The 144,179-nt window shown below is 43.1% G+C and overlaps 6 protein-coding genes, 1 long non-coding RNA gene and 1 other non-coding gene across 16 annotated transcripts; 4 read left to right on the forward strand and 4 right to left on the reverse strand.

Annotated features, from left to right (window-relative positions):
• Positions 1-34,494: 34,494 nt before the first annotated feature.
• nfybb (nuclear transcription factor Y, beta b) lies at positions 34,495-51,514 on the reverse strand. 2 transcript variants are annotated; one of them, XM_024389932.2, is made up of 7 exons: positions 51,399-51,514; positions 49,232-49,325; positions 43,766-43,899; positions 39,860-40,057; positions 39,571-39,649; positions 36,499-36,578; positions 34,495-35,962 (listed from the first exon to the last, which is right to left on the reverse strand). In XM_024389932.2, the coding sequence occupies exons 2-7, from the start codon at positions 49,323-49,325 to the stop codon at positions 35,930-35,932; spliced, it is 618 nt and encodes a 205-aa protein (XP_024245700.1). In that variant the 5' UTR covers positions 51,399-51,514; the 3' UTR covers positions 34,495-35,929. The 2 variants fall into 2 exon arrangements, with proteins under 2 accessions (XP_024245700.1, XP_024245771.1); XM_024390003.2 differs by lacking the exon at positions 51,399-51,514 and adding an exon at positions 51,052-51,189.
• LOC112261948 lies at positions 36,330-36,442 on the reverse strand. The gene has a single exon (XR_002955255.1). It is a non-coding gene; the product is annotated as a small nucleolar RNA SNORD67 (small nucleolar RNA).
• A 56-nt stretch (positions 51,515-51,570) lies between the features above and the next one.
• On the forward strand, positions 51,571-58,141 carry LOC112225939. The gene is made up of 4 exons (XR_002949665.2): positions 51,571-51,664; positions 52,528-52,594; positions 53,721-53,869; positions 56,685-58,141. It is a non-coding gene; the product is annotated as an uncharacterized LOC112225939 (long non-coding RNA).
• slc41a2a (solute carrier family 41 member 2a) lies at positions 52,504-63,831 on the reverse strand. Its single transcript, XM_024389847.2, has 11 exons — positions 63,649-63,831; positions 62,432-62,908; positions 62,089-62,196; positions 59,215-59,286; positions 58,687-58,831; positions 54,708-54,854; positions 54,402-54,549; positions 54,238-54,317; positions 53,991-54,122; positions 53,715-53,860; positions 52,504-53,293 (listed from the first exon to the last, which is right to left on the reverse strand). The coding sequence occupies exons 2-11, from the start codon at positions 62,834-62,836 to the stop codon at positions 53,111-53,113; spliced, it is 1,566 nt and encodes a 521-aa protein (XP_024245615.1). The 5' UTR covers positions 62,837-62,908; positions 63,649-63,831; the 3' UTR covers positions 52,504-53,110.
• Positions 63,832-66,483: 2,652 nt separating this feature from the next.
• washc4 (WASH complex subunit 4) lies at positions 66,484-87,087 on the forward strand. 2 transcript variants are annotated; one of them, XM_024390280.2, is made up of 30 exons: positions 66,484-66,622; positions 67,251-67,390; positions 67,678-67,731; positions 68,004-68,069; positions 68,241-68,286; positions 68,392-68,459; positions 68,568-68,650; positions 68,836-68,982; positions 69,059-69,179; positions 69,568-69,691; positions 69,797-69,924; positions 72,468-72,628; positions 74,507-74,633; positions 74,733-74,858; positions 74,970-75,077; positions 75,247-75,393; positions 75,610-75,689; positions 75,860-75,965; positions 76,228-76,344; positions 78,351-78,519; positions 78,697-78,851; positions 79,722-79,796; positions 79,878-80,117; positions 80,330-80,505; positions 80,731-80,817; positions 80,934-81,081; positions 81,319-81,415; positions 81,682-81,878; positions 82,135-82,274; positions 85,633-87,087. In XM_024390280.2, exons 1-29 carry the CDS (start codon positions 66,562-66,564, stop codon positions 82,243-82,245), a joined length of 3,465 nt encoding a protein of 1,154 aa, XP_024246048.1. In that variant the 5' UTR covers positions 66,484-66,561; the 3' UTR covers positions 82,246-82,274; positions 85,633-87,087. The 2 variants fall into 2 exon arrangements, with proteins under 2 accessions (XP_024246048.1, XP_024245969.1); XM_024390201.2 differs by having other exon boundaries at positions 82,135-82,231.
• Positions 87,088-90,580: 3,493 nt separating this feature from the next.
• cnot2 (CCR4-NOT transcription complex, subunit 2) lies at positions 90,581-98,365 on the reverse strand. 7 transcript variants are annotated; one of them, XM_024390828.2, is made up of 15 exons: positions 98,342-98,365; positions 97,682-97,804; positions 97,232-97,304; positions 96,785-96,932; positions 96,369-96,554; positions 96,137-96,216; positions 94,500-94,625; positions 93,981-94,105; positions 93,600-93,717; positions 93,276-93,432; positions 93,089-93,150; positions 92,963-93,012; positions 92,738-92,838; positions 92,304-92,448; positions 90,581-91,966 (listed from the first exon to the last, which is right to left on the reverse strand). In XM_024390828.2, the coding sequence occupies exons 1-15, from the start codon at positions 98,348-98,350 to the stop codon at positions 91,880-91,882; spliced, it is 1,590 nt and encodes a 529-aa protein (XP_024246596.1). In that variant the 5' UTR covers positions 98,351-98,365; the 3' UTR covers positions 90,581-91,879. The 7 variants fall into 7 exon arrangements, with proteins under 7 accessions (XP_024246596.1, XP_024246540.2, XP_024246410.1 ...); XM_024390772.2 differs by having other exon boundaries at positions 92,298-92,448; positions 93,981-94,138; positions 94,500-94,646; XM_024390642.2 differs by having other exon boundaries at positions 92,298-92,448; positions 93,981-94,138; positions 97,625-97,804.
• A 14,821-nt stretch (positions 98,366-113,186) lies between these two features.
• On the forward strand, positions 113,187-115,231 carry lrrc10 (leucine rich repeat containing 10). Its single transcript, XM_024390929.2, has one exon. It carries the CDS (start codon positions 113,759-113,761, stop codon positions 114,611-114,613), a length of 855 nt encoding a protein of 284 aa, XP_024246697.1. The 5' UTR covers positions 113,187-113,758; the 3' UTR covers positions 114,614-115,231.
• Positions 115,232-118,007: 2,776 nt separating this feature from the next.
• fnbp4 (formin binding protein 4) lies at positions 118,008-138,942 on the forward strand. The gene is given in 18 exon segments (XM_042300767.1): positions 118,008-119,120; positions 119,670-119,750; positions 121,394-121,512; positions 127,777-127,951; positions 128,087-128,237; positions 129,741-129,837; positions 129,960-130,286; positions 130,493-130,688; positions 131,466-131,575; positions 131,716-131,820; positions 132,109-132,242; positions 133,197-133,347; positions 133,743-133,823; positions 133,825-133,965; positions 134,276-134,391; positions 134,634-134,835; positions 137,893-138,050; positions 138,448-138,942. Coding segments are annotated over 18 exon segments (2,553 nt in total). The 5' UTR covers positions 118,008-119,005; the 3' UTR covers positions 138,542-138,942.
• Positions 138,943-144,179: the final 5,237 nt, after the last annotated feature.

Raw genomic sequence — 144,179 nt, forward strand, 5'->3', positions numbered from 1 at the left:
CTGCCTGAGTTACACCAGGAATCAAATCAAATTTTCTTTGTCACATACACATGTTTAGCAGTTGTTAATGCGAGTGTAGCGAAATGCTTGTGCTTCTAGTTCCGACAATGCAGTAATAACCAACGAGTAATCTAACCTAACAATTCCACAACTACTACCTTATACACACAAGTGTAAAGGGATAAATAATATGTACATAAAGATATATGAATGAGTGATGGTACAGAACGGCATAGGCAAGACGCAGTAGATGGTATCAAGTACAGTATATACATATGAGATGAGTAATGTAGGTTATGTAAACAAAGTGGCATAGTTTAAAGTGGCTAGTGATACATGTATTACATAAAGATGCAGTAGATGATATAGAGTATAGTATATACAAATACATATGAGATGGGTAATGTAGGGTATGTAAACATTATATTAAGAGGCATTGTTTAAAGTGGCTAGTGATACGTTTTTTTACATCAATTTCCATCAAGTTAGAATAACAATGATCCAGGGTTTTACCAGCCCTGGTACACAATCGATATGCTGATAGAATTTAGGGAGTCTTGTTTTCAGATTACCCTCGTTAAAATCCCCAGCTACATTGAATGCAGCCTCAGGATATGTGGTTTCCAGTTTACATAGAGTCAAATAAAGTTTGTTCATCGATGTGTCTGCTTGGGGGGGAATATATACGGCTGTGATTATAATCGAAGAGAATTCCCTTGGTAGATAATGCGGTCGACATTTGATTGTGAGGAATTCTAAGTCAGGTGAACAGAAGGACTTGAGTTCCTGTATGTTGTTATGATCACACCACGTCTCGTTAATCATAAGGCATACGCCCCCGCCCCTCTTCTTATTAGAAAGTTGCTTGTTCCTGTCGGCGCGATGCATGAGGAAACCAGCTGGCTGCACCGACTCTGATAGAGTCTCTCGAGTGAGCTATGTTTCCGTGAAGCAAAGAACGTTACAGTCTCTGATGTCTCTCTGGAATGCTACCCTTGCTCGGATTTCATCTACCTAGTTGTCAAGAGACTGGACATTGGCGAGTAGTATGCTAGGGAGTGGTGCGCGATGTGCCCGTCTCCGGAGCCTGACCAGAAGACCGCTTCGTTTGCCCCTTTTACGACGTCGTTGTTTTGGGTCGCCGGTTGGGATCCGATCCATTGTCCTGGGTGGAAGGCAAAACACAGGATCCGCTTCGGGAAAGTCCTATTCCTGGTCGTAATGATGGTGAGTTGACGTTGCTCTTATATTCAGGAGTTCCTCCTGACTGTATGTAATGAAACCTAAGATTACCTGGGGTACCAATGTAAGAAAAAACACGTAAAAAAACAAAATACTGCATAGTTTCCTAGGAATGCAAAGCGAGGCAGCCATCTCTGTTGGCGCCGGAAGTACCGACAGAGATGGCCGGAGCGCACAATTCCTCCATCAGTGCTCAGACTGTCCGCAATAGGCTGAGAGAGGCTGGACTGAGGGCTTGTAGGCCTGTTGTAGTAAGCCAGGTCCTCACCAGACATCACCGGCAACAACGTCAGGTCCTCACAAACCCACTGTCGCAGGACAGGACTGGCAAAAAGTGCTCTTCTCTGACGAGTCGCAGTTTTGTCTCACCAGGGGTGATGGTCGGATTTGCGTTTATCGTTGAAGGAATGAGCATTACACCGAGGCCTGTACTCTGGAGCGGGATCGATTTGGAGGTGGAGGCTCCGCCATGGTCTGGGCCGGTGTATCACAGCATCATTGGACTGAGCTTGTTGTCATTGCAGGCAATCTCAAAGCTGTGCGTTACAGGGAAGACATCCTCCTCCCTCATCTGGTACCCTTCCTGCAGGCTCATCCTGACATGACCATCCAGCATGACAATGCCACCAGCCATACTGCTCATTCTGTGCGTGATTTCCTGAAAGACAGGAAGTCAGTGTTCTGCCATGGCCAGCGAAGAGCTCGGATCTCAATCCCATTGACCACGTCTGGGACCTGTTGGATCGGATGGTGAGGGCTAGGGCCATTCCCCCCAGAAATGTCCAGGAACTTGCAGGTGCCTTGGTGGAAGAGTGGGGTAACATCTCACAGCAAGAACTGGCAAATCTGGTGCAGTCCATGAGGAGATGCACTGCAGTACTTAATGCAGCTGGTGGCCACACCAGATACTGACTGTTACTTATGATTTTGACCCCCTCCCCCTTTGTTCAGGGACACATTATTCCATTTCTGTTAGTCAGATGTCTGTGGAACTTGTTCAGGTTATGTCTCAGTTGTTGAATCTTGTTATGTTCACACAAATATTTCCACGTTAAGTTTGCTGAAAATAAACGCAGTTGACAGTGAGAGAACGTTTCTTTTTTTGCTGAGTTTATGTTTATCAGCATCATAAATCTGATTGTAGCCTATTTCAACCACATAAAAAATAATCCAAGCGCGGAACTGAAATCTTATTAGAAACATGTTGGTTAATTTCCACACCTTTCTATTTCCTTACAACCGGTCAAACAGATGTCATTTGGAAATTTTGCTCATAATATGTTTCCCCCCTTTTTTTTGTGCATTTTCTCCCGGTCCCTAAACATTATTGCTCTGTGAAAGAAGCAGAGATGACAGAGCTTTATGAATGTAACATATAAGCTGGGAGTCAGGAAGCAGGTGCAGTAGGTGAGTTTAATAATGTTAATAATGAAATGATACCGATGAACAAACATGAGAAGCGTACAGAACGTGAGAGAAAACAATACTACCTAATGACTGATGTCAACTGAGGGCTATACAGTCAGTGTCCCGATTTCAGTTTCCATTTAACCCTTCTGAACAGTAGGGTACAGTTCCCTTGATGTGCCATAGGCCTATTTGAGGTCCCCATCTTGTGGGTGTTGAATTTGTATGGCGCTTCACAATCACCACACATAACATAGCCGTCACTGCTATCATCCTCTTTTACCACTTCACCAAATCTTTCCCAAACATTACTTTTCTGGCCGTCCCATCTCTTTATTTTCAACTCTCAATTTTTAAGCATTTCTCTTATTGAATTCAACTTCGACATTGTCCGGTTTGCCTCCATGGATGGAAGGAATTTTTTCTGCCCATTCTCAAAAGCATTTGGCTATTGGCGTGTAGGCTATTTGGTGCTTGTACAGTTAGGCCCTAAAGCTTAGGCTTACAGACTAATGCCAAATAGTCTAAAATAATTCAAGGAAAAACTTCAATGTAGCCTATAGATATACATTTCAGAAGAATGATACATTTATGGATTTTTTAAAGTTATTGTTTTCTCTTTATTCAACCCGCCCTTCATCCACACAATATTTGTGTGGACTGCTGGTTATAGGTAAACCCGTGCATCACTACTGCCTGCCTCACCTGGAACAACTTTAGATATCCCCGTTTTTTTACTGTCAAAAGACAACAATAGCCACAATTTCTGCTTAAGATGGAGCAAACTTTATATATAACATGTATTAAATAATTTGCCTTTCACCGCTCTGCGTTTCATAATCGTCTTTTAATTCGCAAGTGGCTGAATGTACAGTGCCTTGCGAAGGTATTCGGCCCCCTTGAACTTTGCGACCTTTTGCCACATTTCAGGCTTCAAACATAAAGATATAAAACTGTATTTTTTTGTGAAGAATCAACAACAAGTGGGACACAATCATGAAGTGGAACAACATTTATTGGATATTTCAAACTTTTTTAACAAATCAAAAACTGAAAAATTGGGCGTGCAAAATTATTCAGCCCCCTTAAGTTAATACTTTGTTCATCCACGTATACGGGTAAGAGACTAGCTACAGTTTCTGATATTATATGTTTCTAATGTTGTCAGAAAGTTGTTTTCATTGCAAGTTAAAGCCTACTGTTAGCTAGATATCTGACGTTAGGTGGCTGGCTCACTAGTTAAAATTACATGTATGATCTGTGTGGTAATATTATCCCAGAAATCCATTAGCATTGCCATTTATTGCCTAATGTTAACTAGCTAACATTGAACCTATTTGGTTAACTTTAGCTAGCTATGACAATCGGTTTGTATTACTAGTACTCTATGGATTGAGATTATGGTTAATTCATTAGCTATCTAGGTAGCTAACAAACTTTTGTACATTGCTGTTCTGTACAATTAACCTTATTTTAGCACCCAAAAAACATAATACTTCCAGGTCAACTGTAATATGAATACCATTATAAAGAACAATTTCTCCCCTTTTCAGCAAAATCAATGACGAGACCCTCATGCTGCCCGTCTCTGCATGATTGAAGAAGGCAATGAGCTCCTTCGGGTCTTTTTGAAAATGGCGGGTGGGGAAGCGAAACCTACTGCGTGATAGTGAAAGGGGGAGTGAATCCTGGAGGCTTCGTGCCATGGATCATCACTGGAGGCTTCGTGCCATGGATCATCACCGGAGGCTTCGTACCATGGATCATCACTGGAGGCTTCGTGCCATGGATCATCACTGGAGGCTTCGGGCCATGGATCATCACTGGAGTGAGGAGACGTATGGGCAGCCTGGTGCGTGGAGCTGCCACAGGGCTTACCAGGCTGGGGAGACATACAGGAGGCCTGGTTCTGGGAGCAGGCACAGGACTCACCAGGCTGGGGAGACATACAGGAGGCCTGGTTCTGGGAGCAGGCACAGGACTCACCAGGCTGGGGAGACATACTGGAGGCTTGGTTCTTGGAGTAGGCACCAGATACACTGGGCCGTGGAGGCGCGCTGGAGGTCTCGAGCGTAGAGCCGGCACAACCCGTCCTGGCTGGATGGTTATTTTCACCCGGCAAATGCGGGGCGCTGGCACAGGACTCACTGGACTGTGCAGATGCACCGGAGACACAGTGCACAGAGCCGGCACAGGATATCCTAGGCCGTAGAGACGCACTGGCGGCCAGATGCGCTGAGCCGGCACCAACCGTAAGTTACGTCATGACACGTCACAATTTAACATACAGCGTCAGAGGAGTCAGTTTAAAAAAAAAAATGTTTCTCTAGTACTATCGGGCCATTACCATGGCAATCAACGCTTAAATATAAACATAGTTCACACCCCAGATGTTAATGCAACACAATAGCTACAGTCCTACTAGTTTTAATTGCAGCCTCGTTTGAATGCTGCGGTTGCGCAAATATGTACAGAATGGGGTTAGTCATCATTACATGTCTAAACAAAAGACCCCAATTTAAAGCGTACTGTTTGCAACCTCGTTTAAATGCTGCGGTTGCACAAATTTGTACAGAATGGGGTTAGTCACCATTACATGTCTAAACAAAAGACCCCAAGTTAAGCATACTGTTTGACAGCTAGCTGACGTTAGGTGGCTGGCTCAGTAGCTGACATTACGTGTATGACTTGTGTAGTAATATTATCTCAGAAAGCCATTTGCATTGCTAGTTAAAGCCTCATTTTAACTAGCTAACATTGAACCTATTTGGTTAACTTTAGCTAGCTATGACAATTGCTTTGTATTGCTGGTACTGTTAGTGTTCAAATACTGGAGAGTTGAGACCAAATCACGGACGCTGGACAGAGTGGATTTCAGTTGTAACAAAAGGCAGTTTTATTGAGTCAAAAGATATCTTGTCCTGCAGATTTAACGTGCACGGACCTAGTTCATATAACTCAGTATTGAGTCAGGTGAAAAAAGGGACTTAGACATTGGTTACAGCAGATTTTATACATGGAATATGTTGGTGGAGTCTTGTCGTGTTGGTCTTCTGAATGGTCCCGAAGGGTTGGAGGCGGACCTGCTCTAGCCAGAGCAGGAGCCCCATTGGTGCACAGCAGAGTCTTCTGCTCTGAGCACCCGACCAGTAGAGGGGGGGTGAGGTGTGTGTGTTTATGCAAGAAGGTATTTGTGTGTCAGGGGATCGTGAGGCAGGACAACAGAGAGGGGGCAGTTTTATGGCTGGGTGTATGTGTTCGTGCGATGGAATGTCTGTGTTTCCTGGGGTCGTGAGACAAAAGAGCTGAGGGGGGCTGGGTGTGTGAGCTGGTTCCTGTTTTAGCAGGGGTACGTAAAATGACTTGAGTCAGGCGGTTTAGTTTGGCGCTGTATAATATATGAGCTATGTGTATGAATACATATATATATATGACAGTACTCTATGAATTGGGATTATGGTTCATTGTTTAGCTAGCTAGCTAAATAGCTAGCCACATGTTTAAACAAAAGACTCCACTTCGCCAGATGATTACATGACCCATCAAGTTACTGGCAGTGATTACTGCCATCTATTGTATTATAATGTTAAAATACATGTATCTGGAATTTGTCGTTCAGCATCAGTAGAACACGTATGACTCTCTTCTACCAGTCATACAAGGAGAATGGTCTAATGCCTTCCATCAAAAATAGAGCTGGCCCAAGCAAGGTGTTGTGAAGGACAGCACTGTGACAGGGGTCAACATCCCACAGCTGGTTGGACTGGAGGATGGTATGGTGCTGGTGGAAAGCTATGGCTGGCAACAACACCTGACTCCGTACTTCAGGTTGTGGCCACAGATCAAGCAGTACCAGCACTTGTTGGGGATTTTCCAGTACCTTGTGAATTTTCCAGTATATATAATGTTTTCTTAGAAGTAGTAAGCAGAATCAATATAGGGTTAACCATTAGACATGTGCAAGCAGTATGTAAGCAGAATCCATGTGAATGTGCACAGCTGGATAAATACAGGCCTAACCATTCTGGGTCATGCCTGGTCTTGTGAATGCCATTGGACATACACATAAGACATGCACCTGTATTAGAAACATATATATGTATTCTTTTTTTGTATTATCACTGTGGTTTCTCCACCAATATAATATTTGCCCTGAAGGCTGTGCCAATGAGAGGAGGGGAAATCAGTTAAGATGGGTGTAGTTAAGTTAGAAGCAAGACAAATAAATAATGGTGGCAGAAGGCCAAAGGGTGTTAATCATTTACACAAAGAGGAGTTACTATGTATTTTATGTAAGGATGAAACTGTATGAAAGGAGTGTGCTGGGACTGGGAAAGGCAGATGATCCATGGACCAGCTTGGCTTTGTTACTTTGTAGTAAAGTCGATTTGAATTCACAAGTTCCGGTATCTGAGAAATATTATTGTACCAATATTTCCATGACACACTTCAGGTGAATATAATTTTAATTTCAATGTATGAGGTTATTCTTCTTATCTAAACTTGGGAGGTAAATTGATGTTATGCAAGATTGTAATGTCATCTCAATTTTTGGGGGTTTATTTCCTGTTTTACAGCTTCAATGCTCAGGAGCCTGGTGTTGTTGTCGCCAAGGAGCGTTTGGAATCAGTCGGGACCAGGTTTGAACTGCTGTGCAACGCTGACATCCTTCCTCCCATAGATGGTCTGCCTGTACAAGCACCACCTGGACTGGACACAGCAAGACAAACATATCTTTTTGAGAAGATCAGGGAGTTGTGCGACAAAGAGGCTATGAACATCACATGTCCTGCACCAAAGTAAACGGCAGGACAGGAACAGGCTCACCAAATATAGATTCCCATGCATGGTTGGGACAGACCAGTTCATCACTGGGGGGCAAGTTCCTGGTCATCAGCACTCTCTGCAGTGCCTCTATTCACATTCTCCTAACACACAAGCCATACATTGCTGCTATTTTTTTTCCTGCTGCTCAGCCACTTTACCCCTTATTGTATGCACCTGATCTATCACCAGTATCACTGATATGGTTATTGATATTGTTCTTGTACATACTGTATTTTAAGTAGTTCTTTCCCCACTGGCATTGACACTTGTTCTTTTTTTTCTGTTTACCTGGAATTTCTCCTTATTGTAGGCTACTACTTTGACCATTTTTAGTCTTAATATTTACTACACTACTCTCTGTTTAGCATGTGACCTCACATGTGAATCCTTAAAGAGATGGGTGGGGCTGGCTTATGAGGGTGTGAACAATGCTGAATGGGTGTAGACAAAGAAGAGCTCTCCAATAGGTGTACCAAAACATTCAAGGGCCATTTTCTCAGAAGTGGCGTTACAAGTTTATCAAAGCAGAATTACTTTCCCATTGTTCCTCAAATGCAGTGTATGATATACCAGTTTGTAGCTCTATGTCTCTGGATAAAAGAAATGTAAAAAACACAATTTCAAATTTTGCTATATAAGACTGAATCAAGGAAAGATGTTGCTATCTGGTTTTGTGATGAAACAAATGTGTGATTGAATTTATTCTGTCCACTGTGTGACTGTTGTCTTCTTGTTGTCTCAGCCTTATATATCACGGTTGCATATGAACTAACGGATTATAGAGCAGCAAATTATTATTATGTTTTTTCCTTCCCTAATGATTTTACCCACTGCTACTGCAGGATGCAAATGTATCTACTTTGAAACATGGGTTATGTTTGAGAGCATCAAAACCGTGATGTATCATAGGTAAATTGTGACTGACTAACTACAAATAATACAAATAATAATGCGTCGTTATTTATGGTGCAAGGTGATTTGTAGATCAGTCAGTCGGCAGTCGTCTGGACTGTCGAACAAGCCCATGGTTTTATATTATGGTGCTCTGCCCACAGAGGGTCTCTGTTCCTAGTGGTTTACCCCGCTACCTAGGTATCCAATAGCTGATAAGAATACCATACATGCTCCCCAGCCATTGGGAGCACAGGGCTAGACCCTACAATCAGCCCCCGTTATCTTCAGCTCGACTGATTGATAACAAGAACTACACTCAAGACGATCTCCTCCACTGCTGAATTAATCTTCACTGTGCCGTCGGACCCCCACAACTTAAGTTTCATGTTCCTCGGTGTGCAGCATGCTCGAAGTGTAGTGGCGGACCACTACAGGCCGGCCTGTGCCCAAATGCTGTTAAAAGACCGGCAGCAGCGGCTAGAATGGATACGGGAACTGGACACCACTGTCAATGAACCCGTTCTTAGCTCAGGCTAAACGTCAATGAACCCCAACTGTCAATGAACCCGTTCTTAGCTGAGGACTCTTGCGCTGATGGTGAAATTGAGGACTGTGATGGGAATGCCGGTGATGTCCAAACGGATGACTTACCGCCACTGACCCAAGTACCCAGCCCCTCCTCCCCCTTCAGGCAGCCTGTATGGCCAGTAGAACAATGAGCGCTCTGACATCTTCAACCCAAAAATAATTTCTGCACTCATTTGAGATCATTTCTACACTGCCTTGTAAGGGCTGCACGATAAGGGCAAAAAAACTAGGCCTTTTTTTTAACCAAATGATGCAATTGCAATTTGACTTGCGATTTAGATCAAAACACCTGGGGGAACTGTTGGAATCATGGAAATAGAATGGCTATTCTAATTCTATAGTTAGAAGATAATAGTGGATACAGTGTTGTTTGACATTACAACAAATTAATATGCAAGAGAAGAGTTATTGTGACAGGGCAAGAACCAAAGTGTTGGTCAGTGTCTCCTAGGGGACCCTATAATCTTTGGCTACATTCAATGTTTTCTTTGAGCTACTTCATGTAGCTGACTTATTTATGCTTTGCCTATTCCAATTTGATTTACAAGATACTGTTGCAAAAACAACATGTTGATTTAGGTCTACACCATCACTGGTATCAGGCTGCCTCGTCTGGTTCACCAACTACTTCTCAGATAGAGTTCAGTGTGTCAAATCGGAGAGCCTGTTGTCTGGACCTCTGGCAGTCTCTATGGGGGGCCACAGGGTTCAATTCTCGGTCGACTCTTTTCTCTGTATACATCAATGATGTCGATCTTGCTGCTGGTGATTCTTTGATCCACCTCTACGCAGTCGACTCCATTCTGTATACTTCTGGCCCTTCTTTGGACACTGTGTTAACCTGTCTGTTAACAGGGTTCCGCTAGCGGAACAAACGTTACTCGCTCTGAGACTTGGTGTAGTTGTTTCCCTTGCTCTGCAAGGGCCGCAGCTTTTGTGCAGCGATGGGTAACGATGCTTCAAATGTGGCTGTTGTCGATGTGTTCCTGGTTCAAGCCCAGGTAGGGTCGAGGAGAGGGACGGAAGCTATACTGTTACACTGGCAATACTAAAGTCCCTATAAGAACATCCAATAGTCAAAGGTATATGAAATACAAATGGTATAGAGAGAAATAGTCCTATAATTCCTATAATAACCTCAACCTAAAACTTCTTACCTGGGAATATTGAAGACTCATGTTAAAAGGAACCACCAGCTTCCATATGTTCTCATGTTCTGAGCAAGGAACTTAACCTGTCTAGGACTGGGAACCCCTCGCCAAACAGCCAATGAAATTGCAGGGCGCCAAATACAAATCAACAGAAATCTCATAAATCAAATTTCTCAAACATACAAGTATTAGGCACCATTTTACAATTCTCGTTAATCCAGCCACAGTGACTGATTTCAAAAAGACTTTACAATGAAAGCTCCACAAACGATTATATTAGGTCACCACCAAGTCACAGAAAAACACAGCCATTTTTGCAGCCAAAGAGAGGAGTCACAAAAAGCACAAATAGAGATCAAATTAATCATGATGACACTCATAGGACTTCATGTTACACAATACATGTATGTTTTGTTCGATAAAGTGCTTATTTATATCCAAAAATCTCATTTTACATTGGCTTGTTATGTTCAGTAGTTCCAAAACATGCAGTGATTTTGCAGAGAGCCACATCAATTTACAGAAATACTCATTATAAATGTTGATGAAAGTACAAGTGTTATGCATGGAACTTTAGATACAGGGCTTTCTCCTATAGAGCTGCATTCTTATGGAATGGTCTGCCTACCCATGTGAAAGACACAGACTCGGTCTCAACCTTTAAGTCTTTACTGAAGACTCATCTCTTCAGTAGGTCATATGATTGAGTGTAGTCTGGCCCAGGAGTGCGAAGGTGAACGGAAAGGCTCTGGAGCAACGAACCGCCCTTGCTGTCTCTGCCTCGCCGGTTCCCCTCTCTCCACTGGGATTCTCTGCCTCTAACCCTATTACAGGGGCTGAGTCACTGGGTTACTGGTGCTCTTCCATGCCGTCCCTAGGAGGGGTGCGTCACTTGAGTAGGTTGAGTCACTGACGTGATCTTCCTGTCTAGGTTGGCACCCCCCTTGGGTTGTGCCGTGGCGGAGATCTTTGTGGGCTATATTCGGCCTTGTCTCAGGATGGTAAGTTTGTGTTTGAAGATATCCCTCTAGTGGTGTGGGGGCTGTGCTTTGGCAAAGTGGGTGGGGTTATATCCTGCCTGTTTGGCCCTGTCTGGGGGTATCATCAGATGGGGCCACAGTGTCTCCTGACCCCTCCTGTCTCAGCCTCCAGTATTTATGCTGCAGTAGTTTATGTGTCGGAGGGCTAGGGTCAGTCTGTTATATCTGGAGTACTTCTCCTGTCTTATCCGGTGTCCTGTGTGAATTTAAGTGTGCTCTCTCTTTCTTTCATTCTTTCTCTCTCTTGGAGGACCTGAGCCCTAGGACCATGCCTCAGGACTACCTGGCATGATGACTCCTTGCTGTCCCCAGTCTACCTGGCAATGCTGCTGCTCCAGTTTCAACTGTTCTGCCTGCGGCAATGGAACCCTGACCTGTTCACCGGACGTGCAACCTGTCCCAGACCTGCTGTTTTCAACTCTCTAGAGACAGCAGGAGCGGTAGAGATACTCTTAATGATCGGCTATGAAAAGCCAACTGACATTTACTCCTGAGGTGCTGACTTGTTGCACCTCGACAACTACTGTGATTATTATTATTTGACCATGCTGGTCATTTATGAACATTTGAACATCTTGGCCATGTTCTGTTATAATCTCCTCCTGGCACAGCCAGAAGAGGACTGGCCATCCCTTATAGCCTGGTTCCTCTCTAGATGTCTTCCTAGGTTTTGGCCTTCCTAGGGAGTTTTTCCTAGCCATCGTGCTTCTACACCTGCATTGCTTGCTGTTTGGGGTTTTAGGCTGGGTTTCTGTACAGCACTTTGAGATTTCAGCTGATGTAAGAAGGGCTATATAAATAAATCTGATTTGATTTGACAGTATACAAGAATGGTCTGAATGAGAAATCATAATTTAGACCTCGAGGATGAATGGTATTTAATCTATGAATCCAAAACATCTCTTATTGTGAGAGCATTTTTAGGTAGGTAGCCACCTCTGGTGGATGTAACCTGTTCTAGGCCCACAAAGTGCAAAGAGGAGAGTGGGCCTTGTTTGGCTTTGTTGTAACGAGAGCCCGGGGATGAAGTTACATTCCCGGGCCAAGATTTACAGTTATATTATTGACGGCACCCCCTTACAAGCTATCACAAGAACAAATAACCTGCTCTGCTTTTGCGACTGAGATGCCCTGACAGGGGGTCAGGAAATGGAAAACAGATGCCTTGTGCAAATCACCAGACTGCCTATGTATTCCAAGGGAAGAGAAGTCAGGAATTTTAACGATTTGTAAACAAAGGAAAATGGTGTAAGTAGTGCAAGGACAATTATACACGGTTTATGAACAATATACAGTTGAAGTCAGAAGTTTACATACACCTTAGCCAACTACATTTAAACTCCGGTTTTCACAATTCCTGACATTTAATCCTAGTAAAAATTCCCTGTTTTAGGTCAGTTAGGATCACCACTTGATTTTAAGAATGTGAAATGTCAGAATAATAGTGGAGAGAATTATTTATTTCAGTATTCGTATTTGGTAGCATTGCCTTTAAATTGTTTAACATGGGTCAAACGTTTCGAGTAGCCTTCCACAAGCTTCACACAATAAGTTGGGTGAATTCTTTTTATTTTTTAAACTTTTATTTTACCTTTATTTAACCAGGCAAGTCAGTTAAGAACAAATTCTTATTTTCAATGACGGCCTAGGAACAGTGGGTTAACTGCCTGTTCAGGGGCAGAACGACAGATTTGTACCTTGTCAGCTCGGGGGTTTGAACTTGCAACCTTCCGGTTACTAGTCCAACGCTCTAACCACCCATTCCTCCTGACAGAGCTGGTGTAACTAAGTCAGGTTTGTAGGTCTCTTTGCTCGCACCCGCTTTTTCAGTTCTGCCCACACATTTTCTATTGGATTGAGGTCAGCGCTTTGTGATGGCCTCTCCAATACCTTGACTTTGTTGTCCTTACGCCATTTTGCCAAAACTTTGGAAGTATGCTTGGGGTCATTGTCCATTTGGAAGACCCATTTGCGACCCAAGCTTTATCTTCCTGACTGATGTCTTGACATGTTGCTTCAATATAGCCACATAATTTTCCTGCCTCATGGCGCCATCTAGTTTGTGAAGAGCACCAGTCCCTGCTGCAGCAAAGCACACCCACAACATGATGCTGCCACCCCCATGCTTCACAGATGGGATGGTGCTCTTCGGTTTGCAAGCCTCCCCCTTTGTCCTCCAAACATAACAATGGTCATTATAGCCAAACAGTTCTTTTTTTGTTGTTTCATCAGACCAGAGGACATTTCTCCAAAAAGTACGATCTCTGTCTCCATGTGCAGTTGCGAACCGTAGTCTTTTTTTATGGTGGTTTTGGAGCAGTGGCTTCTTCCTTGCTGAGCTGCCTTTCAGGTTATGTCGATGTAGGACTCGTTTTACTGTGGATATGGATACTTTTGTACCTGTTTACTCCAGAATCTTCACAATGTCCTTTTGCTGTTATTCTGAGATTGATTTGCACTTTTTACACAAAAGTACATTCATCTCTAGGAGACAGAACGCGCCTCCTTCCTGAGCGGCATGACAGCTGCGTGGTCCCATGGTGTTTATACTTGCTCACTATTGTTTATACAGATGAACGTGGTACCTTCAGGTGTTTGGAAATTGCTCCCAATGATGAAACAGACATGTGGAGGTTTACACATTTTCTTTTGAGGTCTTGGCTGATTTCTTTTGATTTTCCAACGATGTCAAGCAAAGAGCCACTGAGTTTGAAGGTAGGCCTTGAAATACATCCACAGGTACACCTCCAACTGACTCAAATGATGTCATTTAGCCTACCAGAATCTTCTAAAGCCATGACATCATTTTATGGTATTTTCCAAGCTGTTTAAAGGCACAGTCAACTTAGTTTATGTAAACTAATGACCCACTGGAATTGTGATACAGTGAATTGTAAGTGAAATAATCTGTCTGTAAACAATTGTTGGAAAAATTACTTGTGTCATGCATGAAGTAGATTGCCTAACCAAATTCAAATTGAAATTTGACCGAGATTAACAGATGCCTTGTCACCTACAGTATACTTGTCAGACCATTGCATATTGTCTGTACAAGTGTCTGTAGCACATCTGAGCCACTGCTTATTGCGTTGATTAGTTCAGGTTTTAGTTTTGTTTGGCATGATAAACTTAGCCTATTAGTTTGAAAAGATTTGAGCATGCACTTTTTATTACTTTAACCACAGCCAATCGCTTCAGAACAAGGTTACTCGATTGAGGGTGGTTGAGGAGTAACCACAGTTGATCGCTTCAAAATAAGGTAACTCGATATACAGTGCCTTGCGAAAGTATTCGGCCCCCTTGAACTTTGCGACCTTTTGCCACATTTCAGGCTTCAAACATAAAGATATAAAACTGTATTTTTTTGTGAAGAATCAACAACAAGTGGGACACAATCATGAAGTGGAACAACATTTATTGGATATTTCAAACTTTTTTAACAAATCAAAAACTGAAAAATTTGGCATGCAAAATGCCTTCCTCTTGCAGGAAATGCTGACACATTCCAGCCACATGAGGTCTAGCATTGTCTTGCATTAGGAGGAACCCAGGGCCACCCGCACCAGCATATGGGCTCACAAGGGGTCTGAGGATCTCATCTCGGTACCTAATGGCAGTCAGGCTACCTCTGGCAAGCACATGGAGTGCTGTGCGGCCCCCCAAAGAAATGCCACCCCACACCATGACTGACCCACCACCAAAGCGGTCATGCTGGAGGATGTTGCAGGTAGCAGAACGTTCTCCACGGCATCTCCAGACTCTGTCACGTCTGTCACATGTGCTCAGTGTGAACCTGCTTTCATCTGTGAAGAGCACAGGGCGCCAGTGGCGAATTTGCCAATCTTGGTGTTTTCTGGCAAATGCCAAATGTCCTGCACGGTGTTGGGCTGCAAGCACAACCCCCACCTGTGGATGTTGGGCCCTCATACCACCCTCATGGAGTCTGTTTCTGACCGTTTGAGCAGACACATGCACATTTGTGGCCTGGTGGAGGTCATTTTGCGGGGCTCTGGCAGTGCTCCTCCTGCTCCTCCTTGCACAAAGGCGGAGGTAGCGGTCCTGCTGCTGGGTTGTTGCCCTCCTACGGCCTCCTCCACATCTCCTGATGTACTGGCCTGTCTCCTGGTAGCGCCTCCATGCTCTGGACACTACGCTGACAGACACAGCAAACCTTCTTGCCACAGCTCGCATTGATGTGCCATCCTGGATGAGCTGCACTACCTGAGCCACTTGTGTGGGTTGTAGACTCCGTCTCATGCTACCACTAGAGTGAAAGCACCGCCAGCATTCAAAAGTGACCAAAACATCAGCCAGGAAGCATATGAACTGAGAAGTGGTCTGTGGTAATCACCTGTAGAACCACTCCTTTATTGGGGGTGTCTTGCTAATTGCCTATAATTTCCATCTGTTGTCTATTCCATTTGCACAACAGCATGTGAAATTTATTGTCAATCAGTGTTGCTTCCTAAATGGACAATTTGATTTCACTTAAGTGTGATTGACTTGGAGTTAAATTGTGTTGTTTAAGTGTTCCCTTTATTTTTTTGAGCAGTGTATGACAACCCACACAGTGTGGGATAGAGGAGGATGGATACCCCAGCTGCCTGTTCGTTCAGCAGTGGTCAAAACAACCCCAAAATAGGAACTGTTTTCACTTTTGTAATAACATATTAACACATGTAATAAAGCATTCACTGACTGTTCTCTGCCTGTGGCCTAACCATGCAATTATAGCTTGCACTAATAAATGCTCTCTGTTTCATAACCTCCCCTCCCCCTGTTCCCAGCAGATACTAACCCCCCCCGCACAGGTGGCTGAAACTCCATAACCACAGTTCACACACACACACCTCAGCACAGAGAACAAAGAACTCAGCTCTGCACCAATGGAGAAGTGACAGCGGGACCAGACGAAGCCCTGGTGTTCCACGCCAACCAGTCTGAAGCAAGAACAAAGACGATTCTACCTACGTCATTCTATGTACAAAATCCTATGCACACCATGTTTCGGGGCGCGCTTCAGCTGTCTCCCTCTGAGTCAATTGAACGAGTCCGTGCACGCCGGAGCAATACTTTTCACTGAATAAACAGCCTTACTTTATACTCTATTCCACCGAGTCCTGGTTCATGACCGAGTCCAGTTCCTCCAATCTTATCATCAACAGAATCTGGTAGCAGAGGACGGTTTCTAACGAACCTGAAATTCGATCCGTCGCAGGTTGATGTGAGGAACGGACCGGTCACGGAACGATCGGATCCAGAGGGACGGGTGTCCTGATCCAGGAGCCACCAACCATTCAGCCCACCTCGGGAAACTGATCAGAGATCTCAAAAGAAAAAGGTGAGCAGAACCTGTTAAATTCAAATCTGCATATTCGAATATAGTCTATAACCAAATTGAGATCAGTGGTACCGGGAGTGAGTATGAATTGTTGCTAAATTATACCTACTAAATTACTCATTAACGGGGCTGGTTGAAAAGTATTGCTCCTATTGGTTATCATCCTATTGAACTGTTGTGTACTATGGAATAGGATGTTTACCTATGTATCAATAATCTACATGTAAAATGTCCTACTGATGTGTTGTGTACTGTCGAGTAGGTCGTGTAGTATGTTATAAGGGGTTTATGTATCAATAATCTACATGTAAAATGTCCTACTGATGTGTTGTGTACTGTCGAGTAGGTCGTGTAGTATGTTATAAGGGGTTTATGTATCAATAATCTACATGTAAAATGTCCTACTGATGTGTTGTGTACTGTCGAGTAGGTCGTGTAGTATGTTATAAGGGGTTTATGTATCAATAATCTACATGTAAAATGTCCTACTGATGTGTTGTGTACTGTCGAGTAGGTTGTGTAGTATGTTATACCAAATTAAAAGGTCCTGTTGATGCGTTGTGTACGATCAAGGATAGAGCATATTAATTAGAGAATAATACTGTTACGGGTGCGTTATGTACGGCCGTGTATTTTAATTCACGGAATGAGTTGTGTACCCCGTGTTTAAACATTTTATTTCACGGAATGAGTTGTGTACCCCGTGTTTAAACATTTTATTTCACGGAATGAGTTGTGTACCCCGTGTTTAAACATTTTATCTCACGGATGAGTTGCGTACCCCGTGCTTAATGGTAGGGATTCTATTTCACGGAATGAGTTGTGTACCCCGTGGTTAAACATTTTATTTTACGGATGAGTTGTGTACCCCGTGTTTAATAAGTAACCAGTTTTGTATTAGTTCACGGGCGCGTTGTGTACGGTCACGTGTTTTGTATTAGTCCACGGGCGAGTTGTGTACTGCCGCGTGTCCTATTTTGGGTTTTAGATACGTTTGACCTGCGATCGTTCCTGAGACCTATTTAGACGAAATTCCAAGTTGTTTTTTTTCTGCCAGTGATGCCTCTCCACCATTGCGCTCTAACTTTGTATACGAGGGTGAAACACTAGAGTTAAGACTACTGTTTGCGCCAAGAATACATCCTGGATGTAATGTCCAGGATGGGCTAAGTATACAAGGATTTTATACTAAAGTTTATTAAACATATTATCTACGATGGATGAGGTTTCGCCCAAACTAAAATTTAACGACTACTTGGACCAACGAATCAGGGACAGGTCAGGAGGCAAGGAACAATACAACAAAATAAAGAGGGTTTGGGAACGTATTAAATTAAAATGGACACAAGCAGGTTACCTTAGTGGGGGTCTCCCTTCCGAGGGAGATCTGTCCACCATGCAGAAAGGATTAGAAGAGGCAGTGGCAGAAGCAAAGGCGAGGGAGGTAGACAGGAATAGGGAACATTTTTTCAAAACCGACGGTACAAAAGAGAGGGAAAGGACTGACTAAAACTTAGATAAACGCATTATACACATTATCAGACGAATTAGATAACATGTCTGCAGCCACCACGCCCAAACAAATGATTGCAGAAGAAACTCAAGACCAAGGGGAGCAGCCAGATATCACTCAGATCGTAGCACAGACTGTCTCTCAGATGATCCAACAGCAGGCAGCCCCACCACCCCTATACCCTCCCCCGCAGCAGTGTATCCTGCAACAGCAAGGGGCCCCTACACAGGACCATACAAGAGGGGGAAACTACCAGTGTTATAACTGCGGAATTCCCGGTCACTATGCCAGATATTGCACGAAACCACTCTCCCCGCAGCAACAACAATGAAGAGGGAGAGGAAGAGGAGGAGCCTCTCCTAATCACATGCAGCAGCAACAGCAAGATTACAACCAACCACAGTTCCAAAGTATGGCAGGGAACACCATGCCCTGGCCATGTAGATGCCCACCACCCACGGCAGGAGAAGGGAGACAACATTTTCAACAGCACACTGAACCAACTATGATGTGTGAAGTTGAGGGTGTCCCCCATCAGTTCCTGGTAGACACAGGATGCACCTATTCTACTATCAAGTTCCCTCAAATACTACTGAAAGTGGAGTGGAAGTATCCACCAACCCTCCCTCTTCAACACCTGATCGCCCAGCAAGAATTATGATGATGCCACTCCAGCCGACGCCCATGCTGTCTGAAACCCTAAAATGCCTACCCACAGGGCCTACCACCCCTCACATCCAGTTTAGGTTCAACCAACTGACAGCCCAAATCTACACTGCACCCATACAAGACTCCCCAAGCTGAGACACTGATGGCTGCCCCTACACTGCAGACTGGGAAGAAGACATAATGCACCTGACCCCACCTAACAGGTGTTGTACTATTGTGTGAGGCCCAGAGGGGGTGGCAGCACCGGTCATCCTACGACCAAGGAACCTCCATGCACCCCTGGCCTGGACGGCTGAAGCATCAACAGCCATAGCACTCCTGAAAACAGATCTATCAGCGGCAGCAGCTCTGACTGCACCTGACTACAAGAACAAGTCCCATTTGGATGTTTCTGAAAGGTAAGGATTCACCTCATCCGTCCTATTCCAGAAACAAGAGGGGGAGAGAAGGGTCTTGATGTACTACTCTTCCAAACTTGACCACATTGAGGTAGGACAGACAACATGCTCCAGATACGTTGCTGTAGCAAAAGCTATTGAAAAAACAGCTCAGCTCGTGATGTCACCCTTCAATCAGGCATCATCCCTCAACCAGTACCTGCTCAATTAGTTGAAATCATCGGATTGACGCAGGCCCTCATCAAAGGAAAAGGAAAGACTGTGAATATCTATACAGACTCAGCCTATGCCCATGGAGCAGTCCACATTGATGGACCCAGAACTTTTACGAGAAACACATGGCCCCACACACGAAGGCAAACTAAAAACCCTTCAAAGGGTCTCACACATATGGTGGCATCCACATATGATTAGGTATGACTGACTTATTTTGCGATGAATGCCACATTTGTGGTGACCACAACCCTAAGAAACCCTATCAGACATCCATGGGCTCATACCCAGTGCCCAACGCATGCTTTCAGGACATTAGCATAGATTACACTGACATGGGGGCGGATAATGTGGTTAATGGGAAACGATACCTATTAGTGAAGGTGGATAGGTTTTCCAAATGGGTAGAGGCAATTCCAACGGCGAGAGAGGATGCGAAATCAGTCATTAAATGGCTACAAACTGAACTCATACCCAGGTATGGGGTTCCGCGTCAAATCCGTTCCGAAATTTGGCTCCCACATCAGCACCTGAAAAAGGTGGAGGAGCGATTTGGCATCTCACACAAATTTGGGTCTGTTTATAGGCCACAATCCCAAGGTCTCGTGGAACGCGGGAATCAAACGCTAAAATCCAAAATAGCTAAGGTATGTGCCGGGTCGAAGTTGAAATGGGTCGAAGCCCTGCCTCTGGCGTTGATGGCCATGAGAGCCTCACCAGGGTCAGACACCCATCTCTCTCCTCATGAGATAATGACTGGAAGAGTCATGCCTGGCCCACCAAGGGAGGGAGGTCATATGCCCGCCCTTGATGTGCAACAAATTTCTATGTCTAACTACGTAAGAGAACTAATGGAACTTTCTGCAGCTCTCTCTGTTCAGGTTCGCAAGGTCCAGGAGGGAGAACTGACGGAAGATCCAGCACCACTGAAGGTAAAAGTTGGAGACTGGGTAAGGGTCAAGGTCCACAAGAGAAAGTGGCTGGAACCCAGGTGGACTGGTCCGTACGAAGTGAAGGAGGTTACTTCACACTCAGTCCAGGTCAAAGGTAAATTGGGCGCACCTTGGCACCACCTCACACATTGTACACCAGCTCCAACCCCTTCCCGCACACTGACGGAAGTCAGAACTGACCTAAGTGGTCTACATTCGGTCCCAAATTCTACTTCTATTTAGCCAAGGAAAATGGGAGGTTTAGCCCCATACTCTCTGACTAAATCACACCTTTCCCCCTGGGAACGGTTGGGGAACTCAGGACCCCTGTTTGTTATTTTTCTTCTCATAGGGGGAGTCACTGTATGCACACTCACATGGCTTATAGACCAACAGATGCACCCACTACAGACTCACACACTGAATTCTACTCTGCCAGGTGAAACTAACTCTCTCTCTCTTCCCTCTTATCTACCACAAGACCATACCGTTTCTAGGCGTGAGGTGGGGGTCACTAAGTGCACCCCCCAGGAGTTGAAGAGCACCACCTTGTGTTTGCCTTCCAATGCCACCACCACCGCTACCCTGCCTTGGAGCATTTTGGGTCATGCGCGAAATAGTCTGGGGCCACCTGCCTGGACCTATTCCGGTTTTAACTGGTATATAACCAGAGGGGGATATGGTGAGTGGTCTTGGAAAAACCTGGTGGCGGAAACAGGGTATGACTGGTCCAGCTATTCCAAGGGACGTGTTGTCCTTGCCTGGCGCAAACAGCTTACACTTTCACGCACTAGTTTTCATCTACAGCTGATTATACGACCTGGAACCACTATGGGTTGCCAGGTTTTTACGTTGGCCCCATATGTAGATACCAGCAGGGCTGAAGTCTATTTCACACTATATATCTGGTTTACGCCACAACCACATCCTACTTCTGTGTCGGTGCGTGACGATATGGCAAAGCCACATACCCCACCCCAGGGCATGGATGGGTGGGGTTCTGCTGTTTTAGTGGCTACTACCACTACCCCGGATGAGACCATACAGGTTGCTACAGGTGTCTCAGGTTTTTCAAACAATTGGCTTTTATTGACCGAACAAGCGGCCAATACAACCACCACTAGTTGCGTAGTTTGCATGGGTGCCAGACCATTGCTCCGCATTGTCCCGGCCACTGTCGAGATCGGATGTTTAATGCCCCTTATAGACAAAGACAATCCGACTGGTAATTGCTCCTTGTGGGATGCAGTTTACCCTGTTGTCTCCGCTACGGTCAGGACACCAGTATTTTCCTCTGATGTTGCCAGGGCCGAATTCTCCTGTATTAACATGACAGGGGGTATACTACAGTTAGGTTTACTCCCTGAGGGTTGGTGTACAAATACTATCGTAGTAGTTGGTGGTTTTAAGCCGGTGACCAGGGCTGACATCTGGTGGTGGTGTGGGGGACCTCGGGTTTTTGACAGAATTCCCAATAATGCTGCGGGTACTTGTGCGCTTGTAACACTTCTGCTGCCTATCTCTGTTTACCCTATAGGTGTGGGTGATTTGGTGACCCGGATACAGGCTGTGGACCCACAGTTTCTGCCTACCAGAACCAAGCGGGCAGCAGCCCTGACTGATGGGGATCCCACGTATATTGATGCCATAGGTGTTCCTAGGGGGGTCCCTGATGAGTACAAGCTGGTGGACCAGGTCGCCGCAGGTTTTGAATCATCTCTCTGCTGGTGGTGCACTGTGAATAAAAATGTTGACCGCATTAACTATATACATTTCAATGTCCAAAAATTAGGTAACTGGACTCAACAAGGCTTTGAGGCCGTACATGGTCAACTGGCTGCCACCTCCCTTATGGCTTTTCAAAATCGCATTGCCGTTGACATGTTGCTGGCTGAGAAGGGTGGGGTATGTTTTATGTTTGGGGAGCAATGTTGCACATTTATCCCCAATAACACAGCCTCTGATGGCAGCCTTACTGTGGCGTTAGAAGGCCTGCGTACCCTTAATGGTAAAATGAAATCCCACTCTGGGGTTGATACCACCATGTGGGACTCCTGGATGGATGCATTTGGTAAATATAAGGTCCTGGTCTCTTCTATTCTGGTCTCTATCTCTGTGTTTGCTGCTATATTAACCCTCTGTGGCTGTTGTTGCATTCCATGTGCCCGCTCCCTGCTTTCTCAAGTTATTACTTCTGCTATCACACCAAATAATGACCCCGCGCTGATGTTCCCCCTCCTACAACAGGAAGATCCTCCGGTGGAGTTTGAAACATGCACATACTTTTAGTTTTCACATCTCTTTGGAGACGTGAAGAGGGGGACTACAATTTTCCTGTTCTATTTTTCTTACTTTTAGTTGTCACGTCTATTCAGACGTGAAGAGGGGGATTTGTAATAACATATTAACACATGTAATAAAGCAGACACATCGATGGCTCTGAACAAACTTTATTTGACTCTTTGCAAACTGGAATCCATTTATCCGGAGGCTGCATTCATTGTAGCTGGGGATTTTAACAAGGCTAATCTGAAAACAAGACTCCCTAAATTTTATCAGCATATCGATTGCGCAACCAGGGGTGGAAAAACCTTGGATCATTGTTACTCTAACTTCCACGACGCATATAAGGCCCTGCCCCGCCCTCCTTTCGGAAAAGCTGACCACGACTCCATTTTGTTGATCCCTGCCTACAGACAGAAACTAAAACAAGAGGCTCCCACGCTGAGGTCTGTCCAACGCTGGTCCGACCAAGCTGACTCCACACTCCAAGACTGCTTCCATCACGTGGACTGGGAGATGTTTCGTGTTGCGTCAGATAACAATATTGACAAATACGCTAATTCGGTGTGCGAGTTCATTAGAACGTGGATTGAAGATGTCGTTCCCATAGCAACGATTAAAACATTCCCTAACCAGAAACCGTGGATTGATGGCAGCATTCGCGTGAAACTGAAAGCGCGAACCACTGCTTTTAATCAGGGCAAGGTGACTGGTAACATGACCGAATACAAACAGTGCAGCTATTCCCTCCGCAAGGCTATCAAACAAGCTAAGCGTCAGTACAGAGACAAAGTAGAATCTCAATTCAATGGCTCAGACACAAGAGGCATGTGGCAGGGTCTACAGTCAATCACGGACTACAAGAAGAAATCCAGCCCAGTCACGGACCAGGATGTCTTGCTCCCAGGCAGACTAAATATCTTTTTTGCCCGCTTTGAGGACAATACAGTGCCACTGACACGGCCTGCAACGAAAACATGCGGACTCTCCTTCACTGCAGCCGAGGTGAGTAAGATATTTAAACGTGTTAACCCTCGCAAGGCTGCAGGCCCAGACGGCATCCCCAGCCGCGCCCTCAGAGCATGCGCAGACCAGCTGGCCGGTGTGTTTACGGACATATTCAACCAATCCCTATACCAGTCTGCTGTTCCCACATGCTTCAAGAGGGCCACCATTGTTCCTGTTCCCAAGAAAGCTAAGGTAACTGAGCTAAACGACTACCGCCCGTAGCACTCACTTCCGTCATCATGAAGTGCTTTGAGAGACTAGTCAAGGACCATATCACCTCCACCCTACCTGACACCCTAGACCCACTCCAATTTGCTTACCGCCCAAATAGGTCCACAGACGATGCAATCTCAACCACACTGCACACTGCCCTAACCCATCTGGACAAGAGGAATACCTATGTGAGAATGCTGTTCATCGACTACAGCTCGGCATTCAACACCATAGTACCCTCTAAGCTCGTCATCAAGCTCGAGACCCTGGGTCTCGACCCCGCCCTGTGCAACTGGGTACTGGACTTCCTGACGGGCCGCCCAGGTGGTGAGGGTAGGCAACAACATCTCCACCCCGCTGATCCTCAACACTGGGGCCCCACAAGGGTGCGTTCTGAGCCCTCTCCTGTACTCCCTGTTCACCCACGACTGCGTGGCCACGCACGCCTCCAACTCAATCATCAAGTTTGCGGACGACACAACAGTGGTAGGCTTGATTACCAACAACGACGAGATGGCCTACAGGGAGGAGGTGAGGGCCCTCTGAGTGTGGTGTCAGGAAAATAACCTCACACTCAACGTCAACAAAACTAAGAAGATGATTGTGGACTTCAGGAAACAGCAGAGGGAACACCCCCCCCTATCCACATCGATGGAACAGTAGTGGAGAGGGTAGCAAGTTTTAAGTTCCTCGGCATACACATCACAGACAAACTGAATTGGTCCACTCACACAGACAGCATCGTGAAGAAGGCGCAGCAGTGCCTCTTCAACCTCAGGAGGCTGAAGAAATGTGGCTTGTCACCAAAAGCACTCACAAACTTCTACAGATGCACAATCGAGAGCATCCTGGTGGGCTGTATCACCGCCTGGTACGGCAACTGCTCCGCCCTCAACCGTAAGGCTCTCCAGAGGGTAGTGAGGTCTGCACAACGCATCACCGGGGGCAAACTACCTGCCCTCCAGGACACCTACACCACCCGATGTTACAGGAAGGCCATAAAGATCATCAAGGACATCAACCACCCGAGCCACTGCCTGTTCACCCCGCTATCATCCAGAAGGCGAGGTCAGTACAGGTGCATCAAAGCTGGCACCGAGAGACTGAAAAACAGCTTCTATCTCAAGGCCATCAGACTGTTAAACAGCCACCACTAACATTGAGTGGCTGCTGCCAACACACTGACTCAACTCCAGCCACTTTAATAATGGGAATTGATGGGAAATGATGTAAATATATCACTAGCCACTTTAAACAATGCTACCTTATATAATGTTACTTACCCTACATTATTCATCTCATATGCATACGTATATACTGTACTCTATATCATCGACTGCATCCTTATGTAATACATGTATCACTAGCCACTTTAACTATGCCACTTTGTTTACATACTCATCTCATATGTATATACTGTACTCGATACCATCTACTGTGTCTTGCCTATGCTGCTCTGTACCATCACTCATTCATATATCCTTATGTACATATTCTTTATCCCCTTACACTGTGTATAAGACAGTAGTTTTGGAATTGTTAGTTAGATTACTTGTTGGTTATTACTGCATTGTCGGAACTAGAAGCACAAGCATTTCGCTACACTCGCATTAACATCTGCTAACCATGTGTATGTGACAAATAAAATTTGATTTGATTTGATTTGATCATATTTAAGTAGCATTTTGTTTTAGACCAATTCTGGCCTTTGAGGCTACCATCCTCTCATCGATGGAAAGGTTCTGGGCAGGCTGAAAATAGGTATTGCAGGCCTCAATGATGCTGGGGTAGAGAGGTTTTATTTTGCAGAGCCTATCAAACTTTGCTGTGCCTCTCGTCTTCTCGTTGTCATCATCAACTTCTGGGTCACTGATATGAAGCGCCCGTGAGATTGTCAGAAACCTTTTGCATGACATGACAGTGGAGAGGAAAGGCAGTTGATAGAGGGGAGCAGTTTTCCAGTAGTCTTTCAGGGGTTTCAGCTTCACAAGACCCATGTAAATGACCATTGACAGGTAACAAAAAAGATCTGACATGGAAATGGGCTTCCATCCCTCTTTCTTGCCTTCCTGCTTCTTAGCTCCGTACTTATTTGTGTTCTACACCAGGGAATCAACAACTGCCGAGGTGAAAAACAACTGCAAAAGTTGCATGGGGCTGTACTTGGACTTCATGTCCAGCTGAGGTCCTGATGGACTTTTTGGTCTGAATACTGGAAGTGGTGGGGCCACATCCTCCTCCAGCACGGAGTGCCAACGACCCTCCTTCTCTCTGATTGCAGGTTTATCTCTTCCCCACCTCCGCTTCTTTGTCACAGACTTCACACCTGGCAAGGCGGGTTAGGTGTGGAGCCGGAGACAGCAGGGGTCCGGCTAGATGATCCAGCTCCTGTGGGGGATGGGCACCGTGGCAGAGGGGGCTCCCAATCAGAATCGGAGGGACTGTGAAATAAAGACACAGACAGACAGATTATATATAGGGTAGGGAACCTAAATCACTAAGGTGAGGTGCTGTTCCGTTCCATGTTTAGATAAAATACATGTAAAAAATATCTAATATATACAGAGACAGACAGACACACACCCACAATTTAGAGCCATGTGTACTTCACACATTTCATTACTGATTTTATATATATATATGTCAAATAAAATAAAAATATTTCCAAAACAACTCAAATGAATAATATTTGATATTATTAATTTCAAACAACGGCATGAGAGTTTACATACCAATCGAGAATTGGGTCTTCTCCATGCAAAAACATTTCTTCAAATTGAGAGTTCAAACTTGTCTCACAATCTGACAAATCTTCTGGTAACTCTGTCACTTTTTCTATCATTTTCGTCAATAATATAGTGTAGATCTGTATACCTGGACTTTGCCTTTGATTTTCGAGATTTACTCGCCATAATTCTTTCAATAAAATAGCGGAAAATGATCTCGACTCAATACTGCTACGTGCAAACAAAGTGGCTCCTTCAGGTAGACAATTCAATGGCGAATGGCTGTGTTACGCTCGACTTTCGTTCAAGAGCTGGTCTTCCCAGATATAACCATTAGATATTGCCATTTTCCTCAGCTCATTAGCTATCTACCAAGCTAGATTTCAAGACGATCAGTGGTCATTGGGCAGAAATACAGTCAATCAATCAAAGAAGCACCAGTCATATCATTGGCGCGCAATGAGGTCACTGTTTGGGATGTTCAAATCAGTTCCTTTCGGTCAATACGTCCCGTAAAAAGAATCATCAGGTATGGTTGTGTTACTAACAGACAGAGGATTGCAATGAAACCATGACTAGATAAACGTAAATTTAGTGTGAGTAATTACATCGAATGTTTCGTTGAAAGTTGAAGGATACGTAATTCATGACACAAGCCGTTTACAAAATGTGTCGTTATGCTATAAAATATGATTTAATCAAACAAAACAACCATTTATTGTGAGGATTGGACCTTTTGTATTGCCAAAAGAAGAAGATCTTCAAAGGTAATTGATTATTTCTGACTTTTGTGACGCTAATGCTTGGTTGGAAAATGCTAGTAATACTTGTGTGTGCGGCCCGCTGTCGTCAGATTATCGTATGGTTTGCTTTCGCCGAAAATAATTTTTGAAATCTGACACAGCGGTTGGATTAAGAAGAAGTTAAGCTTTTAAATTATGTTAGATATATGTATTTACAAGAACGTTTAATATTACGAATGGTGTATTTAGAATCTTTGCGCTCTGCTATTTCACCGGATGTTAGCCAGCCTAGAGAAGTTAATGGATTTCGCCTTTTGAGTTGTCTCGCTGAAAATGTCTTACTCTTTAAAATGACTGCTCGACTTGTTGACTGCTCGATCCACAGAGCAGACATTGTGGGCGAGGTTAGGAATGCAGTGTTGCACGTGTAGCGCAAAATTTTATGTGGCGTCATCACGTCATGTACCTACGTTATATAGGTATGCACGTCAGCTTTGACATCGGTTTTGCACATCGCCATTAAATTAAACATCGGGCCGATACCGATGTTGGCATTTTTAGCTAATTTCGGCCGATTCCGATATGTTCACCGATATATTGTGCATCCTTAATTCAGATGCAAACCTCAAAATTGAGAAGTGTAGACAAACGGAGATACAGTTGTGGTTCTACAGTCTTTAATGTCACAACATAAAATGCAGGTAGACATGAGGCAGGGTTCCTACACCTTCTTAAACATCAAATTCAAGGACTTTCCAGGCCCAATTCCCTCAAAACGAAACATGGCATAGTTTGAGACACAGATCAAGGTTAATTAACTATTGTTACAACACTGACAATTTTTATAATGAAAACTTGCAGGATTTACAGAAGCTCACAGACAACAATTAAAGAGAGAGGCTTGAATGTGTGAACACGTCTAAATTGTGCTGTGTTACAGTGATGGCAGACTACGCGGTCTCTTGCCTTCTCTAACACAGCAAAACAATATATTGTGTAAGTTGAGCGACAGACTTATTTACGAGTTGAAGAGTTAAGTAACTTAGTTTATTTCTTTGGCACCAGCTTAACACCACAAAACATGTTGCAGAGCAAAAACATTATCTTTTCTTCACGAACATGACCAAATGAATAGATAAACAAAAACACATGACCATAAATAAAATGTTTTGCAACAATAAAAGATTATATGAAAATAAATTGGATCAAAATGAATAAAGCATTTCCCCAACCATTGTGTTCTGGGGTTGTTGGCATTTTTGGTTCATTAGCTTTATAAAAATTGTTTTTTTTAAAAATGTATCACTTACTAACTGAGTAATGTTTTGCCCTTTCTCAAACAGTTAAAACAGTGCTCAACCCTTGCTTTTTGCTGCTATGCCCCTTCATCTGCTTTTCAGGTAATTCACTTTTTCGTTGAGTAGTGTTTCTATTTCAGCTATTTGTGCTCTTATCTTTGCCACCCTTTCTCAAGCTATTGGACTTGGCAATAAGAGTGAGGTTGTTACCTACCCTCACCACCTAGGGGCGGCCCGTCAGGAAGTCCAGTACCCAGTTGCACAGGGCGGGGTCGAGACCCAGGGTCTCGAACTTGATGACGAGTTTGGAGGGTACTATGGTGTTAAATGCTGAGCTGTAGTCGATGAACAGCATTCTCACATAGGTATTCCTCTTGTCCAGATGGGTTAGGGCAGTGTGCAGTGTGGTTGAGATTGCATCGTCTGTGGACCTATTTGGGCGGTAAGCAAATTGGAGTGGGTCTAGGGTGTCAGGTAGGGTGGCGGTGATATGGTCCTTGACTAGTCTCTCAAAGCACTTCATGATGACGGAAGTGAGTGCTACGGGGCGGTAGTCGTTTAGCTCAGTTACCTTAGCTTTCTTGGGAACAGGGACAATGGTGGCCCTCTTGAAGCATGTGGGAACGTGTCAGTGGCACTGTATAGTCCTCAAAGCGGGCAAAAAAGTTATTTAGTCTGCCTGGGAGCAAGACATCCTGGTCCGTGATGGGCTGGTTTTCTTTTTGTAATCCGTGATTGACTGTAGACCCTGCCACATACCTCTTGTGTCTGAGCCGTTGAATTGTGACTCTACTTTGTCTCTATACTGATGCTTAGCTTGTTTGATTGCCTTGCGGAGGGAATAGCTACACTGTTTGTATTCGGTCATGTTTCCGGTCACCTTTCCCTGGTTAAAAGCAGTGGTTCGGGCTTTCAGTTTCACGTGAATGCTGCCATCAATCCACGGTTTCTGGTTTGGGAATGTTTTAATCGTTGCTATGGGAACGACATCGTCAATGCACTTTCTAATGAACTCGCTCACCGAATCAGCGTAGTCGTCAATGTTGTTGTTGGAAGCAATGCGGAACATATCCCAATCCACAATCGAAGCAGTCTTCAAGCGTGGAATCAGATTGGTCAGACCTGCGTTGAACAGACCTGAGCGCAGGAGCTTCTTGTTTTAGTTTCTGTCTGTAGGCAGGAAGCAACAAAATGGAGTCGTGGTCAGCTTTTCTGAAAGGAGGGCGGGGGAGGGCCTTATATGCGTCGCGGAAGTTAGTATAGCAATGATCCAAGGTTTTACCAGCCCTGGTTACGCAATCGATATGCTGATACAATTTAGGGAGTCTTGTTTTCAGATTAGCCCTGTTAAAATCCCCAGCTACAATGAATGCAGCCTCAGGATATGTGGTTTCCATTTTGCAAAGAGTCAAATAAAGTTTGTTCAGGGCCTTCGATGTGTCTGCTTGGGGGGGAATATATACGGCTGTGATTATAATCGAAGAGAATTCCCTTGGTAGATAATGCGGTCGACATTTGTTTGTGAGGAATTCTAAATCAGGTGAACAGAAGGACTTGAGTTCCTGTATGTTGTTGTGATCACACCACGTCTCGTTAATCATAAGGCATACGCCCCCGCCCCTCATCTTACCAGAAGGATGTTTGTTTCTGTCGGCGCAATGCGTGAAGAAACCAGCTGGCTGCACCGATTCCGTTAGCGTCTCTCGAGTGAGCCATGTTTCCGTGAAGCAAAGAACGTTACAGTCTCTTATGTCCCTCTGGAATGCTACCCTTGCTCGGATTTCATCAACCTTGCTGTCAAGAGACTGGACATTGGCGAGTAGTATGCTAGGGAGTGGTGTGCGATGTGCCCGTCCCCGGAGCCTGACCAGAAGACCGTTTCGTCTGCCCCTTTTACGGCGTTGTTGTTTTGGGTCGCAGGCTGGGATCCGATCCATTGTCCTGGGTGGAAGGCAAAACACAGGATCCGCTTCGGGAAAGTCATATTCCTGGTTGTACTGATGGTGAGTTGACGTTGCTCTTATATTCAGTAGTTCTTCCCAACTGTATGTAATGAAACCTAAGATTACCCTGGGTACCAATGTAAGAAATAACACACACACACAAACAAAATACTGCATAGTTTCCTAGGAACGCGAAGCGAGGCGGCCATCTCTGTTGGCGCCGGAAGTTGTTCCCGCTTCCACGCTACCAGGCTTATCGGTCTGGTAGCGTGTGAGGAATGGTGTCACTTCCTTGCTCACTGAAAAGATTAAATTCGGTTTTGCCGTAATGAGAGGGTCCTTAAGGGCCTCCTGAATCACCTCAAAGGACTTTGTGCCTGGATTTGAACATCTCTTCTCGACAGCCTTCACATATGTTGTTGCCATATGGGGTAAAAACTCTAAAGCTCTTTCAAGCACGGGCGCATTTTCAACACACCATGTCTTGCAAAACTTAAGTGGCATTGGGGGATCTGACGATCCAATGATGTTAAAGTAGTCCTCCCTGCGGGCTGGAGTATCCTTCAGAATTTGGTAAATAGCATGAAGTACCCTGTCGACTTTCCACTCCCTTCTGAAATGCTCCATGTACAATATGGAGACCGCAACTACCAATGTTTATAGGGTGTACATCAAAATCTAGGTGGGACTATGAGTAAAATGACTAATTTATATTTGGTCCATCCATGGAGACCTGAACCATGTTTTTTTTTGGTAGATCTTCGGTGCTCTTCTCAGACCGCTTTAAGGTCCAATGCAGTCACATATCCCATACATTTAGAATCATAAAAACTCGTCACAACTGTCCTCATCCCATAAACGGACGTGGAATTCACACTGCTTTGACTGTTTTCCTGTTAAGGCTCTCATCAAAGAGATATAGTCCTCCTCCCTAGTATTTTTAGACAAGTGTTTGAAATGAGGAGCCAAGCCATGTGTGCACATATAGCTGGACTTTCTTGCCCTGCATGTGAAGGTCTTGGCTATTGCACTGTCTGGGAACGTGGCTGAGAACAGCGCACCTAACAGTAAAAATAAATAGAATATTGAAATCAAACACATTTCTGTTTCTAGCGTGTGTACGTGTGTTTCACAGAGAGAATATGAAATATAAAAACAAATATAACATGCCCATAAAAATCATTTAATGTTACAGGTGAGTTTAAAAACCATGCCACTCACCCGTGTTCACTACAGTGGAAAGAGTAGTGAGACTCCATCATATTCAGACACCACAATGTCTCAGCCCACAATGTGTCCTCTTTGGGAACGCCAGTTATGACAGACTGTCTTGAGGTGGTGAATGTGGTAGTAGTTGTAGAAGATTGTCTAGGTGGTGATGAGGATGACGATGACTTTCCCACATAGTTCAATAGAGTGGGAGCTATAAGAAAATTAATGTCCAAGTCTGATGAATGACTAGTGTTATATAAATAATCAAATATCAAGCATTACTAGCAGGCCAACGCTCTGGTTAAACCGGATGTCCTCAGATAACTCTGGGCCCAGTGCCCTCAGTCAAGTTTAGAGCCTACATGCAATAACATGATTATCCGAAGGACACATGGCTGCCACCACTCAAATATACTCCCCTGTAAACTACAAAGAACATCCTGCAACACTAACGAGCTTAGAGTGCCAAACTATTTCACTGACATTGATCCTTGCATGCACTCCTGCAAAGACAGGAAACACCTGAGCCTAAAGCAGACACTGCCAGTTCCCCTTATCTCACGCTTCCTTGACACACAAACATTTCATGAGCACGCACACTCACACTCCACCCCCCTCTACTGGTCGGGTGCCAAGAGCAGAGGACTCTGCTGTGCACCAATGGGGCTCCTGCTCTGGCTAGAGCAGGCCCGCCTCCAACTCTTCAGGACCAGTCAGAAGACCAACACGACGAAACTCCACCTACATTATTCTGTGTATACATTCTGCTGTAAACTCTGGCTAAGCAGCCTAATTAGCTGACTCCTGACAGAGCCATATTTTTAGGTCCGTGCACGTTTAAACTGCGGGACAAGATATCTCTGACTTTAAATAAACTGCCTTTTTGCTACACCTGATTCCACTCTGTCCAGCGTCGTTGTTTTGCACTCCCTCTCCAGTATGTGAACACCAACACTAGCTAGCTGGCATTAGTCATGTAATGTGTCACTAACGATTCTAGTTAACGTCCTTTAACTAAATGTAAACTTTCAGCTAACGTTAGTAAACTGTCAATCATTTGAAATGTTCACTGTCCAGCTCTGCTTGCCGCAAGTTGGCTAACTTAACGTGAACTTAGCTAGCACTATATTGACAGGTGTGATTCTGTGGGAGAACTGACTGACACATCTAGATAACATTAGCTAACAACATAGCAAACGTTAACTTGACCAAATAATTCTGTAACGTTAAAGTTAATTTACCCAACCACGAAGAGACGGAATAATCTAGCTAACTAATTAACGTTTAGTTACAAAGTATGGTTGTTGTATTCCTTTCTACATATTACCAGGTGTAGGACTTTTAACTTCGAGTGCCATCCTGTGTGATGCTCTAGCAACATGGCTCGTCACAGTTGCTTTTTTGCCCATAGCGTGAACTTTTATTAATTTTATGCAGGCTCTGCATCGGTCCATATGGATGTCCCGCGGATCTTTAACAAGCCAGTCTTTGTAAATGTCTTTGGTGAGCCACGAGTCCTTGAATTTACATTTTCCAGGCATAGCTGAAGGTTCACTTAACGTTAGATTTCTCGCTTGCTTGCCGCTGTTTAACCTGCATCATTCGACTTCAAATCACTCGACTTCAATCACTCATGCACGCACGTGACTGTCACACTTTCTAGGCAGGTGACACGTGAAACAAGGATGCACAGAAGGCGAGAGACACATGCAGACAGTGCAACGTATCCTATTACTGACATTACGTTTAAAAAAAAAAAAATCTAATAAGAACTTCAATTTCTATTCTTGCACAAAATATATAAATGAAAGCCCTTTCAATGGCCAAAGGCTATTTATATTTATTTTCAAAAACCTTCAAGGCCTTCGATTTTTTTCTCTCAAATTCACAAACATTCAAGGATTTCAAGGACCCGTGGGAACCCGTGGGAATCCACATTCTCCAATTTTGGTGGGAAAAGACCCTTTGTTATACTAATATCTCTCCCTCCATACAGCTTGGCAAGGGAAGGTATTTATGATCATCATAAAACTGGCCAACAGACCCAGGAGAGGGGGGTCTTCAGACCTTTGCCTAGCGGGCACCCCCAATCTCCATTTTAGAACTGGCAAGTATGAGGTTTCTGTGTTATGCACTATAGCCCGTTACCATATATGTGATTTAATATTATCTGCTGTTGGCTTGTGTGGATGTATGTATGTGTTATGCAACATAGCTGACTTGAAACATTGTTAACAGTCTCAGGGCCATGGGCCTTTCTCATGATGGAAAAATACATGAAGCATGACGACAGGAACTGTTCAATGAGTTGGGAGGGGGCCACATTCAGAGCGGGGTGTTGCAAGAACAAGCTGTCTTTTGTTAGATAACAGGAGCCAGGTAACAGTATCGAGCATGAGCGCATGGATGTTCTTCACAGCAACAGTTACATCTATCAACAGAAGCGCCAAGAGGCGGGGATCCGCCTGAGCGCCTGCAATAGGCTGAGCAAGTTTAAACCACGCGCAGTCTCTACTCTGACAGGCCGGCTCGGAAGCCGGAACTACTACTGTCATCAGGGTATATTATAATATCTTTGTCAGGAACAAGTCAGTTCTCTGTTTTGCCCTGCGAGGTGGGACAGAGAGCCCGTATATATGAAAATTGCATTTACCACATATTGCTTAGCTAATAAAAAATACATAGTATACAATCGGTGACTCATTGTCATATTTATCCTGATACCAGATTCGAATTGACGCAACTCTTAACACAAGTCATGACACTAGGGCAGTGTCTTAAGTGGTGCTGTATTATTACAAGGGTGGAGAGATTAGGGTAAAAACCTTAGAAAAAACGAAATGGAGACTGGCATCACGCTTACATTTTTATTAAAAGGACCAACAGAATAACTTTACAGAAATTATAAAATAGTTAAATAATTGCATGCCACATACAATTGTTTACAACAGAGTTTAGAGTACAGATGTCAACATTCAACTACTTTTGTTTTTATTGCTTTACAAGATCGTCAGAGGTCACCAATTCCCTAGACAGACATTTCAGCTTATGTTCATCCCCCCATTCCTTCTCCCTCATAAAACAAAGATTGTAGTGATAGACAACATGGAGGGGGAAAAAAGGGTAACACTTTATTTGGATAGTCTCTAGAGCATCTACAGATGGACTATCAGTAGCATTTCAAATATCTACTAACCCTAATCTTAACCCTTACCTTTGCAAGCGGTTACTTATCAACCATGTGTGTTGTTACCCTCTGCAGTGTAGTGATGGGCACGGTTATTCCAATAACTGAACGGACGTTAGAATTTGATTACTTTGAGAGTATTCATTTTTGATAAAGAAAATAGGCACAACAAAAGTTTAAAGGTTTGGTCTAAAATGAACATTGTTACATAGCCTACAAGGATTTTAATAAACAAGTTTTATGACAGTTAATAGTGCGCCCCATAAAAAAGACACACTGGTAGCCAACGTGAAGCTTGTTGTTATTGTTGTTGGTCAATAAAAGCGGCGCTACAGTCAGAGGCTCTGTGTAGCAAGAGAAGTGGGAGATTTATAATCAATGCAAAATGGAATTAACATCACGGAATTAAGTTGGCTAAATGAAGAGTCCGCTACAACGAGCAACCATCAGGTAGGCCGTGGAATCTGAAAGGAGTTGTCGAGAATTAGCTTTGCTACTTTAGCTAGCTTTTTTTACATTGATTTTATGGATTCAAGACAGGCACTACCAGATGGTATGATAGACAAGCATGTTGCTGCCATAGGTTATCTAATCTGCATCAGTCTGTTTGGCTACTCTCGCTCTCCCGCCGTGCCACACAGACTGCCACAGACACACACCAGCCCCTGCCGCCCCAACAGGCTGTCGAGTTGCACGAGTAAGTCTCCATTGGAGTTTTAAAATATATTTTTCTTTAATTAAGCACATTTATTTAGACTATCCAGATATTATTCGAAAACTGAAATCATTTCAAATGCCTTCCCTGCTGTAGAGCATATGCAGATGGACAATACAGACTATCCAAATAAAGTGACTCTGAAAATCTTCAATTAACAAAAAAAGACAAATAACTTGTCTCCAGATCGTCTCCTACTCAGTTCTTTATCGTGACCAGAACATAAAACTGATTCTGATTCAAACCCACCTATGCAAGTTCTGCATACACTCCCCTCTCTTTCCATCTTCCCACCACTATAGTTTGACCTGAGTGTACAGTAATGCTGTAATCTCTTCCCCATTTCAAACGTGTTCCGATTGCAAACGGGGAATTCCGGAACCTACTCAAGAGAACTGGATCTGCTGCACTCCGGGAATCTGGAAGAGGGAAAGGAGGATACCTAGTCATTTGCACAGCTGAATGCTTTCAACCAAAATGTTTATTCTGCATTTAACCCAACCCCTCTGAATCAGAGGCCTTAACATCAACGTCATCGGTGCAGTTATTGTTGGGGGTTAACTGCCTTTCCGGCTCAGGGTTTCAACCTTTCGGTTACTGGCCCAACGCTCTTAACCGCTAGGCTACCTGCCGCCCAGAGAGAGAGAGCAGAACTAACATGTAGAGATCTTTGTTTCTCATTTCTTTATTGTCAGCTGCAAGCCATGTTTGGACATTTATGATACGATTTATTGATTAATCATGGTTTAACAAGTCCCGGGGTGCACAGTTGTGTGTACTTGTGGTGGTGAGTCAGATGGCCCCTGTGCACATGGTTGTGTCCCCAGAGAGGTGCGGGACGGGACGCCTGTGCCACTGCAACCAGCGCCCGCCTGATGGTGCAACTCATCACTCTCACGTGTTTGGTCTTAATGAGTACATGAAGCGTAGAGAGTAGACTCAGGAGCACGCTTACCTGTTGGTACGAGGTGGTGTAAACCATGACATTCTGTTGTTGTCCATCAGCAGTTATTATTCCAGCAGGCAACTGGTTCGCTGCAAAAGGAAACAGATTTATACTTCAGATTATGCAGTTACCATTTCCATAAAGTAACATTCTGTCAATCACTGTTACCCACTGTTAGACATTAATCAAATACATTTTAAGCAGTGTAAAGTACTGCATAAATTCTGATATGATAACATGAATAAGTATATTTCAAGCTAGAATCCAACAGGAGTGTACTGTTGTATTCTAGTTTGAAATATACTTATTCATGTTATCATATCAGAATTTATGCAGTACTTTACATGTATAAGAAACATACAGTACCAATCAAAAAGTTGACACCTACTCATTCAAGGGTTTTTCTTTATTTTTACTATTTTCTACATTGTAGAATAGCGAAGACATCAAAACTATGAAATAACACACATTCAATCATGTAGTAACCAAAAATATGTTAAATCAAAACGTATTTTATATTTTATATTTGAGATTCTTCAAAGTGGCCACCCTTTGCCTTGACAGCTTCGCACACTCTTGCCATTCAACCAGCTTCATGATGTAGTCACCTGGAATGCATTCCAATTAACAGGGGTGCCTTGTTAAAAGTTAATTTGTGGAATTTCTTTCCTTCTTAATGCGTTTGAGCCAATCAGTTGTTGTGACATGGTAGGGGTTGTATACGTAAGATAGCCCTATTTGGTAAAAGACCACATCCATATTATGGCAAGAACAGCTCAAATAAGCAAAGAGAAACGACAGTCCTTTACAATAACACATGACGGTCAGTCAATCCGGAAAATCTCAAGAACCATTAAGTGCTATGATGAAACTGGCTCACATGAGGACTGCCACAGGAAAGGAAGACCCTGAGTTACCTCTGCTGCAGAGGACATGTTCATTAGAGTTACCAGCCTCAGATTTCAGCCCAAATAAATGCTTCAGAGTTCAAGTAACAGATACATCTCAACATCAACTGTTCAGAGGAGACTGCGTGAATCAGGCCTTCATGGTCGAATTGCTGCAAAGAAACTACTATTAAAGGACACCAATAATAAGAAGAGACTTGCTTGGGCCAAGAAACACAAGCAATGGACATTAGACCGGTGGATATCTGTCGTTTGGTTTGATGAGTCCAAATTTAGATTTTTGGTTCCAATCAACGTGTCTTTGTGAGACGCAGAGTAGGTCTATGCAGAGTAGGTATGATCTATGCATGTGTGGTTCCCACCATGAAACATGGAGGAGGAAGTGTGATGGTGCTTTGCTGGTGTCAGTGATTTATTTAGAATTCAAGGCACACTTATCCAGCATGGCTACCACAGCATTATGCAGCGAAACGCCATCCCATCTGGTTTGCGCTTTGTGGGATTATCATTCGATTTCAACAGGACAGTGACCCAACACCGCCAGGCTGTGTACAGGCTTTTTGACCAAGAAGGAGAGTGATGGAGTGCTGCATCAGATGACCTGGCCTCCACAATCACCCAACCTAAACCCAATTGAGATGGTTTGGGATGAGTTGGAACAGAGTAAAGGAAAACAAGCCAACAAGTGTTCAGCATGTGTGAACTCCTTCAAGACTGTCATCAAGTCAAAGGGTGGCTACTCTGAAGAACGTAAAAAATATATTTTGATTTATTTAACATTTTTTGGTTACTACATGATTCCATATGTGTCATTTCATAGTTTTGATGTCTTTACTATTATTTTACAATGTAGAAGTAAAAATAAATAAAAAATCTTGAATGAGTAGGTGTGTCCAAACATTTGACTGGTACTGTCAAGGAAGGGTAAAGAGGAACTTGGTGTGTGGAAAGTTACTGAGTGAGAAAAAGGAAAGTGCAGAAAGTTCATATTCAGTTCAAATACACAGTAGTCAGGAAGTATTCAGACCCCTCGACTTTTTCCTCATTTGTTACGTTACAAACTTTTTTTTTTTATGTCCTTAATCTACACATAATGACAAAGCAAAAACAGTCTTTTAGAACAGGCTTTCCAAATTAAAAAATAAATTAAATAATATGTATGGAAATATCACAGCTCTGTACTGGTGGTGCCCCGTTCCCGCAGATGAATCAACTTTAGGAGACGGTCCTGGCGCTTGTTGGAATTTCTTGGGTGCTTATGACAAAGTCACACAAGACAAGTTTGTATCAGTAAAAAAATACTAGCATATAACAATGGATAATTATTTAAGTAAAAAACAGCATAGTATGTCTAATTAAACAGCACAGTACGTAATTAATTTCCTCCATATATAGCAAGTATTTCAAGCTAGAATCCAACAAAAGTAATAAAATGTGGAAAAGGGGAAGGGGTGTGAATACTTTTCAAATGCACTGTATTATCGTTGAATATGAGGGAGGCAAAGTGCAACAGTCTAGTTTCAGTTCTTGATTAGGCAGGCCAGTTGCTGCGGAACCAGGACTATGGGTTCTAGGGACTAGGGATGAGGAACTCAACTCGATTGAAGGTCAACAGATGAAGAGAGAAGATACTGCTGGAAGGGGGCCCACATCGAAGAACATCTGATTACAGTCCTATCGCACACATACATACTCACTTCCACGAGGGTCCTAGAGTTAGGCAGGGCCATAACACCAGTAAGAGGAACCTACTGTGGTTCTAACTAACACCAAAGAAGGACATGTTCTCTTAGACATGCAAGGTCCTTCCGCCTAGTCGGAAGGTATAAAGATGTGTTTGTGTGACTTGTATGTTGTCTTTGCAGCTGTATGACCCAGTGGTTGTATAAACTTGGTTTGAGCTTTTTTTATTTATTCGTCCATGAGTTTTTTACTGTTTGTTGAAAACTTAACAATCCTCAGGGTAAGAAATTGCCTGGGGTGGAGAACTGCAGTAAATAAGGCCATCATGGCAACTAGACCATAAACTAGCTGATGATCCTGTAACATGAATAACAAAAGAGTACATGTATGCATTCAGCACCTCTCACCTAGGCCTAATCCTAGACCTTAACAGTGTTGGGGGATAACAGCAAATGTTAATGAATTCTATTGGGATTGAGACCCCACTTACCGAAGCTGTCGTCTGTGAGTTCTTCTCCGAGTCCCTCTGTTACAGATATGCCGCCGATTCCCTTCTCCCCTTTCATCGCCTACAGATGGAGAGAGAGAGAGAGACCCATTGAGAACTTGTTAGGGTTATGAATTGAGCTGTATTTCCACCTAGAAAAGACACAGCGATAACAAGACCTTTGTGTTTGAGCCAAGGCCCTAGCATAGTGCATAGCATAAGAACTCATACACACCAGTCTGGAGAGCATGGCATGAGCTATTGCACTTGGCGCACACACACTTCCTCTCACCTCTCGGAACTTCTGTAGGTAGAGTTTGAGTGGCTCCACGTACATGTCGAAGCCCAGGGTGGACATGGCAAACAGGATGTCCTCTCCATTGATGGTCTTCCTTTTCTCTTGATGACAGCGCTCACTGGCCTCTGACGTGATGAAGCTGATGAACTCGCTCACACACTCCTGAACACACTCCTTGGCATCTTTCGCTATCTGGACAGGATTAATAGGGGAAGGGGGATTTAGGTCAACATGCAGCCAAAGGTTGATGTGGATACTACATTCAGGGCCGGTTTCCTGGACACAGATTAAGCCCAGTCCTGAACTAAAAAGCATGGTCATTGGAGAATCTCCGGAAAGTGTGTCTTGGGAAATCTAACTCAGTGTTCACATATAAATCAATATTAGGCTTTACAATAATTTACAAAAATACTTATTTAAAAAAATACCTATTTAAAATGACAAAACATTTTATATAAACAACAAGTAAGCGTCTTTAAAAAGAACTTGCAGTGTTTTGTGTTGGGGTTTGTCATATCTGTGTTTGTTGATGGATTTGGTTAAAAAAAAACAGATGGCCCAGTCAACCTGTCCTGTGCAATTTATCAGGCATTGAAGCTGTGCTTTGGGTGGGAAAATACTGAACTAAAGTTGGCAGCAAACCTTTGAGATGTTTACCACCTGTAACTAGGGAGTACCAAGAGTTTCAAGGACATGTAGCCTACTGTATGAAGTAGAATCCACAGTAACTGGAAGGGTGAGTATTATCAGTGGTTGATGGCCAAGAAATGGACACAGCAATAAACCCTTTGTGTTTGGGCTAAGGCAGAGGAGAAATACATCCACACTGGCAAATATTCAGTCTTGAAAGATGATACAAATGCAGTGCATCCTTGGTGACCTGAAAGGCGCTTCTGTTCTTATCAAATGGAGCATTTCCATACAGGATTTACCCCAGTGTTTTACCCAAAAAGCTCAGACTTTTCTGTTTCCATCTACGCGGGCCGGCTCCCGTGTCTCACTGAGCCATGGCTCTGGCTGACCTGCTTTCACTTGGCTCTAAAGGCAGGCCACTGGTACTAGGGCTGGGTGGTATACTGTATTTTATGATATACCGGTATTGATGCAGGGACTGGTTTGAGTTTTTACTCTACCTTCTATACCGGAATTTAAATGTTTGGTTTGTTAAATGTGATTCGCCATGTGTAATGTCAATTTTTATAGTTTACTTTGCTACTTGAGTCACCTCTCTCCTCGCCACTCTCCATTCAGACCTAGCCACGCCCCTTGTCACTCAAGGAGCGCATTTGATGTTCCTCAACCACGAGACACTTGCGTTCAGTCTACATGGTCAATGCAGCAAATGCAACAATGTTGATGACAATAATGCTGTTTTCACTTTGCTTCTTAATATAAATCCACTAGTGTTCTATACTGACACTATTAGTTTGTGTTTCTTTACATCAGCAAACAGCTAGTTTGTCTTAGCAAGTTGCCCTTGAATCTTGTGAGATGCTAATTGTTAGCCTCTAATGCTAATATCTAGCTAGCTAATAAATGTACTGAGTAAGAGCAAACATAGCTAGCTAATACAGCCTGATAATACCAGTGATGGTGTAGACCTAAATCAGCACGTTGTTTGTGCAACAGTATCTTCTAAATCAAAGAGGAATATGCAAAGCAAGAATATGTTAGCTAAATGAAGTAGCCAAGAGAAAACATGCAATCTAGCCAAAGCTTATAGGGTCCCCTAGGAAACACTTATCACAATAACTCTCCCTGACGTTTTAATTTGTGTAAACAATGTAGTATTCAAAGTGCCCACTATTATAGAATTATAACAGTCATCCATTTCCACGATTCCAACAGTTTTGCTCTAATTCGCATGTCAAATCACAATTGCAACATTTGGTTAAAAATAAGTCCAATATTATTTGCCCATATCGTGCAGCCCTACGTGGCAGTGTGGAAATTCTCAATTGAGCAGTGGCGTAAAGTACTTAACTTGATCCTACTTGAGACGCAGACGTCCCAACTAGAGCTCTGGAAATGCAAATGCGCTACGCTAAACGCTAATAGTATTAGTTAAAACGCAAACGTTCATTAAAATACACATGCTTGGTATTGAATTAAAGCTACACTCGTTGTGAATCCAGGCACCAAGTCAGATTTTTAAAATGCTTTTCGGCGAAAGCATGAGAAGCTATTATCTGATAGCATGTAACATGCCCCAAAAGACCCGTAGGGGATGTAAACAAAAGAATTAGCATAGTCGGCGCTACACAAACCGCACAATAAAATATAAAACATTCATTACCTTTGACCATCTTCTTTGTTGGCACTCCTTGATGTCCCATAATCAATACTGGGTCTTTTTTCGATTAAATCGGTCCATATATAGCCTAGATATCGATCTATGAAAACTGTGTGATAAACGGAAAAAAATAGCGTTTCATAACGTAACGTCATTTTTCAAAAGTTAAAAAGTCGACGATAAACTTTCACAAAACACTTGGAAATAACTTTCTAATGCAACTTTAGGTATTAGTACACGTTAATAAGCTATAAAAATCATCAGGAGGCGATGTAAATTCGATAGCTGGTCGTCTGGAAAAAATGTCCGGAAAAACACCGAGCCAATGCATCAAGTTGGTGGTCGGAGGGAATCGGTTCCCTTTGGTCGGATCTACCAAGAATCAAATCAGAATCAAATGAGAAGACTCTATACATCCTGTGGAAGCTGTAGGTACTGCAACCTCGGCCTCATTTAATACGGTTCACCTTTAACAATGGGTTGAAGTGGCGCATGGATATTTTTTTCCATCTCCAGTGATCAGATTTTCCTGCGCTTTTCGATGAAACAGACGTTCTGTTATAGTCACAGCCGTGATTTAACCAGTTTTAGAAACGTTAGAGTGTTTTCTATACACACATACTAATCATATGCATATACTATATTCCTGGCATGAGTAGCAGGACGCCAAAATGTTGCGCGATTTTTAACAGAATGTTCGAAAAAGTAGGGGGTCGGCTTAAGAGGTTTTAAGTGTATCTGTACTTCACTATTTTTTTTATTTTGGACAACTTTTACTTCACTAAATTCCCAAAGAAAACACTGTACTTTTTACTCCATACATTTTCCTTGAGACCTAAAAGTACATGTTGAATTGTCCAATTCACTCACTTGTCAAGAGAACATCCCTGGCCATCTACTGCCTCTGATCTGGAAGACTCACTAAACACAAATGCACAAATTATGTCTAAGTGTTGGAGTGTGCCCCTGGCTATCTGTAAATAAAAAATAAATAAATTAAAATAAATGGTGCCATCTGGTTTGCTTAACATAAGGAATTTGAAATTATTTATACTTTTACTTTTGATACTTAAGTGTATTTTTATCAATTACATTTACTTTTGATACTTAAGTATTTTTAAAAACCAAATACTTTTACTCAAGTAGTACTTTACTGGGTGACTTTCACTTTTGTAATTTTCTATTAATGCATCTTTACTTTTACTCAAGTATGACAATTGGGTACTTTTTCCACCACTGCAACTGAGTGCAGGAAATGCAGAAATTATAAAAGTGCTAAAATTTGTTTTGGTTGAAGTTGAATTGAACAATCATAATGGAGACAGACTCAGAGAAATAACAGTCAAAAAAAAAAACTTGACTGTTTAATGAGGGTCAGTCAGCAGCAAAATTATACAAAATTTGCATCCCTAATAGTCATTTAGGGGTGTTGGCAGCCCTAGATGAGTCTGTGGTCTGTGGTATCTGGCTTTGTTGCTGTTTCAATCTTGAATTGTGTAGATTTATGGACTCACAGAATCCAAATAAATACCAGTTAAAAGTAAAATAAATACAAATATAAAATAAATAAAAAGCAAAAAACAAGTAAAGCAAGTCACGCTCCATACCTTTCCTGTCTGTGGAACAGCGTTCTTCATGATGCGAGCCACGTTAGCGATGGGGAGGTAGATGTCCTGCTCGCGGAAGTTTTCCTTGCTGCCGTTGCCTTCCTCATGGTCATGCAGGCTCTCATCACAGTCATCTGTCAGGGAGAGGGGCATGTTACATCTACATATTTTTCCTATAAAAATCTTCTCTACCTCTATTCACCAAGCAAGTTTAGTCTGATTGAGATCAAGTCTACATGTGACTTGGTCAATGTCAAACATTGTCATTTAGAATTACTACAGTAAGTAAGCCTGATTATATGTGAAGCGTCTTTGAAAGGTGGGAGTGCCCATGTCCGTATTTTTGTATAGGGGTGCTCTGATGGTGTCCTGTATCATTGGGATACCATTTTATTCTGAAAAGGGGGTTGGGGACTGTGCATGTCAGAGAATAGGTAGCTGGGTTTCTCAACTCAACGCCATGTACATCTCGGTGGAGTTGGGTTGAGACGACTGTGGGCGGAGTGTACCTTCGACTACAGTCAGTGGTTGTATTTGATTAACATTTTATTAAAAAGTAAGGGATTCCAGCAAACAGGCCGTGATTGGGAGTCCCATAAGGCGGCGCACAATTGCCCCAGCGTCGTCCAGATTTGGCCGGTGTAGGCCATCATTGTAAATAAGGATTTGTTCTTAAAACTGACTTGCATAGTTAAATAAATGTTAAATAAAAAATAACAGGCATACAGAGAACAGAAAAAAGGCACACAGTGGACAAACAAAGGAACACGGCAGTGGAGGCTGCTGAGGAAGGACAGCTCATAATGGCATGGAAAGGAGTGAATGGAATGGCATCAAACCATGTTTGATTCCGCTCCAGCCATTACCACAAGCCCGTCCTCCCCAATTATGGTGCCACCAACCTCCTGTGGTACACAGTAAGGGTTTAAGAATGTCAATTTTTAGAAGTAAAGCCTGACAGCGACTCCATGTAGTCAGAGATACAGTCCACACACTCGTCTCCACTAAATTCCATTAATGTAGAGTTGAGAGACTCAGCTAGAGAAGAGGGTGCTTCTGTTCTATATCGCGGAGCTCCGCCCAACAAGGGGAGCTCTGCTCCTAGTGGTTTACCCTGCTGCCTAGACTCACAGAACAGCCTGAGAGAAAATGATGCACACACCTGCAGCCAATAGGAGTACAGGTGTCCCTGTATAAAGGGAATGCTTCCCCACAATCAGCCTCCCATAAACTTCAGCAACAGGACTGGACTGAAGAAGCATAGAAGAGAAGAGAGAAGTCTCAGGACAAACCCGCTGTCGATATCCTGGTCTCGACATCGTCCTTTATGAGCATGCCTTATCCACCCCCCAAAAGCTCTTTTAAGAGCTCAGTGTCGCTGCTCCACTATGGCAGCTACAGACCCACACAACTTATGTTTTATGTGCTTGGGTTCACAGCACGCTAGGGGCGACCTCACAGATCCCCCGGAATGCCCTTGCTGTACCCTCCTTTCTTTAAAGGTGAAGAAGCAGCAGTGGGCGTTTATCAGGGTAAATCTCCCTCTGGAGGACACCATGTCTGTGCTAGCCTCAGGTTCTGAAAAAAGGCACCCTACTGATCGAGGCTGAAATGATTAATAAAGAATGTGTTCCATCTGACTTTGTCACAAGAGAACCTCTTTCCCATAACAAACTTGAGACCACTCAGGTTCAGTCACTCTCAACGAGAGCGTAGCCAAACGGCCCTTTAGAATGCTTACGACAAAACGTCTGCTGGAATATATCCACAACAAGGACTTTTGTATAAGCGTAGACCTAAAGGAAGCATACTTTCATATGCTGGTGCATCCGCGTCACAGGAAGTTTCTGCATTTCGCCTTCCAAGGGGTGGCGTACGAGTATGCGAGGATGCCATTCAGGTACGCCCTGACACCTCTCATCTTTTCCAAATGCATGGAGGCGGCATTGGAACAGTTGCGTCGTTCAAGGATAAGGCTACTAGTCTACCTAAACGACCTAATGGTTCTCGCCCCGTCAGCAGAGCTGGCGATCGCACACACGACACAGACAGTGATTAATCTCACAAGTCTGGGGTTCGCTGTGAATTGTGAGAAGAGCGCGCCTTGTCCCAGTCATCGGATTGTCTACCTGAGCTAGACACTGACCATGAAGGCTCGAATTTCGGATCCTCGATGGGCTGCCTTATTGCTAGCCCTACAAAGGTTTGATCCGAACCGCACGGTGACGGCGCATTCCGTCATGACACTCGGGTCTCATGTCGTCTGCCCACTCGGTGGTTCCGCTGGGACTTATGCACAAGCGCAGAACACAGCAATGTTTTTCCCAACTACGACTGGACCCAGTGAGGCACCAACATCAGTTGTTGGTGGTTCCCTTCTCGCTCAGAGCGGACCTGAACTATTGGAGATCTGTGTGTCCCGACGCAAGTGGCCCCAATGGGCAGAGTGTCCTCCTACATTCCAGTGTTTACAGAGGCTTGTCTGACTGGATGGGGTGGGACATGTCAAACTCGGGCGGTCGGAGGTGTGTGTCCTCCCTCGGGACGCCACATCAACCTCCTGGAGTTGGAGACAGTTCTACTGATTCTGACCCACTTTATGTCTACCCTATGGAGTTATGACGTGTTGGACTGGTCGGACAACCGAACCACAGTAACCTACATAAATCGCCAAGGACGAGTGAGGTCTCTCCCACTGCTAGCCTGTGTGAGAACAGAGGGGTGTCAATCATATTGATAGCCCCTGATCATCCAGGGGCTTCGTGGTAAGCAGAGATGACTCAAATGTTGATTGAGCCATCATGGCCAATTCCACCGAGAGGATGCGATGTCATGATAGAGAAATTGCCTCTAATCGGCCAACCACTGAGGGTCTGGCCCGAGAGGGACAGGTTAGGGCGCTGTGGGTCATCTGATTCAGTAATCAGAACCAAACAGGGCTCACGTGCCAGTTCCACATCCAGGATGCATGCCAGCAGATGGTGTGCCAGAGAATGGGGACCGTGTATGCTGTCAGGTCGAGAGCATGCTCTCTTTCCTACAGTTCATGTTTGACAAGCAGCGCTCACCCGCTGCCATTAAGGTGTTTGCGGCAGCGCTTTCAGCTTGTCATGAGGGGTTTGGCAGAGACACCATCTTCAGCCACCCTCTAGTGAAACGGTTTCCATTGGGAACGCCGCAATTTAGGTCAACACCTAGAGCCACGCTGCCCCAGTGGGATTTAACTTTGGTATTTGAGGCACTCTGTGAGATGCCGTTCGAGCCATTGAATCAAATCCCCCTCAAGATGTTATCTCTGAAGACAGTGATGTCACTTGCTTTGACTACAGCCAAGCGCGTCAGTGATTTGTGTGCTCTTTCGACGAGACACGACTGCCTTGCCATCAATAGCGATTTGAGCAGAGCGGTGTTACGTCCCAACCCAGCATTTATGCCGAAGTTTATTAAGAGCTCATAAAGGTCACAGACTGTTGAGCTGTCGGCCTTCTCCCCCCTCCCCATGCGGAGCAGAGAAGAGAGGCTTCATTGACTGTGCCCGGTACGGGCCTTGGCGTGCTACGTGCAGCACACAATGATGATTAGGTCATCGCCTCAGCTGTTTGTGTCACTGTGCTAGTACACCACTTTCAAAACAGCGGCTGTCACATTGGCTTCGCAAAAGCATTGAGACGGCTTATGAGGCGCAGGGCGACCACTGCCTCAGAGCGTAAGAGTAGCGGCGTCTACGGCCCTTTTCAGAGGAACCTGGGTACAGGATAATTGTGCAGTGGTCGTCACAGTCTCCTTTTATCCGATTCTACCCGTTAGACGACATCTCTAACTCTCTAGCTTGTTCTACTCAGCGTGGCTAAAGGGAGAACTTGAGTTAAGAAAAGATGCAGAACGACTGGGCATGGTTCCCATTAGGTCCACTCTTTTTGTCAAGGAGAGAGACATGTGTGACATGACCTTTGTCTGACACTGTCAGTACAGCTGGGAATATCTAGACTGCCCAACAGTGTATGTTGTGGAAATAATCAGAATTAGTTGGTAACATAGGTAAGATGTTTTATATTCATCATATGTTTATAAGTTACTTCTCATCAGAATGGTATTTTTGTATAATACTGTGGCGGGGTTGCAGTTATCTGTTCTATGTCAAAACTAAGTTGCATGGGCCGCAGAGAGGGAAGAGGTCAAAGTGTCATCATGTGTAAACATATCTTTTGCTCCACTGTGTGTGTATCAGTTACTCCCTACTTTTCCCATCGGGGAAAATGAGGATGGCAGTGTCTGGAATCATTCTCATGCTCCCTTTTATCTTAACCTATAGCCTCATTCTCCTCTCCGTGAGTTTGTCCAGGATTGGTTGTATTTAGAATTGGTTGTATCTAAATGACAATTTGATATGGAGGGTTGGTTTATGGTTATGGGGTTTGAGAAAGGAGACAAAGCTGAACGATGAATTATGCCGATGCTGTCTTATCCTGTGTGTGTCTTTGCTATAAAGGACCTCATTTGAAATGTGGAAGGGGCTCTCAGAGAATTCAGGGTTAGACACGGAATTGCCTGAGAGTCACAGGATTGTGATAGAGCTCATATAATTAAAGATGGACTTTGATAACTAACTGACTTGTGTGTGTGGTTTGCTCCCATGATTTGGTAAATAGAGGAAATTTCCACGACATTTATCACTGTGTTGGGGCGGAGTGATGAGGCAAATAGCACTGTAACTAGTATTACTTCACTATTAAACCGGTCAATGAATTTGATAAGAATATCATCCACCTGCTGTGGCAGAATAGTTGGCCCAAATTCAGTTATCTGCCCACGAATCATTGGCTTAACTGGTGTTACAGTACTATTAGACCCATATTTTAATATTGACAGAGTTATGAGTTCATCTATCTGCTTGCCCCTAGTCATTGGCTGTGCCTCTCGACTGAGTAGAGCGGATTAGAACAGAGGACGCAGTACATTGTGACAGTCTGTTTTCACAGTGTGTTACAGTACTGCGGGATTTGGTCACAGCCACTGCTGGGCCCGACCTTTTCATTAAGTGTTAGGCTCGGCAAGGAGTACATTTTGGAGCATTGCGCTCCGCCTTAAACCACTAGGAGCAGAGCTCCCCTATAGGGCAGAGCTCCACGATACAGAACGATAGTTACCGGAGTTGTAAATCCAGTTCTATGAGTGGAGCGAAGCCCCATAGGACTTTAGGCCCTGCTGACCCCCAGTCTCGCTGAATATTTTTTTCCTGGAGGCTGATTGTGGGGAAGCATCCTCTTATATCGGGACAGCTGTACTCCTATTGGCTGCAGGTGTGAGCATAATTTTCTCTCAGGCTATTCACTGCCTAGGCAGCAGGGTAAACCACTAGGAGCAGAGCGCCTCTATGGGGCTCCGCTCCACTCATAGAACTGGAGTTACAACTCTGGTAACTATTGATTATGGTGCTTGGTCTGTGAAGGGAGTTCCACCACTTACCTTCCTGTGACTGAAGGACGTAGTGGCTTCCTGCCATGTACTCCCCTGGCATGCCCAACTGAGAGGCATCGGTGGTTGAACCATCTCCCTCCATCTATAAACACAGACAAAGACAGAATTTATAACCCTGTTCTTTTGAGATCATGATTTAAGAAATACAGAAGGATTGACTCTATGCTAAACTATTTCGGATTTAGCTACATTAACTAAACACCGCCTGGATGAACTATCCAAATAGTCAATCAAAAACTGAACGCACAGGTTGTATCTAACTAACATTAGCCATGTGCACCACACTGTAGGCTGGACAGTTGAAATTTTTAACAATGCTCTTTTCTGATAAAAACTAGTTCATTGCATCCGCCTTGGAGCCCAGTTTCATAATATTACCATATGTTCCAGCTGCCTGCCGTAGTTTTGAAGTAATCACAAAAAAACAGGCCTTATTTTAGGGCATTTTTCACCCTGCCAGCTACTATTAGTTCTATTGAGCATCATGGCACCAACTGGCCTTCAGAACTTCTATTCCCAGCTTATTGTTTTACCATTGCCTGCTTTGCTATTGTTGGCTATGGAGACTTGCACACGTTGTTCATAGTTAAAATGTAAACAAAAAATGACTCATGGAACTCTGAGGTTGTTCCATTGTTTACTATAAGGAAATATAGGCATGTTTGTCTATCTCCCCAAATATCTGGCAATGTGTATTTTTTTCATTGGATAACATTTGAATCATGAGAAACCCCTCTTTCTAATTATGTAGTGCTGGACTGTGTATTTCGTTGTCATCAAACGCTAGCCATGAAATACGGATGGAGAGGCATGCTGGTATATTTAGCCAAATATCTTGCAATGTGTGTATTTACATTTTTTTCAAGTCGGACACCATTTTGAATCACGAGAATCTCATCTTTCTAATTACGTGAGGCTGGGCAGTGAAATAGTTATACGTTGCATTTTGTTCTTCTACTTCCTTGTTTTGCAGACATAATCACACTTGGCACCATCGATTTGCGCGTGTTTACTTTCTACACGAGTTATTTTTCAGTTTCGTCCCAAGAACAGATTGTAGTGGTAAAATAAAAAGGGATACATTTTTTTGGCGCCATTTGGCGAAATGGAATTCTAAGCGTCACTCCAGTCAAAACGTTCGATTCCATTCATTTACTATGGCCTCCCGCTAGTGTTCCAGTTTAGACAACGTTCTTCTGCCATTTTCAGCCTTGGGTGAATTTTGACTCGTTCTATTGTGCAGCCGAGGATGTAACTCGGCGTAACGTTAACCGTTACTGTACTTTGTCATTAGAAATCTTCCAGTTGCATAAAAACTATATGCGCAGTGATTGTTACTAGTTCAGCCGTGGATGGTCATGAATCGATGAACCGATTGCTACCCAGTTAGCGTCTAGTTAGGCTTTACCGAGTCAGCATGGCTCTGCTTTGGCTTTTCCTAGCAAACTGCAACGTTCCCCTTTGTTCCCGCGTTGATTGACAACTAGCCAGCGGGCAAACAAAAAAAGCCAACGTTAGCTAGCCAACTGGCTAGTTAGTACTACTAGTTAGCGTAACTGGCTAATGTTGTACCCAGATAAGCGGGTAGAATAGTTATTTTTACCTAAGACATGGCTACAGTAGCTAGCTATAGACGAAAACCCGGACACAACTTTAGCTAGTTACAATAGCTACCTAGCTAACGTCAGCTATGCTAACAACCTACTGTAGTTCGCGATAGCAATGTGCGGTACATAATGTTAGTTATTAACCTTAGCTAGCTAAACAACTCGCATACAAAGCAAAAAGACAATCGATGAGTAACTCACGATTTCGCAAATTCGTCATGTTTACAGACTATTCAAGACATCCCGTCGACTTCAACAGTCGGATTTGAGCAACCCCATGGCAAACATAGCCTGTTACATTTGACAGATGTTAACGTTAGACGCATTTGAGTCTTTGTGGAGGGCCTGCTGTGTGACGGAGTACCCATACGGGGAGACCATTTACTAGCGAGTCCTAGATAGAATTCCTCAACTCGCAGTGTTAATTTCTACTTTCCCGCTGCTAATTCCCTCTCACGCTACCATCAAAGAAACAGTCAAACGCGGAGATTTCGATTCGAGGTAACGAGAAATCGGATAGCAATCATTGGCCAGAGCCAGGCACAAACCTCCGATACTGCCCTGGTTGGTTAGCTTCTCAAAACGGCCGTGTGGTTGGACAGAAAATGGCTGCGAAGGAACCAGTCCCAGCTCGAAGCTCTGAGTCCCAAAAGCACTATCTTACTTTGCCGCTAGAGGAGCAATGTTTTCAAATCAAATCATAGTTCATTTGTCACATGCGCGGAATACAACAGATGAAGCAGACCTTAGTGAAATGATTACTTACAAATAGGCTCTAATCAATAGTGCAAAAAAGGTATTAGGTGAACAATAGGTAAGTAAAGAAATAAAAACAGTAACGAGGCTATAAAAGTAGCGAGGCTACATACACACACCGGTTAGTCAGGCTGATTGAGGTAGTATGTACATGTAGATATGGTTAAAGTGATTATGCATATATGATGAACAGAGGAGCAGTAGCGTAAAAGAGGGGGTGGTGGGTGGCGGTACACAATGCAGATAGCCTGGTTAGCCAATGTGCGGGAGCACTTTGGTCGTGCCAATTGAGGTATGTACATTGTATGTATAGTTAGTGACTATGCATATATGATAAACAGAGAGTGGCAGCGTAAAAGAGGGGTTGGGGGGTTGGGGGGCTCACAATGCAAATAGTCCAGGTAGCCATTGGATTGCCTTTTCAGGAGTCTTATGGCTTGGGGGTAAAAACTGTTGAGAAGCCTTTTTGTCCAAGACTTGGCACTCCGGTACCGGCTGCCATGCGGTAGTAAGAGAGAACAATCTGTGGCTGGGGTCTTTGGCAATTTTTAGGGCCTTCCTCTGACACTGCCTGGTGTAGAGGTCCTGGACGGCTGCTTAGCCCCAGTGGTGTACTGGGCCCTACGCACTACCCTCTGTAGTGCCTTGAGGATCTCAGGACCCATGCCAAGTCTTTTTAGTTTCCTACAGGGGAATATGCTTTGTCATGCCCTCTTCACGACTGTCTTGGTGTGTTTGGACCATTCTAGTTTGTTGTTGACAATAGAGTACTGTATCCACTTGTACCTGAAAGGTAGACTACTCATCAGACTGATGCACCTGCTGAGGCAGAAACAACTATTGTATGTTAAACTATATTGCAGGAGAGAGTAAATTACCTATTAAATATCAACCAAATGAAATCCTATTTTTCTTTATTAGACAGGTTGGACTCTTTCTCAACTCTCACAAAACAATGTAATAACATACAACAACAGTCGCACAATAAGTAAGTAACACTGCAATATTATTGATTCACATTGTCAAAACTCACCCATGTATGTAGATTAAAGGCAAATTCTATTCTATAACAGACATTTTAGAAAACATGTATATTACATATTATGTTACAATTAAAATGCTGCCTGCCCACAATATTGAACCAAATGTACATCAACCTAATTTTCGTTGGCACAGAATTTCTTGACGCAATATCCAAAATGTCTATTGAAGTACCTCAGCTTGTGAGGAAATTCAGCATAAAAACTCCAAACAGGGGGTTGAACACAGACCCCCTTTGAGAAAGAAACCCTGAAATTAAAATAATTCTGCTGCCAGATTTTAGTAGAGCCACCTGCTTTTTCCTAGGGCCTTACATTATCTCAGGCCTTGCTTGAATGCATCCAACCTTACTTTAAAAACAATCACAGATCCAATAGGGCTGGATTGGTGAAAGCAGTTGAAATGTCTGCTTTCACCCAGGCAGAATGAAAGGAGAATGGGAGAATATGAAGCACCCAGGGTGTCAGTCTCCAGTGGGAACTTTCTCCCCTACGAGCCAGAGCAGGAAGAAGGCCAGAACCAGGAGGGCTGTGCCCAATAGATCCGCCAGAGCAGTGAGGTAGGGGATGGAGTAACTGTCAGGGTCTTTGCCCGTCCGCCACAGACAAGGGATCATCCAGTCAGCAATACATAGCAGTGTGAAGACCTAACAGAAGGGAGAGAGAAAGATTCAGCCCTTTATTATAAACTGGGTGGTTCGAGCCCTGAATGCTGATTGACTGTCAGTAGTGATATATCAGAACAAAACCATGGTTATGACAAAACATTTATTTTTACTGCTCTAATTACGTTGGTAACCAGTTTATAGCAATAAGCAATAAGGCACCTCGGGGGTTTGTGATATATGGCCAATATACCACTGCTAAAGGCTGTGTCCAGGCACTCTGTCACTTTGTGTGTAAGAACAGCCTTTAGTTGTGGTATATTGGCCGTATACCACACCCCCTTGGCCCTTATTGTTTAATTATAGTATCAGTGTTAATGAAGGAGTAGAGGAGAAAGAATCCACTTATGACTACTGAGACACAGACATTGACCAAACTGATCTCTCTTGCTTCCTGATTTACCTGTAGGAGGGCAACAGCTAGGAAGAAGGTGATGAAGACAGGTGTGGGAGAGGTGCTGCCCTTCATCAAGTGGATTGTGTACAGGAAAATCAGGTGACCCGGTACGACAAACAGGAGCAGCACCTGTGCAGAGCGATGATTGGCTCCTGTCAGAGGTAGATATGGTTAACTGACAGAATACACCTGACAACAGAACATTTAATTCCTTTTGTGTTCACAGGTATGTTAAAGGGACTGGTCATGTGCATGAGCCTGTCTACATGTGCGTGTCATTACCTGAGCCACAGAAGGTCCTGCAGGGGTTGTAGCAGCTCCTGCGATCCTCAGGCACCTGCCTCGGTGGGCAGTGGTGGTACAGATCAGTGGCTATACGACTGGACTGGATGGCAACCAGGTTCCCCCCAATACCTAGATTGAGATGAAGAATACACAAATGATCATACATTTGGAGAGATCTTGTGACTTACCATTTTCTTCAAGGTTCCTGAATGTATGCTTCTAAAAATCCAGATCCTTGTCTCACCATTCATAACTGGCGTGTAGACTATCATTCCCACCATGTTCGGGTCTGATACAGTTGTGTCCAAGATGAGTCCTCCGATACTAGAGAAAAATACTTATTAAAGGATGGTATTTCCATTTGAATGCTGTGACTGGACTTCAGGGGCACGGAACAGGGAAGCAGACCTGCTGATGACCATGGCAGTGATGATTGGTTCCCAGCCTGTGTAGAGTAGAATGCGACTTGCTGGGTTTCTGGAGGAGACGACCACCCACAGAGGGGTCAGTCCGAGGAAGAACAGACACACCAGGTACGACACATAGGGATACAACTCTGTGTGGAGACAGGGAAAGGAGCAGACACACACTAGCTAAACAAATATATTTGATAGCTAGCCAGATGAGTCAGAGCTGTAAATGTAGCTATGACATTCCAGTAAATGGGCCCAGACTGCCCCCTAGTGGCCGAAAGCTAAACCTCTTGATTTATACCTATGCATTCGTAGAGCCCCTGGCTCAGGCAGGCCAGGATGGCCAGGGTGATGAGGTCACCAAAGCTGGCAGCGATGGGCGTGGCCACGTTGTCTGGGTTGATGCCAATCCTCTTGGAGCCGGTGATCACTCCCACCATGATGATCCCTGGGAGAAAACAACACAGTCGAGTCAGAGTCAGGCTACTGTTCAGTTGCACAACTCTCCAACCAAGGTGCATGAATTGAGCAGCCAAGAGTTGAACGGATGAAAGCAATGTGGTGACAGCTGGGAGAAGCGTCAGTCTGGGGGAAGGGACAAGGGACTGTAATGGCCTACAGTAGTATTATTCACTTCTGCTTTTATCAAGTGGTAAATACAAATCAAATATCTGTAAACACAGATGGTCAAGTTGAATTAGTTGATACATATTTACATTCCAAGGCAGATAAAATAGCATGTTATTCTGTGGACCGATCAGTACCCATCATTCCAATGAAAATGAACCACATGAATAATTCATTTGGGTGTAGATCACAAACTCTGCCTTACAGAGTCAGGTCTGCTTTCAGATCCCAAGCATTGGTTTTATTTGAGTCATAACAAAATGGTTTTGCAACAAAAAGGTCTGATACAGAAGAAACCTACAATGTCAGTTGTAGCTAAGCTTCCTGGTCTCAGATGATTATATTCTGTACGTCTCAAATAGAAAGAGCATTCAGGCTTTTCCAGGAATACAGCAGAAGTGTACAGTTTTGCAATTAAGTTGGAATAATTGTACATGTAAATGGATGAGTAAGAGATAATGTGCCTCAGAGAGAGGTTATGGTAGTGTATGTAGAAAAAATACTACAGTATACTATGGTCTAAATACTGTAGTATTACTATATTTATATACTATAGTATTCACTGTATGGTTTTTGCAGACTTTACTGTAGTGTTCACTGTAGGACAGCAGGTAGCCTGCCGGTAAGGAGTGTTGCGCCACTTGCCCTTGAGGAAGGTAGCTAACCCTAATTGCTCCAGGGTCGCCGTCAATAATGGCTGATCGTCCGTGACCCCACTCTCTCAGCGGGAGTGAGATATGCGAAGAAAAAACATTTCCATATTACACCTCACATCTGTACAGGTTACCCACTTATACATAAAGTGAAGAGGGCACGACAAAACCTATTCCCCCTCAGGAGACTGAAAAGATTTGGCATGGGTCCTCAAAAGGTTTTACAGCTGCACCATCGAGAGCATCCTGACGGGTTGCATCACTGCCTGGTATGACAACTGCTTGGCCTCTGACCGCAAGGCACTACAAAGGGTAGTGCGTACGGCCCAGTACATCACTGGGGCCAAGCTTCCTGCCATCCAGGACCTCTATACCAGGCGGTGTCAGAGGAAGGCCCTAAAGATTGTCAAAGACTCCAGCCACACTAGTCATAGACTGTGCTCTCTGCTACCACATGGCAAGCGGTAACGGAGTGCCAAGTCTAGGTCCAAGAGGCTTCTAAACAGCTTCTACCCCCAAGCCATAAGACTCCTGAACAGCTAATCAAATGGCTACACAGACTATTTGCATTGCCCCATCCTCTACGCTGCTGCTACTCTCTGTTATTATCTAAATCTCACCTACATGTACATAAATACCTCAAATACCTCGACACCGGTGCCCCCGCACATTGACTCTGTACCGGTACCTCCTGTATATAGCCCCGCTATTGTCATTTACTACTGCTTTTTAATGATTTGTTATTCTTATCTCTTACTTTTTTTGGGGGGGGGGGATTTTCTTAAAACTGCATCGTTGGTTAATGGCTTGTAAGTAAGCATTTCGCTGTATTCTGCGCATGTGACAAATACGATTTGATTTGAAACAGGACTATATATTATATCGTGTTTTTGCGGACATGACTGTTGTATACTATAGTATTTACTAGTGATTGCCATTAATTACATATGTTCATTGCTGTTATGCCCGTTATTATTTGCACCTTTGTGTCCTTTTAGATAAACCCTACTACATACAACGCCAACCAAGTCTCCATTCAAGACAAGCATCTCATGTCTACAACTGTCAATCATTCCCTGCCATGTATCATCTCCATTACCGGAATCTAGAAAGACTTTTAAACTGAACTGCATCTCTGCCTCCAGCTGCTCAGTAGATGGGCATCACTGTAACCCTCACCTAAACCTCAGTGTTTCCCTTGGGGACCCTTATTATTGGAGGACATGTAGGAAATGTATAAAAGCACCCCGTGGTCATGTTCAGGTGAGAGCTTTTTACTGTGAATGTCCTTTGTGTGTACAGGTTGTATGGTGTTGCTGGTGGTTTATTTCTGCGAGGAACCATTTTGTGACTATGTTGTCTTGGAGAAATGTTTGGGGTGTAGTCGATTATTCTGAATGGTATATATTGACTTTGACCATCAGTGAGTTTTTCCCTGAGTGACAATATGTCCGATTTTCATTATGTAAGGCCACTGCAATCATGGCCTTCTATTTGAAGTCACTTTGCTTGGAGCGGCATTGCTGGTTTGAGGTACAGGCTGTGCGTTGCTGGTTTGAGGTACAGGCTGTGCGTTGCTGGTTTGAGGTACAGGCTGTGCGTTGCTGGTTTGAGGTACAGGCTGTGCCCTCCAAAAAGGGCTCTGTCTAAGTAAAGTCATTTCTATTTCTACAATATCTATTGTTTATGTCAATTCTGTGGTTAACTGTTCTTTCTTTTGTACCATCAGAAGTACAGTATTGTTTGTCACTGTTTTTGGTAATCTTCTGAACTTGGTCAATTGAATTTCTGTGAAAGCACTCTTGTATTTCAGAAAGCTGTCTAGTGGAAGTAACAGATCTATGAAGTCATTTTGGTGTACTCTTGTTAATGTGTGTTATTTATCTGTGTCAAACAAGCAAACCTAATCCTCAGCTTTACTAAACTTTGCTTGTTCTTTATCTGCCTCTGTAGTGTTTTCCTTTAATGGGTCTAGAACCTGTGTCTAATGTTTTTAGATGTTACAATTTCTCAGAACTTTTGCCCCAACCCAATAGGTGGCCTGTCATGAACCTGTGTGTCTTATGTTCTGGTTTAGTTGTTCCCCTAATGAAACAGTAACTGGGGTAGTCTTGAAGTTGTGCCAGTTTAGCTAACCCTAGTCGGCAGGTGTTACCACAATATGCTACAGTCATGTCTGCAAAAACACTACAGTGAATGCTATAGTATACTACACTCATGTCTGCAAAAAAACACAACAGTGAATACTATAGTATATAAATATAATACTACTGTATTTATACCATAGTATACTATAGTATTTTTTAATGTGGGTTAGCTGTAAATGTGTAATATGTTGGAAGTTTGAACTAGGACCCCTTTTTTTGTATTCTCATCAAATTTCTAAATGCATTGTATCCACATTTGTGCTTATATTGTGTTTTTAAATAGTCAAATAAAAAAGTAATTCAAGGGATACTACAGTGTAGAGTATAGTATTCTACAGTATACAAAACAATTATATAGAAAGCACTACACGATCGAGGGCATGAACTCCCTAAGGCCAGCGTGTTCAAATCAAAACCGCATTGACAAAGCTAGGAGTAAAGCTAGCTAGCAGTCCAATCGATCCCAAAATTCTAAAGTAAGCACTACATGCTCGAGGGATACTACAGTCTACACAGTGTGGAGTATAGGATTCTACACAGGATACTACAGTTTACTACAAAATTATATAGAATTCTACAGTAAGTACTATACTATTCTAGTAGTAAAAATGTAGTATTTTTTTATGTGGGCTTCCCTATAAGGAAGAGACTGTCGCCTCACACTAAGATGCTAGTGAAAAGGGCCTCTCCGCATGGAGGAATTGGCATGCATGAACCTGTGTAGGAGAATGAGAGGTGCAGTGGGGATAGACAGGAACGGATAGCTCGTCCGTTCCTGTCAATACCTAGCTAGCTGGGTACTGTAGGTATGATGTGGGTTAAGGGTTTGGACAGGTCTCGCTGTTCTCCTTACCCTGCAGCAAGGAAGCAAGGAAGGCAGTAGTTACGCTGGCTGAGCAGAGGAGAGCAGCGTGGTTGAGAAGCATATCTCCCTCCAATACCCAGCCCAAGACCACCGCTGCCAGGGCAGCCAGTAGACCCAGCACTGTGGCTTGCATCTGGAGAAAGAAAACACTCTTTGTACACAGGGCATTTGTTAAGGCTAAGAAGAAAGGTTTGGGGGACATATTTAAAGTCACTTTCCAGTGAAAATCTCACTTTTAAAGTTAATATTCTATTAACTCATACCCAAATAATATTGTTGACTCATAAGGTACTCTTATTTGTGGCCAAAGCATAAATTGGAGAAAAAAAAACACTTCAAAACCCCACCTCAAACAGGGTACGCCCATACCATTCCAACACAGAAAAGCTTATTTTTTAACATAACTAATTAACATTTTTTTAAATGAATACTTTTCACTCATATTGTAATTCATTATAGATCATATGTCATAGAAATCTGGAAACACTGGACAGTATCAGCCATAAAGTAAATCACCTGTTTTAGTGCGAGGTTTCCAATAATCAAACTCCATTTCTCTTTGGCTGTCTCCATTTCCCCCACATTCACCTGACAAGGACAACATCATGAATGTTATTATCTTTTCTCAGTGTAAAATCCCATACTTAGTCTTGACTAAAGCATCAACATATCTGTGTCATGACTATGACCATTTATTAGGCCTGACAGCTAGGACATGCTTATTGAAAAGCAGGCTTCCTGGAAGCCTGTGTTTCAGACATAAAGAAGCGGATGGCGGAAAATATTTACTTTTAAACTCAGGCAAAACAGAAATGCTAGTTCTAGGTCCCAAGAAGCAAAGAGATCTGCTGAATCTCAATGGTTGTGCAGTCGTCGCAAATAAACTGTAAAGAACCTCGGCGTTACTCTGGACCCTGGACCCTGATCTCTCTTTTGACGAACATATAAAAAATATTTCAAGAGCAGATTTTTTCCATCTTTGTAACATTGCAAAAATCTGAATTATGCAGAAAAGCTCATTCATACTTTTGTCACTTCAAGATTAGACTACTGAAATGCTCTACTCCCCAGCTACCCAAATAAGGCACTATTAAACTTCAGCTAGTTTTAAATACGGCTGCTAGAGTCTTGACAAAAATCACAAATTTGGTCATATTACTCCAATGGTAGTCTCTCTACAGTGGCTTTGTGTTAAGGCTAGGGCTGATTTCAAGGTTTTACTGCTAATCTACAAAGCATTACTGTCACTGTGTGCTCCCTCTCCGGCCTCTAGGTCACCAGGCTGCTTGTTATGACGCTCACCTGTCACCATCGTTACGCACACCTGTGCATCCTCAGAATCACCTGGACTCCATCTCCTCTCTGATTGATTATCTTCCCTGTATCTGTCACTCCCCTTGGTTCTTTCCTCAAGTGTTATTGACTCTGTTTTCATGTTGGTGCGTTGTTTGTGTTACGTGTTTCATTTATTTAAAACACTCACTCCCTGAACTTGCTTCCCGACTCTCAGCGCACTCGTTACAATTACATGGACTTGCTCCTACCTATTTCTATGAGTTGGTCCTGCCGTACATACCTATACGTACGCTACGATCACAAGACGCAGGCCTCCTTATTTTTCCTAGAGTTTCAAAGCAAACAGCTGGAGGCTTTCTCCTATAGAGCTAAATTTTTATGGAATGGTCTGCCAATAAATGTGAGAGACATAGACTCGGTCTCAACCTTTAAGTTTTTACTGAAGACTCATCTCTTGAGTAGGTCCTATGATTGAGTTTAGTCTGGCCCAGGGGCGCGAAGGTGAATGGCAAGGCACTGGAGTGACGAACTAGCCTCGCTGTCTATGCCTGGCCGACTACCCTCTCCACTGGAATTCTCTGCCTCTGACCCTGTTATAGGGCCTGAATCATTGGCTTGCTTGCGCTCTCCAATGCCATCCCTAGGACGGGTGCATCACATCATACCAGGCCTTTTTTGCTATACTTGACTTGAGTGGGTTGTCCATGACGTGATCTTCCTGTCCGATTTTGTGCACCCCTTGGGCTGTTGTGGTGGGAGAGATCTTTGTGGGCTATACTCAGCCTCAGGGTCACAATCTAAGGGTAGTCTGTTGATATCCCTTTGGTGGCTGTGCTTTGGCAAAGTGGGTGGTGTTATATCCTGCCTGGTTGGCCCTGTCTGGGGGTAACTTTGAACGGGACCACAGTGTCCCCCCCCCCGTCTCAGTTCCCAGTATTATGCTGCAATAGTTTATGTGCTAGGGTCAGGGTCAGTCTGTTTTATCTGGTGTAATTCTCCTGTCTTATCTGATGTCCTGTGTGATCGTAAGTATGCTCCCTCTATAATCCTCTTTCTGACCCTGTTGGTCATCTATGAACGTTTGAACATATTGAATATCGATCTGGCATTAATGGTCAAGTACTCTTATAATCCCCACCCCGCGCAGCCAGAAGAGGACTGGCCACCACTCAGAGCCTGGTTTCTTCCTTGGTTCCTGCCTTCCTAGGGAGTTTTTCCTAGCCACCATGCGTCTACACCTGCATTGCTTGCTCTTTGGAGTTTTAGGCTGGGTTTCTGTATAAGCACTTTGTGAAAACTGCTGATATAAAAAGGGGTTTAAAAATAAATGTGATTGATCTTTCTCTCTCATAAACTTATTAACACCGATATTCATACTGTATGATTGATGAGTGGGAGAGCGTCAGTGTCATGAATGCTGCCGAAGTTGGTCCCTCTCCTTGTTCGGGCGGCGGACGACGTCACCAGTTTTCTAGCCGACACCGATCCACTTTTCATTTTCCATTTGTTTTGTCTTCATTGTACACACCTGGTTTCCATTCCCATAATTATATGTTCCTTATTTAACCCTCTGGTTCCCCCATGGTTTTGTGTGTGTTTGTTCGTTGAAAGTTGGTCTGTATTTGTGAGCTTGATTATTTTTCCTTCTTGGAATATTTGTTGTTTTTAGTAAAGTAACGTGAATTACTCATCTCTGTGTCCTGCGCCTGACTCTGCCTTACCTGCTACACCTAGACGCCAAACAGTCAGTTACTAGAGCGGGTCAGGCATTCTAGAATCAGAAACAGAAAGTGCTCTCATGCCAGTCAGCAGATTAAGTCGTGGTCAAAAGTCCAATAACACACCACACATCCTGTATGCACAATAGACGGTTAGGGAGGGTAGATTCAGAGTCATATATGCAGTACAGGTTCTAGTCAGATTAGTCCAGTCTTGTACTGCAGGGAGTTGTCCAGTGCCATTTTCTTCACAGGCGGGTGAGGACTTTCACACAGGGACAGAGAACTCACAATACAAGGGAGAAACAATGAAAGGAATGAACTTCCCACTGTGTTGGTGTATGGATTAATTGTGTGTGTTTATGTGTGTTCTCACTGCTGTTGAAAGTCTGGAAGCCAGGGTCATCTCCAGGTTTCCTTTCAGGCCCAGTAGAGCTGGCACCAGGATGAAGATCTCTGTGACTCTCTGGAACACCTCCCAATGCTGCCACAACAACACACAGTGGAATAATACACCAAAATATAATGCAATAGACTGACGCACGATGCAGTGGACACACCAACACCTGAAAAACTAGACAGACCAACACACAATGCAACAGAATCAACATACAAACACACAATACAATACATGAACATACCATGCCATAAACACACCAACACATAATGCAAGAATAGATAAACAAATACAGAAACCTTGCAATTTACAAGTACCTCACCTGAACTACGTCCAGTAACATCCCAGCTGACACCGTCCCCAGTCCAGCCAGTAGGAAGGGCACCAGTATCTGCAGAACCATGGACCTGACAGACTCACTGGGCATCTCTCTGACACCATCCTGGGCACTACAATCCTCTGGGTCCTTCTCCATAACTTCCTCATTGACCTTGGAGCCAGGCATGTGTCCATTGGGGAAAAGTGGGTCTGTCTCAGTGTATGGACAGAGTTCATTAAAGATGTTGCTGTTGGATGGGGACTGAGCTCTATTTGGGAGTCGTTGGTGACCCCCTGGATGTTGTGCATCTGGGGCTGGGCAGGACCCATAGTGGTGCCTGTTGTGTTTTCCTGCACCCACGCTGTCACTCTGGGCCAGTTGGTCATCCTGTTGCCCAGTGTTGGCCATCAGAACAATGATGTGTCCTGAGGGAGTTAGACACTCCTTCTGGTACTCCGAAGAAAGGGTAAGTTGATATGACTGGGTCAAAGAAAACCAGCAGGAGGTAATTAGACAGTTACAGTATATATCATCCTTGATATTGATGTTATCACTGAACACTCATGGTACTAGTCATGAACTGCTGGCAAAATAAATAATTTTTAAATAAACTTGTTGCTGTGTAAGAGGTGTGGCAAAGGTAGGCTTAGTGTGTAATTTAACACACCTGTGACGCACAGACGCAGATAAATGACAGATACATGCCATCTCTACACGTGAGCATATAAGACAGACAAGCATACAAGAGAGTCGTGGCTATAGCACGGCAAATGCGTAGCATCTGATGCTTGTATGGTTTAATTTGTTAGTTATTCTCCCACATACTCAGGGGTTTTCCATGCCATCACAAAGCCACCCCTTGTCAGACATGGAAACGATGTGAGGCCTCATGGTGCTAGCAGTCACACAATTACCAAACAACTTTAGGGAGATATTTAATTCATTATCTGGTGAGTCCAAATTGCATAGAAATATCTTGTCGTATCCAGCACTGTGTATCTGAAAATGGCAGACAATTCACCAGGAAGTATTCAAAGTGACTTTGCGTCTACCTGGAATTGAGTGAGATTGACCAAATCAATGGCTTGTTATTCTGTAAGTAATTAGCAGTTATCCACACATTTGGTCTGAAGATGAAAACATGTAAACACACCAACTGTAGAGAGAAAAACACTTACAAGTTCCAAGTGGCAGTACGTTAAGAGAAACAGGTGACTTACCTAAAGTGTGAAACCACAGCATATTAGAGATATGAGAGACGAAGAAATAGATTTTGGAGAAGTAGATACTCCTTCACTCTGCTTATTCTGTCCGTGAGTTCTTTTCCTCCTCCCTGAATGGCTGAAGCTCCTTCATAGCTATGTCATTGCTCTCTCTCTTTCACTCACTCACACAGACACACTGTGAAGAAATCCCTCCTGATGATGCAACCTCCAAAGTATTCCAAACAGAGGACTTTATTGATATAATGCGGATTGGAATGATCTACACAGGAATAGAAATAAGAATGAATATGTGATCACAAACCTAATAGCAGAGAAGAGTACCACTGAATAGAACAGTATGAATGGTTTAATTATAATAAGCAACAACAACAAAAATAGCAGGAGTAAAGAACTGTATAGAAAATAGTGGACTATTCCGCAGTAATAGGACTGTATTACACAGTAATACATGAGAGAAAAGGGCTGTATTAGGAATGCAATAGATGATTAATAAGCATTAGAAAAGTGTGACTAATTATAGCAGACAATAATCACAAGGACAACACCAGGAGGAAACAAAAATATGCCGAGAACTGAGGCCTATATTTATACCCTTGTAAGAGCATGGATCGGGCCAACTGACCAATAGGAATCTAGAAACAGAACTTAGGGCACGCACAAGGGAGAGGTGCATGGCTACTTAATTATTGCCTAAGGCCACAATCTATCGTCTCTGACTTGAGGGGGAGAGAGGTGAGGATGGGTGAGGGCTAGGCATCTGGGAGCCACCAAACAAATAAACAACCAAGATGCCCATAATGTCCAGGAGGGGGTACTCTTGCACACAGACAAGCACACACACAGTTCTCCTTCCACATGGGGATGTTTCAAAATAAAAGTATGCCATCTGGTGTAGGCAATGCTGTTATGACAAACAAAATAATGAGAGGAGTTACCGGTAGTTAATAATAAATCCCCCTAAAGTTGATTTCCGCGGCCCCACAGAAATGTAATTAGCATAATAAATAAATCCACATCAGAATCCGTCAATTTAAAATAGAGATGGATGCGTCTCAATCCACCGCATCCGCCGATGTTGCACTTCCGCACCTGGGGTGAAAGGTGGCAGAGCTAGAGCAGTGCCAGACCTTGAGCCATCCCGAAAATCAAATCGGTCTTCTCACTAAAACGTCTGAAGTATCCCAACAGATCGGCCTACAAACTGTTAGTTTGTACGTGCCTCTGGAAAGATGAGTCTCTCACGAACATCTACGCGTCGGTTGTTTTGCTCTAGGATGCCCCAGAAGACATGTCTGAAGGTCTCCCTATACCAGTTTTAAAAATTAATGGAAGTATATATGGAGATAGTTTAGTGCCAAAAATAAGGGTTTAACCCTCCTGTTGTGTTCGTTTCATGTTAATTAATTCTGTGTTCTCGGTCCAAAATGACCACCCCATTATAGCTGATTATAAATCCATAATAATACATATATTATCACCTAATGTTGTGTTAGATCTTTTTATCAACTTAAGTTCTTGTGAACATTACAAGTTTTGAACTTCTATTTGCTATTTATGGCCTGTAGGCCTCATTGACCTGAGCTCACACATCTCGTTTTTGAGTATACCAGAGCTGCGAGAAAAGCATCTTCACTGTCAGTTTCCTGGCCTCTCTCCTCCTCACCAGTGTCATGATCAAAGATATGATCAAGAGCCTCACATACAGTATATCGTTTGGTCATTGTGCTGCCACAGAATGAATTGTGAGCAAGGCCTCAAAAAAGCTTGATTTACCAGAGCTGTGAGAAAAGTTCTATATATTATTGAAACAATGTTGTGATTGTTTGTGGGAATGCCAACAGGAGTGGTTCCCGTGGGGAAAGATTCTATTGGGGAAAGGTTCCCATGGAGGTTGCCATGGAAGCCAAGAAGGGGAGTGAGGTGTGTGTGTGTGTGCTCAAACACACATGCACCTGTACATTTTATACAGTAGTTGTAGTCTCACCCATTTATTTCTAACGACCAGTCATTTTTGACTGGGAACACCACAGGTGTACAAAAGTTAAATAAAACATTTATTTTTATGATTTATGAAAATCATCTAAATGTATTTTGTGTGTTCAGATGCTCTGTGTGGACAAAGTCATGAAACCTTATGACAATCAGATTAAATTAACAACATTTTTCAGAGAGAAAACTTGTAAGTTGGTCCAATTTGACCAGAACACAACAGGAGGGTTAAATACATGGAAATAAATATTAGATTAGTTGGGGGGACAATGTGTTGTTCCATGTAATGAATCTGTTATTCAATGTGTTTGTATGGGCTAATAGCAGTAAGGACAAATTCAATGTTTCATCAAATAATTTAGCTAAATGATCCTTGGTATGACCTTGTTAAAACAATTCCATATAGCTTAGTAGACCCCTGCCTTTTTGTTGTCACAGCCTTAACGGTGGAGTATGAACAAATGGCTTATAGAGCAAACAACTCAAATATCACAACATAGGTTGTAGTATGGCTTTTTACTGGCTTGGCTTGGCTTCCCCAGTGATTTTACCCATCCACCGCTCCGGGGCTACGGATCTTTGGTAGGCCTAATAATCTCATACCATTGTGTTAAATAACCTATGGTATGATCATGACACAATAAAATAGGCGATATACATTTAGGACAAAAAAACATATTTCTCATTGTTGTATGGATATGTAATTGTCCATGAATAACCACAGTGTATATCAATTTGAGTAGTATCCCCAACACACCTGTACCAAAGACAGTACAGGTTTAGAAACTCTGCACCTGTACAGTATTTTGTAAAAACTACATTACCCATAAACACCCTGAAGTCATGGGGCAAATCATGAGATTCACATTCACTTTCTCCAACGGTTACCGCTAACATCAGTGGAGCAATCGCACTGCGATGGCGGTGGAGGCGATTTCTCCTGACTGGGAATTCGATAGATTTGATGATGGGTCTACGAGTAAGTAGCTTTTTAACTATCCGGATAGAAAAGTGTGATTTGCTTACTGGTGAAATTCTCATGGGCTTGAAGCCAGGCATATTAGCTTGAGTGGCTAGCGATCTACGTTAGCAAGTTGTCTGGCCCAGCTTCGCTTTGCCTGAGCTGCAATGTTTTTGTTTTCTTACCAGACGAGAACGTTAAAGCGCCTGTCAAATGTCAGAAGTTAGCTAGCTAATTATTATATTTTGCGATGGTTGGTTTAAACGTCTTGCTAATCCTAGTGTTGTTGTTGCACAATACTGGCCAGCAACAGGCCGTCATGGCTGTCATGTTGAATTCATTATCTAGGTAACCATTGCCTCGCACAGCTAGATTTTCAGGAAAGATATAGTGCACGTTTAACCCATTAAAAAAAGCAATAACGACCAATTATGTTAGCCACGTAGCTAGCTAACTTAGACACGTAACTCTCACCTCCGCATCAGCTAGCAATTCATTCATGTGGTTGACAGGAGGCTATAGTACAGGCATCACAGTAGTGCTGTAACTTAAAAGCTAATGCATTCAAAGTGTATCCTCTTTCTTCCGGATTTACATTGCTGGGCTGCTAATCTTATGATCATGTCTTGTCTGTTTGTCCCTCCAGAGATCCATACGGAGGTGCAGCAGAAGAACTATGGGAAGTTTCTGGAGGAGTACACCTCTCAGCTGAAAGGCATTGAGGACGCTCTCGACGACTCCATAGGAGACGTGTGGGACTTCACCCTGGACCCCATAGCCCTGAAGGTATCTCTCCCTCTCTCATCCTGACATTCACCCAGGTTAACTTTCCAGAGACATTGTCCTGCTGGAACTGAGTCTGGGCCAGTTTTCCAGTGCTCTTGTTTTGGCTGCAGTCAGTGTCATGACTTGGGGATCATGTTGACTTAGATTGAAGTGACCTTCAGTGATGTTGATCTCCATAATAGAATGAATAGAACAGACAGCTCTATCGATGTCCATTCTCCATTCTTCTATGTGGATTCTATGGGGACATGAAACAAAACAATTTTTTGATACTCTTCCTCTTTCAGCTTCTCCCATATGAACAGTCCTCGTTGTTGGAACTGATTAAAACTGACAACAAGGTAAATGAAGCCAAGATAAACTTTCCTCAGACATTTGAATTATGAAACTGTAATAATAGTTCATTAAGCCAGAAATATATTTGTTTCATGTATGTTATTATGTTAGGGAAGTATTGTAAATCCCTAGCAGCACAATGCTATGAATTTGCTGGCTGTGATCCAAGAGATCATAATGGAGTCTTGCAATTTTACTAAGAAGGGAACGGGTCTAAGATTGCAACTCAAATGTACAAGTGTGGAGTTGATATTCCTTTGGTCTTTGCTCTCCACAGGTTCTGAACAAAGTCATTACAGTGTATGCAGCCCTCTGCAGTGAGGTTAAAAAGCTGAAGTATGAGGTAAGCTTGATGTTTCTTCATTGATTAAAGGTCTTGTTCAACTTTAATTGCACACTGTGTGTTGTTTGCACATGCAAATATTTCAGGAAGTCTGCTTGGCAGCGAGTCATTGCAACAGCTTTTGATATACACAACTTACTGTATTGTATATGCCTTTGTCTCCCTCTGTAGGGGGAAATCAAGTTTTACAATGGCTTGCTGTACTATGGTGAAGGAGGTAATCATCTATGATTTATGTAGCTTTATTGAATTATTGTTATTTTTTGTCTAACTGTGTGTGTGTGTGTGTGTGTGTGTGTGTGTGTGTGTGTGTGTGCTCCAGTGTCAGACAGCTGTGTGGTTGAAGGAGAGTCACAGGTTCAGATGGGCCGGTTCATCTCCTTCTTTCAGGTCAGTAGTGAGAGTAAAACTGAGGAATTACCCAGGGGAGATTTATTGTAGTTCTAGGAATGTCCCTCCCTTTATCTCTCAATTTCTCCTCTTCATTCTCCGCTGTAGGAGCTGTCCTGTTTTGTGTCGCGGTGCTTTGAGGTGGTGGTCAACGTTGTCCATCAGCTGGCGGCGCTCTACAACAGCAACAAGTAAGACATGGACTCATCTTGGCACCCAGAACCAAATCTCATGTGGAGAAGCACATATGCACCCCCATGCAGACACACACGCACATACACACTCACCCATGCTGACATACAGACACACACTCACCCATACAGACACACACACATTTACTGGAGCTTTATTTTTTTTACTGTTATTCATCTTTCAGGGGAGTCACAAAAATCATTGAGTCGTCCGGAGTTCATTTTCAGACAGTGTATGAGCACCTGGGGGAGCTGTTGGTGGTTCTGCTCACTCTGGATGAGATCATGGAGAATCACGGCACCCTGAAAGACCACTGGAAGATGTACAAGAGGTACAAACACACCGATACATGATGATATACAGAAAGATAAAGGAGATACATTTATTTAGTCCCTCTTCCTTCCTAGGTTACTGAAGTCAGTGCATCATAACCCTGGGAAGTTTGCCATCCCAGAGGAGAAGCTGAAGCCGTTTGAGAAGCTGCTTTTTAAGCTAGAGGGACAGCTGCTGGACGGCATGATATTCCAGGTGGGTACGCCCTTCAGTGGTTTCATGTTGGTGGCATCACTTCCTGGTGAAGGTGACTTGGGTCTCATTCAATATGCCTACATGTACATATTACCTTGACTAACCTGTGCCCCCCGCACATCGACTCTGTACCGGTACCCCTTGTATATAGCCTCGCTACTGCTATTTTTACTTAATACCTATTTTTCTTAAAACTGCATTGTTGGTTAAGGGCTTGTAAGTACGCATTTCACTGTAAGGTCTACACCGGTTGTATTCGGTGCATGTGACAAATAAAATGTTATTTGAATATGCATGAAGGTTTCAGATTTAGTTTCTGAACACCTTGCTGAAAGGGGGTACAACTACTACTCCTGAACTCACCCATCTGTCTGTGTGTGCTGGCCAGGCGTGTGTGGAGCAGAGGTTTGACGACCCAGGAGAGGGAGTGTCGGTCTCTAAAAACAGTGCCTTCGCTGAGGAGTTTGCCCTCAACATCCGCACCATATTCACCAACGTGGAGTCAAAGATCGGTCAGTCTCTTTGGTCCAACACATTTCAGCGTTGTTTACTGGACAGAAAATTAAGCTTGAAATCTGATGTGTATATTTAGTTAGTGTGTCTGGGGTCTGTTTTAGGTGAGCCCTCAGAGATAGACCAGAGGGATAAGTATGCTGGGGTCTGTGGACTTTACGTTCTTCACTTTCACATCTTCAGAACAGTCGACAAGAAACTCTACAAAGCCCTTCTAGACATCTGCAAAAAGGTGTGTGTTTGACTTCAGGTTCTGTAGTTGAATTTGTGTGTGAACATACATTGAACAAAAATATAAACGCAACATAGACATATTAGCAACACATCATAGTAGTTGCGATTAGATTCCCCCTCTTTCTACACTGAACTAAAATATGAATGCAACATGTAAAGTGTTGGTCCCATGTTTCACGAGCTGAAGTAAAATATCCTAGAAAGGTTCCATATGCACAAAAAGCTTATTTCTCTCAAATTATTCTGGACAAATTTGTTTACATCCCTGTTGGTGAGCATTTCTCTTTTGCAAAGATAATCTATCCACCTGACCGGTGTGGCATATCAAGAAGCTGATTAAACAGCATGATCATTACACAGGTGCACCTTGTGCTGAGGACAATAAAAAGACAATCTCAAATTTTACATTTTGCCACAGATGTCTCAAATTGAGGGAGTGTGTAATTGGTATGCTGACTGCAGGAATGTCGCGGCAGGTAGCCTAGTGGTTAGAGCATTGGGCCAGTAACCGAAAGGTTGCTGGATCGATTCCCTGAGCTGACAAGGTCAAATCTGTCATTCTGCCCCTGAACAAGGCACTTAACCCACTGTTCCCTGGTAGGCTGTCATTATAAATAACTGACTTGCCTTGTTAAATAAATAAACATTACATTCACAACTGCAGACCATGTGAAACTACGCCAGCCCAGGACCTCCACATCCGGCTTCTTCACCTGCAGTTTGGTGTGTGACGAGCCACCCAGACAGCTGATGAAACTGTGGGTTTGCACATCCGAAGAATTTCTGCACAAACTGTCAGAAACCGTTTCAGGGAAGCTCATCTGCATGCTTGTCATCCTCACCAGGGTCTTGACCTGACTACAGTTCGGCGTCGTGCCAGTCATCCGTCACAATCACCTTATGTTTCAGCATGATAATGCACTGCCCCATGTCGCAAGGATCTTTACATAATTCCTGGAAGCTGAAAATGTCCCAGTTCTTCCATGACCTGCATACTCACCAGACATGTTACCCATTGACCATGTTTGAGATGCTCTGGATCGACATGTACGACAGAGTGTTCCAGTTCCCTCCAATATCCAGCAACTTCGCACAGCCATTGAAGAGGAGTGGGACAACATTCCACAGGCCACAATCAACAGCCTGGACTGGTTTTCTGATCCATATCTATATTCCCAGTCGTGTGAAATCCATAGACTAGGGCCTAATGAATTGATTTCTATTAACGGATTTCCTTATATGAACTGTAACTCAGTAAAACCTTTGAAATTGTTGCATGTTGCGTTTTATTTTTGTTAGGTATTTTAATCTTGTGGGAGTGCGGTGGTTTAACCCTTCTCAATCCTTTCCCCTTTCTCTCCCTCTCACATCTTTCCCGGTCTCTCCTTTCTCTCCCTCTCACATCTTTCCCGGTCTCTCCTTTCTCTCCCTCTCACATCTTTCCCGGTCTCTCCTTTCTCTCCCTCTCACATCTTTCCCGGTCTCTCCTTTCTCTCCCTCTCACATCTTTCCCGGTCTCTCCTTTCTCTCCCTCTCACATCTTTCCCGGTCTCTCCTTTCTCTCCCTCTCACATCTTTCCCGGTCTCTCCTTTCTCTCCTCTCTCACATCTTTCCCGGTCTCTCCTTTCTCATCCTCTCTCTCACATCTTTCCCGGTCTCTCCTTTCTCATCCCTCTCTCACATCTTTCCCGGTCTCTCCTTTCTCATCCTCTCTCTCACATCTTTCCCGGTCTCTCCTTTCTCATCCTCTCTCTCACATCTTTCCCGGTCTCTCCTTTCTCATCCTCTCTCACATCTTTCCCGGTCTCTCCTTTCTCATCCTCTCTCTCACATCTTTCCCGGTCTCTCCTTTCTCTCCCTCTCTCTCACATCTTTCCCGGTCTCTCCTTTCTCATCCTCTCTCACATCTTTCCCGGTCTCTCCTTTCTCATCCTCTCTCACATCTTTCCCGGTCTCTCCTTTCTCATCCTCTCTCTCATCTTTCCCGGTCTCTCCTTTCTCATCCTCTCTCACATCTTTCCCGGTCTCTCCTTTCTCATCCTCTCTCTCACATCTTTCCCGGTCTCTCCTTTCTCATCCTCTCTCTCACATCTTTCCCGGTCTCTCCTTTCTCTCCTCTCTCTCACATCTTTCCCGGTCTCTCCTTTCTCATCCTCTCTCTCACATCTTTCCCGGTCTCTCCTTTCTCATCCTCTCTCTCACATCTTTCCCGGTCTCTCCTTTCTCATCCTCTCTCTCACATCTTTCCCGGTCTCTCCTTTCTCATCCTCTCTCTCACATCTTTCCCGGTCTCTCCTTTCTCATCCTCTCTCTCACATCTTTCCCGGTCTCTCCCTTCTCATCCTCTCTCTCACATCTTTCCCGGTCTCTCCTTTCTCTCCCTCTCACATCTTTCCCGGTCTCTCCTTCTCATCCTCTCTCTCACATCTTTCCCGGTCTCTCCCTTCTCATCCTCTCTCTCACATCTTTCCCGGTCTCTCCCTTCTCATCCTCTCTCTCACATCTTTCCCGGTCTCTCCCTTCTCATCCTCTCCCCTCAGGTGCCTGCAGTGACTCTGACGTCTAACATCATCTGGTTCCCTGACACCTTCCTCATGGCCAAGGTCCCGGCTGCAGCCAAGCTTATGGACAAGAAGAGTGTTCAGAGCGTTAGAGCACAGAGAGACACATATCTGCAGCAGAGAGCACAGACTCTCACCAAGTAGGTCCATCAGGCAGTCCATCACATTTACAAGATATGTTTTGCTTTAAACCCTAGATTACAGTTGAACATGAGGGGAGTCATAGTCTGTTTCCTGTGTCCTCTGAGTTAACATATACAGTACCAGTCAAAAGTTGGAACACACCTACCGTACTCATTCCAGGGTTTTTCTTTATTTTGTCTAATTTCTACATCGTGGAATAATAGTGAAGACATCAAAACTATGAAGTAACATATATGGAATCATGTAGTAACCAAATAAAGTTTTAAACAAATCTAAATATTTTTTTAAATTTGAGATTCTTCAAAGAAGCCACCCTTTGCCTTGATGACAGCTTTGCACACTCTTGGCATTCTCTCATCCAGCTTCATGAGGTGGTCACCTGGAATGCATTTCAATTAACAGGTGTGCCTTGTTAAAAGTACATTTGTGGAATTTCTTTCCTTAATGTGTTTGAGCCAATCAGTTGTTTTGTAACAAGGTAGTGGGGGTATACAGAAGATAGCCCTATTTGGTAAAAGACCACGTCCATATTATGGCAAGAACAGCTCAAATAAGCAAAGAGAAACGACAGTCCATCATTACTTTAAGACATGAAGGTCAGTCAATCTGGAAAATTTCAAGAATTTGAAAGTTTCTTCAAGTGCAGTCGCAAAAACCATCAAGCCCTATGCTGAAACTGGCTCTCATGAGGACTGCCACAGGAAAGGTCCCAGAGTTACCTGTGCTTGAGTTACCTTATTTCTTGAACTGCACTGTTGGTTAAGGGCTTGTAAGTAAGCATTTCATGGTAAGGTCTACACTTGTTATGTTCGGCGCACGTGACAAATAAAGTTTGATTTGCTGCAGAGGATAAGTTCATTAGAGTTACCAGCCTCAGAAATCGGCAATTAACTGCACATCAGATTGCAGCCCAAATAATGCTTCACAGAGTTCAAGTAACAGACACATCTCAACATCAACTGTTCAGAGTAGACCGCGTGAATCAGTGCTTCATGGTTGAATTTCTTCAAAGAAACCACTACTAAAGGACACAAATGACTTGCTTGGGCCAAGAAACACGAGCAATGGACATTAGATCGCAGGAAATCTGTCCTTTGTTCTGATGAGTCCAAATTTTAGATTTTTGGTTCCAAACGCCGTGTCTTTGTGAGACGCAGAATAGGTGAACGGATGATCTCCGCATGTGTGGTTCCCACCGTGAAGCATGGAGGAGGTGTGATGGTCTTGGGGTGCTTTGCTGGTGACACTGTCTGTGATTTATTTAGAATTGAAGGCACACTTAACCAGCATGGATACCACAACATTCTGCAGTGATATGCCATCCCATTTGGTTTGCGCTTAGTGGGACGATCCTTTGGTTTTCCACAGGACAATGACCCAACACACACCTCCAGACTGTGTAAGGGCTATTTGAACAAGAAGGAGAGTGATGGAGTGCTGCATCAGATGACCTGGCCTCCACAATCATCCGACCTCAACCCAATTGAGATGGTTTGGGATGAGTTGTACGCAGAGTGAAGGAAAAGCAGCCAACAAGTGCCCAGCATATATGAAAACTCCTTCAATACGGTTGGAAAAGCATTCCAGGTGACTACCTCATGAAGCTGGTTGAGAGAATGCCAAGAGTGTGCAAAGTTGTCATCAAGACAGTGTGGCTTCTTTGAAGAATCTCAAATATGAAATATATTTTGATTTGTTGAACACATTTTATTTTAAATGTTTTTGCTTACTTCATAATTCCATATCTGTTATTTCATAGTTTTGATGTTTTCACTTTTATTCTACAATGTAGAAAATAGTCAAATAAAGAAAAACCCTTGAATGAGTTACTTTTAACTGGTAATGTACATGTATGATTTATCTCTCCCTGTCAGGGATGTTCAGTCTTACTATGTGTTTGTGACGTCCTGGATGATGAAAATGGAGGCCATCTCGTCGAAGGAGCAGCGCAACGACAAACTGTCAGAGGACCTCAGTAGTAGATGTAACGTCTTTGTGCAGGTGTGGACTGACGTTATTAACTAACCATTCAGAAACTGCTCAAACGGTACCAGGGGGATGATTTTATGTAATATATTATTTTCCATGTCTCCCCTGCAGGGTATCCTGTATGCCTACAGTATCGGCACCATCATTAAGACTACCATGAACCTGTACATGTCCATGCAGAGACCCATGACCAAGGCCTCCGTCAAAGCCCTCTGTAGACTGGTTGAGCTGCTCAAGGTGTGTGTGCTAATTTGTTGTGCATTGTGATAAATAATTGTAGATGAAACATTGTGAATGTATCAAACACAACAATTTAATGAGGTGTGATGTCACTTCCTCCCTGGTCAGGCAGTGGAGCACACGTTCCACAGGCGGTCCATGGTGGTGGCTGACTCTGTCTCCCACATAACCCAGCACCTGCAGTCCCAGGCCCTCAACTCCATTGGCACCGCTAAGGTAAACACTACTCTCATCTCAATTCGGGATCTTTTTTTGTGTAGGGAAATTCAATTTACACGCAGTGGATTACAGAACTGCAACATTTATACACCTCATATTCACATCTGACAAAGAAATACATTTATATCATTTCTCCCATTAGTTTGAATATGTTTCTCTTCTGTAGAAAAGGGTGATCTCTGACAAGAAGTACAGCGAGCAGCGTCTGGATGTGCTGTCATCTCTGGTGATGGCAGAGAACGCTCTCAATGGGCCCAGCACTAAAGAGCGTCGCCTAGTGGTCTCCCTGGCCCTCAGTGTGGGAACACAGATGGTATGACCATTATTCAAGTTTCTGCTGCCTAGGGTTGCAAAATTCTGGTAATTTTCTACAAATTTCCAGGGTTTCCAAGAATCCCAGTTAGAATATTCCTAGAATCCGGAGGGAATGAGCAGAAAATCCAGGAATCTTCCAACTGGGAATTTGGTGAAAATATTTACGTGAACTGAAGGTTATGTTGCAATGGTAACTTCCTCCAAATTCTTCCAGAAAACCTTCAAAGACGAGGAGCTGCTCCCGCTGCAGTTGGTGCTAAAGAAGCTGGACCTGATCAGTGAGCTCAAGGAGAGGTGAGGGGAACACACTGCCCGATAAAGCCTAGGTCCTATAGCTAATGCCTAACACAAGTATTCAGTTCTATATAAGCAAACTAAAAAAAACAGGAAAACTGTTTTTTTGATAAACGTAAATATATGAATGTGATGTACCGGTATCTAATATATCACTGTTCTCTGATCAGGGTGAAGGTCCAGTGTGACTGTAGTTTCCTATACTGGCACAGGGCTGTATTTCCCATCTACCTGGATGATGTGTATGACCACGCTGTAGATGCTGCACGGATACACGTAAGCACTGAACACGCCTCTATTCTCTCAGCTTCAAGCGATATCCTTACTCTCACTTTCATAACATACTACCCATAAACATTATCAACTGCCAGCACTTCTCTACCATTATGTAGCTCGCTGTTCTGCTTCTCATTGGTTCCTGTTGTCACTTTTGATGCATTGATTGGTCCCCTTGGCTATCCCTTATCCTGGTCGTTGGATATGTTTCGCCGGTCCTGCTGTCACTCCTACCTGTGACTGTTTATGATTGCTCGTGCAGTACATGTTCAGCGCCCTGAGGGACAGTGTACCCACCATGCTTCACGCCAAACACATGGAGTCATGTGACCAGCTACTGGAGAGCTACGACACAGAGATCATGGAGGTGTTCAATGAGGTGAGGAGGGAAGAGGGAGGGAGTAGCAACTGAGAGGAGAGGTAGCTTTAAAAATATATATATACATACACACACAGTGGCAATTGTAATTACCTGGATTTCTGCATAAATTGGTCATAAAATGTGATCTTCATCTAAGTCACAACAATAGACAAACTCAGTCTGCTTAAAGTAAGAACACATAAACAATTATACATTTTAATGTCTTTATTGAACACACTGTGTAAACATTCACAGTGCAGGATGCAAAACGTATGTGAACCCTTGGATTTAATAACTGGTTGACCATCCTTTGGCAGCAATAACCTCATCCAAATGTTTTCTGTAGTTGCGGATCAGACCTGCACAACGGTCAGGAGGAATTTTGGACCATTCCTCTTTACAAAACTGTTTCAGTTCAGCAATGTTCTTGATGTCTGGTGTGAACCGCTCTCGAGGTCATGCCACAGCATCTCAATCGGGTTGCTTCAATTCACCGACAGATAGCCTTACATTCTCCTGCAAAATGTCTTGATAAACTTCAGAATACATTTTTCCGTCAATGATAGCAAGCTGCCCAGGCCCTGAGGCAGCAAAGCAGCCCCAAACCATGATGCTCCCTCCACCATACTTTACAGTTAGGATGAGGTTTTGATGTTGGTGTGCTGTGCCTTTTTTTGTACATCAGTGGCTTCTTCTGTGGTGTCCTCCCATGAACACCATTCTTGTTTAGTGTTTTACGTATCGTAGACTCGCAAAAAGATATGTTTCCATCTTCCAGAGATTTCTGTAAGTCTCTAGCTGACACTAGGATTCGTCTTAACCTCATTGAGCATTCTGCGTTGTGCTCTTGCTGTCATCTTTGCAGGACAGCCACTCCTAGGGAGAGTAGCAACAGTGTTGAACTTCCTCCATTTTATAGATAATTTGTCTTAACATGGAATGATGAACATCAAGGCTTTTAGAGCTACTTTTGTAACCCTTTCCAGCATTTTGCAAGTCAACCATTCTTAATCTTAGGTCTTCTGAGATCTCTTTTGTTCCAGGCATGGTTCACATCAGACAATGCTTCTTGTGAATAGCAAACTCAAATTTAGTGAGTTTTTTTTATTTATAGGGCAGGGCAGCTCTAGCCAACCTCTCCAATCTCGTCTCATTGATTGGACTCCAGGTTAGTTGACTACTGACACCAATTACCTTTTTGAGAAGTCATTAGCCTAGGGGTCTTTCCAACCCGCACTGTGAATGTTTAAATTATGTATTCAATATAGACAAGAAAAATACAATAATTTGTGTGTTATTAGTTTAAGCACACTGTGTTTGCCTATTGTTGTGACTTAGATGAAGATCGGATCAAATTTTATGGCCAATTTATGCAGAAATCCAGGTAATTCCAAAGGGTTCACATACTTTTTCTTGCCACTGTGTATATATGAATGAATGAATTATACAGTACCAGTCAAAAGTTTGACACACCTACTCATTCCTGTTTTTTTCTTTCTTTCTTTGTACTATTTTCTACATTGTAGAATAATAGTGAAGACATCAAAACTATGAAATAACACATGAATCATGTAGAAACCAAAAAAAGTGTTAAACAAATCAAAATATATTTTATATTTGAGATTCTTCAAAGTAGCCACCCTTTGCCTTGATGACAGCTTTCCACCATCAAGCAACTATGATGAAACTGGCTCTCATGAGACCCGCCACAGGAAAGGAAGACCCAGAGTTACCTCTGCTGCAGAGGATCATCTGCAGAAGTTCATTAGAATAACTGCACCTCAGACTGCAGCCCAAACAAATACTTCACCGAGTTCAAGTAACAGAAACATGGTTTCTACATGATTCATGTGTTATTTCATAGTTTTGATGTCTTCACTATTATTCTACAATGTAGAAAATAGTCAAATAAAGAAAACCCTTAAATGAGTAGGTGTGTCCAAACCTTTGACTGGTCCTGTATATCTATTCCCTGTATAAATCTCACCCTCCACCTCCCTCCCTTCATCCCTTTCTCCTCTCAGCATCTGTTGGACAAGCTGTGTAAAGAGATAGAGAAGGACCTGCGTCTGTCTGTCCACACACACCTGAAGCTGGACGACAGGAACCCCTTCAAGGTGGGCATGAAGGACTTGGCCCACTTCTTCTACCTCAAACCCATCCGCTTCTTCAACCGCTTCATACACATTAAAGGTAGCTACGCACTGCACTGGATGGGCCCCTGGGATACAGCACTGTGGTGTGTTTGCGTGTGTGGTGGGTGCGTGGTTTTGCAAGTCCTTTACCAAGATGTGTGTTCAGTCTATTCTATGCATATTTGTGTGTCTTTGTCTCAGAGTATGTCTCTCCGTGTGTGTGTCGTCCTCACAGCCTATGTGACCCACTACCTGGATAAGACGTTCTATAACCTAACCACAGTGGCTCTGCATGACTGGGCCACCTACAGCGAGATGAGGAACCTGGCAACACAGCGCTACGGACTCATGATGACAGAGGCACATCTACCCAGCCAGACCCTTGAACAGGTGTGTGTGTGTCATTTGATGAAGTCTGCTGAAGCCAGGATTCAATCCGAGTGGCTTTTCTGGCTATGCACCCTTTAAACGCAATGTTCCCTCATTCGCCGGAGACTGTATTCATGGTAAAAGCTACCTAGGCTATGTCGGCTCAATCGGAAATGACCTTTTAAATGGTGTTAGGTTCTAATTCTCAGAGTGGAACACTCAACGGACATTATGAAAGATTAACCAAGTATAATTCTTCCCAGAGGGTCAATACAGCTGCATTCAGACAACATGTTTCCACCAACACAAGTATATTACTCCAATTTAGGCTCTTCTCCTTCTCTCCAATCCTTACATCTTTTATGGTTCGACAGGAAGACAAAGTGATAGGGTAATAAACCATTGTTTCTCCCTTAAGGGAATCTGACCTGACCTCAACCCCCTCCAAGCTTGAACACCTAGGTTTTGGCCTTTCTAGCGGGTTTTTCCTAGCCACCGTGCTTCTACACCTGCATTGCTTGCTGTTTGGGGTTTTAGGCTGCGTTTCTGTACAGCACTTTGAGATATCAGCTGATGTACGAAGGGCTATATAAATAAATTGGATTTGATTTGATTTTGATTTGATTTGATGCCTTATCCAAAGATCTCCACCCGTATCCCCTCTAGCAACCCTGGGACTTCCTCCCGTCCACCCAACACATTCCAAAGCCATCTGGCTCCTACAGATAACCATTAACTTCTGATGTAAAAAACAGTCTCTTTCACTCCTCAGATACTATACTGCTGAGTATAACAATGTTCCAAGTTTAACCCAGAATCTAACAATGGCGAATAGTCGGCACAGCGCTATTTGATTGAATCCTGGCCTAAGTGTCCTTTTGCTCTGGCCAGGGACTGGATGTGTTGGAGATCATGAGGAACATCCATGTGTTTGTATCCCGCTATCTCTACAACCTCAACAACCAGGTAAGCTCGGTCTCTGTCTCTCAATCCTCTCAATCCCTGTCTGTCTCACCGGTCTGTCTCACCAGTCTGTCTGTCCCTCAGATCTTCATTGAGAAGACGAGCAACAACAAGCACCTAAACACCATCAACATCCGCCACATCGCCAACTCCATCCGCACACACGGCACGGGCATCATGAACACCACGGTCAACTTTACCTACCAGTTCCTGAGGAAGAAGTTCTACATCTTCAGTCAGTTCATGTACGACGAGCACATAAAGTCCAGACTCATCAAAGACATCCGCTTCTTCAGGGAGACCAAAGACCAGTCAGACCAGAAGGTAACGGGGCTCACTTCACCTCTTCAGTTGTGTGGAAAAATCTGTTGTGTAGTCATACATTCATGACCAGTCTTTCCCTTTAGCTTATAGGGAATAGAAGAACTAGTCACAAAAGGCTCCGGTTTTAAAAACAAACGGGAGTGTTGCTCCCAGTCTGACATTTCCTCTGACTGTATTGCCATATCTATATGTCTGTGTTATGTTTGATCTAGTACCCGTTTGAGAGGGCAGAGAAGTTTAACCGTGGCATCAGGAAGCTTGGCATCACCCCAGACGGGCAGAGTTACCTGGACCAGTTTAGACAGCTGATTAGCCAGATCGGTAATGCCATGGGCTACGTGCGCATGATCCGCTCTGGAGGACTTCACTGTTGCAGCAGCGCCATCAGGTACCAAACACAGGGCATTGATAGTATTTATAACTAGTATTTTTAAGATATGGAATGTTCTACACTGTGTTTCCCAGGTTTCTTCCAAGTTTGGAGATTTAGTGCTGTAAGGGTTATGGGTAATGTCATTTTTGGAGATGTAGTACTGTAAAGGGGGTTGTGTGTAACCTAGTTCTATAGTAAATGGTGAACCATAAACCCACTTGTGTATTGTGTGTTTCCCAGGTTTGTCCCTGACCTGGAGGATATAGTGAACTTTGAGGAGCTGGTGAAGGAGGAGGGGCTTTCAGAGGAGACTCAGAAAGCTGCCAGGTATGCTTGTGTGCACCTGATGATGTATTTCAATTCACACAGCTTTAACCAAAACAATTGCTCTCTATGGGCTAAATAAAGTGTTCTTATCTCTTCTGAATGTGTCTTCCTCTCAGCCTGCTGGACTCTGTGCTGGGAGATCTGACCAGTAACTCTGCCGAGGGGACAGAGTACTTCAAGATGCTGGTGGGAGTGTTCGCCCCCGAGTTCCGCAGCATCAAGAACATGCACCTGAGAAACTTCTACATGATCGTACCTCCTCTGGTGTGTCCTTTCACTCCTCTCTCTATTCATCTCTTTCACTCATCTCTCTATTCAACTTTCACCCACTCATGTCTGAGCACTTCATCTGTCTTTCAGACACTCACCCATCTCTGTGAGCAGTCTGTCCATCCGTCGCTCCTTTATGTTTATCTCTCGCTCGCTCCCTGTCCATCTAACTTTCTGTTCTGAAGCAGCAGATACCTTCTCTTATACAACCTTTCCTTTTCTCTCCTTCAGACGGTGAATTTTGTGGAGCACTCCATTGGCTGCAAGGAGAAACTCAACAAGAAGAACAAAGGAGGGGCAGCCTTCACAGATGATGGCTTTGCCATGGGTGAGTCAGTGTGGTATGATCTTTCACAGATCACTGTATGTAGTAGGATAGGATAAAACTTTCACATTAGTTGTTGATGATTTTCACTGATCGTTGTTATCTCACTCTCACCTCGGCTCTTTCTCCTTCCTCCCTCATACCCTCCTCCACACTCTCCATCCTCTCCCTCCTACCCCTCCCCATCCCCCCATCTCCTTCCTCCCTCTCCTTCCTACCCCTTCCTCTCCCTCCTACCCCTCCCTCTCCTCTCCACTCTCCTGCCCCAGGTGTGGCCTACATCCTTAAGCTGCTGGACCAGTACTTGGAGTTTGACTCCCTCCACTGGTTCCAGGCGGTCAGGGAGAAGTACATGAAGGAGATGAGTGCTGTGGTGAAGGAGCAGAATGTCCAGGCCACCAGTCAGGATGAGAAGCTCCTGCAGACAATGAACCTCACCCAGAAGAGACTGGACATCTACCTGCAGGTACATGGCTGACCACTGACCTCCGATCTAGGGTTAGATTATTCAACGTCAAGTCCTAGCCTTGACCATCATGAGGGTTTGACAATATCTGATCCTGGACCAGTGATTATGGGGAATGGGTATCCTACCTACTGCTGCAAAAGGAGAGGAGAGGAGAGGAGGGGAATATGAGCTTGGCAGCTTTGTGTGTAGACACTGAAATAATCAATTTAACCAACCAATCAATCAGTAATGCCCCGTCTCTTGTCTCCTACAGGAGTTTGAACTGCTTCACTTCTCCTTGAGCAGCGCTCGGATCTTCTTCAGAGCTGACAAGACGGCCGCCGAGGAGACCCAGGAGAGGAAGGACAGAGGTCAGGGGTCATGAGGGCAGCATTTACTTAAAAATCAAACAATGTAATTTTTTTGATTCCGTCTCTCACAGTTGAAGTGTACCTATGATAAAAATTACAGACCTCTACATGCTTTGTAAGTAGGAAAACCTGCAAAATCGGCAGTGTTTCAAATACTTGTTCTCCCCACTGTATGTCCTACCAACGGGACATTAAAAACTGCAATATCTTATGTTTCACCGAGTCGTGGCTGAACGACGACATTAAGAACATACAGCTGGCAGGTTATACACTCTATCAGCAGGACAGAACAGCAGCCTCTGGTAAGACAGGCGGGGGCCTATGCTAATATGTGAACAACAGCTGGTCCACGATATCAAAGGAAGTCTCAAGGTTTTGCTCGCCTGAGGTAGTGTATCTCATGATAAGCTGTAAACCACACTATCTACCTAGAGTTTTCATCTGTATTTTTTTTAACCTGTCGACATACCACCACAGACTGATGCTGGCACTAAAACCGCAGTCAATGAGCTGTATACCGCCATATGCAAACAGTAACGCGCTAATCCAGAGGCTGTGCTCCTAGTGGCCGGGGACTTTAATGCAGGGAAACATAAATAAGTTTTAGCTCATTTCTATCAGCATGTTAAATGTGCAACCAGAGGGGAAAAAAATTCTTGACCACCTTTTCTCCACACACAGACACGTACCAAGCTCTCCCTCGCCCTCCATTTGGCAAATCTGACCATAATTCTATCCTCCTGATTCCTCCTTATAAGCAAAAAATTAAAGCAGGAAGCAGCAGATGATGTCAGATGAAGCAGATGCTAAGCTACAGGACTGCTTTCTAGCACAGACTGGAATGTGTTCCAGGATTCTTCCGATGGCATTGAGGAGTACAACACATCAGTCACTGGCTTCATCAATAAGTGTATTGAGGACGTCGTCTCCACAGTGACTGTACGTACATACCCCAATCAGAAGCCATGGATCACAGGCAACATACACACTGAGCTAAAGGGTAGGGCTGCCGCTTTCAAGGAGCGGGACTCTAACCCGGAAGCTTATAAGAAATCCCGCTATGCCCTCCGACGAACCAACAAACAGGCAAAGCTTCAATATAGGACAAAGATCGAATCCTACTACACCAGCACTGACGCTCGTCGGAGGTGGCAGGGCTTGCAAACTATTACCGACTACAAAGGGAAGGACAGCCGAGAGCTGCCCAGTGACACGAGCCTACTAGACGAGCTAAACTACTTCTATGCTCGCTTTGAGGCAAGTAACACTGAAACATGCATGAAAGCATCAGCTGTTCTAGACGACTGTGTGATCACACTCTCTGCAGCCAATGTGAGTAAGACCTTCAAATAGGTTAACATTCACAAGGCCGCAGGGCCAGACGGATTACCAGGACTTGTTCTCTGAGCATGCGCTGACCAACTGGCAAGTGTCTTCTGATATTTTCAACCTCTCCCTGTCTGAGTCTGTAATACCAACATGTTTCAAGCAGACCATCATAGTCCCTGTGCCCAAGAACACTAAGGTAACCTGCCTAAATTATTACCAACCCGTAGCACTCACGTCTGTGGCCATGAAGTGCTTTGAAAGGCTGGTCATGGCTCACATCAACACCATCATCCCAGAAACCCTAGACCCACTCCAATTTGCATACTGCACCAACAGATCCACAGATGATGCAATCTCTATTGTACTCCACACTGCCCTTTCCCACCTGGACAAAAGGAACGCTTATGAGAGAATGCTGTTAATTGACTACAGCTCAGCGTTCAACACCATAGTGCCCTCAAATCTCATCACTAAGCTAAGGACCCTGGGACTTCCTCTGCAATCCTCCCTCTGGATCCTGAACTTCCTGATCACTGACAACGATGAGACAGCCTATAGGGCGGAGGTCATTGTGGACTACAGGAAAGACAAAGGAGAGCATTGTTGACTACAGGAAAAGGAGGACCGAGCATGCCCCATTCTCATCGACGGGGCTGTTGAGCAGGTTGAGAGCTTCAAGTTCCTTGGCGTCCACATCACCAACAAACTACCACAGTCCAAGCACACCAAGACAGCCCTGAAGAGGGCACGACAAAACCTATTCCCCCTCATTAGTCTGAAAAGGTTTGGCATGGGTCCTCAGATCCTCAAGTTTTTACAGCTGTACCATTGAGAGCATCCTGACGGGTTGCACCACTGCCTGGTAGGACAACTGCTCGGCCTCCGACCTCAAGGCACTACAGAGGGTAGTGCGTACGGCCCAGTACATCACCAGGGCCAAGCTTACAGTTATCCAGCACCTCTATACCAGGCAGTGTCAGAGGAGGGCCCTAAAGTTTGTCAAAGACTCCAGCCACCCTAGTCATAGACTGTTCTCTCTACTACTACAAGGCAAGCAATACCGGAGTGCCAAGTCCTAGGTCCAATAGGCTCCTAAATAGCTTCTACCCCCAAGCCATAAGACTCCTGAACAGCTAATCAAATGGCTACCCAGACTATTTGCATTGCCCACCTCCCCGGAATGCTGCTGCTACTCTCTGTTATTATCTATGCGTAGTCACTAGTAACTCTACCTACATGTACATATTACCTCGACACCGGTGCCCCTGCACATTGACATTGACTCTGTACCGGTACCCCCTGTATATAGCCCCGCTATTGTTATTTACTGCTGCTCTTTAATTATTTGTTATTCTTATCTCTTTTTTTATTTTTTATTTTTTATATTTTTTTTACTGCATTATTGGTTAAGGGCTTGTAAGTAAGCGTTTCACTGTAAGGTCTACACCTGTTGTATACAGCACATGTGACATATAACAATTTATTTGATTTAATTGCTCCAGGGTCGTTGTCAATAATGGTTGACCCCTAGCCATGACACAACTCTCCAAGGGTGTCTCGGGGGAGTTGGATATGCAAAAAAAACACATTTCAATTGCACACCACACACTTGTACATGTGAAACAGAACAAATATATGCCCCCCCCCCCCATTTGACCTTTTGAGGAGGGTTCACTGGGGGGAGGTCAATCGTTTTTATTTAATTTTCTATTTGACCTTTTTTAACAGGGAGTGGCCATTTAGACCAGGGTCTCTTTCACAAGGCAGCCCTACGCATACAATTCATGAGACAAAATTTAATCAAAATCAGATCGGTACAACAACAATCAAGAAAAATAGCCACATTCCTCAGATTGTTCCTCAATCAATAATTTATAGAATAATTACTATTTATATTTTGAGGAGACATGTGGAAATACATTTTATATTCATGTAATGATGGTTGTGTTTTGCATAGTGGCTTTATAAAGAGAGTACCAATGTAATTTACAGGAAGATCAGCTGATGTTATGCCATCAGCTAATGGTGAATAATGTTATGTAAAAATGACCGTCTTTATTTCTGTCTTTCAGAAGCGGCTGCCAAGGCAGTGCCCACATGTACAGATGGCTCTGAACTTCTAAGGGACTGCTAAGGGACACACATGAGTTCATTAGGTCATAGTTCAAATATCAGTTCTGGGACTAATCTGGATGACAGGGGTACTCCACTGGAGGAGCACAAGGAGGGGGAAAACAGGGCAGAAGACTACTGTCATGTCCTGTGACACAAGAGGGAAAGTTGAAGACTGGAGTGTGTTCTTAGAGACATGGAAGCCCCCTGGTGTAGAAAATTCCATTCTTTGCCCCTGAACTGCTGGTCCTTTTAAGCTCTGGATTGGTCCTGGGAGGCTCTGGTGATAGAGGCAGAGAGGGTTCTAGTAATGATTTGCTTCATGTAATTCTGGTCCCATGTCTGCGAAGCATCTCATGATTATGCCCCCATGGAGGTGTCTCATCGTTAATAAAATGTAATCTCTTTCTCAAACACTCGCTCTTTCTCTCTTTTGTCGATCTCTTTCTCTGTATGTATGGATTAGCTACTTTGTGGTGTTAACTGGACTGCTTATCATTTATTTTGGGGGAATGAGTAGTTAATGTCAGGCAAAATGTTATTTCTTTTCTGTGGCGACATTTAATTGGTTGTAATAAATAATGAGACAGAGGTGTGTCTTCAGACTGTTTAATCAGCCTGAATAGACTAGATGTCAAGTGGCATTACATGCCAGAGATTATTTTGATATGATAAAATCAGCAGCTCTGTAATTAATGACCCTGATATCAGGGAGATGATGATGTAATCAATTACATTGATGGATTTGTATGTGTGTGTACATGTTACTTTCCACTTTTTGTCCTTAGACATAATGCTGATCCTAAATCTGATTCTAAATCCTAACATGTCTGCTTCCTCTTCTGCAGTGCTGACATCGTAGCCTTTGTCCGTATAATGTTGAGCATCACAATGAATGAATACACAGGATAATTGGATGTTCTTGCAGAAGAGAAGAGTGATTTGTTGTGGTAGTTGTATTCTCTGTAATGTCTCCATAGAATATTATGTGTGTGCATCACATTTGACTTCATGAATGTTTTCAAAGACAGACATGACTTGGTAGACATTTTATGTTTATATGAAATTCTATTGGATTTCACTCCTTGCCATTGTGATTTTCTTTAAGTTCAGGCCAGGGTGCCTTTTTGATTGTTCAATGATAACTGATATTGTGTTTGTTTCTATACATAAAATACTGGTTGAGAAGATACTTCATAACTACAATGACGAGTAGAAAAAATACCAACTCCTTTTACTATTTGGTTACAGTCCATTTAGAGCTTTTCTCAATGTCATTTTATGACGCAAAGCACTTAATCTTTTATGTTCAAATCAATATTTTCCTTTAAACAGAAAGGGTTCCTGTATCATCATAAAGATCTATGTTTCCTTGTTGCATGCTGTCATGTTAGTAAAGGACTTGTTTTATTGTCTACCAATGGTACTGCTAATATGGTTTTGATATGTGTGCTTGATAGCCCTGTCTGCTGAGTATTTCATCTGTTAAAGCAGGGTCTTTGAACATGCCAAGTCATGATGTCATAGAGTCCTGTGTTTTGGGCAATCATGTCACATGACCTGGATTTGAACCTTTTCTACAAAGCTTTTTTTCAAACTGTCCCCTTTTTATGTAAATTGTTCCAGTACCATCCTCAGACCTTTGTTTTCATTTTTGGTGTAATTCTAATTTCTGTAAAAGGCTTCAAATAAAGGTTCAAATCTTGGTCATGTTACATGATAGCAGTGTTGGAAAAAGTACCCAAACATCGTACTTTAGTAAAAAAAATATCTTAATAGAAAATGACTCGAGTGAAAGTCACCAAGTAAAATACTACTTGAATAATAGTCTAAAAGTATTTGCTTTTAAATATACTTAAGTATCAAAAGTAAAATTATGAATAATTTCTAATTCCTTATATTAAGCAAACCAGACGGCACCATTTTAAAATGTTAATCTACGGATAGTCGGACACACTCCAACACTCAGACATTGTTTACAAACAAAGCATGTGTGTTTAGTGAGTCCTCCAGATCAGAGGCAGTAGAAGACCAGGGATGTTCTCTGTTTAGTGAGTCCTCCAGATCAGAGGCAGTAGAAGACCAGGGATGTTCTCTGTTTAGTGAGTCCTCCAGATCAGAGGCAGTAGAAGACCAGGGATGTTCTCTGTTTAGTGAGTCCTCCAGATCAGAGGCAGTAGAAGACCAGGGATGTTCTCTGTTTAGTGAGTCCTCCAGATCAGAGGCAGTAGAAGACCAGGGATGTTCTCTGTTTAGTGAGTCCTCCAGATCAGAGGCAGTAGAAGACCAGGGATGTTCTCTGTTTAGTGAGTCCTCCAGATCAGAGGCAGTAGAAGACCAGGGATGTTCTCTGTTTAGTGAGTCCTCCAGATCAGAGGCAGTAGAAGACCAGGGATGTTCTCTGTTTAGTGAGTCCTCCAGATCAGAGGCAGTAGAAGACCAGGGATGTTCTCTGTTTAGTGAGTCCTCCAGATCAGAGGCAGTAGAAGCCCAGGGATGTTCTCTGTTTAGTGAGTCCTCCAGATCAGAGGCAGTAGAAGACCAGGGATGTTCTCTGTTTAGTGAGTCCTCCAGATCAGAGGCAGTAGAAGACCAGGGATGTTCTCTGTTTAGTGAGTCCTCCAGATCAGAGGCAGTAGAAGACCAGGGATGTTCTCTGTTTAGTGAGTCCTCCAGATCAGAGGCAGTAGAAGACCAGGGATGTTCTCTGTTTAGTGAGTCCTCCAGATCAGAGGCAGTAGAAGACCAGGGATGTTCTCTGTTTAGTGAGTCCTCCAGATCAGAGGCAGTAGAAGACCAGGGATGTTCTCTGTTTAGTGAGTCCTCCAGATCAGAGGCAGTAGAAGACCAGGGATGTTCTCTGTTTAGTGAGTCCTCCAGATCAGAGGCAGTAGAAGACCAGGGATGTTCTCTTGATAAGTGCATGAATTGGACAATTTTCCTGTCCTGCTAAGCATTCAAAATGTAACAAATACTTTTGGGTGTCAGGGAAAATGTATTGAGTAAAAAGTTGGTTATTTTCTTTAGGAATGTATTGAAGTAAAGGTATTAAAAAATATAAATAGTAAAGTACAGATACCAAAAAAACAACTTACATTAAGTAGTATTTTTACTAAAGTACTTTACAACACTGATGATAGCCAAAAACACAGGGCCGTAGACCATAAGTGCACATTGAATAGAGAAATGTAGGCAAGGTTGATCCCTCAGGCTTTGTTTTTGGTTCAACAACACCTACAAGTGTCTGTCCACCTGGATTATTTGATCTGAACTACATGCACAAAATTATGCTTTGATTCTATTATTGAATGAAGATGAGTTATTAAGAGAGAAAAAATATGTTGATGAAATGGTAGCTATAAGTGATAGCTAAAATCTAAGGGACCAGTTCTGAGGGTCTTTTGACCAATCAGACTAGCGCTGAAAAATATCTGGTGTTAAAAGATCTGTGATTGGTCAAGAAAACAACATTTGGCGGAGAGAAAAAAAAAACAGAATTCGACTGCCTGTGTAAACGCAGCCATTGCGAGTGACAGGGTTGGGGTCAGTAAGGACTTTTGGGGAGAACTGTGACCCTAATCCTAACTGTCGAAGAGAGAAGTAGGTCAATGGATTGGTTTGATACCCAGGTTGGTTCATTTCAGCCATCAGCTTGGCATCCTAATTCCAATGTCTTGTTTATGTTGATTAACCTGTAGTAAATCCAAGGCATTTGTGTTTAATAACCATGATTAGTGTATTGTATACTTACAGATACAATGTCATGGTAATAAAAGAGATTTCTAAAGAAATGCATTGTGTGTTTACTAATCTCTCACGAACACACTGCATCTGACCAAATGACACAAGATTTTAGTTCTGGGTTAACTGAGGTTGTGTTTACTTGTATAATTCCTCATTAGGCACAGGCACTAATCACAAACCAATTATGACTCCAAGAAATATCCTCTATTTTGTGATTATCACACCTCTGTTCAAGAATGATCTATTATCAGCCTAGACCTGTATTAGTTCTACCTATTCCGACCCAACTCCTTCCTTCCACACCACTGGCCCAGAGATGGTCCTGTCTGTATCAGCAGGTCAGTAATACACTGGTTATATACAGATCATACAGATTCAACTCAGAGGACCATTGGAAGTTGTAAATCGTTTCGTATACACTGAGTGGACAAAACATTAGGAACACTTTCCATGACAGGCTGACCAGGTGAATCCGGGTGAAAGCTATGATCTTGGCAGTCTAATGGTTAGAACATTGGGCCAGTAGCTCCAAGGTTGCTGGTTTGTATCGCTGAGCTGTCGATGTGCCCTTGAGCAAGGCAGTTGACCCTAATTTCTCCTGTAAGGCACTCTGGATGAGACCATCTGCTAAATGATGTAAATGTTAATGTCACTTGTTAAATCTACTTCAGTGTCTACAATCAGTGTAGATGAAGGGGAGGAGACAGGATAAATCAGGATTGTTAAGCCTTTAGACGTGGACTGTGTGTGTGCCACTCAGAGGGTGAATGGGCAAAACAAAATATTTGAGTGCCTTTGAATGGGGTATGTGCCAGGCACACAGGTTTGAGTGTGTCAAAAACTGCATCTGCAGGGTTGTTCACGCTCAACAGTTTGCCGTGTGTATTAAGAATGGTCCACCACCCAAAGGACTTCCAGCCAACTTGACACAACTGTGGGACGCATTGGATATGGGCCAGCTTCCCTGTGGAATGCTTTCGACACCTTGCAGAATCCATGCCCCAACGAATTGAGACTGTTCTGAGGGCAAATGGGGGGTGCAACTCAATATTAGAAAGGTGTTCCTAATGTGTTGTACACTCAGTGTAAATTCAGTGTCAAATGTGTTTGGTTCTCATTAAGAATGCCCCCCCCCCTCTTCCCTCAGAAACCAGACAACAGTAGTTCAGGAAAGCCTTTTTTGCTTTATTAAAAAGAAGCTTTGAACGTCAGAAAATACAAGATTGGTCTGTATGATTTTTTCCCCTTCAAATTATTATTCATTTTTCCTTTTCTTATGAAAGGCTGCTGTTTAAACAGCTTTGAGTGAAATGTGTCCATCTGTCCTCTTGCTTTGGACTTTAGGGGTGGATGTCCTTGTTTTTCCTGAGAATCAGGCCTTTCCTTGTTTGTCTTTTTAATTTGTATTTCTTCGTAAGTGCCCACAGTGCCGAGTATGATGCCCTGTCCAGCAGATCCAGAAATGTCCTGTTTTATCTACATATTGTACTCCATGCTGACCTCCTAAAGATGAGGTACAAGGCAGGGCAATTTTTTCCTCCAAAATAGATGCCATATATATATGTATACACATACATATATATACACATTCGTACATATATATCTTTATTCATGTGATGTTCAAAATGTTTTTTAAAAAATGTACACGTTTACAAAATCGTAACAAAGACTGGAAAGTGTTTTGCTCGCTCTGGAACAATGAAGCTGGGTAGGTAATCTAACAACACTTCACTAAAACGGTCTCTGATTTGTATATTGAAGCCAGACAGAAAATACCAGTCAAAAGGAAGGAAAGAAAGGGATGTGGGGCCAGTGGAGAAGAAAAGAGGGAATGTACAAGAGGAAAGATGGAGAGAAAGCAGTGGAGAGACATTTGTAGACAGGCTACTTATCTATCCAAAACAAAATATGAGGGAGTGTTTTCACATTTAAAAAAAAGCACAAACAATCTTTGTGTTCTTTTATTACTAAATAATGCAACAATGAACATTGCACTTCTTCCGCCCTTTCGTTCTCACGTGTGGGATGGTACTTGTTGGCTTAGCCTTCCCCACCTTTCTCTGTTCTTAACACTTGGGGGGTGGGGGGGAGATGAGGCATAACCCTTGTTCTGTCACTGTAAAGTGTGTCGGTATTGTCCGTTTTCCTACCTTGGACCAAACAGGCTTCTGATTCAGAGACGTAAACAAAACACAGACCCTGGTCAAAAACAAAACAAAAACGATGAAACGAAAGGAATAAAAACAGAACAAGTGGAGGTGTTTGGGCAGCACATAATTTGGGAAAGGCAGGGCTCAATTTTCCCCACCCTTACGCGGTGGTGAGCGCCTTCTCTGAAGTCATTTTAGCCAGATCCTCAAGGAATAAAAACCAGGATGGACGCCTGGGCCGCAGCGCACCATCCTCTTCAGGCTGGGAGGAAGGTATGCAGGGACAGCGGTCCCCCTGGGACTGTACTAGGCCTCAGAAGGCCTGCTGAGCTGGGTTGTAGTTGAAGGTAGATGGGACGTGGGGCCTCTCTTCTAGCTTTTCGTACTCCAGGTGGAACTCCTGGAGGGATAGAGAACACATAATCAGCAATGGAGACGGAGGATTCCTGTTGAGTTTATATTGCCTGAGTGAGAATACTGATCATCAATATCAAGAGCTGAAAACTCAGAGTGACAGACATCACCAGTAAAAGAGATACAAAAAGTGTATCTTGAACCAACGTTAAACACTTACAAGTCCCTAAAAAAAAAAAAACTACGATGTCAAGCACGTAACTCCATCCAAGGAGATTCACAACTCAAAACATACATGTAAATCTGAATAGCACACACAGCACTTTCTCTTCATGTTAAGTGTATTGATTGAGGGTAGCAGATACTAAAGCCAATACCTTTACCTTGGCTACCTTCCTCCAGTTAAGACAATCAAAGAAATAGTAGGTCCCCCTCTCATAGGTGTTGGTCTTTAGTGTGGGCTCCATGCCCGGTGCCCGCGTGATCCACACCCGCTCCTCTTTGTGGTACCGCCAATCCCGGTTAAAGCTGCACCAACACGAGACAGGCAGGAGAGAGAGATGCCATTAACGCACAGTGAGTCAGTAAAGAAAAAGGCACAAATAACTCCTTGATAACAACATATAGAAACTATGAACAACTACTGAAAGAAACCGATAAGGTGATCCTGGGAATTAAGGTGTGCTAATGAATCCTAGTCTTATTTAGATAAGATCCATGTTCAAAGACACCTCTCTCAAAGACACCTCTCTCAAAGACACCTCTCTCAAGGGTGCCTACGTGAAAGTGCCTTCAGTAGTGATAGTACAGCACTTACAGCTCTACTGCTGCCAGGAGCTGTAGCAGGTCTCCTCCGTTCATGTAGTACAGATAGAACAGCAGGTCTTCACCGTACCGCGCCAGTTTAATAGCTGCCAGCTGAGGAAGAGGAGAGATGGCTTTATCAACACCATCATTTGGTTTATCCAATTATGACATTGTGCTTTCTTCCATATTATAAGATCAATACCACTTGAAAGAGGATTACTGATTTATCACTTACCTTGTCCCTTATGTGGATGTTGGTTAAGTACTCAGAGGGGACGTGGAAGTCTGAAAGATAGGAGGCACCAGGGTCACCAACTGGCTTAGTGTGGGGTATGTGTGTGTGGTCAGGGTAATGTCTTACCAATGTCTTGAGGTCGACACGGTGCTGATGCCCAGGGGGAGGCAAACTTGGGGTACAGGTTTCTGTCAGGAGAGGAGGGGACACGTTACTATCAACAGACTTAAGATTAATAAAAACATCTAACAAAACATTGATTTTGACTTCTGTAGCCATTCAACCTAATGTTCAGGCAGAGCAACCATCTTACTCTGGAGAGTTGAGGTTGAGTCCAAGCGTTGTGAGGTCACTCCCCAGTGCCAAGTGCACCATGCCCGGGTCCGTCTCCGCTGCTCGGATAAACGTCAGCAAGCCAATCATCCCAAACTGGTCCGTCACCATTCCCCCGGGAATGTTCGTCACCCGCCCTACAGATGTGGGAAAATCTACAGTGAGAGAAAATAATAACCAAGTAGAGCATTCCCTACAGCTAATGCAAATGTGGACCATACCAACGGTCATGCAGGAACCATGTCAAAATCCACTGAGGTACCCAGGTTGAGAGCGAGAGGTGTGATTGGTTGAGTGGGCTCACCGTCAGGTAACACCTGGATCCCTTTCTTCTGGCTGTTGTTCTGAGCTGAGCTCGTCTTGTCTCCGGGGAACTTAGGACCGTCTGCACTGGACGTGCTCTTGCCTGTAGAGTTTAGGTTCTGCACAAAGCAAAAAACAAATGAATGAATAATCTATAAGCCACATGACATCATGGAACATTGCTTTGAATATAGGATGTCCACTCCACTAATTATATGGGGAAAGACTTGAATATGCAGTAGTTGTTGTTGCTCAACATAAGGAGGCCTTGTATGGTTGCCTGTCCATTTCAGCTTTATCCATGTTTGGCATGACACCGACCAATGAAAACAGACTGACAACCAGGCTAAAGGCAGCCTGTCTGTCTGTCTGTCTGACTCACTGTTTTGCTGTCATCGTTGCTCAACGTGGGGTCCTTGTAGTTGGGACCAGGCAGTGCAGGGAAGTCCTCGTTGTGGATGGAGAAATCCTGCGTCGGCTCGTTCGATGGCTTCGTCACCATGCCAACTGATGAGGTCATGAGATGAAGAGAAGAGGCTTCTTAAATAAATCACCACAATGAGAAAGAAGTTTAGCCTCGGGTTATATATACACACACCATTGGAGAAGGCCTTCTCCCTTTCTTCATCACAATTTGCCACAGTATATATTTGAAGAGAGACTGAAGTGGGCTGAGTATTTACACTGAGAATGTGTCTAGCAGTGCTGACTGGCCCACAGTAATATGACGAGTCAGTGATACTTTGACATGTGCATTGCCAAGTTCCCTTTGCATCCAAGCCAAGTGCATTACAATGAGCCCTTCTTTCTAGTGCACTACACTGAGCCCTTACAATGGGTAGCCCTCCTAGTCTAGTCCACTATTATAAACCCTTACTAGTGCACTATACAGAGTTCTTACCATAGGGGGCCCTTCCAGCTAGTGGGTTGAGTAGCGGTGTTGGGTTTGCGCTTCCTTCCCTCCGACTCCTGTCTGCTAACGCAGGGAAGTCAGACAGGTCTAGCCCCGTCACGTTTTCACTGCCGTCTGTGAGGGGCAGGTTAAAGACTTGTAAGAAATTAAAATGGTGTTACTCTTCATGCTGACAGTGTCTTATAGTATGTGAATGAATAGGTAAAGTGGATGTTGTAAAAACTTGATGACATAAAGCCTACAGGTAAACTGGGCTGAATATGATGCATCATTGGATGGCCAGACTGAGCATCGGATTAGAGGTCGACCGATAACAATCGGAAATCTGTATTTTTGGACACCGATTTGGCCAATGTTTTTTTTTTTTTAACACCTTTATTTAATCTTTATTTAACTAGGCAAGTCAGTTAAGAACACATTCTTATTTTCAATGACGGCCTAGGAACGGTGGGTTAACTGCCTTGTTCAGGGGCAGAACGATAGATTTTCACCTTGTCAGCTCGGGGGATTCAATCTTGCAACCTTACAGTTAACTAGTCCAACGCAATAACGACCTGCCTCTCTCTCGTTGCACTCCACAAGGAGACTGCCTGTTACGCGAATGCAGTAAGCCAAGGTAAGTTTCTAGCTAGCATTAAACGTATCTTATAAAAAATAATCAATCAATCATAATTACTAGTTAACTACACATGGTTGATGATATTACTAGATATTATCTAGTGTGTCCTGCGTTGCATATAATCTGACTGAGCATACAAGCATACAAGTATCTAAGTATCTGGCAGCGGTGGTAGGCAGAAGCAGGCGCGTAAACATTCATTCAAACAGCACTTTCTTTGCATTTTGCCAGCAGCTCTTCGTTGTGCTTCAAGCTTTGCGCTGTTTATGACTTCAAGCCTATCAACTCTCGAGATGAGGCTGGTGTAACCGAAGTGAAATGGCTAGCTAGTTAGCGTGCGCTAATAGCGTTTCAAACATCACTTGCTCTGAGCCTGTGGTTGTTTCCCTTGCTCTGCATGGGTAACGCTGCTTTGAGGGTGGCTGTCGTTGTGTTCCTGGTTCGAGCCCAGGGAGGAGCGGGAGAGGGACAGAAGCTATACTGTTACACTGGCAATACTAAAGTGCCTATAAGAACATCCAATAGTCAAAGGTTAATGAAATACAAATGGTATAGAGGGAAATAGTCCTATAATAACTACAACCTAAAACTTCTTACCTGAGAATATTGAATACTCATGTTAAAAGGAACCACCAGCTTTCATATGTTCTCATGTTCTGAGCAAGGAACTTAAACGTTAGCTTTCTTACATAGCACATATTGCACTTTTACTTTCTTCAACACTTTGTTTTTGCATTATTTAAAACAAATTGAACATGTTTCATTATTTATTTGAGGCTAAATTGATTTTATTGATGTATTATATTAAGTTAAAATAAGTGTTCATTCAGTATTGTTGTAATTGTCATTATCACAAATAAATTAAGTAAAAAAATAAAAATAAATTGGCCGATTAATCGGCATCGGCTTTTTTAGTCCTCCAATAATCGATACCGGCGTTGAAAAATCATAATCGGTCGACCTCTACATCAGATAGCTGGTTATTTTGAAGAGACACACAACTAACCTGTGCCATTGAAGATGTTGCTTGATAACGAGTTGTTCATTCCAAACGCCTGGTTCCGGTTCATCCCGAATCCCGACATGCTACAAAAATACAGAGGAGAATTTTAGCCTCCAACTGGATCACCTTCATATTCAATCATTACAAAAAACGATTGATGATTTAGACATTTAAACAGAGAGTTGAGAACAGCAGATCTTTCAGTTGTATTGCCAGCCAGACTGTGTGACTGTACCTGTTGATGGTGAAGGGCTGCCGTGCAGGCTGCTGTTTGGGCATACAGATAATGCTGGGGGGGCTGCGGTTGGGGCTACCCAGCCCTGAGCTGCCCATGCTGTTGGTCCTGCCGCCGCCCATCCCGATGCCCTGGCCCACCTGGGAGTGGTTCAGCATGTTCCTCGAGTTCATCGGCAGGATCCCCCTGTGGAGGAGACATCACAGGTTAGAGTTAGACTAATGGGTGAACAGAATGGCTTGATATGAAGCCAGGTGATTATTTTTTACTAATAATGTCCTGTCCTGCTCTGGAACTACTGAACTGAACAGCTAACTAACAGCAGAATAATGATTCCATGGCATTTAAACACATTGACTTATGTGGTCTCTCGGTCTCAAGAACCTCTTTCTCCAGCATCTCCATCTTACACACACCTGCTTGGCGAGGGTGGGGTATGGAGGGACATGGTGGGTACCCCAGTGGTGGGGGTGATATGGCTCGGTAGCGGAGTGCCTTGCGTTAAGCTGCGGTTTAACTGAGGCGTGTTGTTGCCCATGCCCCTTATCGAGAAGCCTAGTGCACCTGCAACAGGAGAAATAGAAACAGTCAATATGGGACTCTTATCAAATTCCAAAGTGACCAAAATGTTGGATATTTCTCATAGCGATATTTTGAGATCAACAAGAAGTGTTGAAGTCTGTTTTGAATTGGCTATATTTAAATCGGGTACATTTACAGGGTAATTATTCTAAATTGATCAAATAGCTCCAGGTATGACTTGACTACAAAATTGTTACAGACCAAAATGTATTACAGCCTTAGTAGAAAAGACCCTGAAAACCACAGACAGAAATGTAAATGAACAGATGCAGCCAGCTTACTCTGTGGGCCATATAAACTGGCCCCAAGCTGGGATAGTTGACCTGATGACGACGGTGAGGGAGACGAGAGCATCTAGGAGGACAAGGAGAGAGATAAACCACAAAGTGAGAGGGAAGGACTGGAAACAAGAATACCAACAGATGACAATACCTTTATCAATAACACATAATTGCACATTAGGGCAGTTCGTATATCATTATTTACAAATCACATTACATTGGTATTACACTGTAATTGGGGTATTCAATTTAAAGGATAATAATAATAACAACATCAATGCCAAGACAAGTTATAGTCATATAGGATGATGGTGTAGTCTAAATTTCCCTAAATATGAAAAATAACCATAAACAGATTTACATTATAGAAGGACGTGAAAACAATTTACTTACTTCAAGTTCAAAGGGAGCTGTAGTAGGGATGTGCGATCGAGCAGACAGAGCACTTACGTCTTTGTCCGACCGATGTGGGTACATGGACGGCTGGCTGTAGTACATGTTCTCATCAGGGTAGTCACTTTCCACCCCCTCTACAAACTTCTTTCTCGTAGCACTGAACATGCCGTTTGTCACCTGCAGAGAGTGGAAAGAAGGAACAGGTTTAAATATCTCAATTCCTCAACAGTCCATAGAAATTGAGACTGTCGACCAGCATGTCTGGATCCACTGTCCACACTGTTCATATCAGATTTAAAAAACGATCATGGTCAGGACATGAGAGAAACACACAAGCTACGCAGTAGTGTTAGTCCTATGACTATGGTTTACTACACATTCAGTTTCAACTGGTCCGACATCACATCTCACTACCAGACAACACGCCCACACCTTGCGCAATGTGTGCATACCAATGCTTGACTTGGAATTAAATAGGTTCCAGTACTCCTTTTGGGTGCCGGTACTGTTTAAATTTAGGTGCAGGAGCTCCACAATAGTTGAGAGGTAATGTACTACAGTATAAGAAGAACAGGAGCTCAAGCAGTAGACAATCTGAGGTGCTGGTTACTCAGCTCCACTGAGCTCCTGCCCAAGTCAAGTACTGGTGCATACAGTGTGCCTTACAAAACAAATTTACAATCGCGTTTATAGTGTTGTTGATTTTCCACTCACTGTTATCATGCTGGTGTGTGAAAATGCATTGGTCAACATACAAAAACTGTGTCCATCCCTGCAGCGTTGCCTCAGAACAATTCAACAAGCTTCTGCTCAGGTGACACTATAAGGTTCAGTTATTATTCTCTACACCAAACTTTCCGTAAAGCATTTTGTGGCTAACGTTAACTAACAATACAGCGCGAGTCTGATTAGTTATAATAACAGTTAGTTCAACAACAAGCATCACTAGACTAACGTTAGCTAGCTAAATCCCTCCAATTCAACAACCCTTGTCAGGCAGTCTGCTTGCCTATAGGTAGCGATGTGCAGGTTGGGCCTGTTGTTTCTCCTATCCAGTTCCCAGTACCTTTCGGTCTCAATTTACGCTAGGAGCCACAGACAAAAACAGAGCGCAGAATACTTTTCGAATTCAAATCTGCCAACCCGGTCCAAAACACACGAAACCGAATGACAAGGACAAAAAAGATGAATGTGTTGTGATGTGACGATCCGAGTCGGACCAAATGGGTTTATATTTGAGGGAAAAATACTGTAAAAACCTCACCGCATTAATTTCCCGTCTCCTCGTAGCTAGATCCAAGATGGCTGTGTATTCAGTATTCCACAATCGAGAATCCTGGGTGAATAGCCTTTGCCCTCTGACCTCTCCACAACCTCCTAACCATTTCCGCACACAAATTTTGAACGTTATACTTCTGTGGGTACAAAGTGACTAATACACTACAGGATGAATTTGAATTGTCTGCAGTATTATTTTTCTAGTTACATATATTGTTGGGTGAACTCACTATCGGTAGAAAATTATCAGTGTATCAACAAACTCAGTAGGTAAACAAATACAAAAATGATAATACGCCACTCTCATTTATATTATTTTCAAAACATAGAGGCAATGAACCCAGGCATAAGTGATGTGACATCACGGTAGTAGCCTATACATCAGGGATCATCAACTAGATTCAGCCGCGGGCCGATTTATTCTTGAGTGGATGATCAGGGGGCTAGTGGTGCACGACTCTGCGATTTTTGGAATCGACTCCTGTGGATGGAGTTGAAAGGAATCGATTCTTACTCAAAACGCGCTGAAACGGATGCGAACACACGTACATACAACCTCATTATTGCGGAGTCCTACTAGGAAAACTACATTTGCGTTCTAGAGGACTGGCATGAGCATGATGCTGCCCAGTTGCTCATCAATTTAGTCTATAAAATGCCTGTTTTGTTTGAATATAGAAGGTGATGTGTAGGAACTAGACTATTTCATTGATATTTCTGCTGTGTGCAGCCTTGACCGATCCCATGGGATGATGTGTTGCACTCTACGATGATAAGCCTTTTCTTTGCCATAATATAGCCCTATTCCGACGTGTATTACTAATGAGTTTGGTTTTGTAATTATTATCCAAGTATGTGCATTATTTATTCCAGAGGACGATTCACACAGGATTCGTTTTTTCAAAACTAATTCAATGTATATTCATTCACTACCATTCAAAACTTTGGGGTCACTTAGAAATGTCCTTGTTTTCCATGAAAACATACATAAAATGAATAGGAAATATGGTCAAGATGTTGACAAGGTTATAAATAATGATTTTTAATTGAAATAATAATTGTGTCCTTCAAACTTTGCTTTCATCAAAGAATCCTCAATTTGCAGCAATTACAGCCTTGCAGACCTTTGGCATTCTAGTTGTCAGTTTGTTGAGGTAATCTGAAGAGATTTCACCCCATGCTTCCTGAAGCACCTCCCACAAATTGGATTGGCTTGATGGTCACTTCTTATGTACCATATGGTCAAGCTGCTCCCACAACAGCTAAATAGGGTTGAGATCTGGTGACTGTGCTGGCCACTCCATTATAGACAGAATGCCAGCTGACTGCTTCTTCCATAAATAGTTCTTGCATAGTTTGGAGCTGTGCTTCGGGTCATTGTCCTGTTGTAGGAGGAAATTGGCTCCAATTAAGTACCGTCCACAGGGTATGTCATGGCGTTGCAAAATAGAGTGATTGCGTTCCGATTTCAAGATCACTTCTACCCTGTACAAATCTCCCACTTAACCACAACCAAAGCACCCCAAAACAATCGCATTGCCTCCACCATGTTTGACAGATGGCGTAAAACTCTCCTTCAGCATTTTTTCATTTTTCTGCGTCTCACAAATGTTCTTCTTTGTGATCCAAACACCTCAAACATAGATTTGTCTGTCCATAACACTTTTTTCCAATCTTCCTCTGTCTGGTGTCTGTTGTTTTGCACATCTTAAACTTATTTTTATTGTCCAGTCTGAGATATGGCTTTTTCTTTGCAACTCTGCCTAGGCCAGCATCCCGTAGTCACCTCTTTATTGTTGATGTTGAGGCTGGTGTTTGCAGGTACTTTTTCATGAAGCTGCCAGTTAAGGACTTGTGAGGCATCTGTTTCTCAAACTAGACACTCTAATGTACTTGCCCTCTTGCTCAGTTGTGCATCGGGGCCTCCCACTCCTCTTTCTATTCTGGTTAGAGCCAGTTTGCGCTGTTCTGTGGAGGGAGTAGTACACAGTGTTGTACGAGATATTCAGTGTCTTGTCAATTTCTCACATGGAATAGCCTTGATTTCTCAGAACAAGAATAGACTGACAAATGCTGATTCTCCAGATACTCAACTAGTCTAAAGAAGGCCAGTTTTATTGCTTCTTTAAATCAGCACAACAGTTTTCAGCTGTGCTAACATAATTGCAAAAGGGTTTTCTAATGATCAATAAGCCTTTTAAAAAGTTATAAACCTGAATTAGCTAACACAACGTGCCTTTGGAACACAGGAGTGATGGTAGCTGATAATGGGCCTCTGAATGCCTATGTAGATATTCCATTAAAAATCAGCCGTTTCCAGCTACAATAGTCATTTACAACATTAACAATGTCTACACTGTATTTCTGATCAATTTGATGTTATTTTAATGTACCAAAAATGTGCTTTTCTTTCAAAAACAAGGAAATCTCTATGTGACCCCAAACTTTTGAACGGTAGTGTATGTCTAGACAATAATAGGCTACACTGATAACTCGCGCTTGGCTGCCAAATGTATGGGTCTCCCCATAATATTTAAATTGATGAAGTGTGTCATTATATTAATGATCTATGGTAGACTTCCTACCTCTACAATTTCTGTTTAATTTGTCAATATTACATTTTTATTCATTGATTTACTGGCCACCATTACTGTGGTTACATGTTCAGTGTTTGTATTGACCAGCAAACCCACTGCAGCCTACCTCACAAGCCTACCTTACTCTCCATCCCTGCTTTGGACAATTAATAGCATGACTCTCGTACTTTGCCCTTTTCATTTATGGTTGATATTAATGACGAAAGGAGATATTATCTGTCTCTCTCCTATTGTGTATCACTATTAAATATTGGAAAAATAAAAAATAAAAACAGGGAAAATAAGTACTTAAAACTACCAATTATTGTAGATAAATATTAATGAAAAGGGTAAACACAACACTGGACTGAACCCACTAATTGTCGAACTAATATTAATGTACAACAATATAGAAGATAAATGACTAGAGGTTATGCAATATGGGTGTATATCCACTGCATGCTTCTTAGGTGTGTAATTAAATAACCCACCCAATCTACCTACCTCATCCTAATATTGTTTTTATGTACTTTTCTGCTCTTTTGCACACCAGTATCACTACTTGCACATCATCATCTGCTCATCTATCACTCCAGTGTTAATCTGCTAAATTGTAATTACCTCGCTACTATGGCCTATTTATTGCCTTACCACCTCACGCGATTTGCACACACTGTATTTAGACTTTATTTTTTTTCTATTGTGTTATTGACTATGTTTGTTTATTCCATGTGTAACTCTGTGTTGTTGTTTGTGTCGCACTGCTTTGCTTTATCTTGGCCAGGTCGCAGTAGTAAATGAGAACTTGTTCTCAACTAGCTTACCTGGTTAAATAAAGGTGAAATAAAAAATAAAATGACATGACCAAGGAGCTATTGCAAATTTGAAACTATGAAAAATGTAAAAGGCCCACTGAGTTGACATTCTGAACCTTGTTTGAAGTAACTAGGTCACATGACCAAGGAGCTATTGAAATTCTACATTTTGAAAAATGCATGTCAAACCATGTGAGATGAAAATGGACAAACTAAAGTGTGTGCAATACAGAAGGGTAGTCAGTGGACATTCTGAACCTTGTTTGAAGTCAGTAGATCACATGACCAAGGAGCTATTGAAATTTTAATGTAAAAAAAGTTTGTACTTTGTTTACGCTCCCTAACTAATTAAACTTGTAATACAAAATGCTGCTCACATTTCCACATGTTAATTAGCTTTGGAAAGCGAATTAATGTCCAAATCTTGAAAATAAGACCTGTGCAATGTTGTGCACAATTCTTCCAACATCATGACACCTATTTGGTGTCTGTGGCTCAAGTGGTTTGAAAGCTTTTGAGGTTTGAAAGCGCAAATATCCGTTGAATATCCAACTTGAAACGGTCTTTACATCGGTAGCGCAAATGTGTTTTATAATTGTAACGTCTGATAAACTTGGGAATGGAATTCTAAACACAGCGCTGTGAAAACAATTAAGAAGTTCGAGTTTGGGAAACACTGAGATCCTACGCACAATGTAGCCTCATCATATGTCTAATACTTGGCCTAACGTGGAAATCCAATGCATCAACTGAACGCAACTAAAGGATCTAAAGATACTGCGTGTTTAAACTTCATTAAAGGGGACAGCTTATAATGGGACGAAATGCTTAAAACGCATCTAAAATGCAGAATTTGCACATGTTCAATTAAAAATGGGTCAATATGCTGAAATGGATGACTGTGTTTTAAAGCATTAAAGAAGTTTAACAATCAAACCAACAACTGTGTCATTGTAAATTGAAGGAACTAAAAGTGAATGATGGCGGAAGAAATCCCACATAAGACCCCACTGGAGAGGGCAGGGGGGCATTTAAATTCACTCTATGCAGCCCGGAGAGGCAAACTTGGAGTGTGTACAGGCAAAATGAATGAAATAAAATTCCTTCTTGTTGATGTAGGAAATTTTGAAACTGTGAATGAGGGTCTTGAAGCATTTGATGCTGTTCTCAATGACTTTAAGAATGCTCATGAATCTGTGCTAGAGCTGGTCACAGAAGAGGAACAGGAAAATGAGAGCATTAACTATTATCAACCAAGAATGAGGACTTATAAACATTTCCTGGAAGAGGTGGAAATATGGAAAAAAAGATGAAGTTGAGCCACAAACACTCATTGAACCACACAACAGAATTTCCAATGTGTCAAAAACATCAAATAAAACAAAGTATAAGGCTGCTTCCTCAATGTCCTCTGCACGCCTAAAAGCTGAGGCAGAACAAGCAGCTCTACTAGCTTGCCAAGCATCATTACAGGACAAGCATGCATTGGAACTGGAGAAAGCTCAACTGAAGGTTAGGATGGAAAAAAAGGCACTGGAAACGGACATAGCAGCATATAATGCCAGACTGAAGGTCCTGGAGAGTGGTGAGTCAACTTCTCAATCCCATGCCGTGGCAGCCCATTTACTAAGCCAAGAAGATGGAATGACCTCTTATTTTGAGAACCAGGAACCCGAGGTCTATGAGGAACCTGAACCATCACCTGTTGAGTTTGCTGCATTAGGTGCAGTTCCAAAGACCCCATTACAAAGGGTTTTACAACAACCGACAACAAAGCCAACAAAATCTATTCAGAAAACAGTCATAAACCACACCCTTCAGCAGCCAACAGCAAGGTCTATCAATCAACACAGAATCAACACTGCGGGTATCAGCCATAATACCAGCCTTGATAACCTCTCTACTGTCATGCAAAAGCAGAATGAAATTGCTGACCCCCATGTACTACAGCACAAACAGGCCACACTCCCTGTTAGGGAGATACCTATGTTTGACGGTGATCCTCTAAATTTTAGGCCATTCATGCATGCATTTGAGCATGGCATAGAAGATAAGACAAGCAGCCACCAGGATAGGCTCAATTACCTGGAACAGTACACCTCTGGTCAGCCCAAGGATCTGGTCCGTAGTTGTCTGCATATGGAAGCCAGAAGATGCTATGCAGAGGCTAAGAGGTTGTTAAAAGAACACTTTGGCAATGAAATCAAAGTCACCACTGCTTACATGGAAAAAGTTTGGAACTGGACAAACATCAAACCGGATAATGGAAAGGGACTGGGTGGCTATGCACTCTATCTAGAGGTTGCTGTAACGCTATGCAAGACCTACAGAACATGGAAGAGCTTAATCCTCCCTTCAACAAAAAGTTTATCATGTCAAAACTTCCCTACAAGCTAAGGGAAAAATGGAGGCCTACAGCATGTGATATTTTAGAGAGAAGCCACCTGAAGGCCCAGTTCAGTGACATTGTGACATTCATGGAAAAATAGGCCAAAATATTGCAGGATCCGTTGCATGGAGATATTCAAGATAACCTGTCCAACAAAAGGTTTTTAAAAACAAAAACAGCAGCTGACTTTAAACAGCAGTTCAAGTCCAAGAGTAGGGCAAGCAGCTTTGCCACTGCAGTAGCTGTAGTGGCAGATTGTGACCCTGAAAACCCTCTAAAAGAACAAACATTCAAAGTAAAGAGACCAGGCATCTACCCTTCTGATGCTCCCAGCATCGCATGTGTATTTTGTGCTGTTGAGCATTTATTGGTTGACTGCCAACAGGTGAAGAAGGCCCAGCGACACAAATCCAAGGTTGAGTTTCAGATCAAAAAGTCTTTGTTTTTGCTGTTTGATAAGAGGACACTTAAGAAAATAATGTAAAAGAAGGATGACCTATCAGAGCTGTCAAAGAAAGCACCCCACTGTCTGGCACATTGAAGGAAGAGAGAGATGTAGATTTCAAAAGGCAGATATGAGTGGTGTAGCAGTAAAGCGGGAGGAGACTGTCAGCAGTGCTCTTGTTTCACTGGAAGCTGGTGAAGATACCGGAGCCGGTACAGATTGTGCACTTGCGCCAGTTCAAGTAAAGATGGCAAATGGAAGCAAGTCTGTTAACTTATGTGTTTCTCGATTATGGTAGCTCAGCAACATTTTGTACAGAGAGACTGAGGCAGCTGAAAGCTAAAGGCAGTGAGACAAATTCTGCTACGCACAATGGGGCAGGAGAGTCATACCAAGAGCTTTGAGATATCTGGATTAGAGATTGGCAATGTGGAAGGCGACACATTTCTTGCATTACCAAATGTCTACACCCAGAATAAGATCCCAGTGACAAGAGAGAACATTCCCACTCAGAAAGATCTCAAAAGGTGGCCATACCTGAAAGAGGTTCAGTTGAAGGAGATTGATGCCGACGTAGAACTCCTGATTGGCGTAAATGCTCCAAAGGCAATGGAACCCTGGCAAATCATAAAAAGCCAAGGCAACGGACCATATGCAGTGAAAACCCTCTTTGGATGGGTGATGAATGGTCCTCAACAATTGTACCATGGCAGAAGAATCTTGGCGTCCTACGATGATGGTCAATCGTATCTCAATGGCCGACATGGGGGTTCTTCTTGTAAATCAGTACAACCATGACTTCCCTGAGAGAGAGTATGAAGAGAAAAGTGAGATGTCAGCTGAGGATCGTAACTTTATGGAGATAGTATCAAGCTCCATAACCCTCAAAGACCGTCACTACTACTTACCGTTGCCCTTTCACAACAAAGATGTAGTCCTGCCAAACAATCATGACATGGCAGAGCAGAGCAGCGGGCTCTAAATATTATCAGGAAGTTCAAGAAGGACGAAGGTTACGCTGCAGAGTACAAAGGCTTCATGGAAGAAGATGATAACAAAAGGTTACGATGAGAAGGTACCACAAGAACAGCTCCTCAGAGAGAAAGGCAAGGTATGGTACATACCACAGGAACAATATGAGTGGTGTTTGACTGTTCATCATCCAATAAAGGCACATCTCTCAACAGTAAACTCCAAGACCCTGATCTGAAAAACACGCTTATAGGAGTCTTGCTAAGATTTCGGCAAGAGCACATTGCCATGATGGCAGACATCGAAGGAATGTTCCATCAAGTACGTGTCCATGAAGATGACTTAGACTTCCTGCGATTCCTATGGTGGCCGGACAGTGATACTAGCAAAAGACTACAAAAGAGTACAGAATGAGGGTACATCTTTTCGGTGCTATATCCTCTCGAAGTTGTGCAAACTTTGCATTGTGAAAAACTGCAGAAGACAACTGTGAGAGGTACGACGAAGATGTGATTCAAACAGTCAAGTCCAACTTCTATGTTGATGACTTCCTCAAGTCAGTGGCCACAGAATGACAAGCCATAGCTCTCACAAAAAACCTCAGGGATATGTGGTCTCAGGGTGGGTTCAAATTGACCAAGTAGGTCAGCAACAGCCGCACTGTGCTGGCTTCTATCCTTGATGAGGCAGATAAAAGAACTGGACCTGAACAGAGAAAAGCTGCCTGTTGAAAGAGCACATGGAATCCGATGGAACATTGAAAGTGATGCGTTTACCTTCCAGGTCACTTCCAAGAAGAGGTATTCTCTCAACTGTCCGCTCTGTTTATGATCCATTAGGTTTCCTTGCCCCATTTGTATTAAAGGCAAAGCAAATTCTTCAAGCGCTCTGCAAGCTAAAGTGTGGATGGGACGAAGTCATCCCCGAAGAACACTCTGTTTCATGGAAGAGATGGCTCTCAGAGCTGGACCAGCTGTCCAGATTCCAGATTGATAGGTGTGTGATGCTTGAGAACTTTGGTCAAGACCGCACAGCTGCATCACTTTGGTGATGCAAGTGAACAAGGTTATGGCACGGCAAGCTACCTTAGGTTTAGAAACGGTATGGAAAAGGTCCACATCGCATTCATACTGGGGAAATCAAGTGTGACTCCACTCAAGCAGATGATGATCCCCAGACTGGAACTTGCCACAGCAACATTGCCAGTGTGAGTGGACAGGATGTTAAGGTTGGAGCTCCAGATTGAACTTGAGAAGTCAACTTTCTGGACAGATAGCCAGTCTGTGCTAAAATACCTCCACACCGATACCAAGAGATTCAATACCTTTGTGGCTAATAGGGTTGCTATGATCTGTGACCTATCGAAAGCAAAACAGTGGAGGTGTAACGTGCGTTGTTTGAAGGAGACCAAGGCGCAGAGTAATTTGTGGTCATCATATTTATTTAAATGAGAACCAGCAACAAATTGAAACCAAAACGACCGTTCCGTAGGCTACAAGAGCTGTACAAAAACAAGATCCCACAACATAGGTGGGAAAAAGACTACCTATGTATGATTCCCAATCAGAGACAACGATAGACAGCTGCCTCTGATTGGGAACCACACTCGGCCAAACACAAAGAAATACAAAACATAAAATGCTCACCCCACATCACACCCTGACCTCACCAAATAGAGAAATAAAACGGCTCTCTAAGGTCAGGGCGTGACAGGAGGTATTTGAACTCCAAACACAACCCAGCCGATGATGCATTGAGGATTACATGTTGAAACTTTCCTGAACTCAAAGAGACAATCATTTCTGGAGAAAGTCCCTGAGGAGTTTGGCTCCATCCCTCCGGATGATCCAGAGGTGAGAAAAGACGTCCTCGTAAACAGTACAAGTGTGGAAGAAAAGAGTCCGACCAGCAAACTGATTGAGTACTATTCAACATGGAACAGCTGGAAGAAAGCAGTTGCCTGGATGCTGAAACTGAAGAGACTTCTTCTACAGTTAAGACAGAAAAGGAAAATGCTCACAAAAACTGATCCAGGATCAGATCAGAGTTGAACAAAATCACTGAAGGAACAAATTGACAAGTTCAAACTGACGTTTGGAAAAGAAAGTTCGTCTGTAAATTAGAACTTGTTCTCAACTAGCCTACCTGGTTAAATAAAGGTGAAATAAAATAAAATGAAATAAAAATCTTCCACTTATGCAGGAGCGGAACAAGTGGAACAAAACTAAGAGAAACTTCATTTCTGGTGACCTTGTTGTCATCGTCAATGACACTGCCCCAAGGAACTCTTGGCTAATGGGGCGTGTGGTGGAGGCTTTGCCAGGGGCCAAAGGTCTTGCCCGGAGCGTCATGGTTAAGACCAAGACAAATATCTTACAGAGACCTATCAATACACTCTTGTCTGCTCCTTGAGGCGGCTGAGTGAGACACACACACACAAACATACACACACAGTGCTCCATCTTTGAATCACGTGCACCTCTGATTCATTGATGTCGTACTCTTACATTCTTTGATGTCGTAGCCATACAGTTTTGGGCGTCGAACTCTTGACATCTTTGGAACTCTTCAACTCAGACTGAGATCTATGGACTCTTTTCCTATATGAGACCTTGTATAATTTGTATATAGCTATGAACTGTAATAGTGCTCTGGTATAGAATGTTTTGTGTATTATGTTTGAATATTAAGTAATTGTCGTGCATTCAGAGCAGTTAACAATTAGGGGCCGGTATGTTAGAGACGATTTGGACATATTTGTATAAAAGACAGAACATACAGAGCTCCATGTACGTTTGTGTAAATATATTAAATATTAATGTACATGATGAAATATTAGGTACGTACATTTATGATTATATTTACCTGATTGAGATATATTCATTTATTATTAGTGTAACTTAGTTTTTGCCCCCCCCCCTTGCCCATTCATTGTACTGTGGTAAGTGTGTTAGAATAAAGGCAGGAAGTTGGGCCTCCTGTGGGGAGGAGACTATAGTCTTTTGACCATACAGAGCAGTCATATTATGTATTTTCCATGTCAAGTAATCTATGCTTTAAGTTGATTGGAGAATCAACTTTTTGTTAGATATAAGAAGAATAAACCTTTTTGTTGCACCACATCCCTGGATCTCATTGAGTGTTTTGGCCGTTTGGAAACCTTGAATGTTGACTGTATGCGTACGAAACAACCCCGCTTTCAGGCTAGGGCAGTGGCTATGATAAAGAGGAAAGGAAGCCACTACACCATTCTTTACTGAACTTGCGTGAGACATTGCAAATCAATAAATTGCTAAATACAGCATTGTGAAAGTCTACAGCCTACATCTTTGTCAGAAAAATTATATGAGAAACCTATCATTAGCATCACTATATCCTGTTCCTTAATTGTTTGAAACCTGGACGTTTTACTTCATATTATGAGGCATGTTTTACCTTGCCAAAATCCTACCATAAAAACCTGGTGGCAATTATTTTTTTTTAAGACTTACTAATATGTGTTTCCTGCTCTTTAAATATTTTTTACAAAATTGTCTAGCTGCAATAATGCATTATCCGAATCATATTAACAACCCATGATACTTGTATCTTTAAATCTTTCCTCTTTGTCCAAGAAACCACTTGCATGTGCCTTGCGCATTTTAGGACCGTGTTTTCTGGAAATGGCATTTTGGAACGTTCACGTGTAACCTACTGCCATGCTGTACATTGCTGCCCCTACAATGTGAAGAAACAATATTTTGTCAACATTTTAAGCTAAACATTCCGATCTGTTCCATCAGCCGTATTAACTGATATGGCGTATGCCTTCACTAAACTAATTTGATACGTATCAGTCGGGATTAAGAAGTTAGTATTTGCAATGCCCACTGAAAAATAAGTGGGTATACGGCGTATACCCTCCACTAAACCACTGGCTGTGAAATATGCGATAGTTTGTGTTCTCGAAGTAGACTGGCAAATAGTTTCCTCCGTTACAAAAATACTGAATCTTAGGAGTCAAGCTTGACATCCAGAAATCCGAGTCGAAGGGCAAGGAGTCGGGGAATCTATTATTTTGGAGTCAACTCCCCACCATACATGGGGCCAGAACATAATTACCAATCATTAGTAGATTGCAAATTGACTGCAAGAAGCCCAAACAGATAATACTTTACTAAACACAATCATTTCGAACCTTGCTTACTTTTGGGGAACCCTGCTATACATGATATCATATTGCATCACCATATCATATTGATACAGTATGTCACTCACTAGTTACGAATCACCTTCACTAATGAATGTCAAGAAGGATTCAAAAAGTATTACCTTATATCTGTTCTATTTCTAACACTTGAAAGCATCTGCAAGGATTCTCCATCATTCCATTGTTCTATGTGTTATGCATAACACGTTGTATCATTTAATTTGTGCCATAGGCCTATCGGTTAACAGAGCAGGTTGGAGAGAAGTTGTCCTCTCCAATCTCTCTACAGTATTACATCCTATAGAGGGACCACCATATTTCCCACATTTTCTCCCTCATCAGTCGGTGCCGTATTTCTAAGCCACCAGATGAAGAGTAATGTGCTGCCTAGAGAGGAGGGCTGGAGCTAAAAACAGTCCATCAGAGCACAGTCTGCCCCCCCCCCCCAGGCCTGATAAGGGAAATTAAATTCCTGCCCTTTATCTGGAAAATAGCCCCTAATGAAGGTACAGGAGATAACGTAGGAAATTCACACTTCAGAGGGTACTAACGAGACAACAGATGATACCACCTTCCAGATTGCAGAGAATTACGTAACATGGTTATGTAATTGAAAATGGCTCCCATGCACATGCTAGAGTAAGAACAGATTAAGTCACATAATGTGACCAAAAAACAAGCTTAAACTCACTCTACAGTGGAGGAGAGTGGGGTAAGTTGAGACAAAGGGGTAAGTTGAGGCCCCTTTGTTTCTATTTATTTGTCATCTTCTTTTTCTTCTTCTATGGTATTATGGCGGTCAGCAAACAAATGTTAGAAGTGCATGCCACCACCTACTGGATAGGTGAAAACTGATCAACTTTAATGAATAAATAACAGGGGAAGAGGAAGGGTGAACAAAAACTTCACTCCTTCAATCTGATTCAAATGTCGTCTCAGATCCCTACACAGGTTCAGGAGCCTGAGAAGGGTTGAACCTCTTCATTCAGTATTCCCTGTCACGTTTCGGCCATGAAGTCCTGATGATCCCAAAATATTTTTGCCGCCTTCACAATGATTTCTAGTTTCTTTGATTGTTTTCTTTGTTTGTCCAGTGCAATTTATCACTTGTGCTACAAACACAATAAAGTCTACCTTCTTCACGGTTAGTATCCCAGGATCCCTCTGATGAATGACATTCAGAGTGGCATCCACTCTCATCTTATATCCACTTGCTCCTTCTGCTACTTGCACTGCCTCCACATAGGATACCTGCTGGATAGCCCTGATCCTAGCTAGCTACTACAACCGCTTTAACCCTATCAGGGCAATCTGGAGCGTGATTCCCATTACAATTACAGGACCGTGCTTCCTCAGACTCTTCAACAAAAACAAATACTTGCCACATGTCCAAACGTTTTACAATATTAACACTGAAGCAGCTTTTGTACATACTGTCTTCACTGAATATTTCACATTCCCAAATGTTATATGAGTCAGTAGAAAAACTTAATCAAACGACAGCCAAACTGATAGGCTTTCCAACTTCTTTCCGTCAATCATTGGGATTAAAAGACGTGCATCTACCACTCCAGGTATGTTCTCCCTAATCCACAAAGCCTCAATGTACTACGAAACGTCAGAGATGACACCTTTATTCGGTGCCCTACTCTGAAAATCATAGCATTCCACATCATACATTAATAGTTTGTAGAGCCACAGCGCTCTCTTTCTGTTCTCTTGACAGGAAATCAACATACCGCTTCTGGTTACCCTGACCAAATCCACTTTCCCAATGTGTCCTTTACCATCTTTGAGACCACGAACGGCCGGGTCACCGAAAAAAAACATCCTTGCTGGTGAAATGCACTCCAACAATATATTCATCTTAATTTCCAACTTTAGACCATTTATTTCCATTCTTCTTTCTCACCATTGTCCACTTATCATTCTCATCAACTCCACTCGCACCAACATCTGCTTCCACACACAGTGCTTCCACCATTACATGCATTTGTAGGCGGTTTAACTTACCCTGTCATGCGGCTCAACTTACCCCATACGTAAGTTGTAACAAGAGACCACTTTTTTTGGACAAGCTATGTTTTCAAAACTGTAATGTTTACATGAATTCTGATTATGTCCAGGGAAATACAACATCCTGAAATATATGTAGATATCTTTGATAGAAAGAAAACTATATTTCCCTTGACAGAGTGATGCTGAATGTAAAAAAAAATAGCTCAACTTATCCCACTCTCCCCTATGCAGTCTGGCTCTGGACTGATTGCATCCCATTTTAATCTTCTTTAAAAGGAATTGAAACAGAAAGACTACATACAGTACACTTCCCAGAAGCTCAGTAACCCCAGTCACCAGCTGTGGCTAGGTGTCCATAGCCCTCACACACTCACAGCTCACACCAAGTCAACGTGTGAGCTAAGCAGACAGAACTCCATAACTTGGGGTTGACAAAGCCCAGGCCACTCTGGCATTTACATCCCCCTGATATGCCTCTTTACTTTTTTTTGGAGGCTGTTACTTAATTTTCCACTCCATGCAGCAAACATTTCAAACCACCCGATGATTTAAAGCTTTTCCAGCTTGACCAAAACACTCTCTGGCTCTCTCACATGGCTGCTTGCAACACTGTGCCATAGTTCAGAAACATGACAGCCTCTGGTAACAGTCACAAATTCTGCACATTATTTAAGAGTGAAAGGCCACTTGTGTGGCGATGATAAAGACTTGGCTCCCAGGCTGTGGGAGGGCTTGTAGACGGATGGAATGTAGATGACCTGCCGTGCTCTTTGATCACTTAACACCTCTTATACACTTATCAACTGACTACATTCTGTTCTGCAGAACATATACCCCCCCCCCCTTGCTCTCTCACGTTATGCAGAGGGGGAAAGTCATTAAGCACAAATGGGGAGGAGTGAGCAGCTCGTCATTTGCTACTGCTTAAGAGCCTAGGCAAAGCTCAGAGCCACAGACAGAAAGAGAGCGAGCCAGCAGAGGTCTGTGCAAGGGTCTGGGAATATCGGCAACACCTTCACTAGGTGGGATACAACACTGACATACCAATATTTGGGGGAAAGCTGGCAAACATAATTTGGAAGTCTTATTGTGAGAAGGATCCCCTCAATCCACACGACTCTCTAAAGTAGGTGTTTTTATAGAGACCGTCAAGTATAATCTCCAGCTTTGTGGGGGTCACAACATGCATGGACTGGTAGTTTGACATTGGAATTGCCTTTCAGGGTTTCAGTCAAGTTGTAAGGGATTCAGTCATCTAGTCATATTTCCAGTGTTATTCTTGTTGTTTTTTGTAAAATGGCATCAGACTTGACAGCTTCTACTGCTAATCATGACAGTTAGAGAATGGACTTTCCTGGACATTCTTCCATGAGCTGCTCACTCCCCCCTCAGCTCTGCAGCTGAACCAGAGTGGGTGTAGGGCAGCATCAGGGAGACTCAGGCTGCTCATGATGGGGAACGTCATACGTGGCGCTGTGGCCTTCATCCCCTCCGAGCGCTGCCAGCGTTTCCTGGTTGGCGACCTGAAGGAGATGCCTCTCGATCGGACACTAGACCTGAGCAAACTGCAGCTGCGTCGTCTTCCTGTGGCTGCCTGCCTGTTCAATGAGCTGGTCAAGCTCTACCTAAGTGGCAACAACCTGAGCACCCTACCTGCAGACTTGCAGGGCCTGAGGAAGTTGCAACTCTTAGCTCTTGACTTCAACTGTTTCGAGGAGCTGCCTGCGGCTGTGTGTCAGCTACCTCAGCTTAACATCCTGTATCTGGGCAACAACCAGCTCTGGTGCCTCCCCCGGGAGCTGGGCGAGCTGAAAGAACTTAATACCCTCTGGTTGGAGACTAACTGTTTCACTCAGTTCCCGAGTGTGGTCTGCGACCTCCCCAACCTCAAGACGCTCCATCTGGGGTACAACCAGATAAGCAAACTGCCCATGGAGCTCGGTGGGTTAGAGGAGCTGAGGAGTATCTGGCTAGCCGGGAACCAGCTGTGTGAGTTCCCGCCAGTGTTGCTCGCCATGCACCTTCTGGCCGTGATCGATGTGGACCGCAACAAAATCCGCCGCTTTCCTGGTCTGTCCCACTTGCAGGGGTTGAAACTGGTAATCTACGACCACAACCCCTGTGTGAACGCACCTGTGGTCGGGGAGGGGGTCAGAAGGGTTGGACGCTGGGCAGACAGCTCGGATGATGAAGAGGATGGTGAGGATGGGTTGAAAGTGTGTGAGACTCCGACTGAGGTGAAGGAACTTGCCTCCGAGGGACAACTGGACTCACTACTTGAAAAGGGTTGTGGAAGCATCTGACCTTCAAACGTGGCTAAACTGGGGAACAGGATGCCAGTCAAGTGGAGCACTTACTGGAGAACGACCACTTACTGGAGAACGGCCAGCAGCCAGGCCTGATGGTGTTTTGTTCCAAATATGGTCAGGCCAATGATATGGACCTAAACACAGATGACAAATAATAAGCTGTTACAATTGGTTTCCATCATGATGAAACATGGACCTCACGAAGAGTGCCAGGAGGAATCTGATATGAAGTTCTCTACTTTTACATCACTGTCTGCAGACTTGAAGGATTTTCGTTTGCTCGTATTCAGTTAATTTTACAGGTTATTTTCCAATTCAATTAATTTCTGGAGACATGAACCCCAGGGCACACCACGTCATTTCAACATGGAAATTGGGGTAATATTGTTGAGACGTTGAGCAATGAGATTTCAACCTTTAATCACCCACTCAAAATGACAGACAGAAGTTTGTTGTATTCCCAATGTGTTATCACTATGGTTTCTACCATCTGAAAGCACAACAAAATTCTAATAGAAAAACCATGTCAGATTTTTTTGTTTTGTTGTCATCTAAAATGTGTTATCACAGCACTTTAAACCATTTTAAAGCACAACAAAGTTAGAATGATAATACAATGTCAGATCTTTTGTATTTATACAACTTAATGTGTTATCACTGTGCTTCATCTAATAGCAGAACCAAATGACTTGGATTGCAGTTGAGATTACATTAAAAGTACATATTGCAAGTGATCAATGCTGTTAGAGATTCTGCACAGATTATTTAAGCATTTGTGAAGAGCTCCACAGACCTGCGACCTTTGCATCTTGAACAAGCATGCTTTCTATGATTACAGAAGAAGACATTTATAGTTACATTAGCGTAACCTCAACATGTGGTCATGGATGTGTTAGTCATTTTAAGATTGAATAAATACTATTACATTAGTTTGTAAGTTAGCAAAAACTTTAGGCTATTTACTGTCTTACAAAAGTAATATTGAATTGTGTTTGGTTGACAACGCAACCAAATATCAAAATTTAAAGGATATCTAATGCTTGCATAGTTTCATCTGAGCCACTGGCTAAATCATATGCTTAACATTTTATTTTTGGTTTAGTTGTAGATGTAAATCCAACATAATTTGTTAACTTGTGAACAAGTTAATAGGCTATTTACTGTATTGCAAAAGTGATATTGAATTGTGTTTGGTTGTCAACGCAACCAAATATCAACATTTGAATAAGATTTACAGTGGGGCAAAAAAGTATTTAGTCAGCCACCAATTGTGCAAGTTCTCCCACTTAAAAAGATGAGAGGCCTGTAATTTTCATCATAGGTACACTTCAACTATGACAGACAAAATGAGGAAAAAAAATCCAGAAAATCACATTGTAGGATTTTTAATTAATTAATTTGCAAATTATGGTGTAAAATAAGTATTTTTGGCCCATTCCATACATGCACAATTGGTGGCTGACTAAATACTCCCCCCCCACTATATGTATCTTTTGTGTCACTGACGTGGTCTGACTTTAATTCCAGTCTGTCTACAAATTATTAATTGATATGTTGGATTAAAGTCTCAAACAATAAACAAGTTAAATAATAGGAATACATTTAATAAAACTTTAAATGCACTTCAAAATAAAGTTTGATTTAGTCCCATTCATTCATTTCGATTTTTGGTTAAGATGGAAACATGAATCCCACATATCAATGATTAATTTATACATTACATTTTAAATCAACCAAAGCTTGAAACTCTAGGCCTTTATGTATTGTCTATTTTTAGTTGAATCCTGAGTTGAATTGAAACAATAGCGGTTGATTACTTAGCCTGAATAGTATCATTGATGATATGACAAAGAGTATGGTTACCCTTTAGAATGACTAAGAGCAACAGTGAATATATTTAATTATTAATAGATCTATCAATATCATGATAGCACATTGGTAGTCGTCAGTGTCAAATATCAAATCTAAGCAGGACTGGGCCTGCTTAAAAAAAAACCTGGATGGGATATCAAATGAATAGCTGTTGTAGATAGGTCAAGTAAGAGGTGCTGCCCAGCCTATAGTTTTTTAATTCTGATAGTGGATATACAATTGAAGATCTGACATTGTTTCAATGGTACAAACTCAACATGTGTTACACAAGGTTTGCATGTGTTAATTAAAATTACGACAATCATGTGGTTGAAATTTCACCCTCAAAACAACAATTTACATTGATTAATTTTTTCAAATTATATGTATTTTCCATGTAGATTTGACATCACAATACGTTGACAAATTACATTGACACAATGTTGATTCAACCAGTCTGTGCCCAGTGGGAAGGAAATTCTGCCAGATGACTCTATTCATGAACCTTTGCTGGGGACAGCATACTTACTGTACAGTGCATTTGGAAAGTATTCAGACCCCTTGACTTTTTCCACATGTTATGTTACAACCTTATTCTAATATGGATTAAATAGTTTTCATTCAGGATCTCTCTGTACTTTGCTCCGTTCATCTTTCCCTCTGTCCTGACTAGTCTCCCAGCCTCTGCCCCTGAAAAACATCCACACAGCATGATGTTGCCACCACCATGCTTCACCGTAGGGATGGGTGTCAGGTTCCCTCCAGACGTGACACTTGGCATTCAGGCCAAAGAGTTCAATCTTGGTTTCATCAGACCAGAGAATCTTGTTTCTTATGGTCTGAGTCCTTTAGGTGCTTGTTGGCAAACTCCAAGCGGGCGGTCATGTGCCTTTTACTAAGGAGTGGCTTCCGTCTGGCCACTCTACCATAAAGGCCGGATTGGTGGAGAGCTGTAGAGATGGTTGTCCTTCTGGAAGGTTATCCCATCTCCACAGAGGAAATCTGGAGCCCGGGTTCTTTGTCATGTCCCTGACCAGGGCCCTTCTCCCCCGTTTGGTCAGACGGCCAGATCTAGGAAGAATCTTGGTGGTTCCAAACTTCTTCCATTTAAGAATGATGGAGGCCACTGTGTTGTTGGGGACCTTCAATGCTGCAGACATGTTTTAGTACCATTTCTCAGAGCTGTGCCTCAACACAATCCTGTCTTGGTGCTCTATGGACAACTCCTTCGACCTCATGGCTTGGTTTTTGATCTGACTTGCACTGTCAACTGTGGGACCTTATATAGACAGGTGTGTGCCTTTCCAAATCATGTCCAATCAATTGAATTTACCACAGGTGGACTATAATCAAGATGTAGAAACATCTCAAGGATGATCAATGGAAACAAGATGCACATGAGCTCAATTTCGAGTCTTATAGCAAAGGGTCTGAATACTTATGTAAATAAGGAATTTATGTTTTTTGTCATGTATCATTATGGGGTATTGTGTGTAGATTGATGAGGGGGAAAAATATTTAATCAATTTTAGAATAAGGCTGTAATGTAACAAAATGTGGAAAAAGTCAAGGGATCTGAATACTTTCCGAATGCTTAGTATGTACTGTATAGTATTGTGAGTAGGCATTATTTTCATAAAAAGATTGAATACAGATAATGTCATCATAGGCTATTATAATTCACAGAGGCAGTGTTGAGTCACTTTTTGAGTGACTAATCAGTTGACTAATGACTTTACATAGACCTACCTAATTTTCCACATTTCTCTAGCATATGAAAAACTGTTCCTACTTGCCAAGGCTTATTTCTGTGAGGTGATTAATATCTATGATGGATGGCTAAAGTCAAGCTATGCACCTTTCATCCAGAGTTATGCATAATTTAGGTTATCTGACAGATAGGGCCGTATATTTGACTCAAATACTTTAAATGGGTTTTAATATTATCACAGGAGCTTCTTATCTATAATTAAATTAAATTAAAACAGCTGTACTAGCTCTAGATATGACACACAAGTGGAATATTGTGTTATCTGAGACTGAGTAGTAGGCTACAAGAACAACAAATGTTGCCTAATCAAATCATGTTGAAGATTTTTAGTTATCACACTTTGTTGGCAGTGCACTATTGTAAGAAAAGCTTGTGATGAAGTTATAATTATGATGATGGTGATTTTGGTCTTGAAATATAGCAAACATATGAATGTAATTCATTTAGACTCTACTACTTTAATCGAATCAAATGTTCACAAATTAAATGGATGTAATCTACTACTAACGCCTACAGGACTTCCGTATGTCATCTCCCCTCAATGATGTTCCCTATACACATGTAATATAAATATAAGAAATACACAAAAACAGGTCTTATAAAACAGCATTAGAACTATTGTACAAATACCCTCCCTTTGACACCGGATGTGTTGTGGATAGTTTCCCCAAAAAATTCAACGGTACAAACAGCAATGCCTTTGGCTCGGTGGGCTAGTGCATAGACGCTGCACCCATATACCTCAGTGGGACCAGAGACCAGCGATGGGAAAGAAAACTCGCACAGGAACAGGAGGACGCAGAACAATACTGCAGCTTTTCCCACCTCGAAGCGGGGCCGTCTGTGGAAGAGAAGACTCTTTAGGTTCAGCATCCGAAGGTAAAAACACGACGACAATATCATTTATTATGTTTTGGTTTTCGGTCGGTGGATGATTCGATCAAAATCGGGCCCATTTTTCGCTGATCACTCATTGTAGAAGCTAGCTAACTGGCCTAGCCGGTGACGTAGCCTAGCTAGGTTGGCTAGTCAGTCGTTCAAAATGTAACGTTATGTTCCGGAAATGAATGCATTGTTTTACTTTTTCACTATATTTAAATAACTAGTTCAGAAGCAATAAAGGCAACACTGTAGATTTTGGGGTGTTTCGTGTTTTCTAAAGTGTTAACTAGCTAGATAGCCTAGCCAGCTAACGTGAATATGTTAGGCTAACATATTGCGCAAATAGCGATTTGTTGTCTCGTGCGGCCTGTTGTCTGATTGTGACCAAACACGTTACACAAACTAGCAGGATGACAATTTCTACAATTAGCTATGCCTATCAATGTTAGCTAGACTTGCTCTACAGAGCCCTCTGCTCAATCCAGGCCACATATCTAGCTAGCTAAATAAGCCATTTTAACAATTGCAATTATGCGTGTTTTGCAGACGAGCAGGAGGGTAACGGGGATGAATACAGTTTTCCAAGAGAAGTAACTACAGAAATGAGGATGCCCGTTAAGGCCACAGGTAAGATAGTGCCTAAAAAAGTATTCCCATCCCTTGACTTGTTCCACGTTTTGTTACAGCCGGAATGTAAAATTGATAAAATTGAGATTTTGTCACTGGCCTACACACAATTCCCCATAATGTCAAAGGGGAATTGTGTTTTATCGACATTTACAAATTCATTAAAAATGAAACGTTTACATTTTGAGTCAAGTATTCAACCCCTTTGTTATGGCAAGCCTAAATAAGTTAAGGGGTAAATGTTTGTTTAACAAGTAATAGCATAAATTGCATGGAATCAATGTGTGCAATAAGTGTTTATCATGATTTTTGAATGACTACCTCATCTCTGTACCCCACACATACAATTATCTGTAAGTTCCCTCAGTCGAGCCATGCATTTCAACCAGATTCAACCACAAAGACCATGGAGGTTTTCTAATGCCTCGTGAAGATCAACTTTTTGATAGATGGGTTAAAATAAAAAAATCAGACATCGAATATCCTTTTGAGCATGGTGACATTTATTAATTATACTTTGGTTGGTGTATCTATACACCCAGTCACTACAAAGATACAGGTGGCCTTCCTAACTCAGTTTACCGGAGAGGAAGGAAACCGCTCATGGATTTCACTATAAAGCATATGGTGACCAACTATAAAATATTTAGTTTAATGGATGTAATAGAACTGAGGGTGGGTCAACATTGTAGTTAATCCATAATACTAACCCAAATGAAAGTGAAAAGGAAGCATGTACAGAATACAAATATTTCAAAACATGCATCCTATTTGCAATAAGGCACTAAAGTTATACTGCAAAAAATGTTGCAAATAAATAAACTTTATATCCTGAATACGATGTTTGGGTCAAATCCAACACATCACGGAGTACCACTCTTCATATAGAGTTTTTAGGGTAAAAAAAAATTGGAATAGAACTAAGCACAGGAAAAAATCATAGAGAACCTGGTTGTCTGCTTTCCAATTCACCTTTCATTAGGACAATAACCTGAAACACAAGAAATCTACACTGCAGTTCCTCACCAAGATGACATTGAATGTTCCTGCTGTGCCTAATTACAGTTTTGACTTAAATCTGCTTGAAAATCTGTCAAGACTTGAAAATGGCTGTCTAGCAAAGATCAACTTGAGAGCTTGAAGAATTTTATAAAGAATAATGGATGAACTTTATATAATCCAGGTGTGCAAAGCTCTTAGACTTACTCCCAAAATACTCCCAGCTATAATTGCTGGCAAAGGTGATTCTACAAGGTATTGACTCAGGGGTGTGAATACTTACATAGATTTATGTATTTCATTTTCCCAAAATTTGCCAAAATGTTTACATTTTCACTGTTGTGGGTGTATTTTAATTGATTTTGAATTTGGGATGTAACGCTATATAGAATAAGTCAAGGGGTATGAATACTTTCTGAAGGCACTCTATGCCATATTGGTGTGTGCGTCCTGGCACATCTGCTTGTGTGAATTTGGTTCAAACCCAGGTCTCCTGCCAGACAACTGTCGTCCTGCTGAGCTCAAGCCTATGCATTAGCTGGGGGAGGTAACACAAGACGTCTTCAGGGCTGTTTACTAATCGCGTGCACAAGCATAGTTGCCTATGTACATTACCTGACCAGTGACTCTGCGTTTCTCCTCAGAGGGTCTGTCCCTCTTGGGGGCCTATGAGGACAGTGATGATGAAGAGGATGCCGACCCACAGCCTCCCTCTGTCAGGACCCAACACCAGTCTGCAGATATACTCGCCAACTTCATGGCCGTGAGTATATCAATACTCTATTTCTGTTAGGGCTGTCCCCGACCCCACATTTGTTTTGGGTCAACAGTAGTCTGTTCTTTCAACCAATCGCGATTGTTTAAAAACAGGCTGTGTCTCTATATGGAGACACAAAATATGTTTTAATAAATCAACTAAACTCATCAAAAAAAAATAAACGTCCCTTTTTCAGGACCCTGTCTTCCAAGGATAATTTGTAAAAATCCAAATATCTTCATTGTAAAGGGTTTAAACACTGTTTCCCATGCTTGTTCAATGAACCATAAACAATTAATGAACATTCACCTGTGGAATGGTCGTTAAGACACTAACAGCTTACAGATGTTAGGCAAAACTTAGGACACTAAAGAGGCCTTTCTACTGACTTTGAAAAACACCAAAAGAAAGATGCCCAGGGTCCCTGCTCATCTGCGTGAACGTGCCTTGGGCATGCTGCAAGGAGGCATGAGGACTGCAGATGTGGCCAGGGCAATAAATTGCCATGTCCGTACTGTGAGATGCCTAAGACAGGGAAACAGGACGGACAATTGATCGTCCTCGCAGTGGCAGACCACATGTAACAACACCTGCACAGGATCTGTACATCTGAACATCAGACCTGCGGGACAGGTACTGGATGGCAACACCAACTGCCCAAATTACACCAGGAACGCACAATCAGTGCTTTGACTGTCTGCAATAGGCTGAGAGTGGTTGGACTGAGGGCTTGTAGGCCTGTTGTAAGGCAGGTCCTCACCAGACATCACCGGCAACAATGTTGCCAATGGCACAAACCCACCGTCGCTGGACCAGACAGGACTGGCAAAAAGTGCTCTTCACTGACGTGTCACAGTTTTGTCTCACCTGGGGTGATGGTCGGATTCGCATTTATCGTCGAAGGAATGAGCGTTACACCGAGGCCTGTACTCTGGAGCGGGATATATTTGGAGGTAGAGGGTCCGTCATGGTCTGGGGCGGTGTGTCACAGCATCATTGGACTGAGCTTGTTGTCATTGCAGGCAATCTCAGCGCTGTGCGTTACAGGGAAGACATCCTCCTCCCTCATGTGGTACCCTTCATGCAGGCTCATGGTACCCTTCCTGCAAGATAGGAATGTCAGTGTTCGGCCATGGCCAGCGTAGAGCCCAGATCTCAATCCCATTGAGCACGCCCCCCTCTGGGAACTGGCAGGTGCCTTGGTGGAGGAGTAGGGTAAGAACTGACAAGTCTGGTGCAGTCCATGAGGAGATGCACTGCGGTACTTAATGCAGCTGGTGGCCACACCAGATACTGACTTACTTTTTATTTTGACCCGCCCCCTTTGTTCATGGACGCATTATTCGATTTCTGTTAATCATATGTCCGTGGAACTTGTTCAGTTTGTCTGTTGATGAATCTTATGTTCATACAAATTTACACATACTCACTCTGTTGAGTTTGCTGAAAATAAATGCTGTTGACAGTGAGAGGACGTTTCTTTATTTGCTGAGTTTATATGCACCAAGCTTGTCTGTTTTTTAAGGGCACAGCTTGACATCATTAATACACACATGACTCGAGGTAGACAGATAAAGATGACCAGAACCTTTTCCTCCTTGCCCTCCTCCTGCTGGCCTTTGCTGATTCTGCCATTACGCTCCTGAAGTTGCCTGTAATATGCTACACCAGGGGTTGGCAACCTTTCTCATGTAGAGTGCCAATTTAGTTTCTACCAATCTGGCTGCCACTTCTGATTTTTCATATGCACACTTTTGTTAACATGTTTACAAAATTTTTTTTTATTGCCATCTAGGTAAAAATTGCCTACATAAAGCCAACGCAAACATTGCAGGTAGAAAATATTCTAATTTAAAATATATATAATTCCTATGAATCATATTGGAGGTTTGTTCATTTTCGTTCAATCACATTCATCCCTCTACTCCTCCTGTCTGCATCAAACTTGAAACATTGTATCAACTGTGCATCAAACTTGAAACATTGTATCAACCGGGGCTGGCAACAGCTCATAAACATTGTATCAACTACTCTGGTACCTCAGTTTCCTTGTCAGTGAGCTCCAGACACTGCTGTATTTGCGCAAGGGATAAAAAGTAATCGGATATACAGTACCAGTCAAACATTTAGACACCTACTCATTTTTCTTAATTTACTGTTTTCTACATTTGTAGAATAATACTGAAGACATAACTATGTAGTAACACATGGAATCATGTAGTAACCAAAAAAGTGTGTGTGGTGGCTTATTTCTGCTTTACCAAATGAGGATTGTTAAACTTCACACACCAGTCAGTTATACTTAAACTACATCTTTAATAAGAGCTTTGCAATAGCATTTGACTTTCAATGATGAGCCATCTCTAATGAACCATTGAAAGTACCAACAAAAGTACAAAGATCTTTTATAGGCAAGACACACCCCTCTCAACTTACATGATGAACCACAGATCTTAGGAACAGTTGAGAAAGGAGTATAACAGATAATATTCGCTATAAACTATTGTTCAGTTTGGTCCTTAAGACGAGGTTCTAATCTTGTTCCTGGTACTTCGTAGCACAGAACCATTACCTCATCCAATGGCATAACTTAATTGGCAACTCTAGATACTTGCATCTCAAGTAAACTCCCTCTTGACCCCTCTCCTGGACAAGCTCACTGAGGGGAGCGAGCCTCTAGGTCATACACTATCCCAGGATAAGTGCAACATCAGAGGACATAAAGGGGTTCCAGACACTGCCCTACACCCCCCCCTCCCCATGCCAAAGGAGGGAGTGACTTGCTCACAGATATTGTGGAGACAAGTAATTGGTTCCCCATTAATCACGCCATCCCTTCACATGGTTTAATAGGTAAAGACACATTCACATATGAAGACAATGTTCCATCCTGTCATCCCTTTCTGATATTCTGCATAGCACCAGAGACATGTAAAAGACAAGCCTGAACTCTCCCCTCTCTGGGCCCCAAGTGACTGAGCCCCAGCTGAGGGAAGAAATGCAACTGCCAAAACTAGAGTCCAAAGAAATACATTCTAGTAAAGTATATCACATAAGAATATTGTGTAGATAAGACATCTTAATTACTTATGTTACCCAATTAATTCTGATTCATCCACCACAAGTATTAAACAAATCAAAATAGATTTGAGATTCTTGAAAGTAGCCACCCTTTGCCTTGACAGCTTTGCACACTCATGGTATTCTCTCAACCAGCTTCATGAGGAATGCTATTTCCAACAGTCTTGAAGTAGTTTCCACATGTGCTGAGCACTTGTTGGCTGCTTTTCCTTCACTCTGCGGTCCAACTCATCTCAATTGAGTTGAGGTCAGGTGATTGTGGAGGCCAGGTCATCTGATGCAGCACTCGTCACTCTCCTTGGTCAAATAGCCATTGTCCTGTTGAAAAAACAAATGATCGTCCCACTAAGCGCAAACCAGATGGGATGGTGTATCACTGCAGAATGCTGTGGTAGCCATGCTGTGGTAGCCATGCTGGCTAAGTGTGCCTTGAATTCTAAATAAATCACCGACAGTGCCACCATCACACCACCTCCATGCTTCACAGTGGGAACCACACATGCGGCAACTCTGCGTCTCACAAAGAGACGGCATTTGGAACCTAAAATCTCATTTGGACTCATCAGACCAAAGGACACATTTCCACTGGTCTAATGTCCATTGCTTGTGTTTCTTGGCCCAAACAAGTGTCTTCTTATTGGTGTCCTTTAGTAGTGGTTTCTTTGCAGCAATTTTACCACAAAGACTTGATTTCATGCAGTTTCCTCTGAGCAGTTGATGTTTGTTACTTGAACTCTGAAGCATTTATTTGGGGGCTGGAACTTATCCTCAGCAGCAGAGGTAACTCTGGGTCTTCCTTATCTGCTGCGGTCGTCATGAGAGCCAGTTTCATCATAGTGCATTATGGTTTTTGCGACTGCACTTGAAGAAACTTTCAAGTTCTTGACTTTTTCCATGTTGACTGACCTTCATGTCTTAAAGTATTGATGGACTGTCATTTCTCTTTGCTTATTTGAGCTGTTTTTGATCGCCCTATTTGGTAAAAGACCATCTATATACCCCCCCTACCTTGTCACAACACAACTGATTGGCTCAAATGCATTAAGAAGGTAAGAAATTCCACAAATGAGCTTTTAACAAGGCACACCTGTTAATTGAAATGCATTCCAGGTGACTACCTCGTGAAGCTGGTTGAGAGAATACCAAGAGTATGTAAAGCTGTCAAAGCAAAGGGTGGCTACTTTGAAGATTCTCATAAAATATATTTTGATTTAACACTTCGTTTCTACATTTCATATGTGTTATTTCATAGTTTTGATGTCTACACTGTTTATCTACAATGTAGTAAAAATAAAGAAAAACCCTGGAATGAGTAGGTGTTCAAACTTTTGACTAGTACTCTATATCAAAAATATAAATGCAACATGTTAAGTATTGGTTTCATGAGCTGAAATTAAATGTTCTATACGCACAAAGCTCATTTCTCTCAAATTTTGTGCGCACATCTTTTTACATCTCTGTTAATGAGCATATCTCCTTTGCCAAGATAATTAATCCACCTGACAGATGTGGCATATCAAGAAGTTGAGTAAACAGCATGATCATTAAACAGTTGCACCTTGTACTGGGGACAATAAGGCAACTCTAAAATGTGAAGTTTTACCACTCAACGCAATGTCACAGGTGTTTTGACGGAGTGTGCAATTGGCATTCAGACTGCATGAATGTCTACTACAGCTGTTGGCAAATTGTATGTTAATTTCTCTTAGCCAGGAGTATACCACCTTGCATCCCACTGCTGGCTTGCTTCTGAAGCTAGGCAGGGTTGGTCCTGGTCTGTCTGTAGATGGGAGACCAGATGCTGCTGGAAATGGTGTTGGAGGGCCAGTAGGAGGTGCTCTTTCCTCTGGTCTAAAATAGTATCCCAAAGCACCCAGGGTGGTGATTGGGGACATTGGTGCTGTCTTTTGGATGGGAAAAATACCATAACCACGCCAGCCCAGGACATCCGCATCTGGCTTCTTCGCCTGCGGGATCGTCTGCGACCCAGACAGCTGATGAAACTGAGGAGCATTTCTGTCTGTAATAAAGCCCTTTGGTCAGGGAAAAACTAATTATCATTGACTGTGCCTAGCTCCCCAGTGGGTGGACCTGGCTCCTGAGTGGGTGGGCCCATGTCCACCCATGCCCAGTGATGTGAAATCCATAGATCAGGGCCTAATGAATTTATTTAAATTGATTGATTTCCCTATGAACTGCAACTCAGTGAAATTGTTTTATGTTGCAATTTATATTTTTGTTCAGTAATAATTACGTTTCCACCTGATCAGAGCATGATATTTTTCCATTTCACACCGAGGTTCAGTAGCTATTGAAAGGGAGACCGCTGGAAAGACTATTGTTCTCAATGGATGTAAAAACACTTAGTTTACTTGCTGTTTTGAGGTGAAGAGATTACTTTGAGAAGCTCCACGGGTCATTAGTTGTGAGTTAAGACTATCAGACATCCCCAAATGGGTTTATGTATACATTTGTGCGCAGGCCGTGTAGCCTAGGCCTACGGTTCCTTACTCAACATTGACAGGAGTGCTCCAAACAATAACTACATTGACCATTTTAAATTAAACTGAAACTAGTTTCTCACACGTGTAGTGTAGGTTGTGAGCTCTGCAAACAACTTGTCCACTCCGACAATGAGAATGGTAAAGGATGATAATGTATTAAATTGAGTAACATAATTCCCATAAATGAGTGTAAACAGATTAGAAATTAACTGTAAATGTACTACTGGTGATATAGGTAACAGTGAATGATACAATTCACACAATGAAGTTATGAAACAATTTAATGCGCATGAGTTGACTCAACATTTTAAAATTATACCTAAGACCTGTTATCTTCACACATACTGTAGGCCTAAGGAATATTCTCTCAAACGGTGTCTGGTCCAAGGCAGTAGCCATTTATGGAAAACAATGCAATTTCACTTTTTGTCCTTTTTTATCAACTTGCTTGGCATGCCAAGGCAAATTCCCTCGCGGCACGCGCGTGCCTTATGTTGCTGATGCCTGTCTAGAGTGATGTGCCATCCCCGCAGCCTCCGCAATGGATTAGTCTACTGATTCAGGTGCGAATCAGACGCTATACAAGTGATCGCCACGTGTTGGCCTTTTTTTCCCTGATTTGTTAATGTCATTAGGCAAGTGTTATCCTTTTAATAAACCCATTTAACTGTGCCCCCCCCAATAGGAAATTGATGCAATCACTACACAGCCGGGCTCAGAGGAGCCCACAGGGGATCCGTCGGCCCCCACCCCACCACGTCCAGAACCCAAAGCCCAGCAACATGCCTCTGAGATGGGGACAGAGCCTGAGAGTACTGGGGCGGACTTCCAGTACGATACCCATACTTCACTCGCTGGAGGTGACCGGTTTTATTGTATTCCATACATTTGTGTAGAACTTACCTGAGAAGTTCAGTTGGCCATTGTTTATGACATGTCAAGTGTGCGGTTCTGCTGATCTAGAGTTCCTTCCTTATTTGTTTCCTGTCCACCAGTGGGAGGATTGGAGATGGGAGACTGGCAGGAGGTGTGGGATGACAACACAGGTTGTTACTACTACTGGAACACTCAGACCAACGAAGTGGCCTGGCAGCTGCCTTATTACCTGGCCCACCAAGTACAGGGCTTGCAGCAGTACACAGACAGGTGAGATGTTAATTACTACCTGGTAGAGGTCGACCGATTTTATGATTTGTTTTCAACGCCGATACGATTTATTGGAGGACCAAAAAAGCCTATACCGATTAATCCGCCTATTTATTATTTTTGCAATAAATGACATTTACAACAATACTGAATGAACAAGGAACACTTAACTTAATATAATACATAAGTAACATATATTTAGTCTCAAATAAATAATGAAAAATGTTCAATTTGGTTTAAAATGCAAAAACACAATGTTGGAGAAGAAAGTAAAAGTGCAATATTTGCCATGTAAAAAATAAATAAATGCTAACGTTTAAGTTCCTTGCTCAGAACATGAGAACATATGAAAGCTGGTGGTTCCTTTTAACACGAGTCTTCAATATTCCCAGTTAAGAAGTTTTAGGTTGTAGGTATTCTAGGACTATTTCTCTCTCTAGAATTTGTATTTCATATACCTTTGACTATTGGATGTTCTTATAGGCACAGTATTGCCAGCCAAATCTCGGGAGTTGATAGGCTTGAAGTCATTAACAGCGCTGTGCATCCCAGCATTGCTGAGAGCTGCTGTTTGAATGAATGCTTACGAGCCTGCTGCTGCCTACCACCGCTCAGACTGCCCTATCAAATTATATACTTAATTATAATAAACACACAGAAATATGAGCCTTTGGTCATTAATATGGTCAAATCCAGAAACTATGATTTCGAAAACAAAACGTTTATTCTTTCAGTGAAATACGGAACTGTTCCGTATTTTATCGAACGGGTGGCATCCCTAAGTCTAAATATTACTGTTACATTGCATAACCTTCAATGTAATGTCATAATTTTGTAAAATTCTGGCAAATTAATTACGGTCTTTTGTTAGGAATAAATGTCCTTTCAACAGTTCAACAAGCCAGGCGGCCCAAACTGCTGCATATACCCTGACTCTGCTTGCACTGAACGCAAGAGAAGTTACACAATTTCCCTAGTTAATATTGTCTGCTATCATGAATTTCTTAACTACATATGCAGGTTTAAAAAAGATATACTTGTGTATTGATTTTAAGAAAGGCATTGATGTTTATGGTTAGGTACATTATTGCAACTATTGTGTTATTTTATTTTTAAAGATGGGTTTAATGCTAGCTAGCAACTTACCTTGGCTCCTTGCAGCCACAAGGTCCTTTTGATGCTGCACTCGCGTAACAGGGGGTCAGCCTGCTACGTAGTCTCGTGGATTGCACTGTTATCGGCCATAATCGGCGTCCAAAAAGGCAGATTTATTGATTTGTTATGAAACTTGAAATCGGCCATGCTGATTTTTAATTTATCAACCTCTACTAACTAGCCCACCAGGTGCAGAGCCTGCAGCAGTACACAGACAGGTGAGGTGTTAGTGGATGGTACAACATAATATCGAATGTTAGTCATACAAGTGGATTTGTATGCTACAGCATGACTCTGAAATGTGTTTTGTTCTTAGTTTTTATCTGTTTTCTGTTTCATCCCCTGTAGCTCAACAGTCAATGGCAATGGAGCTACACAGAGTGCAGGTTGCTATGCTGAACAACACTCCACTGCTGTTAGTTCCCTAACATCCAAGACAAAAAAGGTGAGTTATTTGACTACTTTTGTGCTCAGTGATTCAGTGTGAATCCCCAAAAAGTACTTGACTGCCCATTTGTTGGCAAAAGTGTGTCTGTGTATGTCTTACTTTGAGTGTCTCTTTGACAGGAAGTGATGGAGAGTGTGGTGGCCCTTACCAGTGAGGAAGAGGAGCGTCATGGTGTGGCCGCCTCCCTCCTCGGTCCCCTCATCCCTGCCGAGGTGAAAGAAGCGGAGGAGAAGTGGAGGAAAAGGCTGGTGGGGGGGCTGGAGGAGAGGGAGAACAGCTTGGAGGATAGCCTCCCAGGGTCCCCTGCTCCTCCACTGAATGAGCCAGACACCCCCACACACCCGCTGAGAGACCAATGCAGCAGGAACCAGTCTGAGGAGGACTCTGATGCAGAGGAGACAGAAGAGGACACCATGGAGCTAGAGCTGGCTCTGGACAGGAAAAAGGTCAGCTTATATTTTATTCGTCCTTTATTTAACCAGGGATGTTGCATGTACATCTCTTTTAAGGGAGTTTATATTGTAACTCTTTTGAAAAGGTCACAAATGTTGACAATTCAACACGTGCAGAACTAGTGTGTACAGTTGGGAGTTATCCTTTACAACGAATCCAACATGAGTATCTTTCCTCTTTTTGTCCCTCTGCCCCCTAGGCTGAGCTGCGGGCGTTGGAAGAGGGCGATTGCAGTGTGGGGGGCTCCAGCCCCTGTTCTGAGGCCAGTCAGGAGGCCGCCGCCGGGCCTCGTAGCCTGCTTCCGAAAAAGGCCATGTGGAAGACGGCTTTCCTCAGAGCAGCCAGCCCCGATTCAAACAGCAGGGACTCAGATACACGGGAAGACCCAGACACAGGTGAGTGTCTGGAGAACCGTTAGGATGCGATCCAGTCCAGATACACAAACTCTGGGCAGATTACATTATTATATTGTTCTGATGTGATTCATCCTGGGATGTAAACTCCTCTCTAGGTATGTCTTCATAAAATAATCAACTCATTCAGTGAACCTGGAATAAAATGGCTAAGATTGGTGAGGTAGCTAATTCAGTAATTCATTGTTCAGAGGAGTTCTTGACAGCATAGGAGTTACTTTCTCAGAATTACATGGCCAATAGAGAGTGTTTTACACCTGGAGTATGCAGCATTGGTTTTATTGCTGAACCAAAATGGGCTAAACTGGGCAAATAACTCACTAGCAATTATCAACAAATGTGCAAACGTGGCTCGCTTTGATCTCAAAAGAAAGACTGCTCATGCCTGTCAATGCAGGCCTACAATTATTATAGTCCACTCTGCAGAGATTGGTTGGGCAGAGAGCAAAACATCGCATCCGGAGGACACGATCTAAATCCAATGTTGATTGGAGTAGCCTAATTGTTTTTGATATTATGACTTTTGTATGATCTTTTTTACTTGTCCATTCAGGCAACAGATCTGTAATCTGCTTATTTCTAAAAAAAAAAAAATTAAAAAATAGGTGTTATAAATATTTATTTTTACTTGCCCCTTGTAAGCGGACAGCGTTAATGTTGAGTCCTGAGGCCTTAAGATCTGATATGCTGCCCAGACCAACTCTGTCATACACATGTAGGGTTAGCTTTAATACAAGTCCTCTTATGCATGTTTTGCAGCACATTCCAAAGTCCCAGAGAAGGCCGGGGAAGAGGAGGACCAGGAAACTGGGGACAAAATGGTTCCTAATGTGCCACCAAAGGAGGAAGTTGAAACTCCTGAGCTCAAGGTACTGAAACTTTTGATCAACTCTCGCACCAATTTAACTCTTTGTAGTAGGGCCTTGGCATGAGAACTGTGTGCCTAGTCATGAGTGATTTTTAAAATAACTGGTGGCTAACTAATTAATCAAATGTTTTGAATGTTCAGTTTCAGATCGGCGAACTTGCCAACACCTTAACCAGCAAGATGGAGTTTTTGGGGATCAACAAGAAAACTATCTCCAACTTTCAGCTTCTTCTGTTACAGACTGAGGTAGGAGGACCACTGTCTGTCATAGTTTTCCTACAATGACAGCCTATATCTTCAGGTCCAGATTATATTTTCTTGGCCTTAAAACTGCATTAGTTGGCTAGCTGCATGACTCAATGATGGGAACTATCACAGACCTCTACTGAATGACTGATTGCAAGTTATTGTTCTGATGGGAGATGTTTTTTAAATTTTTTATTAATTTGATCACCATCCTCATTTTAGCAAACAAGGTGTATGCCTAACAGTCATTGTTTCTCTCCCCCTCTCTTTTCCCTTCCTTTCTGTCAGACGCGGATCGCTGACTGGCGGGAGGGGGCTCTGAACGGGATCTATCTCCGCCGCAGGCTGCAGGAAGCCGCCGAGCACATAAAACATTACGAACTTAACGCCGCCCCTAAAGGCTGGTCGTGCCACTGGGACAGGTACGCGCTCCTTACCTTTTAACATCTTTAATCACCCCCAACCCCTGTGACAACGACCCCCTCAGAGCTGGGGTCGCCACCTTTTTAACCTGATATGGGGGAGATCCTAACCAATCTGTGGATTACATGAAATGGAGACACTCAAGGTTTCTGTGATGCAATGCTGGTACTCTGCACTGCCAGTTGTGATAAGGGAGCAGCCTGATCACCCAACACTACCACCAGAGATAGGACAACCTGTCCTGTCCAACCATAGCCCAGACTCTGGATCTTGTATTTTGGGGGGGAGCTCTGTAGACTGCTTTGGGGGTCCACTTAGTGGAACAGGGGTACGGTAGCTAGGAAGGTGGTTGTGTGCGAGAGCTTTGCACTTTACAGGACTACAGCCCCAGAATGCATTGCTGGGCGACAGAGTGACCCCCCGGAAACGAGGAGTGTCACAAACCGTTTCAGTTAAAGCGAAGACGGAGCGTTGACGAGGACCCAGCAGGTCAGACCAACTCTATTTCATATGTTTCCTGTTTTTATTCCTTGATTGACTGAAAATTGATAGATATGTATAAAGTGTTTAGTTTCTTTGCATTTGGTTGTTGAGTTGATGATGAAGATGCCTATATCTCTGGCATATATGTTTGGGGGGCAAAAGGTTGTTTGTGTATGTTGTCATGACAAACATTATGTGAACATCTGAACCCTGCTTTGATCGACTTTACAGGACCCAAGCTGTTTGTTTTGGTTTGTTAATTTGGTTTTGAGAGCGTTAAGGTGGGTTCCCCATCAATCCAATCCGGCCCTTCTCCTGGATGGCTAACCTGGCTGTCCAGCCCAACATTCCCCCTCTGTGGCAGTCCCATCTCCCTACACCCCCCCCACCCCCCCAAGTATACAGCGACTCAGCCAGTTATGAGGCCAGCTGTTGAGACTGTCTTGTATCTCTGTTCTCCCTCCTTCTAGAGAGCAGAGGAGGTATTTCTATACCAATGACCGCACCAGTGCCTCCCAGTGGGACTTCCCAGCAGAGGAAGATGTGGAAGAAGTAGAAAATACCAAGACATCCATACTTGGGGACCCCAAACCTCCGCCCGTACCCACTGGTGGGCTCGCAGTCGCAGGTCAGTCCCCAAGACCCTTCACTGTCCTCTTAATGGCCCATAACAGCCACTGTATCTACAGGTCCAGATGAATCTCTTGGCCTTGAACCACACTAGTTGGCTAGTTGCATGACTCTCGATGAACTTTCACAGACCTATACTGAATGACTGTGATTGCAAAAAAAATCTGAAGGGAGATGGACAGCTTAGCACATTTGGCTTTCAGCAGCTAACTAGCAAGTCTTGAGCTATGGAACCTGCCACTGTCATATATTACTAACTTGTCAATATTTGGTTAACCTTACTCCTCCCCTCTGACAAAGAAAGGGTACACAACTCACCCCAGATTTTATACATGTTCTACCATATTGCAGGAGCTTCAGTCTTCACACCCATTGTCCCCCCTCAGCCTGGCCTTCCCTCCTATTGGTCTGTGCCTCAGCCCCCACTTCCCCCTGACCAGCCCCCTCCCCCTGCTGACTCCCCCCCGCCCTCCCCCTCCACCCCCAGAGTCACCTCCCCCCTCCCCCCCTCCTCCCCTGGAGGATGATGGAGAGATAGAGGAGGTAGAGATGGAGGATGATGACAGTGAGCCTCCAGCACCTGGAACAGAGCCTCCACTCCCCCCGGGTGTTGTTGGTGTTGTTGGTGTGAAGGTATGTGACCGTTCAACTAATCCAGACCTCAAATGTCATCTAGTAGTCTTGTGACTAGACTAAGAACACTTTTTAGATGACAGCCTAGTCCAGCAGTTGCCAAGTGCCAGTCAGTGGGCCTGCTGGCTTTTGTTAACTTAACTCTAAATGATAACTTTCACAGACCGGTACTGAATGAAGGTGTTTGCAACCCCAAAAAAATCTGATCGGAGATGTACATTAGCACAAGATGGGCTTTTACTGTAAGCTAATCTGTTTCAGTATTTTCTGTCCTCAGGTTGTGGAGTCTACAGCCTCGCTGGGTAAGAGTCAGAAACGCAAGGCTTCAGGATCAGGTCAGCTGACCAAGGCTGTAACCATTGGCAGCAGCGCCATCCTCTACACACAGACCATCGCCACATCAGGTAAAAAGCAATGACGTCGTCAGCATGCTGGTTTTCATGTTAACATTACTCTTGAAGTAGCAGGACTCAATGATGAGAACTTTCACAGACCTGTACTGAATTACTGTGATTGTGAAGTATTTTTCTGATGGGAGATGTAAGGTCACTAGTGTCTCACAGTATAGGTGTGTGGTGTTTAGGGATCACATGGTTTACAATTAAACTGTGTAGGGTTTGTATCAAATAGTTGACTTTTGTGTTCTGTCCTGTGATGTCAGGAGCTGCCTACTGGGGTGAGTCTGCGGTAGCTACACCGCCACTGCCTTCTGAAACCGTGGCCCCACCTCTCCCACCTCCCCCTACCCGCCCCCCGCTACCCCCCGCTCAGGCCCCCTCTGCCCTGGACCCCACAGGGTTTAAAACATTGCTAACGGACAAGACCAAGAAACTAAAGAAGGATAAGGTGGGTGTCTTTGATTTTCATATCCAATTAGTAATGTGACAAAAAATGCTTGACATTTTAACCATTTTAAAAAGAATCGTCATGATGCGAATTCACAATCCAGATATGGTTCTGCATCTAACCGCTAGGGGACAATGCAGTTCAATCTACTGCAGTCCTGGCTACCTACCTACTGGTCGTCACGAGTAACCACAGCCACAGCTTCTATCTCAAGGCCATCAGACTGTTAAACAGCCACCACTAACATTGAGTGGCTGCTGCCAACACACTGTCAATGACACTGACTCAACTCCAGCCACTTTAATAATGGGAATTGATGGGAAATTATGTAAATATATCACTAGCCACTTTAAACAATGCTACCTTATATAATGTTACTTACCCTACATTATTCATCTCATATGCATACGTATATACTGTACTCTATATCATCGACTGCATCCTTATGTAATACATGTATCACTAGCCACTTTAACTATGCCACTTGGTTTACATACTCATCTCATATGTATATACTGTACTCGATATCATCTACTGTATCTTGCCTATGCTGCTCTGTACCATCACTCATTCATATATCCTTATGTACATATTCTTTATCCCCTTACACTGTGTATAAGACAGTAGTTTTTTGGAATTGTTAGTTAGATTACTTGTTCGTTATTACTGCATTGTCAGAACTAGAAGCACAAGCATTTCGCTACACTCGCATTAACTATCTGCTAACCATGTGTATGTGACAAATAAGATTTGATTTGAAAGTCATAAAGCCCACCTACTTCTACAATTTCCTGTTTTCATACATTTTTACAATGTTGGCAATTTTGATTTTATGGCTGTGGTAACTTGTGGAAACCCTACCTTATGGCGCTCACCTAACTGCTGTCCTTCACCCACTCAGCAACGATGGTATTAATGCCATTTTAGATTCTCCTGTGCCTCTCCATTTTTTTTTGTAGGTACTTCATGTCCCACTTCTCATAAATGTGATGGCTCATTTCAATAACAGCATGTTAATGGATGGCCAACAATCTGTCAACGCCACGTATGGTCTTTGAGAGCTTGACTGTTGTTCTCTGCAAGCTCTCAGCGTTATGGTCTTTGAGAGCTTGACTATCGTTCTCTGCAAGCTCTCAATCAGTTCATTTATATTTTTATGATGCTCAGGATCTATTAATTGTAGTTGTGATAACTTCACTGCGACGTTGTACAAAAAGGGGGTGGTTTCAGTTAGGATTTTTATTTTAGACGTTATTGATCCCAAATTAGTTTAAACGTCACACCCCTATATACAATAAAGCCCAACTGCGAGCTGCCCAGTAACGTGAGCTACCAGACGAGCTAAATGCCTTTTTATGCTCGCTTCGAGGCAAGCAACATTGAAGCGTGCATGAGAGCGCCAGCTGTTTCGGATGACTGTGTGATCACGCTCTCCGTAGCCTATGTGAGCAAGACCTTTTTAAGCAGGTCGACATTCACAAGGCCGCAGGGCCAGATGGATTACTAGGACGTGTTCTCGGAGCATGCGCGGACCAAATGGCAAGTGTCTTCACTGACATTTTCAACCTCTCCCTGTCTGCGTCTGTAATACCTACATGTTTCAAGCAGAACACCATAGTCCCTGTGCCCAAGAAAGCGACAGTAACCTGCCTAAATGACTACTGCCCCGTAGCACTCATGTCGGTAGCCATGAAGTGCTTAGAAAGGCTGGTCATGGTTCACATCAACACCATCATCCCGGAAACCCTAGACCCACTCCAATTCGCATACCGCCCCAACCGATCCACAGATGATGCAATCTTAATCGCACTCCACACTGCCATTTCCCACTTGGACAAAAGTGCTATTCATTGACTACAGCTCAGCATTCAACGCCGTAGTGCCCACAAAGTTCATCACTATGCGAAGGACAATACACCTCCCTCTGCACAGGGGCCCCTCCTGTACTCCCTGTCCACCCACATGCATGGCCAAGCAGGACTCCACACCTTCATTACGTTTGCTGACGACAACGGTGGTAGGCCTGATCACCGAGCATGATGAGACAGCCTATGGAGGATGTCAGAGACCTGGCAGTGTGGTGCCAGGACCACAACCTCTCCAATGTGAGCAAGACAAAGGAGATGATCGTGTACTACAGGAAAAGGAGGGCAGAACACAACCCCATTCACATCGATGGGGCTCTAGTGGCACAGGTTGAGAGCTTCAAGTTCCCTGGTGTCCACCAACAAACTATCATGGTCCAAACACACCAAGAAAGTTGTGACGAGGGCACAACAATGCCTTTTCCCCCTAAGGAGACTGAAAAGATTTGGGGTCCCCAGATCACCAAAAAGTTCTACAGCTGCACCATCGAGAGCATCCTGAACGGTTACATCACCACTTGGTTTGGCAACTGCTCAGCATCCGACCGTAGGGCGCTACAGAGGGTAGTGCGTATGGCCCAGCACATTACTGGGGCCAAGCTTCTTGCCATCCAGGACCTATATACTTGGCGGGTCAGAGGAAGGCCCAAAAAATTGTCAAACTCCAGTCACCCAAGTCGGACTGTTCTCTCTGCTATTGCACGGCAAGCGTTACCGGAGCGCCAAGTCTAGGTCCAAAGGGCTCCTTAACAGCTTCTAAACCCCCCCTCTCTTCGTTTTTACACTGCTGCTACTCGCTGTTTATTATCTATGCATAGTCACTTTACCCCTACCTACATGTACACATTACCTCGACTAACATGTACCCCACACATTGACTTGGTACTGGTACCCCCTGTCTCATTTTATTTTTTACTTAAGAAAATATTTACTAAATAAACTAAACTGCATTGTTGGTTAAGGGCTTGTAAGTAAGAATTTCACTGTACAGTCTACACCTGATGTATTTGGCGCTTGTGACTAACTTTTCATCTGTTCTATGCATTGAGGAGAAAGGATTGTAAAAGATCAGTCTAATTTGATGTATAAAAAAATATATATTTTGAAGCGTCTCCTAGTAGACTCAAATCAATGATGGCATTAAATGACAATCCCCCACTCTCTCCGTTATTCCCCTGGTTGCTGTGTCCAGTCGAAGAAGAGCAAGACGAAGATGCCGTCCCTGGTGAAGAAGTGGCAGAGCATCCAGAAAGAGCTGGACGAGGAGGAGCAGGCTAGTTCTAGCGACGAGGACAGGGACCAGCTCAACAAGAGGAGCATTGAGGAGTGGAAACAGCAGCAGTTACTCACGTAAGATTCCCCCCATTTTTTTATAAGTTGTACATTTCTTGGGCCTTATTAAGAATCGCACAGTAGGCGTGTCCATGTATCTTATTCGTAATGATCTAAAAGGTTGATCCTACATCAGCACTCCTACTCTGAGACACTTGATGCATACAGCTTCTGATTAAAAAAAAAATTGAAGTCTGTTTGATCTAGTCCAGCAGTGGTTACTGTTCCTTAGTGTACCTGCTGTTTTTCTTCACATGCCTCTCAATGATGAGGACTTTCACAAACCTGAGCTGAATTACTGTGATTGCACACTGATTGTGTTGGGAGACATGCATTAGGTTTTTATATTTTAACTTGTAATGCACACATTTTTGGTGAAAGGCAGTAAGAAATAGATTTATCTGTTGGATTGCAGGGGCAAAGCTGGAAAGAATGCCAACTTTGAGGCTTTACCTGATGACTGGCGAGAGAGGATGTTGAAGAAGAGGAAGATGATGAAGAGCACGTAACACACACTCCCCTCCCCGCCTACATACACACACTCCTCCTTAACCTGACTCCAAATGTTGGATAAGAATGAGAGGACTGACTGTGCACTTGACTCACTGTCATTTTGAAACAGGTTTTGAATAGCCCCTCATATCTTCGTCTGTGAATATATTGGATGGGCTTGAATGTTTTTTTAATTTTCTTGGCTGTAAAACCCACTAGTGTTTTTAATATGGTAAACTGGACTCTCCTGCCAAACATCCCCCTCTACCTGTTTAAAGCATAAATGCCGTTTTCTGTGAAACGTACGGCACTAAGAATGCTGGAGTTTCTAAATCTTTGTTTGTAATGGAGATCAACTCTTTGTTTTGACCTCCCCATGTTCCTCTTGCCCATTTTAATAAACTATGATTTAATAACATCTTCCTAATAACTGCTGTTTCTCTGAATAATCCACTGTTCCATTTTATTAGAGGGCGGATGGAAATGCAATGCGCGCTTGTCTTTTCTAATGCTTCAACTATAGTAATTAACAGTACTTTTAGTTTATTCATGGTATATCCTGAACATACCTTTTCATCAGTTTTTTTTTTTCTGACTTCAGATGGGAGATTTAAGTCATGTATCTTTATCTTTATTTATTTTTATTTAACTAGGCAAGTCAGTTAAGAACAAATTCTTATTTTCAATGACGGCCTAGGAACAGTGGGTTAACTGCCTGTTCAGGGGCAGAACGACAGATTTGTACCTTGTCAGCTCGGGGGTTTGAACTTGCAACCTTCCGGTTACTAGTCCAACGCTCTAACCACTAGGCTACCCAGCCGCCCCAAAATGTATAAATGTGAATGATCACATGGCCCTATAGTGGAACCTCTGAATTGCAACAATTCTCTGCAGTTTTTCAATTTAAGCCAGTAGATGAGTACCCATCCCACAAATTCATGATGACACTCTAATAATAATGTACCAATTTATTATATATCCTAATTGCAAAAATATATTTCATAATTCAGAGGTCTTTTCTTGTGCTGAAAACCATCAAGACTACTTTGGTTGCAAGGGGAGTGTCTTTTTTTTTTGGGGGGGGGGTGCAGTTTTACAGCTGTGTGAATTGCATAGGCCTTATGTCCTAGTAAAACACTGGCAACAATTTTGTATTCGAGTTATTAAACTTTTTTGGGGAAACTTTAATTGTCAGCTCATTATTAATTTGACAGTGCCATCATGGGTGTCTTCATTGACTGTTCACCTTTTGTGGGGGACTGAATTATGAGTAACCACAGGGTCAGTTGGGGGTGATGGATCATGGCTAGAAGGGATGCAGCAAATGTCAGTGACATCAATTGTTGCATGTTTGAGTCTCGCCTGAGAATCTTTGCTAACCCTAAACCTGATTCTCCTAACCTGCGTAAGTTCTAACCTCTTCTGACATTGGGCTTGTTTGACAGCTGACAGTGCAGGAGACTGCTGACTGACTGATCAACAAATCACCTTGCATCAGAACACTGAACAAAAATCTAAACGCAGCGTGTAATGTTAGTCCCATGTTTAATGAGCTGAAATAATGTCCCATGTGCACAAAATGCTGATTTCTCTTAGTTTTTTTTTTTTTTACACAGAATTAAGTTTTACATCCCTGTTAGCGAGCATTTCTCCTTTGCAAAGGAATGTCCACCAAAGCTATTGCCAGATAATTCATTGTTAATTTCTCTACTACAAGCTGCCTCAAATGTCATTTTTAGAGAATTTGGCTGTATGTCCAACTGGCCTCAACTGCAGAGTACCTGTATGGCGTCATTGTGGGCGAGCAGTTTGTTGATGTCAATATTGTGAACAGTGCCCCAAGGTGGGGGTATGGGCAGGCATAAGCTTTGGACAACAAACACAACATGCATTTTATTGGTGGCAATTTGAATGCACAGAGATACCGTGACAAGTTCCTGAGGCCCATTTGTTATGCCATCTATCTGCCGACGTCATGTTTCAGCAACGACGGCGACGTGGTTGTGCACAAGATTGCAGTGGAGGAGTTACCTGTTTAAGGTTGTATTGCACAAAGTGAGTTAATTCCTGGCCACAAGAAGCAAGAGACCCTCCAGCGGCAGAGGGAATGAGAACCCAAGCCCTACTAATTGCCTACAGGAGGAGGTAGTGGGCAAACTGGCCCGGAAGATGCTCCCATGAAACTAAAATGGCGCCGGCGCAGAAGGCCGATGTTTTATGTGCCCCTAACCAATAGTTTTTTGGTTCATTTATCTGGGTTTAACTTTCTTTTTTTAAACTATTTTTGTACATAATGTTGCCGCTACCGTCTCTTATGACTGAAAATAACTTCAAGACATCAGGACTGCCATTACTCAGTCCTGATGAAAAACAGCGGAGATAGAACAGCGGAGTCTGGTAAGACGAGGGGCGGTGGTCTATGTATTTTTGTAAACAACAGCTGGTGCACAATATCTAAGGAAGTCTCGAGCTACTGCTCGGCTGAGGTAGAGTTTCTCATGACAAGCTGCAGACCACATTACCTATGGAGAGAGTTTTCATCTATATTCTTTGTAGCTGTTTTACATACCACAGTCAGAGGCTGGCACTAAGATAGCATTGAATGAGCTTGTATTCCGCCATAAGCAAACAAGAAAATGCTCACCCAGAGGCGGCGCTCCTAGTAGCCGGGGACTTTAATGCAGGGAAACTTAAATCAGTTTTACCTAATTTCTATCAACATGTTAAATGTGCAACCAGAGGGAAAATAACTCTGGACCACCTATACTCCACACACCGAGATGCATACAAAGTTCTCCCTCGCCCTCCATTTGGTGAATCTGACCATAATTCTATTCTTAGATTCCTGCTTACACGCAAAAATTATAGCAGGAAGCACCAGTGACCTAGATCGTTTTTAAAAAGTGGTCAAATGAAGCAGATGCTAAGCTACAGGACTGTTTTGCTAGCACAGACTGGAATATGTTCCAGGATTCCTCCGATAGCATTGAGGAGTACACCACATCTGTCATTGGATTCATCAATAAGTGCATCGATGATGTCGTCCCCACAGTGACCGTATGTACATACCCCAACCAGAAACCATGGATTACAGGCAGCATTCGCACTGAGTTAAAGACTACAGCTTCCACTTTCAAGGAGCGGGACTCTAACCTGGAAGCTTATAAGAAATCCAGCTATGCCCTCCGACGAACCATCAAACAGGCAAAGCGTCAATACAGGACTTAGATCGAGTCGTACTACACCGGCTCTGATGCTCGTCGGATGTGGCAGGGCCTGCAAACCATTTACAGACTTCAAAGGGAAGCACAGCCGAGAGCTGCCCAGTGACACAAGCCTACTGGACGAGTTAAACTACTTCTAGGACACCTACAGCTGGGACCGAGACTGAAAAACAGCTTCTATCTCAAGGCCATCAGACTGTTAAACAGCCACCACTAACATTGAGTGGCTACTGCCAACACACTGTCAATGACACTGACTCTACTCCAGCCACTCTAATAATGGGATTTGATGGGAAATGATGTAAATATATCACTAGCCACTTTAAACAATGCTACCTTATATAATGTTACTTACCCTACATTATTCATCTCATATGCATACGTAGATACTGTACTCTATATCATCGACTGCATCCTTATGTAATACATGTATCACTAGCCACTTTAACTATGCCACTTAGTTTACATACTCATCCCATATGTATATACTGTACTCGATATCATCTACTGTATCTTGCCTATGCTGCTCTGTACCATCACTCATTCATATATCCTTATGTACATATTCTTTATCCCCTTACACTGTGTATAAGACAGTAGTTTTTTGGAATTGTTAGTTAGATTACTTGTTCGTTATTACTGCATTGTCGGAACTAGAAGCACAAGCATTTCGCTACACTCGCATTAACATCTGCTAACCATGTGTATGTGACAAATAAATTTGATTTGATTTGATTTAGAAGAAAAAAAATACCTAAAGGGGTCCTACAATTCCAAATCAAATAGCTAAATGATCCATGATCCATCTTAAAACAACACCATATGTTCTTGCACCGTTTAGGTTTCTCCTTAAGCAAAAAGTTAAGAAATTTGATTCTTGAAAATAAAGTTATTGGATTTGTTTTTAATTGAATGTGAATCTGGGACCAGGTATACAACAATCTCCAGTGTGGAATGTAGACTGGGAGAGCATGCCAGATTCAATCTTACTCAAAGATTGTCCCTCCTGACCAGGATGTTTGTCTCAGACATTGGGTACGGTGTTCTCTTTGAGAGGTTTGTCTCACACAGCTGTTCCACATGGAATTTCTTGGAAGACAACACTGCTTCTTGTATAGGTGATTGATTGCTTATGGTTGTAGCCAGGGGCAGAGTCCCCATGATTGTGCTTACCATCAGAGGTCAAAGCTTTGCAACCAGTTCATAATGTATATTAAAGGTCATTCAAAATTAAATCAAATTTTATTAGTCACATGCGCCGAATACGACAGGTGTAGACCTTACAGTGAAATCCTTACTTACGAGCCCCTAAACGACAGTGCAGTTAAACAAATATGGATAAGAATAAGAGATAAAAGTAACAAGTAATTAAAGAGGAGCAGTAAAAAAGCAACTATATATACAGGGGGTGCTGGTACAGAGTCAATGTGCGGAGGCACCGGTTAGTTGAGGTAGTATGTACATGTACAGTGCCTTGCGAAAGTATTCGGCCCCCTTGAACTTTGCAACCTTTTGCCACATTTCAGGTCTGTGGCCATGAAGTGCTTTGAAAGGCTGGTCATGGCTCACATCAACACCATCATCCCAGAAACTGTAGACCCACTCCAGTTTGCATACCGCCCCAACAGATCCACAGATGATGCAGTCTCTATTGCACACCACACTGCCCTTTCCCACCTGGACAAAAGGAACACCTATGTGAGAATGCTATTCATTGACTACAGCTCAGCGTTCAACACCATAGTGCCCTCAAAGCTCATCAATAGGCTAAGGACCCTGGGACTAAACACCTCCCTCTGCCTGAATCCTGGACTTCCTGACGGGCTGCCCCCAGGTGGTAAGGGTAGGTAACAACACATCCGCCACACTGATCCTCAATACAGGGGCCCCTCAGGGGTGCGTGCTCAGCCCCCTCCTGTACTCCCTGTTCACTCATGACTGCGTGGCCATACACGACTCCAGCAATGTCATTAAATTTACCGATGACACAACAGTGGTAGACCTGATCACCGACAACAACGAGACAGCCTATAGGAAGGAGGTCAGAGACCTGGCCGTGTGGTGCCAGGGCAACAACCTCTCCCTCAATGTGATCAAGACAAATGAGATGATTATTGACTACAGGAAAAAGAGGACCGAGCACGCCCCCATTCTCATTGACGGGGCTGCAGTGGAGTAGGTTGAGAGCTTCAAGTTCCTTGGTGTCCACATCACCAACCAGCTAACATGGTCCAAATGCACCAAGACAGTTGTGAAGAGGGCACGACCAAACCTATTCCCCCTCATGAGACTGAAAATATTTGGCATGGGTCCTCAGGTTCTCAAAAGGATCTACAGCTGCACCATTGAGAGCATCCTGCCTGGTTGCATCACTGCCTGTTTTGGCAACTGCTCGGCCTCCGACCGCAAGGCAGAGGGTAGTGCGAATCGC

This window comes from Oncorhynchus tshawytscha, linkage group LG01 (assembly GCF_018296145.1).
Source record: "Oncorhynchus tshawytscha isolate Ot180627B linkage group LG01, Otsh_v2.0, whole genome shotgun sequence".
Classification (NCBI taxonomy): Eukaryota; Metazoa; Chordata; class Actinopteri; order Salmoniformes; family Salmonidae; genus Oncorhynchus; species Oncorhynchus tshawytscha.

Excerpts from the sequence above, each read along its gene's own strand:
- nfybb (XM_024389932.2), bottom strand. The coding sequence starts at position 49,325 with ATGGAGGGAGATGGTTCAACCACCGATGCCTCTCAGTTGGGCATGCCA. Across the intron at positions 43,900-49,231 it reads CGTCCTTCAGTCACAGGAAG|ATGACTGTGATGAGAGCCTG; the intron begins GTAAGTGGTGGA and ends TCTCCCTGACAG. Across the intron at positions 40,058-43,765 it reads CTGTTCCACAGACAGGAAAG|ATAGCGAAAGATGCCAAGGA; the intron begins GTATGGAGCGTG and ends AATCCTGTCCAG.
- slc41a2a (XM_024389847.2), bottom strand. The coding sequence starts at position 62,836 with ATGGCCAACACTGGGCAACAGGATGACCAACTGGCCCAGAGTGACAGC. Across the intron at positions 54,123-54,237 it reads CTACACGCCAGTTATGAATG|GTATTGGGGGGAACCTGGTT; the intron begins GTGAGACAAGGA and ends ATCTCAATCTAG. Across the intron at positions 53,861-53,990 it reads CAGGACCTTCTGTGGCTCAG|GAGCCAATCATCGCTCTGCA; the intron begins GTAATGACACGC and ends TACCTCTGACAG.
- washc4 (XM_024390201.2), top strand. The coding sequence starts at position 66,562 with ATGGCGGTGGAGGCGATTTCTCCTGACTGGGAATTCGATAGATTTGAT. Across the intron at positions 78,520-78,696 it reads CCGCTTCATACACATTAAAG|CCTATGTGACCCACTACCTG; the intron begins GTAGCTACGCAC and ends TCGTCCTCACAG. Across the intron at positions 79,797-79,877 it reads TCTACAACCTCAACAACCAG|ATCTTCATTGAGAAGACGAG; the intron begins GTAAGCTCGGTC and ends TCTGTCCCTCAG.
- cnot2 (XM_024390409.2), bottom strand. Across the intron at positions 96,555-96,784 it reads ACCCCACCCTCGCCAAGCAG|GGGGATCCTGCCGATGAACT; the intron begins GTGTGTGTAAGA and ends TCTCCTCCACAG. Across the intron at positions 93,013-93,088 it reads GTGTCGACCTCAAGACATTG|ACTTCCACGTCCCCTCTGAG; the intron begins GTAAGACATTAC and ends CCTATCTTTCAG.
- lrrc10 (XM_024390929.2), top strand. The coding sequence starts at position 113,759 with ATGATGGGGAACGTCATACGTGGCGCTGTGGCCTTCATCCCCTCCGAG.